General features: G+C 45.1%; 1 protein-coding gene across 1 annotated transcript; it reads left to right on the top strand.

Annotated features, from left to right (window-relative positions):
* Window positions 1-6,267: 6,267 nt before the first annotated feature.
* GPBP1L1 (GC-rich promoter binding protein 1 like 1) lies at window positions 6,268-122,117 on the top strand. Its single transcript, XM_030205717.1, has 11 exons — window positions 6,268-6,351; window positions 24,086-25,057; window positions 47,943-48,062; window positions 48,460-48,589; window positions 62,288-62,589; window positions 64,892-64,964; window positions 74,852-75,045; window positions 98,442-98,600; window positions 118,819-118,928; window positions 119,718-119,820; window positions 120,394-122,117. Exons 3-11 carry the CDS (start codon window positions 48,003-48,005, stop codon window positions 120,541-120,543), a joined length of 1,281 nt encoding a protein of 426 aa, XP_030061577.1. The 5' UTR covers window positions 6,268-6,351; window positions 24,086-25,057; window positions 47,943-48,002; the 3' UTR covers window positions 120,544-122,117.
* Window positions 122,118-123,566: the final 1,449 nt, after the last annotated feature.

Genomic DNA, 123,566 nt, shown 5'->3' with positions numbered 1-123,566 from the left:
GATAGGGGAGAAAGGCCCGAGGGGTCAAGTGCTTGCTAGTACATAAGTCCTGGAAAGCTTTACATGTGCCATCCTCCCTCCACCTGCAGAAAACCGCCGAGGACCTACCCACAATGAAGTCTGCATTCCTCCAAATTGGCAAAAATGGGGATACATGAGGGTCAAGATTGTAAAGCCTACAGACCCAACGCCATGCCCTCCGCAGGGGAAGAAAGAGGGAGGCAAAACTCAGTCTCGTAGCCGCTCGACCAGGGGCCGCATGTAGCCAATAACTAAAGTGGTGCGGGCTCAGCACCATAACTTCAGTAGCCGGGAAGGAAAAGAAAGTCATACCCCTAAACCAGTCACTCAGATGTCTCATACAGTCAGCCACTGAGAATACTTTAATACTGAGCACTCCGAGGCCACCCTTGGCCATAGGAAGATAGGTCTGCAAAAAAGGGACCCGGGCTCGCCGTCCTTTCCATAAAAATTTCACGTTGCAGAAAAAAGATGGACAATACTTGAATAACATAGAGCCACTTAGGGACTATTATCATATTGTATAATGTTATCCTTCCCCACAGAGATACAGGAAGAGGTTGCCACATCCTCAGAGAAGTTTGAGAAGATGCCCACAGTGGAGCCAGATTAATAGCGTAGAGTTGTTTCAAATCTACTGGGACCCTAATGCCTTGATAGTTGATATGGCCAGTTGCCCATTTCAATGGGAAGAATCCCTCCCATTCCTCCCTCACTGAAACAGGGATCAGTAAGGCCCCTGATTTCTGTAAGTTAAGTTTGAAGCCCAAATAATATCCATATTCTGCGATAACATCCAGCACAGCGGCCAACGAGCTCTGGGGGTTCGTAATGGTAAGCAATATGTCATCTGTGAAGGCCAACACTCTAATAGAGAGATGGGGTAGCAGAACTCCCGTGATTGCTGGATCTGTTAGTATGGTGTGGAGTAGGGGTTCTAAATATAACAAAAACAAAAGAGGAGATAACGGGCACCCGTCGGGTTCCTCTACCCACCCGAAAGCTAGGAGAGCATAAGCCATTCACCAGCACACGGGCCACCGGTTCCATGTATAAGGTGCCCACTGCCTGCAAAAACCACCCCTTCATCCCTACATATCGCAACGAGGGAAGGCTCCCGAAGCGCCGCCCAGCAGCTCGCACGCTTTTCACTGCTGCTGCTACCTGCCGGCCGCTGTAACCCAACGTCGACGACGAGGTAACTTTTAAAATTCAGAGGGCGGGGGGACTGGACCTTGGGCAGTCGGGGCCTCATTGAGCGCAAGGCCCTATGCGGTCGCCTCGGTCTAAGACCAGCCCTGAATACGAGACCAGGACTGGTGGGCTCGGGATGTGCGTGTAATCACGCTGTGTCGGGCGTAGCAAACGTCACGGGTCCACCAAATCCAGAAGCCTGCAAAGGTAGGGCAAACCCCTACCATTGGCCAGCGCACTCCATGCCCCAGGCGAAGAGCGATCCAGATTTGGATCAAAGACCTGGTTAAAGTCACCCACCATAATCCACGGGGCCATGCCGTATTTAAGACCTAAATTAACAAGTGCATGAAAGAACCCAGCTTCATAGACATTTCACCCACACACAGCACATAAGGGAAAGGGAAATGGGACTTGATATACCGCGTTTCTGAGGTTTTTGCAACTACATTCAAAGCAGTTTACATATATTCAGGTACTTATTTTGTACCAGGGGCAATGGAGGGTTAAGTGACTTGCCCAGAGTCACAAGGAGCTGCAGTGGGAATTGAACTCAGTTCCCAGGATCAAAGTCCACTGCATTAACCACTAGGCTACTCCTCCACTCTTGACCCATATAATTAAGGTGCACCAATACATATCTGCCCTCAGAGTCTTTCTCCACCAGTCGTGACACACAGGGTAGACCCTGCTTAAGCAAAACCCCCACACTTCCCCCGTCGACCAACAGAGAAGGAGAAGTACCACTCCCCCACCCACTGCTGGCACAGCTTCTGATGTTCTGCATCTGAGAGTTTCGTCTCCTGTAGGCAAGCTATGGAGGCCCCAAGGCGCTTAAGAGTCAACAAGATTTTGGAGCACTTAATAAGGGACATGTTCCCTGCCACATTCCAAGAAATTAAACACGCTGGTGGGGTCCTAGCCATCCCATTAATCCAGAGCCCACACTACCAATACTTTCAATTCCCTCTCAGACCCCCTGCTGCCCAGCCTCAGTCAGGGGCCATTCAAACAGCTGGTCAGGTGGGTGTACAGCTCCCCTTGTGTTGCACAAAGATCCATATGCCCAGCACGCATGACTCCCACCACTCGATACAACAACCCAACATTCACATCACCCTCCAGTCGGTTCTCCGCCCCCTGTCCCATAGACCAGATCCCACCCCAGCCGTCCCCTCCCACCCAAATGCCCCCTCCCCCACCAAACATAACAATCCCACTAGACCCTGCCCTACTCCTAGATAATTATGACCGCCCCCTCCTATGAAAGGACAGTCAAAGGAGATCTAGACCGCTGTGGGGTCCCCATCCCAGTCCGCCATTGTAGACTTAAACCTGTAACACATGTCTCCCAGAGTTACAAACAGAGAATCTGTCTAGATGCAAATTAACCAGTTATGTGTTCTCTCCACAAACCGGTCACTCACTGCACCAGGTCCCAGGGTTGCTGGTCCCCAGTAATCATAACTGCTCCTGTGTGTCAGTCTTCCATCTGCAGTCGAGTCTGTCTGGCACATAAGTGACCCCTATGTGGCATTCATATTGCAGCCCAGTTACGGCTTCAGATAGTTCCATCCCAATTCTAAACTCGCAAAACTGCCAACATGGCAACTCTCAAACATGCTCTCCCAATTTTCAGGGTGGCCGGGTACTGCAGAATAAAGTGGAGTTGTTTTTCAACCAGTTTCGCACAGGTTACAGAGAAAGCACGGCGCTTAACCGTCAAGGCCGCAGAATAGTCCTGAAAAATTTTTACCAGTTCGCCATCAAATTTTGTATCCTTTCTGCAAGTTTTATAGAGCTGCAGCAGTGCTGCTTTCTGAGAGTAACTGTGAAATTTAGCGATCACAACCTGAGGCCTTAGATCTCTCGTGGGCTTTTGGCCAATACGATGGGCCAGTTCAAGGCGGATCGCCCTTCTCTCCCCCATCTTCCGGGAAAGTTGCTAGAAGCCATGTTTCCAGTGTTTAAGTTTCGTTTCATCAATAGATTCTGGAAATCCGACAATCCTCAAATTATCTCGGCGGGAGCGATTCTCCAGGTCCTCCAGTTTCTGATGGTATTCTTGGGTCAAGCGCTCCAGTGTTTCTAGTTCTCCTGTGTAAGCCTGTTGTACATCCTCCACCTCGGACACTCGCGCCTCCAGCTCCCCAGTCCTGCGTGTTAGCTCGGAGGTTAGAGCTGTTAATCCTGTAAGTTGTTCCGACAGCTGTGTGAATCTAGGATCCAGGGTGCATACCACCAAATCTGTAAGTTCTAAGACCATGTTTTCCGGGGGCAAGTGGGGCGACGAGGCCGCCGGGGAGGGAGCCGCCATTTTGGAATCCAAATGTTTCTGCCGCTCCTCTTTCTGTTTCGAGCTTTTAGGTGCTTGCGCCATTGCGGCTCGCGTTAAGTATTTGTCCATATGTTGTTACCAGCTCATAAATCCAAAATCCAGGTTTTAAAGTCCAGGAGAGGGGTGGAATAGCCAAACTGCAGATGGGGCTCTGAGCAGCCAATTTGACTCACGTCTTTTGCTGCTCACAGCATCACGTGACCTCCATGTTTGAAATTTTTTAATCAAGCTCTCATTTAATCTCACATAAATACAATTGCAATAATCGATGTGGGACAAAATGAGAGATTGAACTATTAATCTGAAAGCTGTAAGGTTAAAACAGGATCTAATCCTTCTCAATCTTCTCATGACATGGAAAACCATAATTGTAAACAGTTTAATATGTGGCTCAAATGTAAAATGTTCATCAAAACAAAACACCAAGAATCTTATGCTTTTTTCCAATTGAAATGAGATTCCTTTTACCATCAAAGTTGTTTCCAAATGTAATTTATATGAATTACCTAAAACTAAATAGTGTTAGCAAATGGAATAGGAAGGGTCACATCATCAGTATAAATATACAGTTCTTTATTTATTTAACAACATTTATAACCCACCAGCCAGCCATTTGAGCGGAGTACACAAAAACAAACAAACCAAATAAAAATACACATTTCTTAAAACCCTCCTCTTGATTACAATAATTGAATACCTAGTTGTGACATTACCAAGTTAAACAATATAGGTGAGCGGAGCAATCCTATGGTACTCTACATTCAGGTACCCATGAAAAGGAGACATTACCTTTTTTTTTTTTAACTTGATAAGAGTCTGTGTTTTAAACCAATTCCACATAGTACTGCCTATGCCTTAAAAAGCCAGCAAGTTCAACAAGATTTCATGATCTACAAGATCAAAAGTAGCTGACATATCAAACTGCATAATAAAGACCCTATCACCGAGGCTTATTTCTTTCCTAGTTTCTGAATGCAATAAGTTAACAAGGTTTCAGTGCTAAAATATTTCCTCAGATCTGATAAGGAGCATGGAAGGATGTTGTTAAATACAAAGTACTCCACTAACTGATTAGCAACAATGCTCTCCGTTAATGCAGTAAGTAATGGAATTGATGCAATAGGACGGTAATTAGATACACCATTGAGACTGGGTTTTGGATTTTTAGGAATGTGAGCAAGGATGATTTTACCAGTTTCAATTGAAAATATGCCAGTCAGAATGTCCTTAAGACACATAGTTTACAAAAGTGTAATAAATATGTATACCCCGCAAAATTCCAATGTGGTTTACAAAAGCTTGCGTCACTGGCCATTAATACAAAGTACATTTAATTTCAAGAGCTTTCTTAAAGCTTTTAAGGGTCTGTTTATGTTGATACGGCTGTGTCAGCACTAGCACATAGACAGCCGCTAGTGCTGGTTAGTAAACTGTACCGAAGGCATGTTTCCTTAGTCAAGATATTAAAGCAATTTATGTAAGATGCCTTACTGTAGGGTGCACTCAGGTGTCCCACACTTAATTTTGGCATTTGTGTGCGCTACCAATGTGCTAAACAATAGATTTACATTTTTAGCACTGGGGTGGGTCTGGGGGCAGAGTAGGTGTGTTCTGCACTAACTGATTAGCACATTAGCATTTGAGCTCTTATCGCCAACAAAAGTAGCGGTAGGGGCTCACATGCTAATGGGAAAATGAATGCATGGCCATTAACAGAAAGCAGCAGAAATGTGGCCATTTTACCCCTGTGGTAAAAATGCCTTAGTGGCGGGAATGACCTGCATAAGCACGCACTAAGGCTACTTTTTACTAAAGGTTTGTAAAAGGGCTCTTAAATCCAAGTTTGTTGTTCACTCCTTTCTTGTTAATGCCAAAGGGTCGGCCTATTGAAGGTTATTAATATGAGGATCTTACTACTCAGTGCCTGTTTTCTAGCGAAAAAGGTGCTGGTACTCAAATGCCAGGCTACCCTTCAGGGGTGGGGTGATCACTGAGGGACCCACCCCACAATAGCCAGGCCCCCTGCAAGCAGTCACAGAATCTATGAAAAGGCAGAATTGGTGTGTAGAGCCTGAGCCTGAGCTCTTTCATTATAACTCAGGGACCATGAGTCAAGTTTAGCAGACAATGAAAAAGGTGCCGGTACTCAGTACCCCCAAGTACCCCCTCAAAAAAAGCCCTGTTACTACTACTTACGCAGCGCTGTACACTGGACATAAAGAGACAGTCCCTGCTCGACAGAGCTTACAATCTAATTAGGACGGACAAACAAGAGATAAGGGAATTACTAAGGTGGGAATGATAAAACAGACATGGGAACTGAGCAAGTGAATAGGGGTTAGGAGTTAAAAGCAGCATCAAAAATGTGGGCTTTTAGCCTAGATTTCAAGACGGCCAGAGATGGACACTTTACTAAGAAGGCAGTTTGGGCATCTGTCACTAAAGAAATAAAGGAAGAAACCTAAAAGCAAGCGTTAGCGCAGCAGACGAGAGGATAAGGATCCCATCCGGTCGTCGGCATCACCTGACCAGAGACAGCGGAAGTAAACACACAACCATACAATTAGCGCGCGCTAGATTCTCGCGGCAAAACCCAAGGCGCAATCTAACCTCCTTGAAGCGGACGTCACGCACGGCACGACGTCTGCTGGGAGCGAGCGTACTAGCCAGTCTCGCTCGCTGTTGGTTGGCTCCTGGCGCGCGGACGTCGTTGACCCCTCCCCGGCACGTGCGCGCGCGCGAAGTGTTGGCGACGGTGAGGGAGCGCGAGGCGGAGCGGGAAACTTTTCTCCTACAGGGTGAGGGAGTGAGACAATGGCGGTGGCGGGCAGCGGAGACAGGGAGCCTGCAGTTTCCTTGAGGAATGAGCGACTCGTGGCCGCTGCCTCTTTCCACACGGCGAATTTGGCCTGTCAGACTGTCGGCGCTTGGCCGGGAGGGGGCGGGGCGCGGACGCCATCTTGGAGCAGCTTTGTTATTATCAGTTACTCTGGAAGGGGGCAGGGAGAGGAGACAGAAGTGAATCCGAAAGCTACGGGAGGGAGGGAGTGAGAGCAGGTGTTGTACTGAATCAGTACGTGTTTGTATGAGCGCATGGTGTATGGAATGAGTGTGTGAAGGTGAATACGTGTGTTGTACAGAATAAGTGTATGAGCACATGTATGGAATAAGTGTGTGTTGCATGGAATGAGTGTGGAGGTGTATACGTGAGCAGCGTATGTACAGAATGAGTGTGTAGGAATGTATGACCACGTGTTGTACGGAATGAGTGTGTGTATGAGCGCGTGTTGCATGAATGAGTGTGTGAAGGTGTATATGTGTGTATGCGTGAGCAGCACATGTACAGAATGAGTGTGAGCGTGTGTTGCATGGAATGAGTGTGTATGAGTGCGTGTTTCACAGAATGATTGTATATGTATGAGCGCGTGTTGCATGGAATGAGTGTGAAAGTGTATACGTGTGTATGCGTGAGCAGCACGTATTGTACAGAATTAGTGTATGAGCACGTGTTGCATGGAATGAGTGTGTGAAGGTGTATACGTGTGTATGCATGAGCAGCGCATGTACAGAATGAGTGTGTAGGAATGTATGAGCACGTGTTGTATGGAATGAGTGTATGAGCGCGTGTTGTACGGAATGAGTGTGTGTATGAGCACGTGTTGCATGGAATGTGTGAAGGTGTATACGTGTGTATGCGTGAGCAGCATGTGTTGTACAGAATAAGTGTATGAGCGCATGTTGTATGGAATGAGTATGTATGAGTGCGTGTTGCATGGAATGAGTGAAGGTGTATACGTGTGTATGCATGAGCAGCGCATGTATGGAATGAGTGTGTGTGAGTGCGTGTTGTACGGAATGAGTGTGTGTGTATATGAGTGCAGTATGGAATGAGTGTATATGAGCGTGTGCTGCATAGAATGTGTATATATGAATGCAGGTTGCACGGACTGAGTATGTATGAACACGTATTGCATGGAATGAGTATGTATGTATGAGTGCACATGTACAGATTGAGTGCATTTGTGTATGAGTGCGTGTTGTATGGAATGAGTGTATGTGTGAGTGTGGGTGTGACTGTGTGGGTGTTGGGGGAGGGGCATGCTAACAGTGTGAGTGTTGGTAGTAAATTTGAGAGACTGAATCGTACTTTACCTATCCTGACTTAAGAATGAGATTCATTACTATTATGGTATGCACAAAAGTAACTCATTAGAGACATTGCCCCCCTCCATATGAGAAATGCCCTATTGTTTTTAGAATAGAGTGTATGACTGTACATGCTGGGATCAAAGCTAAGTGACTAATAGGCATATTTTCAAAGCACTTAGCCTTCCAAAGTTCCATAGGTTTCTATGGAACTTTGGAAGGCTAAGTGCTTTGAAAATGAGCAACTAAGCTGCCCTATTTAAGTAAGAGTGACAGAAAACCTGCTTATGCAGCCTAAATGTGATTTATACACATATATATTCAAATCACATTTAGGCTGCATAAGCAGGTTTTCTGTCACATCTTCGATATTACTGTTAGTAGGAAGGTGATAGGGTGTAAATTAGTGCTTTCTGACCCCTAGCTGTTAATGTTTTTCAGAATATCCATAGTATGCACTGTTTTCCATTGTATTTAAAAAGCTCATATCTATTCATTGTGGGTAATCCGAAAAGCAGACCAGCTAGAGGTCTCTGACAAGGTTCTTAAAACTATTGTAATCTGTACAGAGGCACTCTTATTAACATCTGTTTTGTACTGTCATTTTTGTTCATATTTCTTTAAGCCTATCCCAACAGTGATTTTATGGAAGAGTTTCCTGTGCTGTGGAGTTTGCTGATTTTATAGTATTTTCATACCTGAGTTTATGGGATTGTAAAATTTTAGGAGTGGAGAATGCTTAGAATGTCTTATTTCCTCACAGAAATGATAGATTTAGTTCACTTTTAGTTGCTTCTTTTCCATTTGCTGTTTTATGTAGGGTAAAGGCTTTTCTGACATGCTTCTTGTCAGAAAACATTTTTAGTAGTATTCTTTGCCATATTTATGAGTGATATTTTCCTCTTCGAAAAAACATACTCCATCAGTAACTCTGCTGTTTAGTCCTGAATCCTGTTGCTAATGTTACATCCTTATTCTTCTATAGCTTTCATGTACTACTACTACTACTTGACATTTCTAAAGCGCTACTAGGTACTGTACTTTTCTTTTTTTTATAATTCATGTAAGCCACATTGTGCCTGCATTTGTGGGAAAATGTGGGGTAGAAATGAACCATAAATAATAATAATAATAATTTTGACACCGACTTACAAAATAGTTAAAATGTTTGTTTTTAATGTAATTTAGCTAAAATAAATGCTATTGGCAGTTAAGAGTATATCTTTCTTGGCTGGAAAGTGCTTGGTGTGGAGATCAGAAGAAACCTTATGAGGAGCGTTTTTCAAGTAAAAAAAAAAAATAAATGGAAAGGTGATAGAGGCTGATTTATGGGTGCCTGGGGGCTGAACTTAAATTTGTCGCATTGCACAATGATTGTATTGTTTTTATTAGCACTAGTTGTGTTCAGTGCATCGCCATATATATATATATATATATATATATATATATATATATATATATATAATTGATTTAATAAAACATGAGATAAGATTAATTTATAATCCTAGTATATATCTAGAGCCCGATTGTTGTCTACTTACTTGGCAGCCAGTTGGTTTCTGGTAATAAATAACTAACTTCCGCAAATCTCTGAAGACACATCTATTCAACAAGGCCTACAAAGAGAACCCATAGCCTTACAAAACTACCTCACCAACTCACCCAATTATTACAGTCCACCTTATATCCTGCCTAACACCTTCCTTCTCTCTTCCCTCACCTAATCTTTATACATCACTAATTGTGTCTGATATCATGGAATGATTGTCATAACCAAACTGTAAGCCACATTGAGCCTGCAAATAGGTGGGAAAATGTGGGATACAAATGCAATAAATAATAATAATAATTAGTATAACAAGAAAGTATGTGGTGGAGACTCATACAAGGGGTCCATAAGGTGTCCTTTTCTAGTACTTCAGCCTGGGGGGGGGGGGGGGGTGGAGTGGTGGCATTTTGTGAAGCAGCAGAAATGAAGGAAAGTGCAGAGCAGTGTAGATTACTGTACAGATAGGAAATAGAATTGTCATTTGTGTTAGTGACCTATAGCTATGTATCCAAGCAGATGAGCTGGTCAGCAGTTTAGTGGAACCCATTTCTAAGGGTGAGATGCTTCTGATGGGAACAGATTAGAACAGTGTCTCAGTAATAAGCAGTACAAAATATTTTCTGTGTAAATAGCTATCCCAGTGCGTAGCTAGGAGTGAGGAGATCAGGATTTCCTTCATGAAGCAGTGTCACACAAACCGAAACAACATATAGGACAAACAGTGTTGCATTTGGTTGGCACAATAAGTTTTGCAGGTGTTGAGGAGAGTGCCTCCCTGGAGTTCTTTGATCTCTGCATATTGCATTTCATTGTACAAACAATGGCAGAATTAAATTGCACTGTAAGGGAGTACTAGCTCTAAGGTAAAGGGACAGACACAGCAAGAAGACCATGTTGAGAGGAGTATGTGAACAAAGTAGAAGCAGAGGGAAAAGCTTGAGTTTATGATATGAAAATGAACCAGATGTCACGCTTCACACGAAACACTGGATAGTGAGCCATGGGCTACTGCCGAGGAGCAGCAGCAGCAGAAGGAACACCCACCAGGAACAAGGCGGATCCCAGACAGACTGGTACCCTCCGGACTGGAGTGGCAGGTCCAGAACAGAAGCCATAGCAGAGAGCAGGAAGATAGTCCACAAACCCAGCAGAGCCGTGAGCAGGCAAATAAAGGCAAGGTCCAGATCCAGGCCAAGGTTCAAAGGCAGGCGGCAAGCAAAGTCAAAGTCCCGGTCCAGGCAAAGGTTCAAAGGCAGGCGGCAAGCAAAGTCAAAGTCCAGGTCCTGGCAAAGGTTCAAAGGCAGAGATAGGCAGAAACTGAAAGTAGCAAGGAAGCACAGCAACAATCAATCGCAGAAGACAAACCTCTGAAGAGCTCTGTTGTAAGGCAAACTAGGAAAGCTTCCAGGTGGTTAATAAAGGCAAACAGCTAGGGAGGTCACCAGGTACGGAAACTGCTTAGTTCCAAAAAGTCTCAAGACCCACTGGCAGGCTAGAAAATCCGGACCGGACCGGCATGACTTCTGGAACGGGGAAAACCACAAACAGACAGTCCTTTGCGACCACCAGGGGGCGAGATGAATGAGAGAATGACACCGGGGCACAGTCATAACACCAGAGCAAGAAGAAACAGAAAACTAGTTTGGTTTAATACACGAGGTAGGTAAAAACGTAACTGTGGAGTGTGAAATTTGAGTGGTGTTGCCTTAGGGCAGTGCTTTTCAACACTTTGCTGGAGGCATCCCAAGCTAGTCATGGTTACGTGATTGCTGCAAAGGCATATGCATGAGATAGATTTGCATACAAGGGATGTTCACTATATGCAAATGTTTTCATATATATTCATTGGGGTAATCCTGAAGACCTGACTGGCTATGTGTGCCTCCAGGAGAGGGTTAAGAAGCAGTGCTTTAGGGATAGCTTCTGGGGCTGATTCTAGCTCAGAATTATGTTGTGTACTGCTTGAGTTCATTGTCAGAACAGGGACTTAAGGATCTTAATGGAGTCTGAGTGGTCAACTGAGTGGCTAAGGTTCAGTACTTAGAAATCTATTGTTATCCATTTGAAGTGCAGAAAACTGAAGGAGCTATATATGATGGGAGGAGAGGTGTGGGATCTTGATGTCCACAAAGCAGGAAAGTTCCAGGACAGTGGACCTGAGAAGAGCTATCTAAATAGTGAAGGATTTGCACCAAAAGCCTTTTGGTCTGACACTTAAGAATTTAAATATGTATACCTGACAGGATATGTGAGTCAGGGAAGATAATAGGTATTGAAATATCTGAACAGGATTGATAGTTTCCTAGGTGAATTTTCAGAAGCCTGATGATATGATAAAACTGGGCTACTTTGTGTATTTTGGTTAGCTTGAAAACTTACTGGAAGGATTGCTAGGATTGGATTAAGAGCAAATACAGGCCACAATATGAAGTGGGTGACTAATAGGGCTCCTGTTCTGAGGCCACACTTAAGGAAATCATAAGACAATGTAAGCTTTTTTTAATGGAATAGTTGCAGAAAAAGAAGTCATAATATAAAGTTTCACAGAAGTAGATTGGGAGCGTGGTCAGAAAATAATGTTCTGGCGACAGGATAAAATATACAGAATGATTGGTAACGTCATTCTGATGGCTGCTGGTATGTGGAGCTCTCCCATAGTTACATAAGAGTAGCCATACTGGGTCAGACCAATGGTCCATCTAGCCCAGTATCCTGTTTTCCAAACAGTGGCCAGGCCAGCTCACAAGTACCTGGCAGAAACCCAACTCGTGGCTACACTCCATACTACAAATCCAAGGGCAAGCAGTTGCTTCCCGTGTCTATGTCAATAGCAGACTATGGCCTTTTCCTCCAGGAATTTGTCTAAACCGTTTTTAAACCCAGGTATGCTAACTGCTGTTACCACATCCTCTGGCAAAGAGTTCCAGAGCTTAACTATTCATTGAGTGAAAAAATATTTCCTCCTATTTATTTTTAAAGTATTTCCATGTAACTTCCTCGAGTGTCTCCTAGTCTTGGTACCTTTGCGGTTTGGAGGTCTTAGTCTGCCATTTCCAGTGCGGGAAGTCTCTCGCTGGCTCTTTTTGGCTGTAGGCTCGGTCTTTTTAGTCCAGAGCTATTTTTTCATTCCTGTCAGCCTTATGTGGCTGTTGGTCAGTTCTTTTTCAGACCGTCCAGTCTCTGCTGCTTCTGGCATCTTGCTTGAGACGCCCCTGCTATTTGATTTCTTGTTTTGGCAGCAGTTTTTCCTCCCTTAGGGAGGTTCTGGTTCTCTTGTCCCATGGATCCCTCCAGTCTGCTCTGGTTTGTCTGCAGGGTACTTCTGGCAGGGGTCCGAGTTGCCCTTGATGTGCAACTGCTAGCTCAAATCCCTCTTCTGAGTGCCCTCGGGAACGCCATTCTTGCCAGTCTTTTGCTTGGACTCAGTTCAGTGTCTCTTTACAGGAATGTGCCTTTTTAGGACTAGTTTGCCACAGCTCTTCCTTGCTTTCATGCGGGAGTTTTAGCCTGGCACAGGTGGATTTTGCCTTTTCAAGTTTCAGGCGCCTTTCTCCTGGCACTTTTGGCACTCCTTCCTTTGTAAGGGGCACAGTTCTTTCCTGCTGAGCAGATCTATTGCTGTGCATCTGGATTATCGCCTCTTAGCTCTGCGCTTTTCTCTACTTTTGTGCAGGGAAGTGACTCTGTTCTAGGTTTGGAGTTTGACTCTCCCTTAACTGGTTTTTCCTCAGTTTGGTGTTAGTGGCCAGCTTCTTCTTTGTTCCTGGCCTGGCAAGAGTTGTTTCTTCCTCACTGCCTTACGGATTCCAGCACTGTGATGCTTACCTCCCTCTTGGCGGGAGTTCTTTCTGTACGCTGACTGCTGCTCCATATCGGTTGCCTAGGAGGGCGGTCATTGTGGCACAGGGACCACTTGGGGGCTGAGAGTGTCTCTTGGGGCACGGGGCTTTCTCTTCTTGTAGTCCCTCTGGGCCAGGGGAGTGCAGCGCCAGGTCTGCATTTCCACAAGTTTTGCTCCTTTCCTATTGACCTCCTGGCAGCACCTTCTTCTCTGGCTGTTCCCCGGGGTTCCATCTATGCATTTTGCTTGTTGAGCGCAGCTCCATCGCTGCATGTTGAGCTCAGCTTCATTATTCCATGCAGTCCCACCATTCCATGTTGGGCATGGCTCCATCGCTGCATTCTGGGCACAGTTCCAGGTTGGCTTTAGCTCCATTGCTGTATGTTGAGGACAGCTCTATCATGGCATGTCGAGTGAAGTTCCTTCACTGCTTATTCTGCAACCTTTCATCTCTGCATGTTGAATGCAGCTCCATTGTCACATGCTGAGTGTAATTCTTTCTCTGCAGGTCTCAGTGTGGGCCGCAGTCCTCTGTCTGCGTGTAGAACACGGCTCTGTGTCTGCCTGTGGAATGCAGCGCCTTGTCTGTGTGTGGCATTCAGCTCTCTTTGCATATGGAACGCAGCTCCACCGCCTGTTGAGTGTAGCTCCATCTCTGTATGTTTAGCACAACTCTTCTCTGCAAATTGGGTGAAGTTTCAGGGTGGTATGTGGAGCACAGCTCTGTGACTGGAGGTGCTACACAGCTTCATGTCTGCGTAGGAAGCATAGCTCCTTGCAGGTGTCAGGAGTGCAGTTCCTTGCAGGTGTCAGGAGTACAGCTCCTTGTTTGCGTGTGGAAAGCAGCTCCTTGTTTGCGTTTTATACACAGTTCCATCGCTACCGCAGCTTCAGTTCTGCAGGTACCTCTAATATCCAACTCTTTCAGTGGGGGATTGCTCATCCTCTGTCTTACTGTCAGCTTCTTCTCTGCTTTTTCAGTGCATTTCTATCTTTGCCAGAGGTGTGCAACTCTTTCTCTGCCTGTGGTGTGTGGCTCAGTTTGTGTGCTTTGAGTGCAAATCCATTAGTTCTTATTGAGCACGGATCCTACTGTGCCTGATGACGCAGCTTTTTTTCTGTCCCTTGAGCACAGTCTCAGACTGTGGAGCATATTTTCACCTTTGCTTGTTGGGCACTGTTTCACCTTGTTGATCAACCCCAGCTTTTTTCTGCGGGCGGGTTGGATACAGTAACTTTTCAGCAGTTGTGGCATACCGCAGTTTAGACTGCTAGACAAGGCTGTCTTGTCTCCTGTTAGCCACCATTCCTGTGGTATCTTTTCTTGCCGTAGCCTCTTGGTGGCTGGCGAGAAGCTTCTCCATTGCTGGAGTTTGAATTAGTCTCTGCTCCTTTTGTGGCTAGTTGGCACCTTGGGGAGGTCTTTTCTCCACAGTGTGGCTCTTGACTCTCTTTTTGTCTCCTTTTGTTCTCTTGGCTCTGTTCTTTCATCCCTAAGTCCAGAGCGAGCTGGTTGAGGAGTACTCTTTTCTATGGTTGTACCCTGGTATGCTGCTGTCCTTTTCTTCATGGTTCTCCTGGAGAGACTAGCGCTCCAGTTAGTTGGTTCTCTCGACTCTGGAGTCTCTTCTTGTTCTGTGGAGTTAGATTCTCTCACTAGGCGCGGGTCTGGGTGGTTCCTGACCCTTGCTTCCTTTCTTCTATGAAGTGTGGTGCACTGTTTGGGGTTGCATACTCCTAGTACTTGTTAGGGTCACTTTATCCGACCATACTCTGGACTCAAGACGGGTATGTAATTTTTCTTTTGCTCAGGACGTTTGTTTTACGTCCTATGGCTTCAGTTCCTTTTCTAGTGTCTAACTCTGTTCCGTTTTTGTAGCCTGGTGGTTCGGATATTCGAATCCTTTTCTGCTGATCATTTTTTTGCTGTGTGTATTCTTCTTTTCTCCCCCCCCTCTTTGGGGAAACTGCTTTGCTACATCCCATTAGTCTGGACTGGTCTGGTATAGATGACAAGGAAGGAAAAATTATGTTCTTACCTGATAATTTTCTTTCCTTTAATCATACCAGACCAGTCCAGATGCCCTCCCTGGCTAAAGTCTGTCAGAGTGTTGTTTCCTTTAGGTATCCCTGGCTGTTCCACAACGCTTCGGTACGCGGGGATGTCCTACAGCACTGCCTACTTCATCTTTTCTATTCAATCTCCTGCCACTTGTTGTTGTGCCAGCTCTGTATGACTCCTTGGCATCACGGAGTTCTTTCCCCCGATTCAGGGGTAGATCTCTGTGTGCTTGAGCAAGCTCAGTATGGACCATTCCCTCCCGCTTACTTTACTATGAGGGGAGGTTGCAGTTGCCTTTGGCCAAGCAGGAACAGTGAGGTTCTGCATATTGGCTCCAAGAGTTTGCCCGTTTGGTATTAACTGTGTTTTCTTCTAGACTTCAAAGCGCCATTGCTTGGCTATTTGAAATACTGAACATTCCAGGCTGCACGATACCCTTAAGGGGCGGTTTACTTGGAACTATTTTCTCTGTCTCCTTCCGCTGGTAGATGGACACAACCCATTAGTCTGGTCTGGTATGATTAAAGGAAAGAAAATTATCAGGTAAGAACATAATATTTCCTTATTATTTCTTCATTACGCCTTCTTGGTTTGTTGGAAGAGTCCTGTTGATCACACTACTCCCTTGTTTCCCTGTCTTGTTCTGTAGCAGATCTTGTTTCTCCACCTCGGTGGTGTTTTTTTGAAAAGATGTAATTACCAGACAATTATGTTCAGAAAGTTTTAGATTTCTCATTGCAGTTTGTGTTAGAAGATGGAGAGAAAAAGGGGGGGGGGGGGGGGAGAGACCTGAATGATGAACCTTGCACCCTTGTGAAAGAGTCTTAAGATTAATTCTGTGACTTAAAAGGTTACCAGTACTCCTCTCGAAGGAGAGGAGGTACATAGTCAGATTTTTTTAGATCCTTATGACAAGTCAAAACAGCCATATTTTACACACATTGCATGCAGCCATCAAGTGTTGACCCTCAGTCCATTGAAAAGGGCATTGCAATAATCTTAAATTGGTGATAGAGAATGTACCAAAATACAAAGGGCATTGTGTGTTAAAAAAAAAAAGTAGTGTTTGACAGCATTGGAAATATGTGATTGGAAACTCAGAGATTAGTTGAGGGTGACACTTAGTCTCTTTTGGTCCACTGATTTTCTAACCCACCCATCAAACATATGTCTGAGTGGCTTACAATCTAAAAAGAGAAAATAAGAGGAAGAAGAAGACACATTGGGATTTACCATTTCAGGAGATAAGTAGGCTATGAGATTTCTCTGGATTCAATTTGAGTTTGTGATCTTTAAGCCAGTTATCTCTCAGTGAGAGCTTGTTGTTGAAGACTGGGATCTCGTATGGGACAGGTGGTGTCCAGACTGTTCATTATGTACATTCTATCTATGTAAACATAGGAAATTATGCCAAGTGATTGAATAAGTGTTAGTAGTGAAAATATTGAAATGGGTGGGGGCCAGTATTGAGTCCTGAGGAACCCCACAATGGAATGAGTAAGGATGTAAGTGTACATTCTGCCAGATTACTGTACTTGATCTTCTGTTAAATATGAGCAGAACCAATTTCATGCAGTTTCGCGAGAAGGAGATCATGGTTAACAAGATCAAATGCTGCCAAAAAATTCAGGGATAGAAGGATTACTGACTTGTCCTGATCCAAATTGGGTAAGATAGATGTGAGGCCTACCAGAGATGTTTCTGCCCTATGCAAGTGTCTAAATCTTGTCTGATCAGGGTGAAGGGTATTGGTTTTGTCTAGATAATCTTCCAGTTGGTTGAGGAAAAGTCTTTCAGTTAGACAGAAAAGGTAGTTGGGCAATTAGATACTATTATTTAATTGTATTTATATTTAATTATTTAAATGTGTGCTGCCTCCTGAGTTCTCTACCTGTTTCATCTTTATCAAATATCTGTCTTAAATTCAGCATATGCAGTAAGTCTACTTCCAGACATTTCACACTAGTCTAAAAATGTTTTTCCAATTATTCACAGTTAATTGGTTATACATTACTATTCTATGTCAAATTTTAACTGGTTCTTCCTCCATCGTTTTAGAAACCTACTTTAATATCCCAGTCATTATTTCTAACAGGTTTAAAGTTAAAGCAGGAAACCACAACACAATGTGACAAATTCAATTATTGTAATAAACTAAATCATACAGCATCAATCAAATAACACCTGACTCAAAGACACCATACTCAAAAACAAAACATAACCCTTTCTCAACAAGAAAACATCTCATAAGTGTTAAATGCAACACTTATAATTCACTCTCATTTACACCAGTCCCAATTGGATATTTTAATGCCAGATCTATAATAAACAAAACACAGATAATCAGAGAATGGCTAGAAGAAGAACAATTAGACCTCCTATTGATTACTGAAACCTGGTTACATGCGCGAGATGATCCAATATTAAATGAACTATGTCCCCCCAAGTTACAAAATTCTTCACCTTGCTAGAAAAGGGGAAAAAGGAGGAGGCATTGCCATAATATATAAATCCGTTTTCAAAGTAGAACTGATATCTCATATTAACTCCCCTACTCTAAAAAAAAAAAAAAAAAACCAATTGCTTGCAAAATCAACAATGACACGCTATCATCCTATCTGCATCATCCTGTTTTACCGCCCACCAGGGAGGTGGCAATCAACAGAAAACATGTTCACTTAATTTGTATCTAACATATGCACTAAATTTGATAATGTCCTACAAATAGGGGACATTAATTTACATCTAGATAATCAGAATGACAGTAATACAAAAAATGTACTTTTTAAACTACTGGCAACTCACACAACCATTCAGCAATACCTTTCACAGTAAAGGTCACTTACTTGATCTATTAGCCTATAAATTTGCAAACAACTTTCATCTAAGTAACCATACTTGGACTCAAAAACTCCCTGGTCAGATCACAGTAAACGCAAGTTTTTTTCTCTATTGGAGGGAAAGTGGAGGAGTAACATAGTAGATGACGGCAGAAAAAGACCTGCACGGTTCATCCAGTCTGCCTAACAAGATGACTCGTGTATACCTTACCTTGATTTGTACCTGTCTTTTTCAGGGCACAGACCGTATAAGTCTGCCCAGCACTATCCCCTCCTCCCAACCACCAGCCCCGCCTCCCACCACCGGCTCTGGCACAGACCGTATAAGTCTGCCCAGCACTATTCCCCGCCTCCCAACCATCAGTCCTGCCTCCCACCACTGGATCTGGCACAGACCGTATAAGTCTGCCCACCACTATCTTCGCCTCCCAACCACCAACCCCTCTTCCCCCCACCGGCTCCGCCACCCAATTTTGGCTAAGCTTCTGAGGATCCATTCCTTCTGCACAGGATTCCTTTATGTATATCCCACACATGTTTGAATTCCGTTACCGTTTTCCTCTCCACCACCTCCCGTGGGAGGGTATTCCAAGCATCCACCACTCTTCGTGAAAAAATACTTCCTGACATCTTTTTTGAGTCTGCCCCCCTTCAATCTCATTTCATGTCCTCTCGTTCTTCTGCCTTCCCATCTCCGGAAAAGATTTGTTTGCGGATTAATACCTTTCAAATATTTGAACATCTGTATCATATCACCCCTGTTCCTCCTTTCCTCCAGGGTATACATGTTCAGGTCAGCAAGTCTCTCCTCATACGTCTTGGAACGCAAATCCCATACCATTCTCGTAGCTTTTCTTTGCACCGCTTCAATTTTTTTTTTACATCTTTAGCAAGGTACGGTCTCGAAAACTGAACACAATACTCCAGGTGGGGCCTCACCAACGACTTATACAGGGGCATCAACACTTCCTTTCTTCTGCTGGTCACATGTCTCTCTATATAGCCTAGCAACCTTCTCGCTATGGCCACCGCCTTGTCACACTGTTTCGTCGCCTTCAGATCCTCGGATACTATCACCCCAAGATCCCTCTCCCTCTCAGTACATATCAGACTCTCACCGCCTAACACATAAGTCTCTCGTGGGTTTCTACTCCCTAGGTGCATCACTTTGCATTTCTTCGCATTGAATTTTAACTGCCAAACCTTAGACCATTCTTCTAGCTTCCTCAGATCTTTTTTCATGTTTTCCACTCCCGGGTGTCCACTCTGTTACAAATCTTAGTATCATCCGCAAATAGGCAAACTTTACCTTCTAACCCTTCTAATGGAGGAGTGGCCTAGTGGTGGTGGACTTTGGTCCTGAGGAACTGAGTTCAATTCCCACTTCAGGCACAGGCAGCTCCTTGTGATTCTGGGCAAGTCACTTAACCCTCCATTGCCCCATGTAAGCTGCATTGAGCCTGCTATGAGTGGGAAAGCACGGGGTACAAATGTAACAAAAATAAAATAAATAAAAATACAAAATCAATGAAAAATTAAAGTACTATGATTCCTCACAAAACTAGAGGAAAAATAAATACCACAACATTCTGGTCTAATGTCTTGAATAATCCTGCTCTTTCTCCGTCAGACAATAACGACTTCATGATTAAATGGGATGACCTATACAAAAATGTCTTAAGTAACATAGCTCCCCTCAAATCTACATCCAAACCAATCCAGAAAATTTCACCTTGGTTTAATCAATCAATCCTTTTTTTTTGTTACATTTGTACCCCGCGCTTTCCCACTCATGGCAGGCTCAATGCAGCTTACATGGGGCAATGGAGGGTTAAGTGACTTGCCCAGAGTCACAAGTATCTGCCTGTGCCTGAAGTGGGAATCGAACTCAGTTCCTCAGTTCCCCAGGACCAAAGTCCACCACCCTAACCACTAGGCCACTCCTCAGAAAACTGGAAAGAAAATGGGCTAAAGACAAATCAAATGAAAACAAATTAACTTGGAAAATTGCCATGAAAACATATAAAAATGAGATCAAAATTGCAAAAGCTCAATACTATAACAAAATAATCGGTGGTAATTTCCTTAATAAAATAAACTTTTCAATCTGATAAAATCCTTATCCACAAAAGAAATAACCACAACCACAGAGTCTCCACCAACAGCAGAGCAACTGGCTACTTTTTTCGAACAAAAAATTGTTAAAATCAGAGGAGTCCTCAAACTAAAAGTCAACCATCAAGATATTTACAAAAAACAGTCAGACACATACAGGCATAGTCACCAACAGAATCTGGTCTTCCTTCCAACTATCAACCCATGACACAGTAAAACATTACCTCCTAACATATTCAAACTCACAATGTATACTAGATTCTTGTCCTAGTTAACTTATGAAGGAAGCTCCTAATATATTCATCAATCTGCTTCAGCAGCTTATCTGCTTCCTACTATTTCACGGCACTTTCCCTGATAATAAAGGTTCTATTATCCTAACACCAATACCAAAAAACAGTTCAATCACCAGAACTGAAGTAACAAACTACAGACCAGTAGCCTCCATTCCTTTGATGATAAAGGTGATGGAAGGAATAGTAGCAGCACAAACTATGGTCTACCTTTCACATTTCTCCCTACTATACAAATCGCAATCAGGTTTCAGACCATGCTGTAGCACCAAGACTTTCCTTACTACCCTAGTATCAAATCTCAAAAAAGAAATTAGCATGGAGTCTAAGATCTTAATAATGCAGTTTGATGTGTGTAGTACATTCGATGTAGTAGATCATAATCCCGACATGGACCATGTTTCGTATGTCGCTGTTTGAAGGTAGTCAATAAAGCACGATTTTCCAAATAATCTGCCAAAGCCCCTGTGAATTATAAAATGATTATTCTAATTTCAATAATTTTATGTTGTCAAATCTTAAAAAACTGCCAATAATTGTATACATCAACAAACACCTATGAAAGGGAAAGCAGACAGGAAACATCTTAGTAGTTTATTCAACTGACGAAAAATGCCATCCCTAACCAGGAGGTTACCTTGGCAGCCCATTTGAAGCTCCCACAGGGCAGGGTCTGTGTCGGATGGGTGTGGTCAGATAAGAAAGATCTTTTATTGATATTTAGAACCCGATCATCAAAGGAAAAGCCACCCCACCTCTTCATTTGGTCCCTTAGGTTCCACAGTCTTCCAATTAAATATCCATTTTTGTTCAAGGTACCATAAGTACTGAGCACTGTCATTACCTCGGCGGGTTTCCAAAGCTTTTATTACCACAAATTTTAGATCTTCCAGCTGATGGTTGCTTATATGCCAATGTTCCCACTGCTGCTCCTTGTGATCTTGGGCAAGTCACTTAACCCTCCATTGCCTCAGGTACAAACTTAGATTGTGAGCCCTCCTGGGACAGAGAAATATCCAGAGTACCTGAATGTAACGCACCTTGAGCTACTACTGAAAAAGGTGTGAGCAAAATCTAAATAAATAATAATCTACTAAACATACTAGACAACTTTGGTATATGTGGCACAGTCCACAAATGGTTTCAAGGATTCCTGAAATTAAGATCTTACAAAGGAACCTTATCCTCTCCTTGGTCACCGGACTGTGGTGTCCCTCAGGGCTCTCCATTATCGGCCATTCTGTTTAATGTAATGGTGTCACCACTAGGCAACAGACTAGAAACAGCAGGATTGAAAACATTCATATATGCTGATGATGTTACCATATACTTAACCTTCAAAAAGAACATTAAAGACATCTTACAAAAGGCAAAACTTGGCTTAAATCCAAACTAAAGCTAAATAAAGAAAAAACTAAACTCATGGTCATTACCAACCTATCTGACCAAAACGATTAGAATAGTTTCACAATTGACAGCACTTCATTCCGCATTGACAATAATCGGAAAATTCTAGCTCTGGTTATAGACAAACTTTTAACATTTGATACTCAAGTTTCCTCAGTAATCACAAAATCTTTTAGGTCTCTTTGGAAACTGAAAAGGATCAGACCCTATTTCTCAACAGAAACATTCAGACTATTGGTACAATCGTTAACGTTATCACAATTCGATTATTGTAATGCCATATATGCTGGCTGTAAGGAGTACGTGTTGGAAAAAATGCCAAACGGCTCAAAACACTGCAGCCAGGTTCATATACAAAATCTCTTGTTTTGAAAGTGCCTCCCCTTTATTAATCAAATTACACTGGCTTCCCGTGAAAGCGAGAATTACCTTCAAATCATATACATTTATCTTTCAAATTCTAAATGGCAGAGCTCCAGACTATATGGTACCATTAATAAACTTACCTCAAAGAAGCACTAAATGTGAGGCAAGAAATTATCTCAGACTACACCTCCCAAATTGCAATAAAGTAATTACAAAACTGTCCACTCTGTAGACTGCACTTACCTGGGAACCAAATGGTGGAACTTGTTCCCACCCAAAATAAGAAATATACAGGCATATACTAGATTCCGCAAAATCCTCAAATCTTACCTATTCAAACAAACCCTCATAAAAGAACAACCATATCGCAAACAACTAATTATTACCTGAATTGGACATTACTCATTTACCATTTACCTTCTCGTTGCTTCATGTACAATTTCTCATTCATAATAGATTTTCTAATTATTAAACATCCATAGCTATCCCAGTATGTTTATGATACTGCATTGTAAAAATGGATTCTTACAACAAATTACTTTCTTATGCATTATTCTTTGTGATGTATCCTATACTGTTTATTGTAAGCCACATTGAACTCAATCTTGTTTGGGATAATGCGGGATATAAATACAATGGACTATCCTAATTTAGGGTCTTTTCAGACTAACACGGCCACTCGTGCATAGACACCCAGCACACATATAATTGTGCACCCACACGAACACGCATACAGAGAGGTTGGAAAGAATTCCCCATTATAATTGCCACCACCACTGAAAAACTTTAAAGTCGTAATTTGTCAAGATGAATAATTGTTAATTTATATCTGGAATTAAGAGGGATTGGAATTGCATTTCTTGATTAGCTTTTTTGTATCTGTAGAATTAGGTTGGCATCCTTAGAAAGACACTTTCTAATTGTTTAGCTTATTTTTCAGTTTTTTCTTCTATTATTAGCATTTTCTCAGCTACGTTTAATGAAATGTTCCTGCTGGAAATAAATAATAATATATATATATATATATATATATATATATATATATATATATATATATATATATATATATATATATAATGGGAGGATAGCTAATGGGAACTTTTAAATAACTAAAACTTTAGGGATATTTTTTTGTTTGGAAATGTGTGAAGTGTGTTTCTGCATAGATTATGTATGATTGTGTTTGCATTTAGTGCTTGCCAAGTCTAGTGACATTAATACTGTTCTGATGAAATGTGCTTGCAATCCAACCACCAAGTAACAATGTGCAGAAGTTACTATTGTGTTAATTAGAAAAGAGCTTCCTACAGAGTCAGTGTCAGTAGATTTACTAAGAGCCATCACCTAAGAACTTGGCTTTGTGTTTACTGGAAAGGGAGTAATGTTTATTATTTAAAGCAGTTGTTTATATAGTTGTAGGGAGCAACCAGTCTTTCATACCTTGTAGAATGGCATTTGGCTAATGAAAATTTGCTGTGCTAGGCAATAATCTTTCCAATAAATTATCTCTGTTTTTTAAATTAAGGTGTTTGCTCTCCTTTGTTACTTGCAACAACCCTGGCCTGGCTTTTTGAGCCACCACAGCCACATTCCTGAGTCCCTTTAGAGGTTCTGTCAAGTAAGAAAATCAGTAACTCCTGCTGGAAGAGGAGGAAAGTATAAAGCTTCCAGTGCTGGTAGGGATAATTATCTGGAGAGTTGCACAGTTTTCAGTTTTCTCCTGCCCTCTTAAGTATCTGAATATAACCCATCCAAACCCTGTTGTTCTGATCAGCTATCTTCCTTTATTATTAAACTAAAAATAAACTCTCAGGAAAGCCCAGGAAGCCTGATAGACAGAATTGGTGATCCCTTTTTTGTATAACCTCTGAAGATGTATCTGTCTCCTCTAATAGTTTTCTATTTCTTTGCAGGTTTACATTTTCCTGTATAAGAGCCTTTCATAAGAGGAATGAGATGTGGGAGACCAGATAGTGATCCTTTCTCAGAGGACCATCCATGAAAGAAGTGATCCTGTCTTTTCCCCTCACAGCTAAAGAGAGAGAACCATAAACTCTGCAAAAGAAATTCCCTTTTCCACTGGTCATTATTGTAATACAGTCTTTTTTATTGTTGGATTCTGTGACAGCCACCCTGTGAATTCTGAAGTGGGTGGAAGGAAATTCAAGCTGTGACTATAGAACCTGGCACCCTTTAATTTTTTTTCTATCTTGTGTCATAAAATAGCAAATCTCTTTCAAGTGGTATCTGATTCTGGGTGGTACCATTTTTGCTATTTTGTCTCTTGTTTTGAGGAGTGTTCATCCTTGCTATTGTGGCAGCTGGAACAAGATGACATCTTAGAAAACCCATTGCATCATGTTGTAGACAGTTTTGGAATTACATCTTTCATTTTATTTTTTGTGCCTGTAGTATTTTCAAACTAATGCCAATAAAGTATACTTGTGAGAAAGGGTATCCTGTGTGCACACATATCTCCCCTTTGGGGTGCAGGCATAATGAAGCACTGAATGGGTCTCCCATTGTCCAGAAAACTTTGATGTAATGTGACTTAGTAGGTTGTCTCCTGAGCACAACTGCAAGCAACAGACTTCATGAGGTGAACGTGGCACTTCCTTTTTTTTTTTTTATGTTAGCTGTTACCTTCATAGGTATATTTTTCTGCAGTGAAGGCACAGAAAGAGTGAAGGATGAGCAGCTGAGGGAGTCAAGAGGCACTGCTGGCACTTGGTGCTGCACCTGCTGCAGCAGGAGAGACCAGGCCTTTCAGTTTTACTCTCCTCAGCACAGTTCCATCTTGAAAAAGAAAAATCTTGAAGACGAACGAGATCCTGTCTGGATAAAAGAAAGGCAGGAGGAGCTGGACCACAGAAGCCAGACTCAGGGTAAGTGGTTAGCTTTATAATGTTTCATTGCAAAGTGGGTTACGCTGATGTCATTTATTTTTCTTTCTTTGCTGTAACCACTGAGCTTCATTGTGCAGGAAATAATGTGGTCTAAGGGTGGTGAATACTACAGTCAGCCTTCATTAATATCCAGAATTGATATCTGAAAGAGTTTTGATATGGAGTGGTATCCAGCACTTAGCTGGAAGTATCTGGTTTTGTCAAAATCAAACTCATAAATTTGTCAGGAAAGGTGGAATAAAAGTTCTTGTCCTGAGTTTCGCTGACTCTCTAAACTTGGACAAGTCACTTTATTGTCCTGTGCTTCAGTCTAACCAAAGGTAATTGTCGATGACATGAGCAGCATTGTTTTTTTTCTCTCTTTTGGAAGAACATGCCATTGAGGTGGTAAGGCATCTATTAGATGTAGAAACATGCTAGTTTCTATACTTCCTATATAGGTAGCCTTTTGGAGGAAATGGACCTAGTTAAAATGAGGTATTTATTTTAATGATGCTTTATAAAACCAAATTATGAATCCCTTCTCCCAGTATTGCACACATGGGCCATACAGAGAGATGTGTATATATAGCTTCAGTTTTATTCTGTTATGTAGGCTCTGAAAACCGTAAGGCTGTTTTAGATTCTTTATGTTTTGTATTTCTTATCTTTTCATTATTTTTTATTCTTTAATTTTTTTAGGGCTGTGTTTTGATTAACTACTACTAATCATTTCTATAGCGCTACTAGACATACACAGTGCTGTACACTGGACATAACTTAGAGACAGTCCCTGCTCGACAGAGCTTACAATCTAATTAGGACAGACAAACAGGACAAGTAAGAGATAAGGGATATTACTAAGGTGGGAATGTTAAAACATGGGCACTGAACAAGCGAATAAGGGTTAGGAGTTAAAAGCATAATCAAAAAGGTGGGCTTTTAGCCTAGATTTGAAGACTGCCAGAGATGGAGCTTGACATACCGGCTCAGGAAGTCTATTCCAGGCATATGTTGCGGCAAGATAAAAGGAACGTAGTCTGGAGTTAGCGGCGGAGGGGAAGGGTGCAGATAAGAGAGGTTTACCCAGTGAATGGATTTCCGGAGAGGAGTGTAGGGAGAGATAAGAGTGGAGAGGTACTGAGGAGCTGCAGAGTGGATACACTTGTAAGTCAATAAGAGAAGTTCCTCAGCAACCCTCCAGACCGGTCAAGACCCTTGGGTTATGCTCGCCTACCAGCAGAGGGAGGCTGAGAACACTAACTTCAAACTATGTACATATAACCTGTGCCTAGCCATCTATATCCAGTATTTTCTTAGTCTCAGCAGAGGGTAGACAGGCAGCCTGTGCAGCTTGTCCGGTCTGGTAGGATTTGGTGCCGGTCTTGTGCGCGTTGGGGTGTCGACTCGGTTGGCGGTTCCTGCCGTTTTTGTGGGGAACCCAAGTCTCCAGCCTCCGCGCCGCCGGTGTTAGCGGCGGAGGTCCCCGCGGCTGGCTCTCAGGCTGGCGGTTCAGTGGTGGTCCCGATTTTGGCGGGAACCGCTGCCATTTTCGATTCGGCTCCGCAAGGCCCGGAGATGGTCGGAGGACCTCAGGGCAGCCCGTTTTCAGGCCTTTCGGGGGGGGGGGGAGGGGGGAGACGCCTCTGGCAGGATGGGATTCCCTCCGGAATTTATTTGGAGCTTATTCCAGGCCTGGCAGGCGGGGCCGACGCAAGCGGAGCCTCTTAGTCTTGGGACGGGTGGGGCTAGCGTTAAGAGACCACGTGTAGAGTGGTCTGAGGACTTAGAGAGTTTTTCTCCTCCGGATTCGGAGGGCGACTTTAGTCCCCTGGAGGAGGATGAGGGATCGTTGGCTGGTCGAGATAAGGAGCTTGTGCTGCCTGGGGAGGACCCTTCGGTGGTGCGCATTTTCCACAGGGACGAATTGTCGGACCTTATTGAGCAGGTGTCTGCGACCCTCAAGTTTGATCCGGCGGCAGCTCCGTTAGCAGACGAGAAGCAGGATCCACTGGTTAAGGGGATCCAACGGGTATCTCGTACTTTTCCTATGAATGCGGATCTCAGAGAAATGATTTCGCAGGAGTGGCATTCGCCAGAAGCTCAGTGTAGAGTAGCTCGGGCTATGGCTAAGCTCTACCCCCTTCCGCAGGAGGATAGAGATTCTTTTAAGCCTCTGACTGTGGATGCCGTGGTGACGGCAGTGACTAAGGCTACAGCAATTCCTGTGGATGGGGAGGGCTGCGTTGCGGGATCCTCAGGACAGGAAACTGGAGACTTTTCTGAAGCGCAGTTTTGATTTGTTTGCTTTGGCGTTGCAACCGTCGGTTTGTGGAGGTCTGGTGGCTCGGGCGTGTTTCAGTTGGGCTGAGTGGCTCCTAGATAGCCCGCAGGCTGATAGGGCCTCCTTAATTCAGGACTTGGCAAAGTTGGAGATGGGGTCATGCCTCTTGGCAGATGCGCTATACGATTTGTTGCGGGCTTCGGCCAAGAACATGACCCTAGCGGTGGCAGCGCGACGGGCCCTGTGGTTGCGGGGCTGGGTTGCAGATGCCGCTTACAAGGCAAAACTTTGTTCGCTCCCCTTTAAAGGTTCTTTGCTTTTTGGGGAGGAATTGGATAAGTTGGTTAGGGGTCTTGGTGATGCTAAGGTTCATCGGCTTCCGGAGCTTCGTCCTAAGGCTTCTAAGAGGTCTGTGGTGCGCGGACGGTTTCGTGAAGCTCGGCAATATTGGCCTGGTAGGTCGTCTGGTGGGACTAGGGGTCGTTTTTTTCAGAGAACCCAGTCCTTTCGAGGTAGCCGCCGTGGAGGGCAAGATTCCTCTTCGGGAGCGACCGGGCCGTCCCGTGTGTCGCAATGATGGTTTGGGGACCCAGCCTCTGGTTCGCGTGGGGGATCGCTTACGCTTGTTCTAGCAGAGGTGGGTCCAGATCACGTCAGACCAGTGGGTGCTGCAGATAGTGCGAGATGGGTACGCACTAGAGTTCGACGGTCCTCTGTCGGATTTCTTCCTCGTGTCTCCTTGTCATTCAAGGAGCAAGACGAGAGCGGTGTGAGATACTCTTTCAAGTCTGATCGGTTTAGGAGCGGTAGTGCCTGTTCCTCCAGGAGAACGAGGAGTGGGTTGTTACTCCATTTACTTCGTGGTTCCCAAAAAAGAGGGTTCTTTTCTGCCCATTTTGGACCTCAAGAAGGTCAGTGCAGTTCTAAAGGTTCCTTCCTTTTGGATGGAGACGTTACGCTCAGTCATTGTAGCGGTGCAGGAAGGGGAGTTTCTGACTTCTTTAGATCTGACAGAGGCTTACTTGCACATCCCCATCCTAGAGGCCACCAGCGTTTCCTTCATTTTGTGGTGTTAGGGAGACACTTTCAGTTTTGTGCGCGTCCGTTCGGCGCACCTTTCCCAATGTGATGGTGGTTGTGGTGGCTGCTCTGCGGTTGCAGGGCATTTTGGTTCATCCGTATCTAGACGACTGGCTGATTCGGGCCAAAACAAAGTCAGAGAGCGAGGAGGCCACCGGCCGGGTGGTGACCTTTTTGCAGTCGCTGGGCTCGGTTGTCAATCTGGCCAAGAGTCACCTAGTACCGTCGCAGTCCCTAGAGTATCTGGGAGTCTGTTTCGACACGAAGAGAGGCCAGGTGTTTTTGACAGCTCTTCGCATTTCCAAGCTGCAGGCTCAGATCCGTCAGCTCCGAGCTCAGAGGGCGCCTTCGGTGCGGGAGTATCTTCAGGTACTAGGGCTGATGGCGGCAACCATAGAGGTGTAGTTCCTTGGGCCAGGGCCCCTATGAGACAGTTGCAGGGAGCTTTGTTTTCTTGTTGGTCCCCTCAGTCCCAGTGTTTGGAGGAGAGGCTGTCTCTGCTGGAGGTTGCTCGTCGCAGCCTCCGCTGGTGGCTCCACTCTCCGAACCTAGCGAAGGGCATGCCGCTAGAGACTCCGAATTGAGTGGTGCTGACGGATGCGAGTCTGACGGGCTGGGGGGCGCATTGTCTGGGGCAGGTGGCCCAAGGACTTTGGACGTTGGAGGAGGCGTGTTGGTCCATCAATCGCCTGGAGTCGCGAGCAATTCGGTTGGCTCTTCGGTCCTTTCAGAGTCTTCTAGAAGGCAGTCAGGGTTCTTTCTGACAATGCCACGGCCGTCGCTTATGTAAATCGACAGGGGAACGAAGATTCCGGGGTTAGCTGTAGAGGCGGCAGAGTTGCTGTTGTGGGCAGAAGATCATCTTCAGAGCCTCTCGGTGGGGCACGTGGCAGGGGTGGACAACGTGAGCGCGGATTATCTAAGCAGGCACACGTTGGATCCCGGAGAGTGGGCTCTCCATCCCTCCGTGTTCGAGCGGATAGTGTTGCAGTGGGGTCGACCGGTGTTGGATCTCATGGCGTCGGCCGACAATGCGCAAGTCTCTCGGTTTTTCAGTTGTCGAAGAGATGCTCGAGCCGAGGGCATCGACGCGTTGATCCTTCCGTGGCCTACTCAGCAGTTGCTCTACGTGTTTCTGCCGTGGCCGCTGGTGGGCCGAGTGGTGCAGCGGATCGGTCATCATTCGGGTTTAGTGGTTCTGATTGCGCCCAATTGGCCTCGTCGTCCGTGGTACGGAGATCTGATGCGTTTGTTAGTACAGGATCCGATTCCCCTGGGGCCTCGGGTGAGACTGGTTCAGGGGCCGATCGAGATGGCCGACCCCTCTCCATTCTTGCTTACAGCTTAGCTCTTGAAAGGCACAGATTATGGAAGAAAGGTTTTTTGGCCAGGGTGATTGATACGATGTTGCGATTTCGTAAGAAGTCTACTTCCTTGGTGTATGTGCGAGTGTGGCGCATTTTCGAGAATTGGTGTCAGGAGCGGGACTATGTCCCTTTACCTACTTCGGTGGTGGAAGTATTGGATTTTCTGCAGGACGGGTTAGACAGGGGGCTCTCGCTCTCTTCCCTGAAGGTGCAGGTTTCAGCTTTGTCTTGTTTCAGAGGAAAGATTCGGGGAGTATCCTTGGCGGCTTCTCCGGACGTGGGGTGGTTCTTGAGGGCAGTGAAGTTGCTCCAGCCTCCTCGTCGTCTGATGGTTCTGCATTGGGACTTAAATTTTGTCTTGGAGGCTCTGGTGGGACCTCCGTTTGAACCCTTGGCTTCCATAACATGTAAAGACCTTACTTTGAAGACAGTTTTTCTGGTGGCCATTTCTTCGGCGTGTAGAATTTCAGAACTTCAGGCCTTGTCTTGCAGGGAGCCTTTTCTGTCCTTTGCTAAAGAGAGAGTGACTTTACGGACGGTTCCTTCTTTTGTTCCTAAGGTGGTGTCTTCCTTTCATGTAAACCAGGTGATTTCGTTACCAGTGTTAGGTGATCGTGCCGGGGATTCCTCTGAAAGTCGTTTGGCTAAGTTGGATGTGCGGCACATTTTGCGGTCGTATTTGAGTAGAACTCAAGAATTTCACGCATCGAATAGGTTGTTCATTTTGTTTGGTGGTCCCAAGAAAGGTGAAGCGGCTTCCAAGGCAACGCTGGCTAGATGGTTAAAGGAGGCCATTGCTTCGGCTTATTTGTTGAAGCGCCGGACAGTTCCCTCGTTACTGAAGGCACACCCTACTCAGGGGGGGTAGCTGCTTCCTGGGCGGAAAGTAGTTTTATTCCTCTGCAGGAGATTTGTAAGGTAGCGGCGTGTTTGTCCATCCATTCCTTTATGAAGCATTATAGGCTTGATGTTCAGGCAAAAGAGGATGCTCGGTTTGGAGCGGCTGTGTTGTCTTCTGCTCTTCGAGGGTCCCACCCTTAATTTTCTACTGCCTTGGTACTTCCCAAGCGTCTTGACCGGTCTGGAGGGTTGCTGAGGAAGGTGAAATTAGGCCTTACCTGCTAATTTTCTTTCCTCTAGACCCTCCAGACCGGTCAAGAGCCCACCCTGTTTATTATCAGAAGTATTTTTGAGTGGTGTTCTGCTATGACTATTCACTTAAGGTTTAGTGCGATCAAAGAGAACTTTTTTGTCTCTAAGACAGTACAGAGCTGGGCGCTTTGGCGTTCTGTCTGTCTTAGCACACTGTTGGTTTTCCAGGTACGGGGATTTCTGGTTTCAGAGTTTTGTTTTTTTCTCTGCTTTGCTAAGCGTATACTGGATATATATGGCTAGGCACAGGTTATATGTACATAGTTTGCAGTTAGTGTTCTCAGTCTCCCTCTGCTGGTAGGCAAGCATAACCTAAGCATCTCACTCGTCCATCCCTACACCCCTTCCCGTGCACTCCGCTCCATGGATAAATCCTTCTTCCATATCATCAAGCTGATCAATCCATAGACTGGTGGGTTGTGTCCATCTACCAGCAGGTGGAGATAGAGAGCAAACTTTTGCCTCCCTATATGTGGTCATGTGCTGCCGGAAACTCCTCAGTATGTTCTCTATCTCAGCAGGTGGTGGTCACACACAGCAGCAGCTCTGGCTAGGCCTCCAAGCCTAATTTTTAGGTTTTGTTGAGTGCCTGGGGTTGAGGGCTCTTTTGAGCAAGTGCAAACCTGGTGGTGCCAGGTCCCTCCTTTTCTCCCCCCTCCCGCTGGCTCCGTTAAAAAAAAAAAAAAAAAAAAAAAAATTTTGAACGTCCTTAAAGGCGTTTATTTCGATGTTTATTTAAGCGTCTATTGCAGCTACTCACTGGGACACCAGGTCGTTACAACTCGGAGCGGACAGCAGGTAATTTTTACCTTTTTATAGCGGGCAGGGGGTTCCCCGATTCTTCTCCTCGTGGCATATGGCGTCGGAGGGCGAGGGCGCAAAGGGTCGCTCCCCGGGTCGCTTGAGCGCTTCTAGAGGGGATGCGGGGGTCTTAAAGCCTGATTCGCCCTTGTTGGGTGACAGTTTCGTGACCGATGAATGTCCCGGTCCTTCCTCCGGCGTGGCGGTTTTTCCCGGCATAAACGCCCATCCCCCGCTCCTCGCCTCCGCCATCTTGGCCGGCCACGCGGCTCGGACGGCTTCTTCTTGGGCCGCCCTTGAGGTTGGAGACATTAATGCCATGAACGCCCTTAATTTGGGCGACGGCACAGAAGCGGCTAAAGTTAAGAGCCGTTCTTCCCGCGCGGCTCCTTCGCGGAGTTTCGCGCCGGACGCCATTTTGGATGCGCAGCATGTCTCTCCCCCGCTATTGCGAGCGCCGGTTGAGGGTGCGTCTAGGGCTGTTGCCCAGGCTGCGGAAGTGCACAGTCTGGGGGGTTTCTCCCCCGAGTTTGTTTTGCTGCTGCATCAGGCCTTCCTCATGCACAACGCTGCCCCTGCTCCCTCGTCTGGTAAAGAGGTTGAGGTTCCCAGAGGTAAACGCCCTCGGGTTGATTCCCAGGCCTTGGAGGAATTTGTCTCCTCCGATGTAGATGAGGGCAGCGTGTCTGAGGTCTCCCAACGGTCCTTTGCGGATTCCTTGGAGGAGACGGATCCCCGCTCGGATAGAGCGGATGACCCCTCTGCAGCGCGGCTTTTTAGCCCAGAGGATTTGCCCAACCTGTTGTTACAGGCCATGGACACTTTGAAGATTTCCTCTCCGGAGGACGTCTCTCCCTCAGCCCCTGTTGGCTCTGCCATTATGCTGGGGACGAAGCGCCCGCCTAGAACCTTCCACGTGCATGATGCCATGCACACCTTAATTTCGGCTCAATGGGATGTCCAAGAAGCGAGCCTTAAAGTGGCTAGGGCTATGTCCCGCCTCTATCCTTTGGCTGTGAGTGAACGTGAGGCCTATCTGTGGCCTACCGTGGATTCTGTAATCACTGCGGTGACTAAGAAAACGGCGTTGCCGGTGGAAGGTGGCACGGCCCTAAAGGACGCCCAAGACAGAAGATTGGAGGCGGCCTTAAGGTCGTCCTTTGAGGCGGCTGCTTTAAGTTTGCAGGCCTCAGTTTGCGGCTCCTATGTGGCCAGGGCGTGCCTGACTATGGTGCAGCGGGCTTCCCCCTCGGATCATTCCTTGAGGGCTGATTGGCCGGCCCTGGAATTGGGCTTAGCCTATTTGGCAGACTTGCTGTATGATGTCTTGAGGGCCTCAGCAAAAGGCATGGCTCAGACAATCTCTGCGCGGCGGTGGCTTTGGCTGAAACATTGGTCTGCTGACCACGCCTCTAAATCCCGCCTGGCTAGGTTGCCTTTTAAAGGCAACCTGCTCTTTGGGGTCGAGCTGGACAAAATCGTGACCGATCTCGGCACGTCTAAGGGCAAGAAATTACCAGAGGTCAGGGCTCGGGCTAGTACTCGTCCCGGTACCTCCAGAGGACGGTTGCAGGAAGCCCGTCGGTACCGCCCGGGCAAGTCGGGTTCCTCTGCCCCCTCTTCCTTCAAGAGGAATTTCTCCCCCAAGCAGCATTCCTTTCGCAGAGACCGCCGTCCCGGAGGTGCTTCCTCCGGTCCTCCCCCAGGGTCTCGTACCCAATGACGGGGCCTTGGTCCACGCCCCAGTGCAGATTGGAGGACGGCTGTCCTCGTTTCTGGGCGAGTGGACCACAATAACTTCAGACGCGTGGGTGCTGGAAGTCATCAGAGACGGCTACAAGCTAGAGTTCTGCCGACCCTTAAAAGACGGGTTTGTACTCTCTCCCTGCAAGTCTCCGGTCAAAGCTGTGGCAGTGCAGCAGACCTTGGACAATCTGATCCGCCTGGGCGCGGTTGTTCCTGTGCCAGAAAGTCAGCTTGGCAAGGGACGTTACTCCATTTACTTTGTGGTACCAAAGAAAGGAGGTTCTGTCCGGCCTATCCTCGACCTCAAAGGGGTCAATCGGGCCTTGAAAGTGCGGCACTTTCGCATGGAGACTCTCCGCTCTGTTATAGCGGCAGTGAAGGCAGGAGAGTTCTTGGCTTCCTTGGACATCAAGGAAGCGTACCTGCATATTCCCATCTGGCCTCCTCATCAACGCTTTCTGCGTTTTGCAGTCCTGGGACGACACTTCCAGTTCAGAGCCCTCCCATTCGGGTTGGCTACTGCTCCGCGGACCTTTTCCAAAGTAATGGTGGTCATCGCGGCCTTCCTACGAAAGGAAGGGATACAAGTCCATCCTTATCTGGACGACTGGTTGATCCGAGCCCCCTCTTATGCAGAGTGCGGCAAAGCTGTGGACCGGGTAGTTGCTCTTTTGAGCTCCCTGGGATGGATCATCAACTGGGAGAAGAGCCAGCTGCGCCCGACTCAGTCCCTGGAGTACCTGGGAGTTCGATTCGACACCCAAGTGGGCAGAGTGTTCCTGCCAGACAATCGGATTGTCAAACTTCAGGCTCAGGTGGACCAGTTCCTGGGAGCCTCTCCTCTTCGGGCTTGGGACTATGTGCAGCTGTTGGGCTCTATGACGGCCACGATGGAAGTAGTGCCCTGGGCCAGGGCTCATATGAGACCACTTCAACACTCCTTGCTGCAGCGCTGGACTCCGATGTCGGAGGATTATGCTGTGCGACTTCCCTTGGACCCAGCAGTGCGCAAGGCGCTGAGCTGGTGGATGCAGACAGACAAATTGTCTGCGGGAATGCCTCTGGTGACCCCAGAGTGGATTGTCGTCACGACGGACGCCTCTTTGTCGGGCTGGGGAGCCCACTGCTTGGGAAGGACAGCGCAGGGGCTCTGGTCTCCTGCAGAGGCAAAGTGGTCTATCAACCTCCTGGAACTCAGAGCCATTCGGTTGGCGCTTTTGGAGTTCATCCCGGTACTGGTGTGGAAGCCTGTACGGGTCCTGTCGGACAATGCCACGGCTGTGGCCTATGTCAACCGCCAGGGAGGTACCAAGAGCGCCCCTCTAGCCAAGGAGGCTATGTATCTTTGCCAGTGGGCGGAAGCGAACCTGGAGCAGCTTTCAGCGGCCCACATTGCCGGAGTCATGAATGTCAAGGCGGACTTTCTTAGTCGCCATACCTTGGAGCCCGGAGAGTGGCAGCTATCTGCTCAGGCGTTCTTGGACATCACGAAGCGCTGGGGCCAGCCGAGCCTAGATCTGATGGCGTCATCGGCCAATTGCCAAGTGCCGCGCTTCTTCAGCAGAGGACGGGACCCTCGATCCCTGGGAGTAGATGCTCTTCTCCAACAGTGGCCGACACAAGAGCTCCTCTATGTGTTCCCGCCCGGGCCCATGTTGGGCAGGGTGCTAGACCGGGTGGCAAAGCATCCCGGCAGGGTAATCCTGGTGGGTCCGGATTGGCCCAGGCGTCCCTGGTATGCGGACTTGATCAGGCTCTCAGTGGACGATCCTCTGCGACTGCCAGTGGAACAGGGCCTGTTACATCAGGGTCCCGTGGTGATGGAGGATCCCTCCCCCTTTGGTCTTACGGCCTGGCTATTGAGCGGCAGCGTCTGAGGAAGAAGGGCTTCTCAGACAAGGTCATCGCCACTATGCTGAGAGCGAGGAAGCGCTCTACTTCTACTGCTTACGCCAGGGTTTGGCGTATCTTTGCAGCGTGGTGTGAAGCAGGCTCTCTTTCTCCCTTCACTGCTCCAATTTCTTCAGTGTTGGCGTTCCTGCAAGAAGGTCTGGAGAAAGGCCTGTCGCTCAGTTCCCTTAAAGTCCAGGTAGCGGCTCTGGCTTGCTTCAGGGGCCGCCTGAAGGGTGCTTCCCTGGCTTCGCAGCCAGATGTGGTGCGCTTTCTCAAGGGAGTTAATCACCTGCGCCCTCCTCTGCACTCAGTGGTGCCTGCGTGGAATCTCAACCTGGTACTAAGAGAATTGCAGAATCCGCCTTTTGAACCCTTGTCGAGGGCATCTCTGAAAGACCTGACGTTGAAAGCAGTTTTTTTGGTGGCTATCACTTCAGCCAGAAGAGTTTCCGAGCTCCAGGCGCTCTCATGTCGAGAGCCTTTTCTGCAGTTCACTGAGGCAGGAGTGACTATTCGCACAGTGCCTTCCTTCCTGCCCAAGATTGTTTCTCGCTTCCATGTGAATCAGCAGCTCTGTCTCCCTTCCTTTCGTAGGGAGGACTACCCAGAGGAGTACTCTGCTCTTAAATATCTGGATGTGAGACGAGTCATCATCAGATACTTGGAAGTGACCAATGATTTCCGGAAATCGGATCATCTGTTTGTCCTGTTTGCAGGTCCTCGTAAGGGTCTGCAGGCTGCTAAGCCTACAGTGGCAAGATGGGTCAAGGAAGCCATTGCAGCGGCTTATGTGGCCGCGGGGAAGGTGCCGCCTATCCAGCTGAAGGCTCACTCCACGAGAGCTCAGGCGGCCTCGATGGCAGAGGCCGGATCCGTCTCCTTGGAAGAGATATGCAAGGCGGCAACTTGGGCTTCGGCTCATACATTCTCCAAGCATTACCGTTTGACTGTGGCTGCACGGGCGGAGGCCCGGTTTGGAGCTTCAGTGTTGAGGTCAGGGATTTCAATGTCCCGCCCTGGGTGAGTACTGCTTCGGTACATCCCACCAGTCTATGGATTGATCAGCTTGATGATATGGAAGGTAAAATTATGTATAATCATACCTGATAATTTTCTTTCCATTAATCATAGCTGATCAATCCATAGCCCCTCCCAGATATCTGTACTGTTTTTATTCTGGTTGCATTTCAGGTTCAAGTTTAGTCTTCAGTTACTTCAGAAAGACTTCGTGTTCAAGTTTTTTCACTTGGATTCTTCAAGAGTTAAGACGAGTTTGTGTTACAGTGAGCTGCTGCATTCCTCTCCCCTCCGTTTTACGGGGCTGGATTGAGACTTAAAATTCTGCCGGCACTCCCTCCCGCTTCGTGCGGCTGTAGGGCAGCTTTGTACCCCTCCCGCTTCGGCGGTGTTAGGGTCAGTCAGCTCCTCCCGCGGTTGCGGTTGCAGGATAAGCCAGATCCCCCCGCATCGGCGGGTGTGGTGTCCCTCCCCCGCTCCGCGGGGATGAGCTGGACGGATTCCCCTCCCCCACTTGTGTGGGGATGAGCTGGGTTAATTCCCCTCCCCCGTTTCGGCGGTGGTGAGCTGGGCAGAGTGTCCCTTTGTGGGTGTAATTCTCTAAGTGCTGAGTCCTGCGGATGGAGCTTTGATATCGACATACTGAGGAGTTTCCGGCAGCACATGACCACATATAGGGAGGCAAAAGTTTGCTCTCTATCTCCACCTGCTGGTAGATGGACACAACCCACCAGTCTATGGATTGATCAGCTATGATTAATGGAAAGAAAATTATCAGGTATGATTATACATAATTTTACCTTATCTGTTCCCTTCTCCACTACTGCCAACTCCAGACTTCGCGCCTTTTGTCTCGCTGCACCCTACGCCTGGAATAAACTTCCTGAGCCCCTACGTCTTGCCCCATCCTTGGCCACCTTTAAATCTAGACTGAAAGCCCACCTCTTTAACATTGCTTTTGACTCGTAACCACTTGTAACCACTCGCCTCCACCTACCTTCCTCTCTTCCTTTTGTTCACATTAATTGATTTGATTTGCTTACTTTATTTATTTTTTGTCTATTAGATTGTAAGCTCTTTGAGCAGGGACTGTCTTTCTTCTATGTTTGTGCAGTAACCACTTGCCTCCACCTACCTTCCTCTCTTCCTTCCCGTTCACATTAATTGATTTGATTTGCTTACTTTATTTATTTTTTGTCTATTAGATTGTAAGCTCTTTGAGCAGGGACTGTCTTTCTTCTATGTTTGTGCAGCGCTGCGTATGCTTTGTAGCGCTATAGAAATGCTAAGTAGTAGTAGTAGTTGACCGGTCTGGAGGGTCTAGAGGAAAGAAAATTAGCAGGTAAGGCCTAATTTCACCTTTGAACTGCTTGCGGAAACGGATAGGGAGCCGATGAAGTGACTTGAGGAGAGGGCTAATATGAGCATAGTGACACTGGCGGAATATAAGTTGTGCAGCAGAGTTTTGAACAGATTGAAGAGGAGAGAGATGGCTAAGTGGGAGACCTGTGAGAAGCAAGTTGCAATAGTCTTAAGCGAGAGGTGTGGATGAGGGTTCTGGTAGTGTGCTCAGAAAGGAAAGGGTGAATTTTGCTGATATTATAGAGAAAGAAACGACAGGTTTTAGCAGTCTGCTGAATATGTGCAGAGAAGGAGAGGGAGGAGTCGAAGATGACCCCAAGGTTACGAGCTGATGAGACAGGAAGGATGAGATTGTTATACACAGAAATAGAGAATGGGGGAGGAGGAGAGGTTGGTTTAGGGGGAAAGATGAGAAGCTCAGTCTTGGTCATGTTTAGTTTCAGATGGCGCTGAGACATCTAGGCAGCAGTGTCAGACAGGCAGGCTGATATTTTGGCCTGGATTTCGGCTGAGATTTCTGGTGTGGAGAGGTAGATCTGGGAGTTGTCAGCGTAAAGATGATACTGAAAACCATAGGATGAGATCAGAGTACCAAGGGAAGAAGTATAGATGGAGAAAAGAAGAGGTTCCAGGACAGATCTCTGAGGTACACCAACTGACAGTGGGATTGAAGTAGAGGAGTATATACTAAAAGTACGCTGGGAGAGAGAAGAAAACCAGGAAAGAACAGTGCCCTGAAATCCAAGTGAGGACAGCGTATCAAGGAATGGAGTAGGCGGTGATCCAGTATCAAAAGCAGCAGATAGATCAAGAAAGATGAGAATAGAATAGAGACTTTTGGATCTGGCCAGGAACAGGTTGGAGACTTTAGCAAGCGCTGTTTCAGATGAATGAAGAGGGTGAAAGCCAGATTGAAGTGGATCAAGAATAGCTTGAGATGAAAGAAAGTCAAGACAACGGCGGTGAACAGCATGTTCAAGTATCTTGGATAGGAAAAGGAGGAGGCAGATAGGGCGATAGTTGGACAGGTAGGGTCCAATGAAGGTTTTTAAAGGAGTGATGTGACTATGGCATGTTTGAAGGCATCAGGAACAGTCACAGTGGAAAGTGAAAGATTGAGGATATGACAGATAAAAGGGATGCAGTAGGAGAGATAGTGCTAAGTAGATGGATGGAAATAGGATCAGAGGAACAGGTAGTTGTTATTATTATTATTATTATTTATTGCATTTGTACCCCACATTATCCCACCTATTTGCAGGCTCAATGTGGCTTGTTAGTTTCGAGGATAAAAGAAAATGTGCAGTTTCCTCTTCAGTAATTTCAGAAAAGGAAGAAAAGGGAGGCAAGGGTTGAAGGAGGGTTGAGAGAATGGACTCGGGGAAGGAGAGATGGAGGTGACTTGGTTCAGAATTCATGTTTATTCTTGTGAATCTTATCATGAAAGTACTCAGCCAGAGTCTGGGGAGAAAGTGAAGGGGGAGTTAGAGGTGAAGGCACTTTGAGGAGAAAGTTCAGTGTGGCAAAGAGACATCGAGGGTTTGAGCCAAGAGAATTTGTCAACTGGATGTAATATTATTATTATTATTAACATTTGTACAGCGCTACCAGACGCACGCCGCGCTGAACACCTGACACAGAGAGACAGTCCCTGCTCAATAGAGCTTACAATCTGTCCTATTTGGCAAGTGAAAGAGCAGACTGGAAGGAGGTCAGCAAGAATTTGAAATGTATGAAGTCAGCATGGGCACGGGATTTCAGCCAAAATTTGTAATCGTGGTTAATTGCGTGATTAGAAGTATTTATTTTTTCCCACTGTAGTTCTTTGTTACTTTGGGCAATGGACTTGCTTAGAGTCACAAAGGAGCTGCAAAAATAAATAAATAACATACCTTCAATCGTGCAATTAAAATGCAGCCCTCCTAGAGAGCAGTGATTGGGGAGAATAATTTTCTGGGTTTTGGCTTTACTCTGGCTCTGAGCAAGAAAATGGGGATGGTTCCGATTGCCAGGTGCCCTTTATTTTAGTTATTTATTTATTTATTTGTTGCCTTTGTATCCCACATTATCCCACCTCTTTGCAGGCTCAATGTGGCTTACAATATGTCATGGATACTGGAAATAGAAGAGAATATACATTTGGTTTGACAGAGGGTTTTGGGTTACATTCCTCCAAGAATGGGATGAGCTATGTACAACAACATTAGACAAAATCGCCCCAACCCAAACCAGAACATCACACAGGAAAAAAGCAAACCCATGGTTCACCGAAGAGCTGAAAAAAACTTAAAACACAAGTCAGGAAACTAGAACGAGCTTGGAACAAAAAGAAAGACGAACAAACACTAAACGACTGGAAACTACTTCGGAGAAAATACAAATACACCATAAAACAGACAAAAAGACAACACTACAAAACAATAATAGGACCAAATTACAAAGACACACATAAACTCTTCAGCCTTGTGAACAAACTGCTAGATACCACACCAGTTACAAATAACGGTAAAAATATACCAGACGTCGACAGCCTTGCGAAGTACTTCAAGGAGAAAATCATACTATTACGACACAAAATACCCACCAGTCCCATAGAATACGCCATCTTCTAGACTGTCTGGACCCAGAAGAAGGAGCACACCCAGCAGACAGAACCTGGACCGAGTTCGAACCACTACCAGAAGACCTCATCTCTAAAACTCTCAAAAAATATGCCAAATCCAACTGCAAACTAGACGCATGCCCAAACAGCCTCATGAAATCAGCCCCTCAACAATTCACAATTGACCTAACGAATCATGTAAATTACATGCTACAAAATGGACTTTTCCCAAAAGAAAAAGGAAAAATCTTACTCACCCCAATTCCAAAAGATACAAAGAAAAACTTGAGCGAAATTACCAACTACAGACCAGTAGCATCCATACCACTAATAACCAAGTTAACCGAAGGGATGGTAACCAAACAACTCACAAACTATCTAAACAAACACTCAATACTGCATGATGCCCAATCCGGATTCCGGTCGAACCATAGCACAGAAACAGTACTAGTCACCCTTATGACCAAATTTAAGCAAATAATAGCAACCGGGAACAATATACTCCTCCTACAATTTGACATGTCAAGCACCTTTGACATGGTCGACCATGAAATCCTACTACACATACTTGAATACTTCGGCATTGGAGGAAATGTCCTAAGCTGGTTCAAGGGGTTCCTAACCCTGCGCTCGTATCAAGTCACATCACACTCAACCACGTCCAAGGCATGGATACCTGAATGTGGAGTTCCACAAGGATCACCCCTCTCACCAACTATTTTCAACCTAATGATGATCCCCCTAGCAAAACTCCTATCAAACCATAACCTCAATCCACATATATACGCTGATGATGTGACAATATATATATCCCTTTCAAACATGACATCAAAGAAATCTCCAACGAAATCAATCAAAGCCTACACATCATGAACACATGGGCAGACACATTCCGTCTGAAATTAAATGCAGAAAAAACTCAATGCCTGGTACTCACCTCCCAATACAACACCAACGAATTCAACGCGATAAACACACCAAACCTAAACCTTCCAATCTCAGAAACGCTAAAAATCCTTGGAGTCACTATCGACCGCCACATAACACTTGAAACCCACGCAAACAACACAACTAAGAAGATGTTCTACTGCATGTGGAAACTGAAAAGGATAAGACCACTCTTCCCAAGATTCATCTTTCGTAACCTAGTGCAATCCCTCGTCCTCAGCCATCTGGATTACTGCAACTCATTATACGCAGGCTGCAAAGAGCAAACACTGAGGAAACTTCAAACAGCCCAGAACACAGCAGCCAGACTCATCTTCGGAAAACCAAAATATGAAAGGGCAACACCAATACGAGAGAAACTACACTGGCTTCCACTGAAGGAACGCATCACCTTTAAGGTATGCACACTAGTCCACAAGATCATTTACGGCGAAGCCCCAGCCTACATGTCCGAGTTGATTGACCTACCACCCAGAAATGCTAGGAGATCTTCCCGAACATACCTCAACCTCCATTTCCCTACTTTCAAGGGCGTGAAATACAAGACGCTACACGCGTCAACCTTTTCTCACACGAGCATGCAGCTTTGGAACTCACTGCCATGCAACTTAAGAGCGATCCACGAACAAGCATCCTTCCGCAGATTACTGAAGACCCATTTGTTTGAGACAATCTACGGAAAAAAACAAAACACATAGAGTCTACACTCACTTACATCAATGCATCACACATCCACTCATGATCTCTCATCCCCCCTAATTCCACATTACTCATACATATACTTACAGGAATAGGTACACCATGTGCCTATATGTCTTAACACTGCCCTTAAGCTTCCTATTGTCTCCTCCCAAAGTCTCCCTGTTGATGTCCCATTGTGATATTCCTAATGATAATTCGATTATCTCGCATAACTTGTACAATGTAACCCATTACCAATTTGTTTTTTTTTAATTTTTATTTTTTTTTAGTTTAACAAATTTTTTATTATATATAATCTCAAGTACATTGAGACAATGAAATACATATTACATTTACATAATCAGTAAATCAAGGAAAATAAAACAAATATCAACTTCGTCCACCAGAAAGGAAATATGATTCCAAGATTTAGAGAAACTAACAGGAAATAAAAGAAAACTTACATCTGCCACCTCTTAGGTCAACCTCCAGCCTGCTATTCAGGGAGGACATACAACATTCACTTCCATTCTTGCATCTAGAAAGTCAATAAGCTGTTTAGAGTCCATGAATTGATATTGTTTACCCTCCAGCACTATGTTACAAATACAAGGAAAACGCAATACAAAGTTTGCTCCCACGGCCTCGGCTCTGGGGCGCAAGGCTAAAAAAGCCTTGCGCCTTACCTGCGTCTGCCTAGAGAGATCTGGAAAAACTCTAACTTTTGAGCCCATAAACAGTTTATCTAAGTGTCTTAATGAAAGTCTTAAAACAGCATTCCGGTCTGGCTCCAAAACAAAGGTGACCAGCATAGTTGTCCTCTGAGTAATAAATTCCAATGAGTTTTCCAGGAAGGAGGTAAGGTTCATAACTTCTCTCACTACCGGTAAGGGGGGCTCTCCATCCCTCCCCTTAGGGCTCCAGATGTACTGAGCACGTGTGATAGGAGGTAATGATTCCTTATCCATCCCCAGAATCTCACTCATATATTTTTTAACCATGTCCACAGAAGAAATTAGTGGAGACTTGGGGAAATTGAGGAACCTTAGATTAAGTCTTCTAACCTGGTTTTCCAGGTATTCCAAACGTTTATTAAGGAAATTATTATCTTTAACTAAGGCTACTTCCAAAGTCCCCATTTCTTGTATCTTGGAATCCAAATTTCCTATCTTAGAGGACTGTTGTGCAGTCTCTTGTGCTTGGATCAGAACGGCTTGAGAAATAACTTTAATATCGTTAGCATTTTCATGAATCATAGCTTGCATGGAAGAATGCGTGCTGTAGACCATGTCCCACAGTGACTCTAATGTCACAACGGCAGGTTTAATTATACCACTTGCCAATGGAGGGGAGCGGGATAAGATCTCCCGGCGGGATAGCTTGGCAACAATTTCTTGGGGTAATACCTTTGAGGCCTGCGAGGCCGTAGAAAAATGTTCCTGAGTCCCGTTCAAATTCGCAGAAGACCTCCCCTCAAGCAGCGCTGGTTGCACTACTCCGGTGTCCGTTGCTGCTTGGGCTGCTGCGAAAATCTCGCTCCCTGGCTGGCGTGGTGCCGTACGTTCCACAGGGCTCAGAGAAGCCCCGTCTCCGCTCTCTATCGACGTCAAAGCGTCGAGAGTTGCAGAAGGAGATGAAGCACTTAGAGGTCCCGGTTGTTTCGTCGGAAACTGTAAAGTTGTTTGTTTCATCGCTGGAAAGGCACCAGGAGTTGAGGGGAATTCCTTCACCTTTCCCCTCCGCTTTCCCATCACGTCAGACAGGTCCGGGGACGCAGATGAAAGAAAGAACTCAGAGCCTCGTCAGGAGCAAACCCGGGTGCGTCTGGTCACAGCGCCATCTTGGAATCCGTCCCCCATTACCAATTTGTAACAACTGTATTCTCTTTATTCATATCTTATTGTAAGCCACACTGAGCCCGCAAAGAGGTGGGAAAATGTGGGATACAAATGCAAACAATAAATAAATAAATAAATGGTGGTGAAATACATGATTGTGTTAAAGCAAGAGACATTATAAGACATTTCTGGATATATTAAAGATTGTACAGTTACACGTGTTGATCTTTGTGATATATCTTGTCGAACAGATAAGTTTTCAATAGTTTACGGAAATTGGTCAATTCATGGACCGTTTTCAGGTTACGTGGCAATGCGTTCCATAGCGGCGTGCTCATATAGGAAAAGGTAGATGCGTGCATTAATTTGTATTTCAGACCTTTACACTTGGGAGGATGAAGATTGAGGAATGTGCGAGAAGATTTTATTGCATTCCTGTGTGGTAGTTCTGTTAGGTCTGACATGTAGGCTGGGGCGTCACCATGGATGATTTTATGGACTAGTGTACAAAGTTTGAACGTGATGCGTTCTTTAAGTGGGAGCCAGTGTAGCTTTTCTAGTAGGGGTTTCGCGCTTTCGTATTTTGATTTGCCGAATATTAGTCTGGCTGCCATGTTCTGGGCTGTCTGGAGTTTTTTAAGTATTTGCTCTTTGCAACCAGCGTAGAGTGAGTTACAATAATCCAGATGACTGAATACTAATGATTGTACCAGATTGCGGAAGACAGTCCTTGGAAAAAATGGTTTAATTCTTTTTAGTTTCCACATTGAATGAAACATCTTTTTAGTTATGTTTTTCGCGTGGTTTTCAAATGTTAGGTGTCGATGAATGGTGACTCCAAGAATTTTTAGGGTGTCTGAAACTGGTAGATTTAGTTTAGGTGTGTTGGTGGTGAATTTATTAAGTACATAAGTACATAAGTAATGCCATACTGGGAAATGAGCAAGGGTCCATCGAGCCCAGCATCTTGTCCACGACAGCGGCCAATCCAGGCCAAGGGCACCTGGCAAGCTTCCCAAACGTACAAACATTCTATACATGTTATTCCTGGGATTTTGGATTTTTCCAAATCCGTTTAGTAGCGGTTTATGAATTTGTCCTTTAGGAAACCGTCCAACCCCTTTTTAAACTCTGCTAAGCTAACCGCCTTCACCACATTTTCCGACAATGAATTCCAGAGTTTAATTACACGTTGGGTGAAGAAACATTTTCTCCGATTTGTTTTAAATTTACTACACTGTAGTTTAATCGCATGCCCCCTAGTCCTAGTATTTTTGGAAAGCGTGAACAGACGCTTCACATCCACCTGTTCCACTCCACTCATTATTTTATATACCTCTATCATGTCTCCCCCTCAGCCGTCTCTTCTCCAAGCTGAATAGCCCTAGCCTCCTTAGTCTTTCTTCATAGGGAAGTCTTATTGTATTGCGAGGTGAGTACTAGGCATTGGGTTTTTTCTGCATTAAGTTTCAGCTGAAATGCATCTGCCCAGGAATTCATGATGTGTAGGCTTTGCCTGATTTCATTGGAGATTTCCCTTAGATCTTGTTTGAGTGGGATGAAGATCGTTACATCATCAGCGTGTATATATATATATGGGTTTAAATTCTGATTCGATAGTAGTTTGGCCAAGGGTGTCATCATTAGGTTGAATATGGTCGGTGAGAGAGGGGATCCCTGTGGAACTCCGCATTCAGGCGTCCATGTAGTTGATGTAACCGAATTTGATGTCACTTGATAAGAGCGTGTAGTTAGGAACCCCTTAAACCAATTGAGAACGTTGCCTCCGATTACGAAGTATTCGAGGATATGTAGTAAAATTCCATGGTCAACCATGTCAAATGCGCTTAACATGTCAAATTGTAACAGTAGTATGTTATTCCCGTTTGCTATCAATTGTTTGAGTTTGGTCATGAGCGTAACTAGTATGGTTTCAGTACTGTGATTAGAGCGAAATCCTGACTGGGAATCGTGTAATATTGAGAACTTGTTTAGATACTCTGTGAGTTGTTTGGTCACCATACCTTCTGTTATTTTGGTAATTAAGGGAATGGATGCTACTGGTCTATAGTTCATTAGCATTTTTCTTTGCATCCTTGGGTATGGGGGTGAGTAAAATGTTACCTTTCTCCCTTGGGAAGAGTCCATTTTGTAGCATAAATTTCACGTGGTTTGTTAGGTCCATTATAAATTGTTGAGGGGCCGACTTCATGAGGTTGTTTGGGCATATATCTAATTTGCAGTGAGATTTGGCGAATCTTTTAAGCGTTTGTGAAATAAGGTCTTCCGGTAGTATTGTGAATTCAGTCCAGATCCTGTCTGCTGGGTAAACTCCAGGGTCAGGGTCTAGGCAGTCTAGGAGTGCGGTGTAATCGATGGGGCTGTCAGGTATTTTGAGTCGCAGTTGTATGATTTTTCTCCTTGAAGTACTTCGCCAAGTCGTCAGCTCCTGGTATGTCTTTGCTGCTGTTGGTGACTGGGGTGGTGTCTAATAATTTATTCACGAGTTGGAAGAGTTTGTATGTGTCTTTGTAATTTGGTCCAATTTCAGTTTTTTGTAGTATTGTTTTTTGGTTTGTCTTATGGTATATTTATATTTCCTTCGGAGTTGCTTCCAAGCGTTGAGAGTGGGATCATCTTTCCTTTTGTTCCACGCACGTTCTAGTTTCCTAACTTGTGTTTTGAGTTTTTTCAGTTCTTCGTTGAACCATGGTATTGAGTTCTTTCTGTGCGAGATTCTGGTTTGGATTGGGGCAATGTTGGCTAGTATTAATTTACATCTTTTATCCCATTTTGAGAGGAATTGGATTGTGTCTGTCTTTATTGTCCATCCGTCGATGTAGATCTGTTGCCAGAATTTAACCGGATCTATTTTTCCTCTTGTGGTGTAAGTTTTTCGTGTTGTTAGTTAGGTAAGTCTTTCATTCTCTATTGGAGGGTGATATGTGCTTTGTAATGGTATGACCACAGTATAGGTGACCATTTAGTGTTTGTTAATGTAAAGTTGGCGGCGTGGTAAAATTTGTGTGTTATGATGTCTGTGTGTCCTTTTTTGTGTGTTGGTTGCGTATTTTGTCCTTGTAGATCCCATAGTTGTAAGAACTCTTTACAATCTTGGGTACTTGTTGTGGTGAGATCTTCCAGGTTTAGAGTAATATCTCCTATTATGATGAGGTTAGAGGAAGAGATACAGGTGTTCGAGATAAAGTCCATGAAGTGTGTTTGGCAGTCTCGCCAGTTGCCTGGTGGTCTGTAAAGTATAACTGTGTTAAGGTGTTCCTGCAGTTTTGGGTGACTGATTCTTATGGAAGCGATTTCAAGTTGTGGCAGTATGGATTCAGCTGTGTTTGTGATGTTGAACTCGGATTTGTATATTATGGCTATTCCTCCTCCTCTTTTTCCGTTTCTTGTCCAGTGTGTAATTTTGTATCCTGGTGGGCATAATTCTAAGATTATAGGGTCTTGAAGGTTGTGGACCCAGGTTTCAATGATGAATAGGAAGTCAAGGTTGTCTGCAGTGATCCAGTCTGTTATGGTCTCTGTTTTGTTTACTACTGATCTGGCATTTACGTATCCCATTTGGATTGAATGGTAAGGTTCTGTTCAGGGCGTTGATGTCAGATAACATAGGAAATCATGTTGTCATGTATATTTGCACTAATGAGTGATGTTGAAGAGTAAATAAGCATGCATGATGGTAGAAGGAATTTATTTGCATTCTTTACTTCTGCCCAGGGAGCCCTTAGCTGTAAAATTTCATTATTGTTCATTTTGATAATTTTGAAAATAAAAATGTTTCAGTATAAGTTATATTTCTCCGAGGACAAGCAGGCTGCTTGTTCTCACGATTGGGTCGATGTCTACGACGGCCCAGGAGACCGGCAAATCTCTAAAGCAAAACAAAAACTTTCTAGAACGTGAGAACAATCAGCCTGCTGTCCTCGGAGAATACCTGCTACAGGTATGTATCTACACTTTACAGTAGTGCAGAATGTTTGATTTTCATGGAAGCTCACAACACCTAGGAGTTTTTCTGGTTCTGCATTCCATGTTCAAGGATAGGATTTTAGGCTACTGTGGATCTGATTCTGCTGTTCCATTTCCTTATGTGCAGGTTCTGACCTGGCCATGAGGTTTGATGCCTCCCTTTGCTGACAGTAGACACTGGACCTAAATGGCGCAGCATGACTTTGTTCCTGCTTGGCTTAACTTTTCTACGCCGCAGACTGCCAAGGTATTTGCCATTGCATCCTTTAACAAATTTATTTATTTATTTGTGACATTTATAATCTCACATTATCCCAAACAAGTTTGAGTTCAATGTGGCTTACAATAAACATTAAGATTGCCAACATTCTGGTGGTTAATGTGTAGAATAGAGCAGCCATTCTGACCCTGGACATAGGTTTGCACCATTCTTCATTAATCTTTTTATATACAGTCTTGGTTTTCAGACCAATAAAGATTAATTATAGCCTTCATCAAAGTGTTTGCCTTTCCAGTTTATCAGGAATAAATTTTGCTAGAATTTCAAATCTTTTGACTAAATGTCACATCAATAGCCAAGCACGGCTATTGATGTGACTATTCTAAGCTACATTTCCCTGCTTACTAAATGGGTTTCTCTTCAGTCTCCTGCAGCCACCTTTGAGAAACATGGAGAGCATCTTCCTCAAGGAGAGGGACGCTTTGGGCTGAGCCGCAGGCGACATAACTCTTCCGATGGCTTTTTTAACAATGGACCCCTCAGAACTACAGGCGGTAAGTTGTTTGTTTAATCTATACCTGGCATACTAAGTAAAATTTAAAAAATATGTCCATGTCACTAAGGAAGCAACAGCAGTTTGTACACCATACCAGGGATATCCAGCTGCTGGCTTTTCTCACAGGGTTCTCTAGAGCAGCAGTTCTCAACCTTTCTTCTGCTGTGACACACCTGATAGATAATGAACACTAAAATGCACAGCTAAACAACCAAACAAAACAACCTCCTAAATATTTCGTTGTTAAAAATGATCCAAATAAAATATAATTTATTCTTAAACAGAATTTACTTTTTTATGTTTGAATATGGTTATTGATGATAGTGAAACATACAAGCAATACAGTCTGCTATTATAACAATCAGCAAACATTTTCCATTCAAAAAATGAAAAACCTCTTTCTCCCCGAACACATTGAAACTAACGAATCAAGAACATTATAGTGCAGAAGGCCTGGACGCTATGAGGAAAGGCTAAAGCGGCTAGGGCTTTCAGCTTGGAGAAAAGGCGGCTGAGGGCAGATATGATAGAGGTCTATAAAATAATGAGTGGATTGGAACGGGTAGACGTGAAGCGTCTGTTTACACTTTCCAAAAATATTAGGACTGGGGGGCATGCGATGAAACTAGAAAGTAGTAAATTTAAAACGAATCGGAGAAAAATGTTTTTACCTTGACATGTAGTTCAACTCTGGAATTTGTTTTTGCCAGAAAATGTGGTAAAGGCGGTTAGCTTAGCAGAGTTTAAAAAAGGTTTGGACTGCTTCCTAAAGGAAAAGTCCATAGACCATTATTAAATTGGACTTGGGGAAAATCCATTATTTCTGGGATAAGCAGCATAAAATGTTTTGTACATTTTTGGGATCTTGCTGGGTATTTGTGACCTGGATTGGCCACTGTTGGAAACAGGATGCTGGGCTTGATGGACCTTTGGTCTGTCCCAGTATGGCAATACTTATGTACTTATGACCTCCTCCTTCTATATGACGTGTGCCAGAGATGTATGGATCCTCCCTCCCCCCAAGAAAAAAAAAAAGGAATAAGAGATTGGAATGTCTAACCGAGATCTCACCACACTCCTGGAAAGTATTCAGGATACCACTATGTGCCCTAGGCAACTATTGTTAAAATTAAGGGCCCTGTCTGCTAAGCCACGCTGTGGTCGCACAATCCTTTTATCACGTGCTAACACTGGAGACACCTATAGGAATATAATGGGTGTCTCTTATCAGTGTGTGCTAATTTTTAGCACGTGCTAAAAAGTTAGTGCACCTACAGCATGGCTTAGTAAACAGGGCCCCAAATTTGTAAAAATTTTTTCAAAGAAGTTTCAATCTTCATTTACTACTACTACTACTTATCATTTCTAAAGCATTACTAGACGTACGCAGCGCTGTACACTTGAACATGAAGAGACAGTCCCTGCTGACAGAGCTTACAATCTAATTAGGACAAACAGGACAAACAAGAGATAAGGGAATATTAAAGTGAGGATGATAAAATAAGGGTTCTGAACAAGTGAATAAGGGTTAGGAGTTAAAAGCAGCATCAAAAAGGTGGGCTTTTAGCTTAGATTTGAAGACTGCCAGAGATGGAGCTTGACGTACCGGCTCAGGAAGTCTATTCCAGGCATATGGTGCAGCAAGATAAAAGAAACGGAGTCTGGAGTTAGTGGTAGAGGAGAAGTGTGCAGATAAGAGAGATTTACCCAGTGAACGGAGTTCCCGGGGAGGAATGTAGGGAGAGATGAGAGTGGAGAGGTACTGAGGAGCTGCAGAGTGAATGCACTTTAAGTCAATAAGCGGAGTTAGAACTGTATGCGGAAACGGATAGGAAGCCAGTGAAGTGACTTGAGGAGAGGGTTAATATGAGCATAACGACACTGGCGGAATATTAGTCGTGCAGCAGAATTTTGAACAGATTGAAGAGGAGTGAGATGGCTAAGTGGGAGACCTGTGAGAAGCAAGTTGCAATAGTCTAAGCGAGAGGTGATGAAAGTGTGGATGAGGGTTCTGGTAGTGTGCTCAGAAAGGAAAGGGCGAATTTTGCTGATATTATAGAGAAAGAAACGACAGGTTTTGGAGTGGAGGAGTGGCCTAGGGGTTAGGGTGGTGGACTTTGGTCCTGGGGAACTGAGTTCGATTCCCACTTCAGGCACAGGCAGCTCCTTGTGACTCTGGGCAAGTCACTTAACCCTCCATTGCCCCAGGTACAAATAAGTACCTGTATACAATATGTAAGCCACATTGAGCCTGCCATGAGTGGGAAAGCATGGGGTACAAATGTAACAAAAATAAAAATAAATAAAAAATATGTGCAGAGAAGGAGAGGGAGGAGTCGAAGATGACCCAAGGTTATGAGCTGATGAGACAGGAAGGATGAGATTGTTATCCACAGAAATAGAGAATGGGGGAGGAGGAGAGGTTGGTTTAGGGGGAAAGATAAGAAGCTCAGTCTTGGTCATGTTTAGTTTCAGATGGCACTGAGACATCCAGGCAGCAATGTTAGACAGGCAGGCTGATACTTTGGCCTGGATTTCGGCTGAGATTTCTGGTGTGGAGAGGTAGATCTGGGAGTCATCAGCGTAAAGGTGATACTGAAAACCATGGGATGAGATCAGAGTACCAAAGGAAGAAGGGACTGTTGAGCAGGTACTGTCTTTTTCATGTTGATTTGTACAGCGCTGCGTAAGTCTAGTAGCGCTATAGAAATGTTTAATAGTAGTAGTTCCAGGACGGATCCCTGAGGTACACCAGCTGACAGTGGGATAGAGGTAGAGGAGGATCCACTAGAGTATACACTAAAGGTATGCTGGAGAGATAAGAAGAAAACCAGGAAAGAACAGAGCCCTGAAATCCAAGTGAGGACAGCATATCAAGGAATAGGCTGTGATCAACCGTGTCAAAAGCAGCAGATAGATCGAGAAGGGTGAGGATAGAATAGAGACCTTTGGATCTGGCCATGAACAGGTCATTGGAGACTTTGGCAAGCGCTGTTTCAGTTGAATGAAGGGGGCGAAAGCCAGATTGAAGTGGATCAAGAATAGCTTGAGATGAAAGAAAAGGCAACGGTGGTGAACAGCACGTTCAAGTATCTTGGATAGGAAAGGGAGGCGGGAGATGGGGCGATAGTTGGAAGGACAGGTAGGCTCCAATGAAGGTTTTTTAAGGAGTGGTGTGACTACGGCATGTTTGAAGGCATCAGGAACAGTCGCAGTGGAAAGTGAAAGATTGAGGATATGACAGATAAAAGGGATGACAGTGGGAAAGATAGTGTTAAGTAGATGGGTGGGAGATGAAAACTGTAACGGAATTCAAACGTGCATGGGATATGCATAAAGGAATCCTGTGCAGAAGGAATGGATCCTCAGAAGCTTAGCCAAAATTGGGTGGGGGGAAGAGGGGTTGGTGGTTGGGAGGCGAGGATAGCGGAGGGCAGACATACGGTTTGTCCATAGCCGGTGATGGGAGGTGGGAAGTACTGCTGGGCAGACTTGTACGGTCTGTGCCCTGAATAAGGCAGGTACAAATCAAGGTAAGGTTTACACATATGTTTGTCTTGTTGGGCAGACTGGATGGACCGTGCAGGTCTTTTTCTGCCGTCATCTACTATGTTACTATTTGTATCCCGGTTTTTTCCACCTGTTTGCAGGCTCAATGTGGCTTACAATTTTCCATCATGACTTTTGCCATTCCATAGTAAAAGATACAATTGGTATTATATGGAGAACATGAATGACATAATAAAAAATAAACAATCTTTAAGTTACCAGAGCTGTTTGATCACCTCATCCCTCTTGGGATTTGAATCTGGCACTTAACAAGCATCTCGCCTTGAAAATGGTCTTCCTAATGGCGATTGCTTCAGCCAGGAGAATGTTGGAACTTCAGGGTTTGTCTTGTTGGGACTCGTCTTTCTCTTATTTATTTATTTATTTATTTATTTATTTGTTTGTTTGTTTGTTTGTAGCATTTATTCCCCGCTCTTTCCTGCTCGATAGCAGTGCGGCTTACAAAGTATGGTACAAAGTATCACTTAGGAGAACTCGCCATTCATCCGCACTGTTCCCTTATTCCTCCCAAAGGTGATTTTTTTTCTGTTCTGTGTAAATCAGGTGGTTTGTTTGCCTTACTTTTTTGGATCAGGATGTAGACTGATGGGCAGGAGGCTGCACAGTTTAGATATCTGCAGAGGTTTGCTTCATACCAGCAGGAGACAAAAGCCTTTTGTCTCTCTGATCATTAGTTTGTCTTTTTCATGGCCTCTGAAAGGGCCAGGTGGTGTCAAAAGCTTTCTTTGTGTGCTGCATAAAGATGGTTATTAAGACCATCTATGTAAATTTGCAGGAACAAAGAGGTGCCTTCCAGCTTGTGATCACACTCAGCTCATGCTCGTGCAGTGTCTTGGGCGGAGGTCTAAGTAGCTTCACTGAAGGATAACCTGGTTGTCGCTCCATTCTTTTGTAAACCACTATCAGAAGACCTCATCTCTGAAACACTTAAAAGATTTGCCAAATCCCACTGCAAACTAGATATATGCCCAAACAACCTCATGAAATCAGCTCCTCAACAATTCATAATAGACCTAACGAACCACGTAAAATTCATGTTACAAAACGGACTTTTCCCAAAGGAAAAAGGAAAAATTCTACTCACTCCAATACCTAAAGATACAAAGAAACGCGCAAGTGAAATAACCAATTACAGACCAGTAGCATCCATACCACTAATAACCAAAATAACGGAAGGGATGGTAACAAAACAACTCACAAACTATCTAAACAAGTTCTCAATACTGCATGACGCTCAGTCAGGATTCCGGTCGAATCACAGCACAGAAACAGTATTAATTACCCTAATGACTAAATTTAAACAAATGATTGCAACCGGCAACAACATACTCCTCCTACAATTTGACATGTCAAGTGCCTTTGATATGGTTGATCACGGAATCCTATTACACATACTTGAATATTTTGTCATCGGAGGAAATGTCCTAAACTGGTTCAAGGGGTTCCTAACCCTGCGCTCATATCAAGTCACATCAAATTCAACGACGTCTGCTACATGGACACCTGAATGTGGAGTACCGCAAGGATCACCCCTCTCACCAACTATTTTCAACCTAATGATGATCCCCTTGGCAAAGCGTCTATCAAACCATAACCTTAACCCATATATATACGCCGATGATGTAACAATATACATCCCTTTCAAACAAGACATTAAAGAAATCTTCAATGAAATCAACCAAAGTCTACACATCATGAACTCCTGGGCAGATGCATTTCGATTGAAACTAAACGCAGAAAAAACTCAATGCCTGATACTCACCTCCCAGTACAACACGAATGAATTTAACGCTATAAACACACCAAAACTAAACCTTCCAATCTCAGAAACTTAAAAAATCCTTGGAGTCACTATTGACCGCCACCTAACACTCGAAACTCATGCAAACAACACAACCAAAAAGATGTTCTACTGCATGTGGAAACTGAAAAGAATAAGACCATTCTTCCCAAGATCCGTCTTTCGCAGCCTAGTGCAATCCCTCGTACTCAGCCAGCTGGATTACTGCAACTCACTATACGCAGGTTGTAAAGAGCAAATACTGAGGAAAATTCAAACAGCCCAGAACACAGCAGCCAGACTCATCTTTGGAAAACCAAAATACGAAAGTGCCAAACCCTTACGAGAGAAGCTACACTGGCTCCCACTAAAGGAACGCATCACCTTCAAAATATGCACACTAGTCCACAAAATCATCCATGGTGAAGCCCCAGCCTACATGTCTGACTTAATAGACCTACCACCCAGAAACGCCAAAAGATCATCCCGAACTTTCCTCAAACCTCCACTTCCCAAATTGCAAAGGCATAAAATACAAAGTGCTGCACGCATCAACCTTTTCCTACATGAGCACGCAATTCTGGAATAAACTACCACGCAACCTGAAAACGATCTACGAACTAACCGACTTCCGCAAACTATTAAAGACTCATCTCTTTGAAAAAATCTATTGAAAGGATCAAAACAAATGAATTACACACACACAGTTAGCAATGCATCAATACACTCTCTTCTATACTCTCATCCCCAGTAATTTTATCACATTTAAACCTCAATTTACAGATAAAATGTTATACTGAATGTTCTCCTACTATTGTTTAGTTGCCCTATCAATTTCCCGTTGTTTCTTTCCATTGTTCTTTTCCATTGTTCTATTCCCTTAACGATACTTTGACTTTGTTTTCGCATAACTCCTCACAATGTAATCCATAACCGAGTTGTAACAAATTGTATTTCCATCATTCACAATATATTGTAAGCCACACTGAACCCGCAAATAGGTGGGAAAATGTGGGATACAAATGCAATAAATAAAATAAAATAAATTGTATACTGGATGTGCTGACCAGAGCCTGGTCAGACCTTGGCAGAACTGTCATTCAGGGGTTCTTGTCTTCCCCCACCCAGTGAGTTTCTTCTTGCATACATCCCAGTCATACAGGATAGTGTAGCTGGATGCTAAGGAGGTTAAATTCAGTCATGCCTCTTAAATTCTTTTTTTTTTTTTTTTTTTTTTTAGTTCTGCTGCACCATCCTGTGATCCTTCCTGAAAGACTTTGTTTCAGTGGACTGATTGAATTCTCTTCTCTCTCTAGTGATGATCTTAGAAAACAAAACCATTAAATTGCTTATTGAATTTAATTGGTTTGATTGGGTATGGTATATGGGACCTCCTACTGTTTTGGTAGAGGCATGCTGTTTTCCACAGAGCCAAAAATGAGGAGGAGGTAGAAACCTTTCTACGAACAACTCCAGGAGAAAAAAACAGAGTAGGGATGGACCCTTGGACTTCAACCAATAATCCAATGCAGATGAAAGTCAAAAACACAATTTAAAATTTATTGTATATACATCCAGAGGTCCAATACAGTGTAATAGACTCGAGCTTGAATCATGTTGTGACCAAAAATGGCTGCCTCTGGAATTATCATTTCTGATAATCAAGCTTGATTGGCCTCTGTGGCTCTTCTAAATCATCAAAAGACTTAATCCAGAGAGCCTGCGGTGTTTCATAGCACTGCCACTGAAGATGTGCGGGAAAGCCCTCTACTGGTGATGTCACTGGGAAAAGTTAGTTTCTCTATCTCCATTTTCTTATAGGAAGAGGATACAACCCAATCGTACAGGATGGTGCAACAGGACTAAAGGAGAGGAAATTAAGAACATAAGCATTGCCGTACTGTGACAGACTGAACGTCCATCAAGTCCAGTATCCTGTTTACAGCAGTGGCCAATCCAGGTCATAAGTACCTGGCAAGATCCCAGAACAATAAAACAGATTTTTTGCTGCCCATCCTAGGAAATGATCCACCCTGCTATGCTAACTGCTTTTGCCACATTCTCTGGCAGTGAATTCCAGAGTTTAATTACTCGTTCAGTGAAGAAATATTTTCTCCAATTTGTTTTAAATTTATTACTTCTGCTGCACCCTGGCCCCTCCTTTGATATTTCCTGTTTCCAAAGGGGCGCGACAGGGAAGACACCAGGGTTGATTCAGTTAGCATTAGATGAAACGCTGTCAGTATTCAGGAGGGGGAAAAGGATGGCCTGGGTGGGGTGTGCCATGGGGGACACGCCAATGGGAGGGTGCCAAACCAAAAGTAGGCTCAGGGTGCCACAGTCCATTGTGCCAGCCTGATCTTTTAATCAGGTTTTAATCCACAATAAGACATTACCTCCATGACTTTCTGATTTCTTCAGGAGTTGTTCATGAGGTACTTTGTCGAATGCCTTTTGAAAATCTGGATATACAATATTGACTGTCTATTTACCCCTTCAAAGAAATGTAGTAGATTGGTGAGCAAGATTTCCTTTGACTAAATCCATGTTCCTCAGCGACCCTCCAGACCGGTCAAGACGCGTGGGTTATGCTCGCCTACCAGCAGAGGGAGACTGAGAACACTAACTTCAACTATGTACATATAACCTGTTCCCATCCCACAAAAGCCAGTATTTTCTCAGTCTCAGCAGAGGGTAGACAGGCAGCCTGTGCAGCTTGTCCGGTCTGGTAGGAGTCAGGGATCAGTTGAGAGTTTTAGGCTGGTCTTTTGGTCGTTCCTGAGGAGCATCCCTGTGCCTGGACTACTCTGTGTGCTGGGGGTTGGTGGTGCCGGTGGGGCCTGCCATTGTCCCCCCTGGGGTGTCACACCCGGGTGGCCGGGTCCCTCCCCCGAGCTAGCTCTCCAGTTTGGGCAGCTTTGTGCCTCGGCTGCAGTTTTTATATTGCAGCCTTGAGTGCCAGGGATTTAATAGCAGCAGGGCTCAAATTGTGCTGCAATAAAGTAAAAAAAAAAAAAAAAAAAAGACCCAGACGGTGTGGAGAGCTGTGCAGCTGCACTCCGGAGTGCCGGAGCTGGGCAGCCCTTCGAGGTGAGCTGTGAGTGGCTTCTTTGGGGTGAGTTTCCCATTTCTTTTACCTTTGGGGAGGTTTGTTTTTTTTGGCGCGAAGATGTCCACGAAGCCGCTTCGCTGTCGTTCTTGTGCGCGTCGGGGGGTCGATGCGATTGGCGGTTCCTGCCGCTTTTGCGGGGAACCAAAGACTCAGTCCTCCGCTCCGCCGGTGTTAGCGGCGGAGCTTCCCGCGCCAGCCTTGCAGGAGGTTGCAGGGACTTCGGCTAGCGGTTCAGCGGCGGTCCCGGTTTTGGCGGGAATCGCCGCCATCTTGGATTCGGGCCTGAGAATTCCGGATTTAGTCAGCGGACCTCAGGGCAGCCCAGTGGCTGGTGCTTCTGGAGGGGACGTTTCGGGAAGGATGGGTTTCCCTCCGGAGTTTGTTTGGTCCTTATTTCAGGCCTGGCAGGCGGGACCGTCGCGCACGGAGCCCCTTAGTCTGGGGGCGGGCTTGAGTGCTAAGAGGCCACGTGTTGAGTGGGCTGAGGACTTGGACTGTTTTTTTCCTCCAGAGTCAGAGGGCGACTTCAGTCCCCTGGAGGAGGAGGAGGGGTCCTTGTCCGGCCCAGATAGAGAGACAGTGCCCGGGGAGGATCCGTCGGTGGTCCGCATTTTTCACAGGGAGGAATTGGCGGATCTTATTGAGCAGGTGTCTGCTATGCTCAAATTTGACCCGGCAGTAGATCCGGCTCCCTCTGAAAAGCAGGACCCGCTGGTTAAGGGGATCCATAGGGTCTCTCGGACTTTTCCTATGAATGCGGATCTTAGAGAGATGGTAACGCAGGAATGGCTCTCGCCGGAGGCGCCGTGTAAGGTGGCACGGGCCATGGCTAAGCTCTATCCCCTTCCGCAGGAAGATAGAGATTCTTTAAAGCATCCGACTGTGGATGCCGTAGTGACGGCGGTGACTAAGGCTACTGCAATTCCTGTAGATGGAGGGGCTGCCTTGCGGGACCCTCAGGACAGGAAATTGGAGACATTTCTGAAGCGCAGTTTTGATTTATCTGCGCTGGCTTTGCAGGCTTCAGTTTGTGGAGGTCTGGTGGCTCGAGCATGTTTCCGCTGGGCTGAGCGGCTGCTAGATGCTCCGCAGGTTGATAGAGCCGCCTTAGTGCAGGATTTGGCAAAGTTGGAGATGGGCTCGTCCTTCTTGGCAGATGCGCTCTGATTTGTTGCATGCATCGGCGAAGAATATGACCCTCGCAGTGGCGGCTCGAAGGGCCCTGTGGTTGCGGGGCTGGCTGGCAGATGCCGCGTCCAAGGCAAAGTTGTGTTCGCTTCCCTTTAAGGGCGCTTTGCTTTTTGGAGACGAGTTGGATAAGTTGGTTAGGGGTCTTGGTGATACTAAGATCCCGTGGCTTCCAGAGCTTCAGCCTAAGGCGTCTAAGGGCTCTGCGGTGCGAGGCCGTTTTCAGGAAGCTAGACGGTATCGGCCGGGTAGGTCCTCGGGGGGGTTCCGGGGTCGTTATTTTCAGAGAACCCAGCCCTTTCGTGGGGGCCGCCGGGGGGGGGGGGGCGAGCTGCCTCTTCGGGAGCGGCCAGCACGTCCCGTGTGTCGCAATGATGGTTTGGGGGTCCAGCCTCTGGTTCGTGTGGGGGCTCGCTTACGCTTGTTTTACCAGAGGTGGGCCCAAATCACATCAGACCAGTGGGTGCTGCAGATAGTGCGAGACGGGTATGCGCTGGAGTTCAACGGTCCTCTGTCCGATTTCTTTCTCGTCTCTCCCTGTCATTCAAGGCGCAAGGCAAGGGCAGTGCGAGACACTCTGTCACGTCTGGTAGATTTAGGCGCTGTGGTGCCTGTTCCGCCAGAAGAACGAGGTACCGGTTGTTACTCCATTTACTTCGTGGTGCCAAAGAAAGAGGATTCTTTTCGGCCCATTTTAGACCTCAAGAGGGTCAATGCGGCTCTAAAGATTCCTTCCTTTCAGATGGAAACGTTGCGCTCGGTCATTGTAGCGGTTCAGGAAGGGGAATTTCTGACTTCATTGGATTTGACAGAAGCTTATTTACACATCCCCATTCTAGAGGCACACCAGCGTTTTCTTCGTTTTGTGGTGTTATGGAGTCACTTTCAGTTTTGTGCGCTCCCGTTCAGCCTGGCTACGGCTCCTCGCACTTTCTCCAAGGTGATGGTGGTCGTGGCAGCGGCTTTACGGTTGCAGGGCATTTTGGTGCATCCGTATCTCGACGACTGGTTAATTCGAGCCAAAACGCAGGCGGAGAGCGAGGAGGCTACCGCCCGGGTGGTGACCTTTTTGCAGTCGCTGGGTTGGGATGTCAATCTGGCCAAGAGTCACCTAGTTCCGTCACAGTCTCTAGAATATCTGGGAGTTCGGTTCGACACGGAGCGAGGCCGGGTGTTTTTGACGGCTCCTCGCATTTCCAAACTGCAGCTTCAGATACGTCAGCTCCGAGCTCAGAGGGCGCCTGCGGCACGGGAGTATCTGCAGGTGTTAGGTCTGATGGCTGCGGCTATAGAGGTAGTACCTTGGGCCAGGGCCCACATGAGACAGTTGCAGAGCTCGTTGTTGACTCGTTGGTCCCCTCAGTCCCAGGAGTTGGAGGAGCGGTTAGCGCTGCCGGAGAGGGTTCGGCGCAGCCTCTGCTGGTGGCTTCACACTCCGAATCTAGCGAAGGGTATGCCGCTAGAGGTGCCGAATTGGGTGGTACTGACCACGGATGCGAGTCTGTTAGGCTGGGGGGCGCATTGTCTAGGACAGGTGGCCCAAGGGCGATGGACGTCGGAAGAGGCGTCGTGGTCCATCAATCGCCTGGAGACTCGAGCAATTCGGTTGGCTCTTCGGTCCTTCCAGAGTCTGCTAGAGGGCAAGGCGGTCAGAGTTCTTTCCGACAATGCCACGGCCGTAGCTTATGTGAATCGGCAGGGGGGGACGAAGAGCCGAGGATTAGCTGTAGAGGCAGCGGAGTTGTTGGGGTGGGCAGAGGCTCATCTTCAGGCTCTTTCGGCAGGCCACGTAGCAGGAGTGGACAATGTGGACGCGGATTATCTGAGCAGGCACATGTTGGATCCCGGAGAGTGGGCTCTCCATCACTCAGTGTTCGAGCGGATAGTGTTGCAGTGGGGTCGGCCGGTGTTGGATCTCATGGCATCGGCCGACAATGCGCAGGTCGCGCGATACTTCAGTCGTCGAAGAGATGCTCGAGCCGAGGGTCTCGACGCGTTGGTTCTGCCGTGGCCGACTCAGCAGTTGCTCTATGTGTTTCCGCCGTGGCCGCTGGTGGGCTGCGTGGTGCAGCGGATCGGTCGTCATCCTGGCTTAGTGATTCTGATAGCGCCCAATTGGACTCGTCGGCCATGGTACGGAGATCTGGTGCGGTTGTTAGTGCAGGATCCTTTTCCCCTGGGGTCTCGGGTGAGACTGGTGCAGGGACCGATCGAGATGGCCGACCCCTCTCCATTCTTGCTTACGGCTTGGCTCTTGAAAGGCACAGATTGAGAAAGAAGGGTTTCTCGGCCAGGGTCATTGATACAATGTTGCGGTCGCGTAAGAAGTCCACGTCGTTGGCTTATGTGCGGGTGTGGCGCATCTTTGAGAGTTGGTGTCTTGAACGGAATGTTGTCCCCTTGCGGGCTTCGGTGATGGAGGTTTTGGAGTTTTTGCAGGATGGTTTGGACAGGGGGCTCTCCCTTTCTTCCCTGAAGGTGCAGGTGGCTGCTTTGTCTTGTTTCAGAGGTAAGATTCAAGGAGTCTCCTTGGCAGCTTCTCCGGACGTAGGGCGGTTCCTGAGGGCAGTGAAGTTGATTCGGCCGCCCCGTCGTCCGATGGTTCCGCCTTGGGATTTGAATTTGGTCTTGGAGACTCTGGTGGGGCCTCCGTTTGAACCATTGGCGTCCATCACATGTAAGGATCTTACCTTGAAGACAGTTTTTCTGGTGGCCATTGCTTCCGCTCGTTGAATTTCAGAGTTGCAAGCCTTGTCTTGTAGGGAACCTTTTCTGTCCTTTGCGAAAGAGAAAGTGACTTTGAGGACGGTTCCTTCCTTTGTTCCTAAGGTGGTTTCAGCGTTCCATGTGAATCAAGTGATCTCGTTACCGGTGTTGGGGGATCGTTCGGGGGATGCCTCTCAGCGTCAGTTGGCTAAGTTGGATGTTCGGCGCGCCTTGCGGTCCTATTTGAGCAGAACGAGAGATTTCCGGGCTTCGGATAGGTTGTTCATTTTGTTTGGAGGTCCCAAGAGAGGGGCTGCGGCCTCCAAGGGGACTCTGGCTAGGTGGTTGAAGGAGGCTATTGCCTCGGCTTATTTGTTGAGGCGGCGTGCGGTGCCCCCGTTACTTAAGGCGCATTCAACTCGGGGGGTTGCTGCTTCCTGGGCGGAGAGTAGTTTTTTTCCTCCACAGGATATTTGTAAGGCAGCGGCATGGTCGTCCATTCATTCCTTTGTGAAGCATTATAGGATTGACGTTCAGGCAAAGGAGGATGCATGTTTTGGAGCGGCTGTGCTGTCTTCTGCGTTTCGAGGGTCCCACCCTTAAGTTTCTACTGCTTTGGTACTTCCCACTCGTCTTGACCGGTCTGGAGGGTCGCTGAGGAAGGTGAAATTAGGCCTTACCTGCTAATTTTCTTTCCTCTAGACCCTCCAGACCGCCCTATGGATTTTCAGAGATATTGTTCGTATCAGAAGTATTTGAGCCGTGTTCTGCTATGACTATTCCTTTTCTTTCATTGGGCCGGAGAGTTTTCTTCGCCCATAATACTTGACAGAGCGGGGCGCTTGTCGTTCCGTCTGTCTGAGCACACTGTTGGTGTTGACTATTGGTTTTCCAGGTACAGGGGTTTTCTAGATTCAGAGTTCAGGTTGCAGGGGGTTTTTTCTCTGCTTTGCTAAGTGTATACTGGCTTTTGTGGGATGGGCACAGGTTATATGTACATAGTTGAAGTTAGTGTTCTCAGTCTCCCTCTGCTGGTAGGCGAGCATAACCCACGCGTCTTGACCGGTCTAGAGGAAAGAAAATTAGCAGGTAAGGCCTAATTTCACCTTGGCTTTGTTGCATGAATCCATGCTTAACAAGTAAAATTTCACTATAGGGATCTGCTGGTGACCTCAGCATACTGTTTTACAGGAAAACTTCACAGGTTATGTGTACAACAAAAGCAAACAGTTACACAGTTGAGTGCATGTAGATCATAGGTTTTGTGACGTAATCAGTGAGTGGTGATCCCAGCATGATTACAGTTCTCTTCCTTTTTGTTTTTCTTTCTTACACTGTAGATTGCTGGCATCAGCCCTCTCTTCATCGCCATGATTCTGTGGATTCAGGTGTGTCAAAAGGGGCTCAGCTAGGACTATCTGGGAATCAACAGACTTGGCACACCCAACCACGCAATCATGATGGCATGAGCCAGCGGGGTGGCAACAGCAGTGGAGGAGGAACAACAAGCATCCATCGGCACTGGAATGGCAACGTCCCATCACGCAAGAACAACTCCTTTCAGGAAAAGCAGCTGGTGGAGGCCAGGGAGGAGAAGAAGGAAGAGAAGGGGACTAAGCCCCAATTTGAAGAGGAAGACTTTGTAAGAAACTGGGGGGGTTATTCTTGGTTAGAGTGGTGGGATTACCGCATTCAGTTTTCTTATTGGGTTGTATAAATTATTCACATGGGCCACTAAATCAATTTAAAATCTGTGCTAATATATGTTTAGTTCAAGAAAAGAATCTGATTTGAAAATCTGAAGCATTCTGGCAGGAATCCATTTGCTGAGTGCCGCAACAGTAGTCATGATTTTCATCAGTAGGTGATCAAAGTGACTGATTGATAAGTCTGTGGCATTGCTGTGTGTTGCCGGCAGCAAGACAGGTTTAATTCCTGAGCCTGACTTATAGGGTGGGGGATGCTGTACAGCAGGGGCATAGCTACCTTTGAGCGAGCCCCGCAAAATCGCACGGCTGCCCAATGTTAGGGGCCGCCTTCTATAGTGAACACTCATGTCCCTCACTCATCCCTCCTTCCTCTGCCAACCCCAACACCCCTTTTCCTCCACAGGGTCCATGTCTAACCCCATCACCCCTACCCCGTGGTCCTCAAAACAGTGCTGGATTGCTGGCTGAGACAGCGAATGAATCAGCCTGCCTCTGCTCGGCTCTGCCAGGGCCTTTCTGTGCTGCAATCCCACCCCTCTGATGTAATTTCCGGTGGATGGGAAGTGGCACAGGAAAGGACTTAGCAGGGTCAGGCAAAGACAGCTTATCTTAGTCGTTGTCTCTACTGGTGATCCAGTGCTGTTTTCAGGACCAGGTGGGGAAAGGGTTAGAAAGATACCGGGCCCACAAGGGGGGGGGGGGGATAGGCTTGAAGAGATGCTGGTCCTGTGTAGGGGAGGGGGTTGGATAGATGCTGGGCCAGTGGATGGGGGGGGAGGAGAGGAGATAGATGCTGGAATTGGGGGGGGAGGTCAGAAGGAGGGGGTGAGAGAGAGACCTGGATCAAAGGGGCAGGGGTGATGCTGGAACTGAGGGGGCAATCACAGGGAAAAAGAGAGACATGGAAAGGGAGACATGCTGGACTGAGGGGTGGAGGGGGGAGAGAGAAAGAGACTGTACTGTAGGAGTGCAAGAGGAAGAGAGGAGAAAACCTGGACATGGGGAGGGATAGGGATATAGAGAGGAGATGCTGGACCAAAGGAGGAGAGAGAGCCTCATAGAGGAGGGGGGATGCTGGTCAGAGTAAGATGGGGACACAGGGGAGAGATGACTATGAGGGGAAGATAGGAATACTGAGAGGCCAGATGCTGAACATGGGGGGGGGGGGGGGATAGGGACAGGGACACAGGGGGAGATGCTGGACAGGACAGAGAAGGACACGGGAAAAAATGGGTAGTGGACATAATAGAAAGAAGAAATGTCAAAAGTTCAGGAGACCCTGAAAAGAGAGTTAAGAAAAAAGAGAAAAGTGGAGAAGAGACACTGGGACCAAAGCAATGATTAGACAACAAAAGTAGAAAAAAAGATACATTTTTCCCTGAATTTAATAAGTATAATAAGGTAACTTGTAACTTTGGGAAATGTGCATCTCTGATACCTTCTATTTTAGTTTCTATTTCTGTTACCGTGACAGGTGATCTATATAGGTCTAGAATGTGTTTGCTTTTAGCAGGATTTGTTAACTGGAGGTCTTAAGAGGTTCCCCTCCTCCCCTCCCCAATCCTCACGACCTTGGAAGAAATGACGTTATAGGGAGGACCCATCTTAATTTTTCCGCCTAGGGTCCATTCAGTCCTAGCTATGCCACTACTGTAGAGGTTAGTATTCACAGTCCGTAAGGAGGAGAATGAAGGGTGTTGCAGCTGTTGCTAGAAAAGTGATAAGGTCTGGATATATGCAAACTGGGTTTTGGAGTATGTGTGTTTAGTCCCTGCATTGTTGTTGCAGTGGGTTAGATGGGAGGAAGAAAAGCACCAGGTTTTTGATAACAAAAGCAGTAGTTTCTAACTGAGATGGAAGGTCTATAAAGAAGAAAGCTGTCAGAAGGGGGTGGGGGTAGAGGATAAGAAAACGTCTGTCTATTACATTTGGAAGTTATTGTGGCAGAAATCTAAAATGGACCATAAAAATTTGACCATTAATTTTCATCAGTAGGTGGTCATATAACCACTAAATTTGAGCCATTCAATATGATATACTGTCTATCTCCTTAATCTTTGTTCTACCCTTATCAGGGAGCTATCACACAGTCTCACTTTGCTTGTGTCTCCTGTACTATTTTCCTAGTTCTGTCACAGATAGCTCAAGTACAGCAAGAATTGGGTTTCAAAAGAGGATATGCCACCATCTTTTACTGTCTCACTGTATTTGTAAATAATTGTTTTTTTCTTGCAGCCATCTCTGAATCCTGAGGCTGGAAAACAGAGTAACCAGAAGAAGCCTGCAGGGATCCCATCTGGAGTGTGGGGTAGGTGAAGAGCCTCATTTGTTTATCACCTTTGTACTTCCTGTTATGTATATGAAAGGCTTGGATAATAGCTCATCTGTTGGAGGACAGTTTGTCTGTGAAAGTTTAGACACTTGATAAAGCAAGGAGGTGTAGAGCATCTCTTCTGCTGTACAATATATCTATCTATGTACTAATTAGGAACCATCCAGGATGCCCGGATGTTGATCCAGAGAGGGCAGAAATACATTTTCCTGTCTATAACGTCAGGGAGAAGAGGTTAGTGGTGGTATTGCATTCCAGTTTTCTGATGCCAAGCTGTTCATTTACTTGCCTTTTAGAGATTAACAGCAAATGATTTTCTTTGTGGAAGATAATTCCATGGAGCTTCCCAGTCACACCAGTCTGGACACATGGGATTATGTTCCCTTTCCTACCGGCAGAAGGGGTTAGAAAGTTGAAATTTCCAGTGAAATCACCAGGATATAGGCTTCTACTGTGCTAGAACTTTCCACTATTTCTCTACTTCCAGCAGATGATAAAAGGTGTTCAGGCAGGGCCTAGGCCTAGCTTCTCAGGTCCTTTGGCCTAGTACTGTGTTTGAGCCTAACGGGCTCACGCCTGCCCCTGGTCTATTAGCTAAGTCTAGTTGAGTATGAAGCTACTAGGACTCTGCAGCTCCCAGCCAGCACTTCCTGATGAATTGCGAAAGATTAAGAACTATCTTCAGTTCAGGAAAATGCTTAAGGCATATTTTTTCTCCCAGGCCTTTTGTTAAAATATGATTTAAATTCTATGGACTGATTGTATTTTTGTTGTTTGTGTAGTGTTGAATCTCAAATTTTTTATTGTGAATTTTTCTGTAAACTGCCTAGGACTTAGGTTAATGCAGTCTATAAATTGTGGTATAAATAAATAAACTTTCTGAAGTTCTGAGAGGACATTTCTCCAGGTGAGTGAACATTATTTTGCTCTGTGTTTTCTAACTTAAAGATTGGGGTTTAAAAGAGTCACCTATAACATTTGCCACTTCTTTTGACTTTCTGCAATCTATTCTTCAGAATTATACACAGATTGATGACTAGCACTGTTCCCATTCCTCACAAAAATTAAAAATGTTATTACTCCATCATATCCCACAGAAGGTAGAAATGGTGGGATATATGAGCCTAAAGAAGTAGCACAGCAATAGCAGGAAGAGGTGGCAGGAGACCGTTGACAAACTTGGAGGGAGGGGGGAGAAGGGACATATAGAGACGTATTTTCAAAGCACTTAGACTTACAAAGTTCTTTAGTAACCTATGGAACTTTGTAAATCTAAATGCTTTGAAAATGAGCCCAGTTGTCACACAAACTGTGTTTCTTGGTTTGGCTTCCTAGGCAAACATATATTTGTGGGCCTTCCTAATCAGGAACCCCATCCCCCACCATCATTTCATCTCTCCAGAAGTAGCATCAAAAAGTACACAGCCTAGCTGTGGGCATAATAACATTATAGATTTTGAGTGAGCATGGGAACTATGCAAGCACATGCTTAATAGTTAGAGCTCAACAGCTGCCAAGTTACCCAGTTCCAGGAGGGAAATTCTGAGCCAGTCCTGAATTTCTGCAACCCTATCCTAGTGCATTATGGGACCTGAAGTGCTGTGATTTCAGTGGTGGTATCAGGGACTACAAATAGAGCACTGAATTGGGATATAAGTTCAAAAATAGGACTGACCAAAAAGTCTCCCTCCTGGAGCTGGGTAACTCGGCAGCAGTGGGCTGAAACCAGGGAAGCTGTGACAGAATGAAAGTATGTTTACAGAAATTAGGAAAGCTGGCAAATTGGGCAACATTATAATAATGGGTGATTTCAATTACCGTTAACGTAAAGGAATGGTAGAATACAATCAACTATCTTACAACAAAATTCCACTTAATGTAACCCAGTATTGGAGGTGCACAGTCACTAGTATTCATGAAATGTGGAGAAAAAAAGACTTCAGAAACCATGGAGAATACTCATATGCAGGAAAAAACCTGCAGTGGAGTTTTTTTTTTGTGAAGACTAGTGATTGAAGAAGAGGAGTACTCTTTATTTGAAAGGTTTTTTCCTGCATAGGAGTATTCTCTATGGTTTCTGAAGTCTTTTTTTCTCCACATTTAATGAATACTAGTGACTGTGCACCTCCAATACTGGGTTACATTTAGTGGAATTTTGTTGTAAGATAGTTGATTTCAATTACCCCAATATTGACTAAATAAATGCATCAGGGAGCAACTGGTCCAGGAACTGACGAGAGAGGAAGCTATTTTGGATCTAATCTTTAGTGAAACGCGAGGCATAGTACAAGAGGTAACGGTGTAGGATCCACTGGAAAACAGTGATCATAGCATGGTCAAATTTGAGCTGATATCTGGAGTGAAGCCACTAAGGAAATGTACTGTAGCAGCTTTTAATTTTCGAAAAGGTGATTATGACAAAATGAGGAAAATGGTTAAATAGAAGCTGAAAGATTCTGCCGCAAAAGGTTAAGACTCTGAATCAAGCATGGATGTTGTTTAAAAATACCATCATGGAAGCCCAGACTAGATGTATTCCACATATTGACAAAGGTGGAAAAAAGAGCAAAACCACAGCCAGTGTGGTTAAAAGGTGACGTGAAAGAGACTATTCTCCGAGGATAAGCAGGCTGCTTGTTCTCACGATTGGGCCGTCGTCTGCGATGGCCCAAGAGACCGGCAAAATCTCTAAAGCAAAACAAAAAACTCTCTAGAACGCTCCAGCGTGCGGGCAGAGCGCACCACGCATGCACGAATGGCTTCCTGCCCGCGGTAATAGCATGACATTGTCAGTTTCTTTTCATCCGCTTCTGAAGTGACACTGTTCAGCTGTGTTCCTTTTGGCCCAGGAGACTTTTTGCGCGTTACCGCTTCCTTGTTCTTCTTTTTCTTCTCGTTTTTTTTTCGACAAAATTAAAAAAAAAAAAAAGTTTATTTTCCCTTTATTTTCTTTAGTTTTTCATTTTCTTTAGTTTTTCTCACTAAAGTTTTTTTCCTTTTTCGCTGCGGCCTGCTTTTAGGCTGCTCGGACAGGTTTTGTTTTCCTTTTTTATACCTTTTTAATTGGCACAATCGTGTCCTTTAATTTCGCAGCCGCCGTTTTTCCGTTCATGTCATCGAGGACACCCAGTGGCTTCAAGCGTTGTACTCGGTGCAACCAGACCACCTTGGGTACCGACCCCCACGCATGCATGGTGTTTCCAGTGCCTTGGGCCCGATCATCTGCCAACGTAAGCTGTGTCCTTTAATGAAAAAACGGATCCAAGTGTCTCGGGTGGCTCAACGAGAGAAACTTTTTGCGGATCAGTCCGGTCCTTCGACGTCGGATCGGCATCGGTACCGAGGTCGGCGGCGTCAACGTCAAGAGAAGCATCGACTTCGAGAGTGCAGGTAATGGCTGCTGAACGACCATATCGCACTGGGAGCAGCGAGGCATAGAGCAAGTCACTTAACCCTCCATTGCCTCAGGTAGGAGCTTAGATTGTGAGCCCTCCTGGGACAGAGAAATATCCAGAGTACCTGAATGTAACTCACCTTGAGCTACTACTGAAAAAGGTGTGAGCAAAATCTAAATAAATAAAATGCAGTTGGCCTCTGCAGCCTCTTTTGACAGCTTGCAGTGCTGCTGAGCTCTTCAGCTGGAGTTATAGCTGAGCTGTGCAGTTTTAAGATATAACTAATTCCTGTGGCCAGAAGCTCAGCAGTCCTCTATAGTTGATATTCTGCAGACCTCTTCATCTTTAGAGCATAGCTGACTCCTCTAGGTTTTCAGTGTAATTAGCCAGAGCAGAATAATTATCCCCTGCTTCCTGCAGTTCCATACTGCAGCTGTTCTCTGTACCTGGTGCTGCACTTGACTTCTGTTTCTTCAACTTCTCTTGTCTCTACACTTTAGTCTTCAAATAATCTTTGAGTTTTTGATCTGCTATTTTTCAGCCTTAGACTCTTGGATGTCACACAGGTAGCATCTCTTGCTAGAGGACTTCTCTTCAAGTCTGTTACCAGGGTTCACAGTTCTATGTTCCAGGTATTGTATTCCATAGTCATGGTATTTGCTTCAACCTTCTACTGATTGTAGTTTAATTCAGCTTGTATTTGGGGTTTTCTGGACCTTAAGTAGACCTTTTGGCTTTAGTATATTTGCTCCCACCTTAATTGTGAACTTCTTTGCTACATCCTACAAGTTCTAGACTGATCTATTGGGACTAAAGGAAAGAAAATTATCAGCTAAGGCATAATTTTTCCTTTCACAGGCTGGATTTCCTTTTAAGAGATCAACAGAAGGCTTATTTTGTGATGTTTCTGTACAGGAGCTTTCTGGAACACATAGTGTGGGTTATTTATAAGTACTTGTTAGTTTCCTCTCTTGAAAGCTGCCATACTCCATTTTCCATATTATGGGAGTAGGAATGGATTTCTAAGTAGACATGGTAGAAGCAAGCTTCAGAGACTACTGTATCATCAGAGAGGGTAACCTAACCTTCCCTCCCCACCAAGAATTTGGGGGGAAGAGACAGTTGTGAGTGTAGATTTACATCTACTTACATATGTCATCTCACTATTGGTTGTAAACCAAGATCAGACTAAAAAATAAATAGACTTTTTACTTTAAGCTAATTATTCATGTTGGTATTCCTCCTTTATATAACAATATCTTGGGAATTTTACTTTTTTAGTATATGCCAGGGCCACCGAAAGACAAAGCCAGTCCCTGGGCAAACAATCTTATGGACCCCCTGCACACCACACCCCCATATCATAAGTCAAAAGTAAAATTTTCATAATACCCATAATTTAACATATTGTAATAATTATATAGAATAAATAGACAGGTTACTGACATACTTATGTAAAGATAGGCTGTGGTTGTATTTTAGTGGAGGAATGCTTTGCAAGCTTTTTTGTTGAAAAGTTATATTCCCTATTTACCTCAAGTCCTCAAAGATGGAAAATATTTATGAAAAACATCAACGGTTCATTGGATAGAATGTCAGACACCTGTTGGTCTGCACCGGTTGAAAGCATACATCCTATAATCTGACAGGTATTTTTTAAAGAACTTGAAGAAATGGAAAATCTAAACATCAGACCTGAGATCGTATTAGAAATTGATGAACTACAGACACATCTGAAATCATTTCAATGTGTCCTTATGTGCTGTCTCTGGCTTAAGGATTTGACGGAAATGCATTACCACAGCAGTGTTGCAAGCAAAGAAATGTTCATTAGAAATTGAAATAAATATTCAGAACTTAGTATCAAACTTGAAAGTTATTAGAGAAAATTGGAGTGCCGTTTTGAAAGAAAGTAAACTGGATGCTGAAAATGTAGGTTTTGACACGGAATTTCCACAATTAGAATTAGGAAAAGAAAAAGAATGGCCAGAGAGGCTCAACAAGAAAAAGTTTTCGGAGCCCAATCTGAATCAAAATCAGCATCGCCGTCAGGCGTTGCATCGGGAGCATCGGTCTGCATGACTTCTACACCTGCTGACACTGGGAGCAGTTGTGCATCGAGTGGGTCTCTACCTGCCTCAATGTCGACCTCTGTGCAGGGGCCATGAGTGGAGTGTACAATGGTGCTAAAGCTCACACATTAAGAATAAATCAGTTTGCTGGGTTTTCATCCTGTGCTTGCCACAGTCTAAATTTGTGTGTCCGTGCAGCAGAAAGCAGTATTTAGGTTGACACATTTTTTGGAGTTGTTTTTTGTTGACAAATATTTCTATAACAGTGTCAGAAGTTGATGCATCTTCCTAATTGATCCTCAATGGCAAGCAAATCCTAAACTGCTGAGTCTCTGCTGCCCAATTGTTGATCAAAGCACGCCTTTTAACTCTTTTCAACGTGCTGCATGATTGTTCAGCTTGAACCACAGATACTGATAGAGTACAAAATATGAGTAAAGTACATAAGTATTGCCTTACTGGGACAGGCCAAAGGTCCATCAAGCCCAACATTCTGTTTCCAACAATGGCCAATCCAGGTCACAAATACCTGGCAAGATCCCAAAAAAGTACAAAACATTTTATGCTGCTTATCGGTTGCTGGGGATTCCCCACTTGTGAGAATTATCTGCTTGTCTTTGAAGAAAGTGAAGATACTTACCTACAGTAGGTATTCTCTGAAGACAGCAGGCATTATATTCTCACAATCCCTCCCACCTCCCCTTGGAGTTGTTTCCTGTTTTTTAAATTTTTTTATGCTGTAATATTGTACTGCGGGTACCGCACATGTGCAGTGGAGCGTGACTCACATTCCACAAAACTCTTGCAAGCTTGGAATAAGCTCTAGACTGGGCAATGGTGGTGCATTACCCACTTGTGAGAATAGAAGGCCTGCTGTCCTCGGAAAATACCTGCTATGGGTAAGGATCTTTGCTTTGTAAGAGGTTTTGCATTAAAGATATTCGTATCAATGCTTATATTCAGTGAAATAGCAGGTTGAGCTTGTCCCTCATCTGCTGGACTTTGTAACTCATTTTCAAATGACATGAATCTGTTTCTTCTCTTACCGGTACTGTTGTTGATGTTCTTGCCATGTGAGTATCGTCTTGAACCTTCTTTATTGCAATTGAAAATCCTAAACTCTGAAGAGACTGCTGACCCTTTTTAGCTGCTTGATCATGTCTTATCTTCTCTTGACGTTTTTCGGATCCTGATTTATGACGTTAGCTCATGTTGATATTGACAGGACCATCTTTTGGCTAAACTGGGAGAGAAATAGAAGGCGGCATATTGAGAGCTGTGCATAGTTTTACTGTTTTTTGTTTTTTTAGTTGACATTCCCTAGTGTAGCTTTCTGAAGCCTCATAGACTCTGAAAACTAAGGCTGGATCTGGACTACAGGACTATTTTTTTAAAATTAGAGCTGTTATTTAATTAGATTCTCCCCATGTCCCTACTGAGGCACCTTTCCCCCACTCTGTTCCTCTATAACCAACTGTCCACACACTAGGGTTAAGAGTAACACATTACATATTATAAAACATAATGCTAGTCGTTGGGTTTGTATTATAAAATAACTGATACACAATTTCTTTGCCTGCTCTTTATTGGTAATCAATCAAATGGCTTACTGATTTCTATAGCGCTACTAGACGTATTCAGCACTATACACATTATATTGGTTGCAAAAGAGGCAGCCACACACACAAAAAAAACAGGTCATTGTGATGAATTTCCTGTTGGATCTCCAAGATTGCAAAACGTTAGGATATAATACCATTGATTGGAATCCATTTCAGTTTTGCTTGTTCAGAGCTTCAACTGAAGGGTCATTGGTATAATACCTGTAATCTATAACCTTGAGTTGAAGCTTTGAACAAGCAAAACTGATGCAGATTCAGATCAGTGGTATTTCCTAATTCTTGCATCATGTTTAATTGAGAACAGGGTTTAAATATTACATTCCATACCATTTCCAAACAAAATTGCAGTTGCACTCTGTGAAATTCTCCATGCTGCCCGCCTGGCCCCCACATCTCGATTCCTTAATCCTTACCCAGCCAGTCTGGACTTCAGAATATGCTGAATGAATATACACGAAACAGGTTAGCATATAAGCAAATCTATCTGATGTGTGTTCATTATAGAAAACTCAAATAGCTCAGTGTGTCCGAAGAACTGGATCCAGCAAGTTTTCCTATTTAAATTCATATCACCACCAAACACATTTCATAATCCAGTCATCTTGGCTACTAATTTCCCATTGGCAGCAGTATCCCAGTTCCAGTGAGGCACAGATGCCTTCTGCTGAAACTTCAGCTCAGACACCGTATCAGAAATGGGGAAATCTGATCTATATAGAAACAAAGATTTGTTCCCTTCTGGCAAAAGGGAAATCATACAGGAGCCCCCTGTATTTTGTTCCATTGAGAGCAGCATATGAGCTGAAGAATCCCAGGTTCCAATTAGCCATGTACTCAACAGTAAAAAAGAAAATCCCAGTCAGCCATCAGTCAGTCAGCCTCCAGCCAAAGTAATTTAATCTGTCAAATATGACCATACCTCAGCGTTTGCAGTGCTCCCTCTCAGACTGGTTGTCTGTCTTCTCTCCTGCTGCACTCGCACTGTGTGCAGGTGGGGACCCAGGTTATCGCATTACCTCTGAATCTCTGACGCCACAGATTCTTCCTGCTGCGGTGCCAGTGGAAACGGGAAGTAGTCACAGGAGGAAGCGGGACGAGCAAGGCAAGAAGAAGGACCTGCGGTGACAGAGAAGACAACGCATTAATGCGATAACCTCCGAGCAGGAGACTAGTGAATGCAGCTGCCTTCTGCCTGCCTGTGCCACCTCCAGGAAACCTTGCTGACATGGCATTAGCACTGGGCTCCTCTTGGAGACTGGGCCCGGGGAATCTTCCCTCACCCCCTACTCTTGTAGAATAGTAATCTGAAAAGTGAATTACATGAAATACTGTAATAACTGCTTGAAAAAGTCCTGATGTAAGTAAAGATAAGGAGAAATAGGTTATGGTTGTTATGCTAAAACTTGTAGATAATCACCTTGCTTAAAAGTATATCTCTAAGCCAGGGCCACTGAGAGACTGAGCGTGGCCAGACTTTAAAATTTTTTTTGGGGGGGGGAGGGGGCATAGGCCAAAGTGAGGAGGGCACATTTTGCCCTGCCCCCGCCGCAACTTCACATACCTTGGCTGGAAGGAATCTCCAAGCCCTGCCAGCAGAAGCCTTCCTCCAGTGTTGTTCTCCAATGCATTTCCTCCCTACGGCTGCTTTTCCCCTCACATCGCGCATTCTCAATTTCATCAAAACCAAGTATGCGTGATGTGAGGGGAAAAGCAGCCGCAGGGCAGGCAATGCGACAGAACAGTGCTGGAGAAAGGCTTCTGCTGGTGGGACTTGGGGACCCCCACCAGCCAAACCAGAGGCCCCGAAGCCCTGTGTCTGCTCCTCCCCAGCTTCTAAGGGGGGCCTGGCACCAGTGTCAGGACGCGATCACCCGGGTTGCGTCAGGAGCATGAGAGAGACAGACCCCGACGCTGGGCCCCCCTTGGAGGCCAGGCCCGGGAGAGTCTTGCCCCCCCCCCCCCCCCCGTCTCAGCGGCCCTGCCCTAAGAAGCTTGTTTATTACTATTGCCAAGTTCTTTTATGAATCCAGTGTCTGTCCAATAAAGTATCCTGCCACAAGTTCTTTTCTGAAATGACACAGAATAAGATGTTCACTGTTTGATAATCTTTTTTCCTTATAATGTTATGCTATCTATTATCCCTTTTGAATTGATCCACTGAAATGCTGTAGTTTCACATACTTGCTCCAGTTGCAAAGATATTTTGGATAAATGGTTTTCCTGAGCTCAGGTGAAGGTAAAATTATAACATTTCATTTCACACTTTTTTTTAATGAAACCCTCCACAAAATTCATTTGGCCTTAGATGTTGCAAACACATTGACAGTGCATGTTTCATAGATAAAATGAACATACGGGTCCGTCCTTCATCTGAAAAGTCCATGACTTCATACTGTATTTTAGTCGTGACATTCTGTCACCTTCTCGGACCTTGGCTGTGTTCTCTATATTAGTTATTTTATTTCTTGTGGTTATAGAGAGGAATAATTTGACTTCTGTTGCATTGTGAGCAATTTCAGTTTTCATACTGTGTTTAATTAGGGGCACCAATTTTTTTTTTTTTTTTTAAGCTACAAAACTTATATAATACAGCCCTCACTGTTCGGTGCAGCTAATTCAGCACAAAGCTCAAATAAATGACTCAGATTGCTCTACTGAGGTACTCTTGATGTTGCATATTTTGCTGCCAGCAGGATCGTGGCTGAAGTCCTTTACCTTAGGGTTTAATGCCATCTTTCCTTTGTTTTTTTCCCCTTTGGGGTTTGTGGGGACAGAGAACCCACCAAGTGCCAAGCAACCTACCAAGATGCTGGTCATCAAAAAGATTTCAAAGGAGGATCCTTCTGCCTTTTCAGCTGCATTTGCTTCTCCAATACCTCATTTCTCAAATGGCAGCACAAAGATCACAACAGTATGCCCCATTGTGTACAAGAATCTGGTTCCTAAACCTGCGTCTCCAGCTTCCAAGGTACCTAGTGCATTTTTCAGCTGGGTGGGTTTGGGGGATGGTGGAGTTGTCCCAATTGTTACCGTCTTCATGCTTTGGTGCTTCTTATTCAGTGGATAAATTAAATCTGAAGGAAGCAGTACTTTTTGTACAAATGAAACCAAGTACTTTAAAAATAGAGCTCCAGTAGGATTGGGGGAGGATGGGAAATGTACTAGAATCTGGTCAGCTTCTCCTATTTTTCATGAACATCTCATAGACTACCTGAAAAAGAAAAAAATGTTTTGTACATTGACTTCTTGAACACCCTGGGGCTCATTTTCAAAGCACTTGGACACACAATGTTCCGTAGGGTACTATGGTGCTCATTTTGCTGTGCATTTGTGGTGACATTGGCTGTGAACGCTCTTGTTTTCTCACATCAGTTTTTAGGTGCGTTTTCTCCGGACTTTGTAGAGTGCTCAGAAATCTAATGCTAACACACTATAGGGACTTTTGAGGCAGGCCTCTGTGGCCGAAACACGATTCGTGTCGAGTCCACTCCATTTTGTGAATAAAACTTCTGAAATGAATTCACACAGTCCGTTGGACATTTTTTTCATCATCTTTGTTGTCACCTTCGCTTGTTTGCCTGCTTGTTTTGACCTGCGTAAGGGTCCTTTTTCCGAGGACAAGCAGGCTGCTTGTTCTCACTGATGGGTGACGTCCACGGCAGCCCCTCCAATCGGAACACTTTACTAGCAAAGGCCTTTGCTAGTCCTCGCGCGCCGATGCGCACCACGCATGCGCGGCCGTCTTCCCGCCCGAACCGGCTCGTGTTCGTCAGTCTTCTTTTGTCCGTGCTCGGTATGGTCGTGTTTGCACTGTTCGCGCCCCTTAAGTTGATCCTCGCGCGTCTTTTTGACTTTTCGCTACTTAAAAAAAAAAAAAAAAAGGGAATTTCGGAGAAAGGCCTTTTCGGTCTTTTTCCCTTTTCCGTATTTCCAGTTTTTGCCCCGTTAAGTTTCCTTTTGTTTTCGGGGTAGGCCCTTTTGAGGCCTCGGTTTGAGTTTTTTCTCTCCCTCTTTTTGGTGCCTTACCGCAATTACGAGTTTTGACTTCGCCGGCGTGATTTTTCCGCCCATGTCATCGAAGTCTCCCAGCGGCTTCAAGAAGTGCACCCAGTGCGCCCGGGTAATCTCGCTCACTGATAGGCACGCGTCGTGTCTTCAGTGTCTGGGGGCTGGGCACCGCCCGCAGGCCTGTAGTCTTTGCGCCCTTTTACAGAAAAGGACTCAGGTAGCGAGATTGGCCCAGTGGAACGTGTTGTTCTCGGGCTCTTCGTCGACAACAGCACCGGGAGTATCGAGTGCATCGACGTCGTCAGCATCAAGACCTCCAACCTCGGCATCGACGGTATCGAGGCATCGACCCTCTGCATCGTCGGTACCGAGACATCGGAAGGCTGCGTCGGCGTCGGTGGTACCGGGACCTCCACTAGTGCTGAAGTCGTCGGACGGTGGTGCTTCGACTGGAGTGCAGGTGAGGGCTGTCCATTCCCCTGCTGGTGGCGGTGATCCTTCGGGTGGGGCTCCCCCTACCCTGAGGGCTCCTGCGGTACAGCCCCCCCCCCCCCCCCCGAGACCGACCTTCTTCGGCCTCGGCCCCGAGGAAGCGACGGTTGGATTCTACGTCCTCCTCGTCGGTACTGGGAAGTTCCGGTGACAAGCATCGACACCGGTCTCCTTCCCGCATCGGTACCGAGATCTCTGGGTCGCCGAGGGAGTCGGCACCCAGTAGGCATCGGCACCGGGAGGACCGCTCACCCTCTGTTCAGGAGGTGTCGATGCGCTCCACCTTGGACAGCCAGGAACAGCCTCCATGCCCGGAACAGACTCTGACTTCGACGCCTGCATCGGATTCCATGTCTTTCTCCACAGCCGCCCTGCACGAGAGTCTCCGGGCCGTTCTTCCAGAGATCCTGGGAGAGCTGTTGCGCCCTTCCCCTCCGGTACCAGGGGTGCTTGCGCCACCGGTACCGTCGAGTGAGGCGCCGGCTGGCCCCTTGCCCGAGGTGAGGTCTCCGACTGCGGCCGCCTCCCAGGAAGGCTCCCCGACGACGTCGGCGGAGGGAGCTTCGCCGGTGCGGGCAAGGGAGTCTACCTCTCGACGCTCACACCGTGGCTGTGTTTCCACGGAGTCGAGCCGGGCACAGCTTCAGACACAGGTTCATGAACTTGTGTCTGATACCGATGGTGAGGCCTCGTGGGAGGCGGAGGAGGACATCAGATATTTCTCTGACGAGTCTGATGGCCTTTCTTCCGATCCCACTCCCTCCCCTGAAAGGCAGCTTTCTCCTCCCGAGAGTCTGTCTTTTGCGGCCTTTGTCCGGGAGATGTCTACGGCCATCCCCTTCCCGGTGGTTGTGGAGGACGAGCCCAGGGCTGAAATGTTTGAGCTCCTGGGCTATCCTTCTCCACCTAAGGAAGCGTCCACAGTACCCATGCATCATGTCCTAAAAAAGACATTGCTGGCGAACTGGACCAAGCCTCTAAGTAATCCCCACATTCCCAAGAAGATCGAGTCCCAGTACCGGATCCATGGGGACCCAGAGCTGATGCGCACTCAGTTGCCTCACGACTCTGGAGTTGTGGATCTGGCCCTAAAGAAGGCTAAGAGTTCTAGGGAGCATGCTTCGGCGCCCCCGGGCAAAGACTCTAGAACCTTAGACTCCTTTGGGAGGAAGGCCTACCATTCCTCTATGCTCGTGGCCAAAATCCAGTCTTACCAGCTCTACACGAGCATACACATGCAGAACAATGTGCGGCAGTTGGCGGGCTTGGTGGACAAGCTCCCTCCTGAGCAAGCCAAGCCATTTCAGGAGGTGGTCAGGCAGCTGAAGGCGTGCAGAAAATTCCTGGCCAGAGGGGTATATGATACTTTTGATGTTGCGTCCAGGGCCGCTGCTCAAGGTGTGGTGATGCGCAGACTCTCATGGCTGCGTGCCTCCGACCTGGAGAATAGGATCCAGCTGCGGATTGCGGACTCGCCTTGCCGTGCGGACAATATTTTTGGAGAAAAAGTCGAACAGGTGGTAGAGCAGCTCCACCAGCGGGATACCGCTTTCGACAAGTTCTCCCGCCGGCAGCCTTCAGCATCTACCTCCACAGGTAGACGTTCTTATGGGGGAAGGAAGACTGTTCCCTACTCTTCTGGTAAGCGTAGGTACAATCCTCCTCCTCGACAGCCTGCGGCCCAGGCTAAGCCCCAGCGCTCTCGTCAGCAGCGTGCGCCTCAGCAAAGCCCCTCGGCTCCCCAGCAAAAGCAAGGGGCGAGCTTTTGACTGGCTCCAGCAGAGCATAGCCAACATCAACGTGTCAGTGCCGGGCGACCTGCCGGTCGGGGGGAGGTTGAAAGTTTTTCACCAAAGGTGGTCTCTCATAACCTCCGACCAGTGGGTTCTCCAAATAGTCCGGCAAGGATACACCCTCAATTTGGCCTCCAAACCTCCAAATTGTCCACCGGGAGCTCAGTCTTACAGCTTCCAGCACAAGCAGGTACTTGCAGAGGAACTCTCCGCCCTTCTCAGCGCCAGTGCGGTCGAGCCCGTGCCATCAGGGCAAGAAGGGCTGGGATTCTATTCCAGGTACTTCCTTGTGGAAAAGAAAACAGGGGGGATGCGTCCCATCCTAGACCTAAGGGCCCTGAACAAATATCTGGTCAAGGAAAAGTTCAGGATGCTTTCCCTGGGCACCCTTCTCCCCATGATTCAGGAAAACGATTGGCTATGCTCTCTGGACTTGAAGGACGCCTACAAGCACATCCCGATACTGCCAGCTCACAGACAGTATCTGCTATTTCAGCTGGGCACACGTCACTTCCAGTACTGTGTGCTACCCTTTGGGCTCGCCTCTGCGCCCAGAGTGTTCACGAAGTGCTTGGCTGTCGTAGCAGCGGCGCTTCGCAGGCTGGGAGTGCATGTGTTCCCATATCTCGACGATTGGCTGGTGAAGAACACATCCGAGGCAGGAGCTCTACAGTCCATGCAGATGACTATTCGCCTCCTGGAGCTACTGGGGTTTGTGATAAATTACCCAAAGACCCATCTTCTCCCAGTACAGAGACTCGAATTCATAGGAGCTCTGCTGGATTCTCGGACGGCTCGGGCCTATCTCCCAGAGACGAGAGCCAACAACTTGTTGTCCCTCGTCTCGCGGGTGCGAGCGTCCCAGCAGATCACAGCTCGGCAGATGTTGAGATTGTTGGGCCACATGGCCTCCACAGTTCATGTGACTCCCATGGCCCGCCCTCACATGTGATCTGCTCAATGGACCCTAGCTTCCCAGTGGTTTCAGGCTGCTGGGGACCTAGAAGACGTGATTCACCTGTCCACGAGTTTTCTCAAATCCCTGTATTGGTGGACGATTTGGTCCAATTTGACTCTGGGACGTCCTTTCCAAATTCCTCAGCCACAAAAAGTGCTGACTACGGATGCGTCTCTCCTGGGGTGGGGGGCTCATGTCGATGGTCTTCACACCCAGGGAAGCTGGTCCCTCCAGGAACGCGATCTGCAGATCAATCTTCTGGAGTTACGAGCGGTCTGGAACGCTCTGAAGGCTTTCAGAGATCGGCTGTCCCACCAAATTATCCAAATTCAGACAGACAACCAGGTTGCCATGTATTACATCAACAAGCAGGGGGGCACCGGATCTCGCCCTTGTGTCAGGAAGCCGTCAGCATGTGGCTCTGGGCTCGCCGTCACGGCATGGTGCTCCAAGCCACATATCTGGCAGGCGTAAACAACAGTCTGGCCGACAGGTTGAGCAGGATTATGCAACCTCACGAGTGGTCGCTCAATTCCCGAGTAGTGCGCCAGATCTTCCAGGTGTGGGGCACCTCCTTGGTGGATCTCTTTGCATCTCGAGCCAACCACAAAGTCCCTCAGTTCTGTTCCAGGCTTCAGGCCCACAGCAGACTGGCATCGGATGCCTTCCTCCTGGACTGGGGGGAAGGTCTGCTGTATGCTTATCCTCCCATACCTCTGGTGGGGAAGACTTTGTTGAAACTCAAGCAAGACCAAGGCACCATGATTCTGATTGCTCCTTTTTGGCCGCGTCAGATCTGGTTCCCTCTTCTTCTGGAGTTGTCCTCCGAAGAACCGTGGAGATTGGAGTGTTTTCCGACCCTCATCACACAGGACGAAGGGGCGCTTCTGCATCCCAACCTCCAGTCTCTGGCTCTCACGGCCTGGATGTTGAGAGCGTAGACTTTGCCTCTTTGGGTCTGTCAGAGGGTGTCTCCCGCATCTTGCTTGCTTCCAGGAAAGATTCCACTAAGAGGAGTTACTTCTTTCTATGGAGGAGGTTTGCCGTCTGGTGTGACAGCAAGGCCCTAGATCCTCGCTCTTGTCCTACACAGACCCTGCTTGAATACCTTCTGCACTTGTCTGAGTCTGGTCTCAAGACCAACTCTGTAAGGGTTCACCTTAGTGCGATCAGTGCATACCATTACCGTGTGGAAGGTAAGCTGATCTCAGGACAGCCTTTAGTTGTTCGCTTCATGAGAGGTTTGCTTTTGTCAAAGCCCCCCGTCAAACCTCCTACAGTGTCATGGGATCTCAATGTCGTTCTCACCCAGCTGATGAAACCTCCTTTTGAGCCACTGAACTCCTGCCATCTGAAGTACTTGACCTGGAAGGTCATTTTCTTGGTGGCAGTTACTTCAGCCCATAGAGTCAGTGAGCTTCAGGCCCTGGTAGCCCAGGCCCCTTACACCAAATTTCATCATAACAGAGTAGTCCTCCGCACTCACCCTAAGTTCTTGCCAAAGGTTGTGTCGGAGTTCCATCTGAACCAGTCAGTTGTCTTGCCAACATTCTTTCCCCGTCCTCATTCCTGCCCTGCTGAACGTCAGCTGCACACATTGGACTGCAAGAGAGCATTGGCCTTCTATCTGGAGCGGACACAGCCCAACAGACAGTCCGCCCAATTGTTTGTTTCTTTTGATCCCAACAGGAGGGGAGTGGCTGTGGGGAAACGCACCATATCCAATTGGCTAGCAGATTGCATTTCCTTCACTTACGCCCTGGCTGGGCTGGCTCTTGAGGGTCATGTCACGGCTCATAATGTTAGAGCCATGGCTGCGTCAGTGGCCCACTTGAAGTCAGCCACTATTGAAGAGATTTGCAAAGCTGCGACGTGGTCATCTGTCCACACATTCACATCTCATTACTGCCTGCAGCAGGATACCCGACGCGACAGTCGGTTCGGGCAGTCAGTGCTTCAGAATCTGTTCGGGGTTTAGAATCCAACTCCACCCCCTAGGCCCATGTTTGTTCTGTTCCAGGCTACACTCTCAGTTGGTTGGAAAAGTTGTTAGGTCAATCTCAGTTATGTCCTCGCCGTTGCGAGGCCCAATTGACCATGTTTGTTGTTTTGAGTGAGCCTGGGGGCTAGGGATACCCCATCAGTGAGAACAAGCAGCTTGCTTGTTCTCGGAGAAAGCGAATGCTACATACCTGTAGAAGGTATTCTCCGAGGACAGCAGGCTGATTGTTCTCACAAACCCGCCCGCCTCCCCTTTGGAGTTGTGTCTTCCCTTGTCTTTGTCTTGCTACATACGGGACTGACGAACACGAGCCGGTTCGGGTGAGAAGACGGCCACGCATGCGCGGTGCGCATCGGCGTGTGAGGACTAGCAAAGGCCTTTGCTAGTAAAGTGTTCCGATTGGAGGGGCTGCCGTGGACGTCACCCATCAGTGAGAACAATCAGCCTGCTGTCCTCGGAGAATACCTTCTACAGGTATGTAGCATTCGCTTTGTTCTTCTGTTCTTTTTGTTTGGCTCATTTTCAAAGCACATAGATTTACAAAGTTTCATAGGTTACTGTGGAACGTTGTAAGTCTAAGTGCTTTGAAAATATGCCTCTATGTAACTTTGTGTGTCTAAGTGCTTTGAAAATGAGCCCCCTTATATCTGTCTTCCTTTCAAAGGCAGCGTGAAAAGAGATTCTTTATTCAACTTCATAATAATCACTGAAAGATTTTTTTTTTAATAGTGTCCAGTGTTCCCGTAATAAGCCATATGGGAACAGATTGATGGGAACATTGGACACTAAAGGGTTAAAATAAAAGAGAAACTGTTAAAAAAATATACACTACTACTATAAATCACTTCTATAGCTTTAAACCTGACATCAGTTCTTTGTTGATCCTATTCTTAATTCTTTGTACAATTTAAGCTGTCATGCAGAACAAAGTGGTTAACATGCTAAAACAAAAAAGGAGGAAAAATCAGAAAAGGAACTACAATGTCAGATAGGATAGAGGGGAAAAGACCACAGCATGTATAAACAACTTAAAGGGAAGAGACAAGAGGAACAAAAGAAGAAGAGAGGGATGGGGAAGGATGCTAGGGGGGGTAAGAAGTGGAAATTGAGGTTACTGGACCCATCTCCACCTCACTTCTCTTAAGCCCAGTCAGATTCAGGCTGGGATCTTGAGCACAATTAACCTTTTTTCATACTATCTGGAGTTTTTTCCCCGTGTTGTACTTTCCAGCAACTACTACTACTACTTAACATTTCTAGAGCGCTACTAGGGTTACGCAGTGCTGTACAAATTAACAAGGAAGGACGGTCCCTGCTCAAAGGAGCTTACAATCTAAAGGACAAAATGTCAAGTTGGGGCAGTCTAGATTTCCTGAGTAGAGGTGTAGTGGTTAGGTGCTGAAGGCGACATTGAAGAGGTGGGTTTTGAGCAATGATTTGAAGATGGGCAGGGAGGGGGGCCTGGCGTATGGGCTTAGGGAGTTTGTTCCACGCATGGGGTGAGGCGAGGCAGAAAGGCCGGAGCCTGGAGTTGGCGGTGGTGGAGAAGGGTACTGAAAGGAGGGATTTGTCTTGAGAGCGGAGGTTACGGGTAGGAACGTAAGGGGAGATGAGGGTTGAGAGGTAAGGAGGGGCTGCAGATCGAATGCATTTGTAGGTTAGTAGCAGAAGCTTGAACTGTATGCGGTACCTGATTGGAAGCCAGTGAAGTGACTTGAGGAGAGGGTTGATATGAGTATATCAGTCCAGGTGGAAGATAAGACGTGCAGCAGAGTTCTGAATGGACTGAAGGGGGGATAGATGGCTAAGTGGGAGACCAGTGAGGAGTAGGTTGCAGTAGTCAAGGTCACTGTCTTGATTTCATCTTCTCCAACTGTTCACCCTCTAGTTTCCTTGCCTCTGATCTTCCCCTCTCTGATCACCATCTTATAACTTTCACACTTAAATCTCCTCCCTCCCAGTCCCGTCCTATCTTATCTAATTTATCTAGGAATCTTCACGATATTGACCCTTCATCTCTATCCTCCCATGTTTCAAACATCATCTCCACTGTGGCACCATCCATGTCTGTTAATGAGGCTGTTTCTTCTTACAACAATACTCTATTCTCTGCCTTAGACACTCTTGCACCTTTGATGACCCATCCTATAAGGCGTACAAAACCCCAACCTTGGCTGACTTCTAATATCCGCTACCTACGTTCCTGTACCCGCTCCACCGAATGCCTCTGGCGGAAATCTCGGGCCCTTGCTGATTTCTTACACTTTAAGTTCATGCTGACCTCCTTCCAATCTGCTCTTTTACGTGCCAAACAGGATTATTATATCCAACTGACCAACTCTCTTGGCTCTAACCCTTGACTTCTCTTCGCCACATTGAACTCTCTCCTCAAGGTGCCCCCTCCCCCAACTCCCCCTTCATTATCTCCTCAGACCCTTGCTGAATTCTTTCACGACAAGGTTCAAAAGATAAACCTTGCATTCTCTACCTCGCCACCTCTCCCTCCACTAGTTTGTTCTCCTCTCTCTCCTTCCCCTCATTCCCTTTCCTCCTTTCCTGAAGTTACTATTGAGGAAACTACACTTCTCCTTTCTTCCTCAAAATGTACCACCTGTTCCTCTGATCCCATTCCCACCCACCTTCTTAATGCCATCTCTCCTGCTCTTTTTTTTTTTTTTTAATAATTTCTTCTTTATTGATTTTTTTTTTTTACATTTACATCAATAGACATAAATGGCAATATCAGAAAATACAACACAAAGAAATAATTGCTTACAGCCATTCCTAAGAAAAAAATAAAAAGGAAAACTATTTTAAATTTGTCCACAATTAGTGAATCAAGATACTAGGAAAAAAAATGAAAATACAACTAAACATAGTTGTTAACAAAATTCAAAGCGGTTGAGCAGAACAGGATATTACAGCCGACGTTTCAGCATTCCTAATCAGGGAGGCAAATCTTCAGGAGGTTTAACACCTTCCTTTAATACAAGAAATTCCAATAGTTTCGAGGGAGTAAAAAATATATAATTAACTGTTTCAAAAGTAACATGGCATTTACAAGGGAACTTCAACAAAAAAGTAGCTCCTAAATTAATTGTCCTAGATTTATACAATAGAAATTCCTTTCTCCTTTTTTGTGTGCTCCTTGCCATATCTGGGAAAATCTGAATTTTTTGTCCCAAGAAACAATCATTTAAATGGCGAAAGTACAGTCTGAGAATATTATTTCTATCAAGTTCAAGAGCAAATGTCACTATTAAAGTTGTTCTCTCTGTGACCACATCCAACGAATTTTCAAGAAATTCAGTCAAATTTAAATTTGGAATAACCTGAGGCTGTTCTTTTGAAGTTCTCACTACTCCAGAGATATACTGGGCCCTTGTTATAGGGGGATAACCCTCTACAGGAATCCCTAGTATATCACTGAAGTATTTTCTAAGCATGTCCATAGATGAAATTAAAGGGGATTTGGGAAAATTCAACAACCGCAAGTTATTTCTTCTTCCACAATTCTCCAAATGCTCCATCCTTCTTTCCTGAATCTCTTTATCTTTGACCAGTGTCATAGTTAAATCCTGTAATTGTTTAATCTCAGTTTCCATCTTTAAAATCTTTTCGTTTTGTTCCTGAGCTTTTGTAGATAGGTTCTGAGTAGATTGTTTCAGTTCTACAATTTCGCCCTTTATAGAAGTATTTATTTGAAGCAAAGTGTTATTTACCTGCTGGATTGCCTCCCATAACGTATTCATAGTCACCTGGGTAGGTCTTATCATTCCTCCACCTTTCTCCGGAGCGACTCCATGAGAAGCAGGGAGCGCGACCAGCGTTTCTCCCTGAGATATTATCTCCTTCCCTGGAGTAGAAGTACACGATGGTCCTCCTTCCACAGTCAGCGTTTCTAGCTGTTGTGGCTGCATCGGTTCAACTACGCTTCCGGGTTGTGGAGGAGCGGTGAGAGAAGGAGGGCTCAACGTCGCGCCCTCAATGCTGCGCTCTGCCCCCGAATGGGGCGAGCCCGTCGAAGTAAGGTCCTGCTCGCCATGGCTCCCGATTCCAAAGGCTTCCAGCGTCGTCTGACGAGAAGCTTGGGATGGCGCTGGTGCCTTGGAGGTAGGTGCCTGCGTCTTTCCCTTTCTTTTCCCCATCTAAAAGTCGGGGATAGAATTTCTCTGTCGGCGTTAAATCTCAGGAGCTCCAGGAACCACAACCGCTACTGACGCCATCTTGATCGCCATCTCTCCTGCTCTTATTCCTTTTATCTGTCACATTCTCAACCTCTCACTTTCCACTGCGACTGTGCCTGCTGCCTTTAAACATGCTGTGGTCACACCTCTCCTTAAGAAGCCTTCACTCGACCCTACTTGTCCCTCTAATTACCGACCCATCTCCCTCCTTCCTTTTCTCTCCAAATTACTTGAGCGTGCTATTCACCGCCGCTGCCTTGATTTTCTCTCCTCACATGCTATTCTTGACCCACTACAATCTGGTTTTCGCCCTCTCCACTCAACCGAAACTGCGCTTACTAAAGTCTCCAATGACCTATTACTGGATAAATCCAGAGGTCAATATTCCATCCTCATTCTTCTTGACCTTTCCGCTGCTTTTGACACTGTCGATCACAGCATACTTCTCGATACCCTGTCCTCACTTGGATTCCAGGGCTTTCCTGGTTCTCTTCCTACCTCTCCCTCCGCACCTTTAGTGTTCACTCTGGTGGATCTTCTTCTACTTCTATCCCTCTGCCTGTCGGCGTACCTCAGGGTTCTGTTCTTGGCCCCCTCCTCTTTTCTATCTACACTTCTTCCCTTGGTTCATTAATCTCATCCCATGGCTTTTCCTACCATCTCTATGCTGATGACTCCCAAATCTACCTTTCTACCCCTGATATCTCACCTTGCATCCAAACCAAAGTTTCAGCGTGCTTGTCTGACATTGCTGTCTGGATGTCTCAACGCCACCTGAAATTAAATATGACAAAAACAGAGCTTCTCATTTTCCCCCCCAAACCCACCTCCCCGCTCCCCCTGTTTTCTATTTCTGTTGATGGCTCTCTCATTCTCCCTGTCTCCTCAGCTGAAAACCTTGGGGTCATCTTTGACTCTTCTCTCTCCTTCTCTGCTCGTATCCAGCAGATTGCCAAGACCTGTCGTTTCTTTCTTTACAACATCCGTAAAATCCGCCCCTTTCTTTCCGAGCACTCTACCAAAACCCTCATCCACACCCTTGTCACCTCTCGTTTAGACTACTGCAATCTGCTTCTTGCTGGCCTCCCACTTAGTCACCTCTCCCCTCTCCAGTCGGTTCAAAACTCTGCTGCCCGTCTCGTCTTCCGCCAGGGTTGCTTTACTCATACTACCCCTCTCCTCAAGACCCTTCACTGGCTCCCTATCCGTTTTCGCATCCTGTTCAAACTTCTTCTACTAACCTATAAACGTACTCACTCTGCTGCTCCCCAGTATCTCTCCACACTCGTCCTTCCCTACACCCCTTCCCGTGCATTCCGCTCCATGGATAAATCCTTCTTATCTGTTCCCTTCTCCACTACTGCCAACTCCAGACTTCGTGCCTTCTGTCTCGCTGCACCCTAAGCCTGGAATAAACTTCCTGAGCCCTTACGTCTTGCCCCATCCTTGGCCACCTTTAAATCTAGACTGAAAGCCCACCTCTTTAACATTGCTTTTGACTTGTAACCACTCGCCTCCACCTACCCTCCTCTCTTCCTTCCCGTACACATTAATTGTTTTGATTTACTTACTTTATTTTTTGTCTATTAGTTTGCAAGCTCTTTGAGCAGGAACTGTCTTTCTTCTATGTTTGTGCAGCACTGCGTACGCCTTGTAGCGCTATAGAAATGCTAAATAGTAGTAGTAGTAGTAGAGGTAATGAGAGAGTGGATGAGAGTTTGGGTGGTGTGCTCAGAGAGGAAAGGGCGAATTTTGCTAATGTTATAGAGGAAGAAGCGACAGGTCTTGGCTATCTGCTGGATATACGCAGAGAAGTTGGGTCATTTCAGTGAGTATTGTTACCCATTCTGTGTATCCTAGCTCTTTTTGGAAACTGCAAGAAAAAGTGAAACCATACAAATTTAAAGACAACCAAAAAATTATGTGACTGGTAATGATAATGGATTAAAAGTTGTGACCCTACAACTGATTCTATAGGACAACAAACTATGTCAATACTGCAATAGAATAGTTTGAAATTTGTGCCTCATTCACTCTTTTTATAAAAACATTTCTTTAAATAACATAAACCTCAAATCTCCTGATAGGGAATAATACACAAAGTATTGAAATAACCACTATCGTTCTTGAGAGTTAGTTATTATAAGTTATTGAAAGACACCAAATGGGAAAAAAGAATCAGTATCAAAAACTCCCTTCTATTGGGAAATATACTGATTAAAAAAACAAAAAACCCTTCTTTTTGCTAAATAGAATAGAATGAATGTGAACACCAGAAATGTTTTAAAAAAATCCAAATACTAAATCCTACTTTCACAGACTACAACTAGCAAGTGCTTTTTAACTGCACTACATACCCCCTAATAGAAAAGTATGGAAAACTAGAAAGTAAAGGGACTCCAAGCTAGTGATGTATCAATTTAACTAAAAAGATGTTAGTGTTCCCATAAGCTGCTCCCGAAGCAGTATTTTATCCACTAGTTCTAAAGTAATTTTTTTTTTTTTAAATTTTTTATTTAACAAGTTTTCATATATAAACCAAGCATAAAACTTGTACAGAAAAGTACAGTCTAGTTCGACAATATTTCAAAGGAAAAAAAAGAAAAAATAACCTTACATTTTCTTAACCAGACATTCCTCAAGTCCACATTAAATAATCCAAGATGTTACAAGATGGAAATAAATTATAAAGTAATATACATTACAGGAATTTGCTTCTCTTGACATACCTAAAGGAACCGATTAACAAATAATAGTAGAGCTAAACATTGAGCCCTCCCAATGCTTTTTTTGCTGTTAAAAAAGCTGTTAGTTGGGACGGTTCATAAAACACATATTTAATGACTGGTATTTAATTACACATTTACAGGGGTATCTTAAAAAAAAAGTAGCCTCCAGTTGAAGAACTCGAAACTGTTGCCGTCTCTTCTGAGTTTCCTTATAGAGATCGGGAAAAATTTGGATCTTTAAGCCCAAAAAAGTTTTATTTCTATTCTTAAAGAATAACTTCATAAGCCAGTTCTTATCTGGAGTCAGTGCAACTGTGGCAATCAGTGTTGACGCCACCACCAAATCAATGTCCAAGGACTCTAATAACGCTGAAACTTCTAATTCTTGGTTGCCTTGATCTTGTTGACTCACTTCTGGCTTAGTAGGCAAGTAATAGATTTGAGAAAATGGTGGAATATTCTCTTCAACCACTCCTAGGATTTCTTTGATATATTTTCTTAATATATCTCAGGGGGAAACTGTTAATTGCTTAGGAAAATTAAGAAACCAGAGATTATTACTCCTCGAAAAGTTCTCAAAGGATTCAGTTTTCTTCCTTAAATATGTCACATCTTTAATTATATTTTCTTGACAAAGTTCTATTTGCTGAATATCTTTCTCAAATATTTTGTTCTGTTGAGTCAAAGTTTCCACTTTCAAATCAGTTTCTTTAATTTTACCTTCTAAAGAAGATAGTTCTTGTGACATTTTTTGTGTTTGTGAAATAAGTACTTTACCTAAGTCCATTATTAAAGTCCACAAACTTTCCAGGGTTACTTCTTCAGGTTTATTTGCAGTTAAAGGAAATTGGGTAATTTTTACCTCAGAAGTTCCAGCAGATGCTGTTAAATCCAATCCTGCAGCTTTAGGCTCCCTCAGTAGCTCAGGTGTAGTTGTTATCACTTCCTCCGCTGAGGATTCTGGCTCAGCATTTTCCCGGGTTGTTTCGGGCAGTTGAATTTCCTCCCGTCTCTCTTCTCCCTCCTCTCTCCCTGAGATCGGGGTCGAGGACGCCAACAACGCTGAGCTGTCTCTACCTGGCTGTGGGGGAGGAGCTCTGGTGTCGGGGCTGAGCAAAAGCTCTAGTCCAGGGAGCGCTCCGGGGTTTCCATTGTCCTCTGAGCGGACCAGCGGACTTCCACTCAACAAATTCGGAACCCCTTTTCTCCAAAAAAAAGTCTGAATGGATCCAGATTGTGAAGAGATTTGCCGCTGAGGGGCAGCGGAGGCTGGGCGGCCTTGTCTCTTCGGCATTTCCAACACGGATTAATGGTAGGTCAAGAGATAGCCGTTCTGAAGTAATTCTGTTCACATATCTGTTGTGCAGTGCACTGTTTGTTTGTTTGTTTGTTTGTTTATTTATTTGTTACATTTGTATCCCACATTTTCCCACCTATTTGCAGGCTCAGTGTGGCATACATACTACAGTAGAGGCGATTGCCAATACCGATATGAACAAATACAAAGTGAGGTTATGACAAAGTAATGATCAGGTGTGATAAACACATTGGGGGGTCATAAGGGGAAGAGTTGGTTTTGTCCAGTACGAACTTTATATTGTTGTGTTGCAGGGTTAAGGCATTTAGGTTGGATCGGTGGGGTAGGCCTTTTTGAACAGGTAAGTCTTTAGGAATTTCCAGAAGTTTAGGTGATCGTATGTTGTTTTCATGGCAATTGGTAGTGCATTCCATAGTTGCGTGCTTATATAAGAGAAACTGGATGCATAGGTTGATTTGTATTTAAGTTCTTTGCAGCTTGGGTGGTGGAGATTTAGGTATGTTCGTGTTGATCTTGTTTTGTTTCTGTTTGGTAGGTCTATGAGGTCTGTCATGTATCCCGGGGCATTGCCGTAGATGATTTTATGAACCAGGGTGCAGATTTTGAACGCAATACGTTCTTTGAGAGCCAGTGTAATTTTTCTCGTAGAGGTTTGGCACTTTCAAATCTTGTTTTTCCGAATATGAGCCTAGCTGCTGTGTTTTGAGCAGTTTGGAGTTTCTTTACGATTTGTTCTTTACATCCCGCATAGATTCCATTACAGTAATCTAGATAGCTTACTTAGTACCATGGATTGTACCAAGCTGCGAAATATTTCCCTCTGGGGAAAAAAGGTTTCACTCGTTTGAGCTTCCACATTGAGTGAAACATTTTCTTTGTTGTAGCCTTCACTTGGCTTTCTAGTGTGAGATTTCGGTCGATTGTGACTCCGAGGATTTTCAGGTTGTCTGAGATAGGGAGAGTGTAATCTGGGGTGGTTATGTTGGTGGGTTTGATTGTGTTATACTGGGACGAGAGGATGAGACAGTGTGTTTTCTCTGGGTTAAGTTTCAGCTGAAATACATTCGCCCATGAGTTCATGATGATCAGGCTGAGTTTGATTTCTTTGGTGATTTCTGTTAGATCCTTTTTGTATGGGATGTACAATGTGACATCGTCGGCGTATATGAAAGGGTTAAGGCCTTGATTGGATAAGGACTTGGCTAGTGGGGTCATCATTAGGTTGAATAGGAGCGGTGATAGTGGCGATCCTTGAGGTACTCCACAGTCTGCTTTCCATGATGATGATATGGTCGAATTCTATTTCACGTGGTATGTTCTAGTCGTTAGGAAGCCCTTGATCCAGTTAAGTACACTTCCACCAATCCCGAAGTATTCTAGGATGTTTAGTAGTATATTATGGTTCACCATATCGAACGTACTAGACATGTCGAATTGTGGGAGAAGTATGCTTTTGCCTGTTGCAATTTCTTGTTTGAATTTGGCTAAGAGGGTAATTAGTACTGTTTTGGTGCTGTGGTTAGAGCGGAATCCTGATTGTGAATCGTGCAGTATTGTGAATTTGTCTGTGTATTTGGTGAGTTGTTTGGTTACCACAATTTCCATAAGTTTGACTACCAGTGGGATTGAAGCTACTGGGCGGTAGTTGGTGATATCGTCTGGTTTTTTTTGTAGTATCTTTTTCCGCTTGATAGTTTCTTCAACAAGAACGCCTTATTTTGGTTCTCCAAACGCTGCATCAAGAAGAGTATTGACGTCTTTTCAGTTAAGTTGGTATAGCGCCAGCTTGGAGTCCCTTTAGTTTCTCGTTTTTCTTTAGTTTTTTATTAGGGAGTATGTAGTGCAGTTAAATCACTTGCTAGTTCTAGTCTGAAAGTAGGATTTAGTATTTGGACTTTTTAGATTTTTAAAAAGTTTGGGTGTTTACATTCATTCTAGTCTATTTAGCAAAAACGTTTCTTTTTTTCTTTTTTTTTGAACCAGTATATTTTGATGCAGATTCTTTTTTTCTTTCAATAACCTATGAATAATAACTGACTCCCAAGAATGATAAAGGTTATTTCAATACTTTATGTATTATTCCTTATTGGAAGATTTGATGTTTGTTATTTAATGAAATATTTTTATAGAAAGAATGAATGAGGCACAAATTTCAAACTACTCTATTGCAGAATGGATTAAAAGTGCCGTATGATTAGCATTAGCACTGTAGGCAAAGCATACTCAACCCCAGTGTTAAAATGCTTTTCGTTCAACTCCATCATGGGAATATCCTTCCACAGACTTCCAGCAGTGTGTTTTGTATCTGAAAGCAGGACATATGACTTAAAAATGTTTTCAGTTTGGGGACTATTTTAGATATTGTGTATTGGAAATATAGATAAGGGGGATCACCTGACTATTTTTTAAAATAAATATAATTTGAGAATATTGTTAAAAGGGTAATTATAATTTATTGAAAACACTTTGCTTATAATGTTGATGATAAACATATGGGAGGTAATAGTATAACCGTATTTCTTCGAGGACAAACGGGCTTTCATATTCTCACAAGTGGGTAGATGCCGATCCGTGTCACCTGGTCCAGCATTCATGCCAAAGTAAAAAAAAAAAAAAGTAGAACTTTGTGAAGCATGAGCTGTGCTCCACCATGCATGCGCGAGTGCGGTCTCCTCAGTACTTTTCTTTACGTGTGAGAAGGTGCATTTTTTTTTCATTCCTCACTTGCCCGCTTCTAAAGATGTTTGAGTGCCTTTTGGCTATTTTCTTTCCTATTTTTAAGTTTTCTTTCTTGTTCGATGTCACGGGCCATTTTTAGGCCCTGACTCTGGTCAGGTTCCTCCCTTCTTTTTTCGTGCCTTTGCCCCTTTTTAGACACCATCGAGTCATATAATTTGGCCAACGAGGTTTTTGTGTGTCCATGTCCACGAAGATTCCAGTGGCTTCAAGCACTGTACCCGGTGCAATTGGACGATCTCAGGAAAAGGATACCAATTCTTGGTGTCTGCAGTGTCTTGGGCCCTACCATAGCCCTGCTAACTGTATTCTCTGTCTTCACATGAAGAAGAGGATGCCGGTTTCTATAGAAGCTCAACGAGAGAAAAATTTTTGAGCCAAGTCCGGTTCCTCGGCATCGAGGTCGGGAGCATCGGTAAACATGGCTGCTTTGAAACCTTTAGACACTGGGAGTAGTGAGGCGTCAAGTGGGTCTCCACTGTCTCGAGGCCGCCTACAGTGCAGGTCCTCCTGGGACCTTCCATCATCAGACCTGACCCCGAGGTGACGTGAGGATTCCACGTCCTCGTCAGCACTGAGTCTGGGTGTCGTGCATCGGACAAAGGCCAAGAAGCATCATCATTGGTCACCCTCGACACATGGTACCGGGAGCTCCAGGGCACCAAAGGATTCTGCACCCGAGAAGTGTCGGCACCGGGTGGACTGCTCTCCCTCCATACAGGAGGTACTGATGTGACTGTTTCTAAGCAGCTGAGATCCTGCTCCCGTATCGACTACTACTACTAACCTGCGCCTCAACCGGCATCCCAGCTTTTCCTGGTGTCGGCCCTCGACGAGCGCTTCCGGGCCTTGCTTCCTGAGCTGCTGTATGGCCTTACGCAGTGATGTGCATTGGTATCAGGGGTGCTTGTGCGTACCATACCTTCTGCTGCGGCCCCACCTGGCCCTCAGCCTGTGGTATGGCCTCCAGCGCCGCTTGCAGCCCAGTTGCCGACTGCCACCCAAGCCAGCAACCCCTTGACATTGGTGGAGGAAGCTTCACCGGAGTCAAGACGGAAGCTAGCTTCTCAACACCGCGCCTGAAGACATGGTTCCTCGGCATCGAGGCAGGTTCAGTCTTGGACGTCCCAAAGGGAGATACTGTCCGACACTGGGGAGAAGCGCTCTTATGAGTCAGAGGAATATCCCAGATACTTTTCCTCAGATGAGTCTTATGGGATTCTCTCTGAACCCTCCCCACCACCTGAAAGGAGATGGTCTCCGCCATTCATTCCCATCTTTTGTCAAGGATATGGCTGATGTCATTCTATTTCCTTTAGAGGTGGAGGATGAACCCAGGGCTAAGATGCTCGAGGTCCTGGACTACACATCTCCTCCTAAGGAGGCTGTGACTGCAGCTCTCCACGAGGTACTCAAGGAAGTCATCAGGAACTTGGAGTTCCCTCTATCAGTCCCCGTCGTGCCCAAGAAGATTGACACCCAGTATCAGATCCACAATTAACCTGGGTTTATAAGGTCTCAGTTGCCTCATGATTCCTTGGTGATGGAATCCTCTCTCAACAGAGCCAGGAGTACTAGGGTCTATGCCTCAGCACCCTCCATGCAGAGAAGCTAGAACCCTGTATTCTTTTGGGAGGAAGATATACTGGCTTCAGTGCTGATATACCGTATACAGTCTTACCAGCTCTTCGTGAGCTGTCAGACTTTGTTAATACCCTCCCTCCTGAGCAGGCCGAGCCTTTTCGCCAGTTGCTCAAGCAGCAGAAGGTGTGTCGAAAGTTCTTGACCAGGGGCACTTACACTTTTCATGTGGTATCCAGGATCCCTGCTCAAAGTATAACAATGCACAGACTCTCATGGCTGCGTGTTTCTGACCTGGAACATTCTGTTCAGCAGAGGTTGGCGGATGCCCCTTGCCGGAGGGATAACCTTTTTTGGAGAGAAGGTTGAGGAGGTTGCTGACCTAATCAAGACACACTGATACCATCTTTTCTCTCTCCTGCCAAGCACCTTCTCATCCTCCTCATCTTGGGTTTTTTTTTTGTTTGGCAAGCCATGGAGTGGTCCCTACTACTATTCTAGTCTTAGGTACGCTCCTTCAGCGCACCAGCCTACTCAGGCTCAGCCCCAGTGTGCTCATTTGTGTCAACAGTGTGCACATAAAGCCCTTGCTGCTCCCCAGTTAAAGCAAGAGACAAGCTTTTGATTGGCTCCAGCAGGGCATAGCTGCAGTAAAAGTGTCCATCCCGGACATCTTGCTGGTTGGGGGAGGATAAATGTTTTCACCAAAGGTGGTCTCATAACCTCCGACCATTGGGTTCTTCAAATAGTCTGTCTCAGATATGCCCTCAATTGACTCTCCAAACCTCCAAATAGTCCACCGAGAGTTCATTCATTCAGTTCTCAGCACAGGCAGGTACTTGCAGAGGAACTCTCTGCCCTTCTAAAGGCCCATTTGGTCGAATCTGTTCCACCTGGGGAATAAGGGTGGGGATTATATTCCAGTCACTTGTGCAGAAAAGGACAGGGGGGATGTGTCCCATCCTAGATCTAAGGGCCCTGAACAAATTTCTAGTCCAAGAAAAGTTCAGGATGGTTTCTCTGGGCACTCTTCTCCCAGTGATTCAAAAAAACAATTGGCTATGCTCTCTGGACTTAAAGGATGCATATACTCGCATCCCGATACTTCCAGCCCACCGGAGGTATCTTCAATTTTTGACTGGGAACACATCACTTTCAATATTGCGTGTTGCCTTTTGGCCTCATGTCAGCTCCCAGGGTCTTCACCAAGTGTCTAGCGGTAGTTGCAACTTCGCTACACTGACTGGGAGTCCATGTGTTCCCATATCTCGACGATTGACTGGTGAAGAGCACCTCAGAGGATAGTGCTCAGGAGTCCATGCGAATGACTGCTCGGGTGCTCGAGCTATTAGGGTTCATTTTAAACTATCCCAAGTCCCATCTCCACCCTGTTCAGTGATTGGAGTTCATAGGAGCCCAGCCCAACACACAGAGGGCTCAAGCCTAGCTCCCGGAGACATGAGCAGACAATCTTGTCTCACTAGCATCCAGGGTTCGTGCCTCTCAGCAGGTCACAGCTCAGCAGATGTTCAGATTGCTGGGCAACATGGCTTCCACAGTGTTACGTTACACCCATGACACATCGTCACATGAGATCTGCTCATGGACCCTGGCTTCTCAATGGTATTAAGCCACGGGAAGTCTAGAAGATGTCATCCGAGTGTCCCCAGAGCTTGTACGCTGTCTTCAGTGGTGGACAGTTCGATCCAGCTTGACTCTAGGATTTCTGTTCCAAATTTCTCAGCCTCAGAAAGTGCTGAAGACGGATGCATCTCTCCTGGGTTAGGGAGCTCATGTAGATGGGCTTCACACTCAAGGTGCTTGGTCCTCCCAGGAAACAAATCTTCAGATCAACCTCCTGGAGCTTCGAGTGATTATGAACGCTCTAAAGGCTTTCATAGATCAACTGTCTCATCACATTATTATTGTAGTTCAAACAGACAATCAAGTTGCAGTGTATTACACCAACAAGCAGGGGGGCACCGGATCACGCCCTGTGTGTCAGGAGGCCGTCTGGATGTGACATTGGGCTCGCAAACATGGCATGTTCCTTCAAGTCACTTATTTTGCAGGTGCAAACAGCACCCTGATCGACAGGCTGAGTAGGATGATGCAACCGCATGAGTGGTCTCCCCACATGGGCGTAGCCCACAAGATCTTGTGAGCGTAGGGCACCCCTTGGTGGATCTTTTTGCCACTCAAATTAATCACAAGGTCCCTCAGTTTTGTTCCAGGCTTCAGGCTCACGACAGGCTAGCATCAGATGCTTTTCTCCTATATACGTATCCTCCAATACCTCTAGTAGGAAAGACTTTGCTGAAACTCACACAAGACCGTGGAATCTTTATTCTGATTATGCCGTACTGGCCCTGCTTGAATAGCTTCTGCACTTACCAGAGTCTGGTCTCAAGACCAACTCTGTAAGGGTTCACCTTAGTGCAATTAGTGCTTGCTATCACCGTGTGGAAGGTAAGCCCATCTCTGGACAGCCTCTAGTTGTTCACTTCGTGAGAGGTTTGCTTTTCTCAAAGCCCCACGTCAAACCTCCACCAGTGTCATGAGATCTCAACGTCATTCTCACCCAGCTGATGAAAGCTCCTTTTGAGCCACTGAAGTACTTGACCTGGAAGGATGTTTTCTTGGTGGATGTTACTTCAGCTCATTGGGTCAGTGAGCTTCAGGCCTTAGTGGTGGATGCACCTTATACTAAGTTTCATCTCATCTCAACAGAGTACTCTTAAGTTCCTGCCGATGGTGGTGTCTATCTGAACCAGTTAATTGTCTTGCCAGCATTTTTTCCTGGCAAAAGCAGCTTGCACACCTTGGATTGCAAGAGAACATTGGCCTACTACATGGAACAGACACGGCCCCACAGACAGTCCACCCAGCTTTTTGTTTCTTTAGATCTCAACAGGATGAGGGTCGCCATCACAAAACGCACCATTTCAATTTGGCTGGCAGATTGCATTTCCTTCACTTTTGCCCAGGCTGGTCTGACCATAGGGGGTCATGTCATGGCCACGACTGCGTCAGTAGCCCACTGAAAAAATTTGCAAGGCTGCGACATGGTCTTCAGTCCACACATTCACATCACACTACTGCCTTGAGCAGGATACCCAACGCGACAGTCGGTTTGGGCAGTCAGTGTTGCACAATCTGTTTGGCGTCTAGAATCCAGCTCCACCCTCCTAGGCCCATTTTATTCTGTTCCAGGCTACACCTTCATTCAGATTATATATAGTTTCAGGTTAATCTGTGTTATGTCCTTGCTGTTGCGAGGCCCAGCTGACCAATGTTTATTGTTTTAGGTGAGCCTGGATGCTAGGGATTCCCACTTGTGAGAATATGCAAGCCTGCTTGTCTTCGGAGAAAGAGGTATTCTCCAATGACTGCAGGCTTCATATTTTCACTTTCCCACCCACCTCCCCTTGGAGTTGTCTCCTTGGTTATTTTTACTTTGTTTTTTTGTTTTTTTTTTTTTTTGCTTTAATATTGAACTGAGGAGACCACATTCGCGCGTCGGGCAGAAAGTCACTCGCGCATGCACGGTGGAGTGCATCTCACACTTCACAAAGCTCTACGTTTTAACTTTGGGATAAATGCTGGACCAGGCGATGCGGATCGACGTCTGCCCACGTGAGAATATGAAGCTTCTGTCCTCAGGGGAATACCTGCTACAGGTAAATATCTTCGCTGTCTGTATATAAGCATTTGATCTGTAAAAGAAAGAAGGCTCCTACTTTCCTTTAAAGCCTAGCAAGTGCAATACATGCCTTTAATTTTGGCACAAGCACTTAAATCCATTGTAGAGCTGGTATAAGTGCTTGCACTTAAATGCCAGAGATATGCATGTAATTTAAAGTATTATATAAGAAAAGAACAACATAAGAATGTCCATACTGGGTCAGATCAATGTGTTGTCCAGTATCCTGTTTCCAATAGTGACCAATCCAGGTCACAAGTACCTGGCAGAAACCCAAATATTAGCACCATTCCATGGTACCAATCCCAGGGCAAGCAGTGGTTTCCCTGTGATTATCTCAGTAGCAGACTATGGACTTTTCCTCCAGGAACTTGGCCAGATCATTTAAAACTGAGATATACTAACCACTGTTACCACATCCTCCCGCAACGAGTTCCACAGCTAAACTCTTCATTGAGTGAAAAAAAAATATTTCATCCTATTTGTATTTCTATGCAATTTCATTGAGTGTCCCCTGGTCTTTGTACTTTTTGAAAGAGTGAAAAACTGATTCACTTTTACCAGTTCTACACCACTCAGGATTTTGTAGGCCTTATTCATATCCCCCCTAAACTGTCTCTTTTCCATCCTGAAGAGCTGTAACCTCTTTAGCTGCTTCTTTTGTCTGCATGTCTTAGCTCTGCCACCTTACTGCTGAAGTTTCGGCTTTTGGTGCACCTTTTAGCTGCCTATGCTCTGAATAGATCGACTGATGTCACTTGGTATAATTCCTAACTGTGTATTTAAAATTAGTCAGAGAAAAATGGCTTCTGTCTGAAACATAATGAGAATCCTTTTATTATGGGCTACTTCTCCAGAATCCTACCAGCATCACACCCCCAATAGAGATCAACACGTCACGGCTTACACGCTTAACCCGGCGCACCACGGATCGGAAGAGTGAATTCCTCAGGGCACTGAAAGATGATTCTAATGGAGATATCATGGAGAGCAGAGAATGTGACAAACTGGAGGAAGTAAGATGTTATTTCTTTATTATTCTAGCAGCCTTTCCTTACATCTTTTGTCATCCCCTTCTCCAGAACTGTATAATCCAAAACCTGTGCTACAACATTGTGTGCTAAAGCCAAAGCCTTTTGTTTTAATGCCCCCCTTTTAGACCCCAGTACAGTAACCAAATAGTATACAAAAACAATGTGCATAAAAATGGGAGAGCAGACTTGAGTATGTGCTAGCAGTAGCTATGTTTTGCACACACACACACAAAAAAAACTATATTTGCACATAAATAATCTCTCCAGACCAGTCCATATATGTGGGTTTACATTCTCTTACTAGGGGACCCAATTTTCACCCCAGGGCTATCAACTGGCCATATCCAAACCAAGCTGTTTTGTTCTAAACCCTCAGAAGAGGGATGCTCTAACTCGGATCTGGAAAAACCTACACCACCACACACTGCACAAGTGTACATGTCTACCATCTCCTGGAAACCAAGAAATACAGGCTAGCTGCAGTGACCAGTGGTCCCCTGCCCATCCACTCCTGACTCAGGAAAATCCCTTTAGGGGTCTGGGGGTTCTGACAGCTGCACCTCTTGTTTTCTTTCCCTATCTTTGAGAGGGAACCAGGAGTGAAGTTTGAAGAAAGAGCATAGCTTTTTTACACAAAGAATTGCTAGTTCAGAAAGGAAGCTTGCAAACATCATCGGCAGCAGTTCCAACCTATCAGTCAGGAATTCAGTCAGGATAGGCTGAGCACAGCAAGTGCTGCATAACCTATAGCGGCCACCATTCTTTAATGCATCTGGCTGGTGCTATGGGTGTGAGGAAAAGCCCTAGGTGGAGAAAGTTGTGGCTCTCAGAAACCTTATTTGTCTTGCCATCAGCATTAGGGAAGGTGAGTGCTGCAGATGGACCAGTGGGACTGCACTGGCAAGAGAGACTCTCAACCAGAGTGAAAGTCTGATTTTTGGCAGTATGAGCTGCCATTTTGTCTATGCTAGACTCTGGACAGCACCTTGTGGAGGGGTCTCCTGTTCGTTCTGTTGGGATGTGGAGTTAGTTTGCATCAGGCCTTCGTGTTGGTGCTCATGATCCTGTGACAGGAATTGGGTTTATACCTGAATTTGTGCTCCTGATGCATCAGTCCACCTTTTTGAAGAAAGTGCTGGAGACATGACCTTGATGGTGGAGACTTCCCCTGGAAGTGAAGTACCCAGAGAGAGACCGTCAGTCAACAAGAAGCACAGGAAGGAGCTAGTATGGTAGGGAAGCCCCACCCAGCGCATCGCTGGGGGGGGGGGGGGGGGGCTGGTGGAGCACCAAGCCACCAAGGCTGTGATGGTGGGGTTTAATGGACCTCCATCTCCTGTATTTGATAGCACTTTCCCCCTATGATCAGAGCTAATAGCATGCCTAAATTTACATTCTATTAGCTTTGATCATGGGCGTGTTATTGCCCCGCACTGTTCCGGTGCTAATTTTAGAGCGCTGTTTGGAACAACATGGGGCTTCTGATCATTGGGGCATAAGGAAGATAACTGAACTATAAAGGTGAAAGAATACAGCCCTGGGGGACACCACAATGAAGGGGAAAACCTGTAGACATAGTAGATCGTGTAGAGACAGAAAAGAAGTGATCAAAGTCCTGGATTTCAAGCATGCTGACTTTAGTAAAATGGGGGAATACCTAAGGAAGGAGCTGATGGGCTGGGAGAACGTATGAGAAGTGGAAGGACAGTGGTCCAGGCTGAAAGAAGCTATAAATAGGGCCACAAACCTTTATGTAAGGAAAGTAAATAAAAGCAAGAGAAAAAGGAAACCGCTATGGTTCTCCAAGCAAGTGGCTGAGAAAATAAAGGCTAAAGAATTCGCATTCCAGAAATACAAAAAAACTCAAGACGAGGAACACAGGGAGGAATACCGGAGGAAACTGAAAGAAGCCAAGAGAGAGGTACGTCTGGCGAAAGCGGAAGAACAAATGGCTAGAAAGGTAAGGAGGGGTGACAAAAATTTCTTCAGGTATATTAGTGAAAGGAGAATGACTAAAAAGGGAATTGTGAGACTAAAAGATACTGCAAACCACTATGTAGATAATGAGGAAGAAAAGGCAAATTTGCTAAATAGATACTTTTGTTCTGTTTTTACTGAAGAAAATCCGGGAGAAGGACCACGATGGACTGGCAAAAGTTCATTTGAGAATGGAGTGGATATAGCACCGTTCACGGAAGAGAGTGTGTATCAACAACTAGAAAAACTAAAGGTGGACAAAGCCATGGGACCGGATGGGATCCACCCCAGGATATTGAGGGAGCTCAGAGAGGTTCTGGCGGGTCCTCTTAAAGATTTGTTTAATAAATCCTTAGAAATGGGAGAGGTTCCGAGTGATTGGAGAACGGCGGAGGTGGTCCCTCTTCACAAAAGTGGTGATAGGGAAGAAGCTGGAAACTACAGGCCGGTAAGCCTCACTTCGATTATTGGAAAAGTAATGGAAGCGATTCTGAAGGAAAGGATAGTGAATTTCCTGGAAGAAAATGAGTTGCAAGATCCGAGACAACATGGTTTTACCAAAGGGAAATCGTGCCAAACGAATCTCATTGAATTCTTTGGGTGACCGGAGAATTGAACCGTGGACGTGCTATAGACGTAATCTACTTAGATTTCAGCAAGGCTTTTGACACGGTTCCCCACAGGAGGCTCTTAAATAAACTGGATGGGCTGAAGATAGGACCCAAAGTGGTGAACTGGATTAGGAACTGGTTGACGGACAGGCGCCAGAGGGTGGTGGTGAATGGAGTTCGCTCGGAGGAGGGAAAGGTGAGTAGTGGAGTGCCTCAGGGATCGGTGCTGGGGCCGATTCTGTTCAATATATTTGTGAGTGACATTGCCGAAGGGTTAGAAGGTAAAGTTTTGCCTATTTGCGGATGATACTAAGATTTGTAACACAGTGGACACCCCGGAGGGAGTGGAAAACATGAAAAAGGATCTGAAAAAGCTAGAAGAATGGTCTACGGTTTGGCAATTTAAAATTCAATGCCAAGAAATGCAAAGTGATGCACTTAGGGAGTAGAAATCCAAGAGAGGCGTATGTGTTAGGCGGTGAGAGTCTGCTAGGTACGGATGGGGAGAGGGATCTTGGGGTGATAGTATCTGAGGATCTGAAGGCGATGAAACAGTGTGACAAGGCGGTGGCCGTAGCTAGAAGGTTACTAGGCTGTATAGAGAGAGGTATGACCAGCAGAAGAAAAGAGGTGTTGATGCCCCTGTACAAGTCGTTGGTGAGGCCCCACCTGGAGTATTGTGTTCAGTTTTGGAGGCTGTATCTTGCTAAGGATGTAAAAAGAATTGAAGCGGTGCAAAGAAAAACTATGAGGATGGTATGGGATTTGCGTTACAAGACGTATGAGGAGAGACTTGCGGACCTGAACATGTATACCCTGGAGGAAAGAAGAAACGGGTGATATGATACAGACGTTCAAATATTTGAAAGGTATTAATCCGCAAACAAACCTTTTCCGGAGATGGGAAGGTGGTAGAACGAGAGGGCATGAAATGAGATTGAAGGGGGGCAGACTCAAGAAGAATGTCAGGAAATATTTTTTCACGGAGAGGGTGGTGGATGCTTGGAATGCCCTCCCGCGGGAGGTGGTGGAGATGAAAACGGTAACGGAATTCAAACATGCCTGGGATAAACATAAAGGAATCCTGTGCAGAAGGAAGGGATCCTCAGGAGCTTAGCCTAGAATGGGTGGCAGAACTGGTGGTTGGGAGGCGGGGCTAGTGCTGGGCAGACTTTTACGGTCTGTGCTGGGGCTGGTGGTTGGGAGGCGGGACTAGTGCTGGGCAGACTTATACGGTCTGTGCCGGGGCTGGTGGTTGGGCGGCGGGGATAGTGCTGGGCAGACTTATACGGTCTGTGCCAGAGCCGGTGGTGGGAGACAGGGATAGTGCTGGGCAGACTTATACAGTCTGTGCCAGAGCTGGTGGTGGGAGGCGGGACTGGTAGTTGGGAGGCGGGGATAGTACTGGGCAGACTTATAGGGTCTGTGCCAGAGCTGGTGGTTGGGAGGCAGGGTTGGTGTTGGGAGGAGGGGATAGGGCTGGCCAGACTTATACGGTCTGTGCATTGAAGAGGACAGTACAAATAAAAAAGTAGCACATATGAATTTATCTTCTTGGGCAGACTGGATGGACCGTGCAGGTCTTTTTCTGCCGTCATCTACTATGTTTACTATAAGAAGTAACCAAGCAAGAGCAGTACCCCTGATCCCAATAGACTGCAGTTATGGAAGAAAGAGAGAGCAATCAAAGCTGCAAAAAGTTCGAGAGACACCAAAAGTGCAACATTACCATTTCCAGAATAGAATGGTGTTCACTAAGCAGGCATGTGACTGTGGTTTCCATGTTGTGGTTAGAGCAAAACCCAGTCTAGGGTGAAGGATTAAGAGGCCATCGATAAGGAGAGAAGCTGGTAAAAAAATAGCTTTTCAGTGACCTTAGAGGCAATGCAGAGGTTTGAGAGAGGTCTGTACAAGGAAGGAACAGAAGGGTCTGTGGATGGGTTTTTAATACCGGTGTAAAAATAGCTATTTTCCAACTAAGGGGGACACTAGTAGTGTGGCCAGTGCCAGGCAAACTTCTGTGGTCCGTGCGCTACATATGGCAAAGGTAGATCAGGACCAAGTAAACATATGATATGACTATGGTATAAAATAAATATGTTATGAGTATGAGTACTGTGTAACTCAATGGGGGAGGAGAGGATGTCTTAAAGTTGAATTTAACAAAAAAGATATTGTTAGTAGTTATTGCTAGATTGTTGGTTTAATCATGAATTGATAACGAATGAGTGTTGGGCAGACTGGATGGACTGTAGAGGTCTTTATCTTCCATCATCTACTATGGTACTATCAAAGAGCATCACTTGGAAGGTCTGGATGCCTCCTTTAGAAGTGGCTTTAGTGGAGTTTGTTGCATGTGTTCAATCCATAATCGTGTCTGAGCATAGTAACTCAGAAAGTGGAGAGAACTCTGGGTCCGGTAGTTCTGGACTGGCAAGATATCCATGATATGTAGATGGGAGATCCCTTGCCATTTCTTTTACCAGTCTAACCTAAGTGACAGACTGTTGTGTCTTATAGTTTGCCTCTTTAGAGGGCAAGTTTGAGGAAGAGAATTGATTCCAACCAGGTGATTTCGATCCTGTCTGTTGGGATTTGTTAACCACCTTTAGGAAGCAAAATACTTTTCTTGCTTGGTTGTGAATTTCGAAGATCTTTGAGGCATGTTGTGAGGATCATAGGCTTTTTGTACCTCTCCTGGACATTCTGCCATTCTAGCAAGAAGGTGTAAACAAGGGTTTCGCCTTGATTAAAATACCAAGTGGCAGTTATTGTCTGTTGTAGAGGTCATATCTGTCGTCAGCTATTATCTGTTCTGTTGGATTTCTGAAAATTTTTGAGAGGCTCAAAGCATTTGTGTCTTCCTTGGTGCCTGGTGGTGCCTCCCTGGGATCTTAAGCTTTTTGTCTGTGCTTTGATTAGAGAAGCATTTCAGTCTCTTCAGGAGGCTTATCTGAAAGACATGACAATGAAAACTTTTTTTTTTTCTGGCACCGATTTGCTTGACCAGGATAATCTCAGAGTTGTCAGCCTTTTTCTGTTGGTAACTCTTCCTGATGGTGTCAAAAGAGAAGATCGTGATTCATCCATTTCCTTCCTTTCTGCCCAAGGTTATACCTCTGTTTCACATTAATTGTTCTGTCTTTCTGCTGGTTTTTCAGGATGTTAGATAAAGTGACAGTTCAGTGAAACTACATCTATTAGATGTGTGCGGAGTTCTGAGAAGGTACTTAAGGGTGATTAAGGAGTTTGCAAATCGGATCATCTCTCTGTTTTCTGAATGAAGGAAGCTATTGTGTCAGCATATATAGCCATGTACCACTGAATATTGCCGGTTAGCGGCTAATGGATAGCCTATTATATCAAGTGATATAACTGGTTATCCGCTGATTATTAAAATGTGACCCATCAAGTTTGGTGGCCATATTTGGCCACATGGAACCCTGGAACCTTAGAATATCTTTGGCCGGTCTGAATTTTAACTATTTAGGGCTGAATGTCAGCTTGGCCGGTTAAATTCTGACTGGCCAAAGATAAACTGGATTTTCAATGTCAGTCACCAGAAACAGCCACACATTGAATACTGAGTATCAGCACAGACTGCAGGAGTTAGCTGGTCTAACTCCCGTGGTCTGAAAATCTGCCTCAAAATTATCAAAAGAATATCTACATGTGTTATTGACTACAGAAGGCCTATGACTGCATAAATCATCAAAAACTGGGCCACATTAAGAAGCATGGGTATACCAGAACACTTGGTAGTTCTCGTACACAACTTTTACATTGATCAAGAAGCAACAGTTTGAACGGAACATGGAGAAACAAAATGTTTCAAAATTGGCAAAGGCATACTTTATCCTTACCGGTTCAATCTGTATTTAGAGCAGATCATCAGAGAAGCAGGACTATAAAAAGAAACTAAGGTGTGAAAATTGGTTTAACAATCATTAACAGCCTTCGCTGTGCTGCCGATACTACATTACTGATGAAAAGTGAAGACAATCTGAAACTTCTGATTATCAAGGTCAAGGAACATGATCTGAAAATGGGTATGCACCTTAATATGAAGAAGACAAAGATCCTGATAAAAGGTAACATCAATTTCATCCTTGAAGTATAGAAATAGATGACAACTTCAACCTGCTTGAATCAATAATGAACAACAAGAAGTCAGGAAATACAACAGCATATATCTCTTGCCAGAATGACTATGAAGCACCTAGACAAGATCTTCAAGTGGAGAGATGTATCCCTCCATACAAAGGTTTGACTTGTCCAAACCGTGGTATTTTCAATAATATCAGATGTGAAAGTTGTACAGTGAAGAAGCAAGACAGGAAGAAAACAGATGCCTTCAAATGATGGTTCTGGAGAAGAATACTGCATTTACCATGGACTGCAGGAAGAACAGATTAGTTGGTATTGGAGGAGATTAAACGTAAGCTTTTCTTAGAAGATCAAATCGTAAGACTTCGTCTTTCATATTTCAGACATATCATGTGAAGACAGAGATCATTAGAGAAAGACGACATGCTGGGCAAGTTGAAGGTCAGCGAGAAAGAGGCTAGCAATGGGATGCTAATCATCTACAATTGAATATAGCTAAAACCAAAGTACTATAAGGTTTTTCATTTAATAAATTTCCCTTACATTTTACGATTGATGGTGTGAGCATTGCTATTTCTCATGAAATACAGTACTTAGGGATCTTGTTAGATTCTGCTCTGTCACAAAGACCTCATTTGAAGAAGGTACTTCAAGTCATAAACTGAGACTGGTGAGGCAACTAAATGACTATCAGTATCTAGTTTTAGGTTTGTAAACTTATTTATTTTTCATACTTATATACAACATTAACCAAAGTGGGTTACAATCAAACATACATAATTAAAATTGAACAATTACAAATAAATATCAGCTAACACTTCATACAGAGTTATAACCAGAGACAAATCTCATCCTTCCAGAAAAGCCTTCAGAAAACAGTTTCAAAATATTTTTAAATTGCTGAATGCAGGGGAGGACTGACAGTACACATGGGCAGTAAAGGTCATTTGGAGACCTCCAGGCAGTAAAGGTTATCAAGGCCCCTTTCCACCCCCACTCCCTCCTCAGGCACACCCCCAGCACACACAAAGGTGGATAGGGGGTATGCACGCACCCCCTTTCCACCTTTGTTTGCAGCCCCCCCCCCCCACACCCACACACACTCCAGCCACCTATGTTTGCAGCCCCCCCTCCCCCGTACACACACCCACCATCCACCCTTACTTCCAGCCCCCCTGCACACACACTCCAACCATTTTTGCATTGAATGTTACATGTATGATTATCTCGTAGCTGGTTAGAGGTTATATGTATGTGCTCAATGCAAAGAGCTCCTAGCTCTCAGAGAACTGGTCTGCTTTCTTGAGGCTAGAGTAGCAGACTTGAGGGAGCCGAGAGACACTTAGAGGAGGCCTACAGGGAAATTGTAGAAAAGTCCCACCTCTAGTCTGGCAGCCCCTGTACTGCCTTGGAGGAGGGAGGTCTCCTAAAAGGAGAGCATCACACTGGTGAAGTAGGAAGTACTCCAGTAGCCAGGACTTTCCCACCAGGAGGTGCACTATCCTCTCACACCAAGGATATGATTCCAAGAACTTCTGCCTAGACGGAAGGGGTTAGAACAGCTGTTGTAGTTGATGATTCGATCATTAGGCATGTAGATAGCTGGGTGGCTAGTGGGCGTGAGGATCACCTGGTCACTTGACCTGCCTGGTGCGAAGGTGGCGAACCACACGCGTCACCTAGATAGGATCTTAGATAGTGCTGGGGTCCTCCCCAGCTATATGTTTTGGTACATGTAGGTACCAGTGACATAGGAATATGTGGGAAGGAGGTTCTGGAAGCCAAATTTAGGCTCTTAGGTAGAAAGCTGATCCTCCAGGGTTGCATTTTCAGAAGTGCTACCCGTTCCATGCTCAGTACCCAAGAGGCAGGCAGAGCTCCATAGTCTCAATGCATGGTTGAGACAGTGCTGCAGGAATGAGGGATTTAGATTTGTTAGGAACTGGGCAACATTCTGGGAAAGGGGGAGTCTGTTCTGAAAGGATGAACTCCACCTTAACCAGAATGGAACCAGGCTGCTGGCACTAACTTTTAAAAAGGAGATACAGCAGCTTTTAAACTAGAATTGGGGGTGGGGGTGGGGGGGCTGACATTTGCCCAGGAGCGCATGGTTCGGTGTGGAGTATCCTTGAAGGATACTGTTGAAACTGGACATTCAGAGAATCCTAGTGAAGAGGTTTCAGCAATACTGAAAGAAAGCCGGGTGTGTTTAAGGAGAGAACAGGGTAAAGGATACATATCCCTGTTAACTTCTAAGCACCTTATAGATGCAACACAATTTGAAGTGCCTGTATACTAATGCTAAAAGCCTTCAAAATAAGATGGGAGAGTTAGCGTATTTAGCACTAAATGATGAGGTAGATGATATAGGCATCTCAGAGTCTTGCTGGAAAGAGGACAATCAATAGGACACTGTGTTAGGGCACAAATTGTATCGCAATGATAGAATCAAATTGGAGGGGGGTTGTACTATATGTTAAAGAGGGAATCAAGTCAATTAAAATAAATATTCCACATGAAACAGATAGTAGTGTGGAACCATTATGGAGAGAAATTCCGTATGTAAAGGGAAGGAATATTCTTGTTGTACTGCTGTCCGCCAGGACAGAACGAACAGACAAATGAAGAAATGTTTACAAAAATTACAAAGCCGGCAAATTGGGCAACATTATAATAATGGGTGAATTCAATTACCCTCTATATTGACTGGATAAATGTTACATCAGGGAGTGCTAGGGAAATAAAATTCCTAGATATAATAAATGACTGCTTCTTGGAGCAACCGGTCCAGGAACCAACAAGAGGGGGAGCCATTTTAGATCTAGTCCTTCGTGGAGTGCAGGTCATAGTATGAGAGGTAACAGTGTTGGGTTCCCTGGGAAACAGTAATCATAACATGATCAATTTTATCTGCTATCTGGAATGAAGCCACAAAGGAAATCTACTGTAGTTGCTTTTCATTTTCAAAAGGGTGACTGCAATAAAATGAGGAAAATGGTTAAAAATAAGCTTAAAGGATCAGCTGCAAAGATTAGGACACTAAATCAGACATGGATATTGTTCAAAAATACCATCTTGAAAGCTCAGACCAGATACATTCCACATGTTTACAAAGGCGGAGAGAATAGACAGCCAACATGGTTAAAAGGTGAAGTGAAAGAGGCTGTTACATCCAAATGAATGTCCTTCAAAGAATGGAAAAAAGACCCAAATGAAGAAAATAAGAAGCAACATAAGTACTGGCAAGTGAGATGCAAAACATTGATAAACATAGTAACATATTAGATGATGGTAGATAAAGACCTGTACGGTCCATCCACTCTGCCCAGCAAGATAAATTCATTACATAAGTACATAAGTACATAAGTAGTGCCATACTGGGAAAGACCAAAGGTCCATCTAGCCCAGCATCCTGTCACCGACAGTGGCCAATCCAGGTCAAGGGCACCTGGCACGCTCCCCAAACGTAAAAACATTCCAGACAAGTTATACCTAAAAATGAGGAATTTTTCCAGTCCATTTAATAGCGGTCTATGGACTTGTCCTTTAGGAATCTATCTAACCCCTTTTTAAACTCCGTCAAGCTAACCGCCCGTACCACGTTCTCCGGCAATGAATTCCAGAGTCTAATTACACGTTGGGTGAAGAAAAATTTTCTCCGATTCGTTTTAAATTAACCACACTGTAGCTTCAACTCATGCCCTCTAGTCCTAGTATTTTTGGATAGCGTGAACAGTCGCTTCACATCCACCCGATCCATTCCACTCATTATTTTATACACTTCTATCATATCTCCCCTCAGCCGTCTCTTCTCCAAGCTGAAAAGCCCTAGCCTTCTCAGCCTCTCTTCATAGGAAAGTCGTCCCATCCCCACTATCATTTTCGTCGCCCTTCGCTGTACCTTTTCCAATTCTACTATATCTTTTTTGAGATACGGAGACCAGTACTGAACACAATACTCCAGGTGCGGTCGCACCATGGAGCGATACAACGGCATTATAACATCCGCACACCTGGACTCCATACCCTTCCTAATACTTTATATGTACTCTAATACTAGATAGGAAAAAAACAAACTCTATTGAAATACTCTTAACTCTCTACAAGGAGTTTGCTATATATAATTAGTTTGTGAGTGTCCCTTTAATTGTGGAAAAAGCTCCACTTAAAATATATTACAAACAATTGAAACCTCAAATCTCCAAACAGGAAAAATACAAAAGTATTTATACTATCCTTGTTGTATCAGGAGTAGGTTAATATCACTGGTTTCCTGAGAAGGACAAAGAGAAAAAAACCCCAGAAGCAAAAAAACTCACAATTGGTGAGAAAAAGCAAATGAGGTGAAAAACTCTCTTACCTTCTTATATACTAACTAATAAAGGGGCACTCACCCAAACTAAACAATAACAGACCAATCCCAGCCCAAAACTTGCAATAAAGGCTACCTACAGAAAACCACCCCAATCGGAGGACACGACAATCTTAACAGTTCATTAAACAGGCATTGAATTAAAACTTCCTCATGCTGGCTTTTACTGTCAATCAGCAAACTATCCCCTCTAAAGTTGGTACTTAGCTTTAATTAAGCAGACAGTCTCTAGTCCACAAATCCTGATGGTATCTGATGCTGCTGTAAATTGCTATAAACAGCTGTGGGCTGCAACACGCTATGAGTTCCTGTGAGCTGCTGTAAATGCTGAAAGCCGACACTTCTCCTAAGGGGCTCCGGAGCCCTGCAAGTATTTTTTCAAACAAAAAAGAAAGACGTCAGCCCTTCGATTCTTCCACCAAGCGAAAAGGACGTCAGCCCTTCAACAAGAGCGCCTTGTTTCGCCAAATTTATGGCTGCTTCAGGAAGGGCACTTCAAAAGATCCATCTAAAGTTCAACACCGCTACAATGAAAGCTGAATCTGTGTCGTCGAAACATAACAAAGATGGAGCAGAAACTGGAACTGTTAAGATTGCTGTGTCCTCCGATTGGGGTGGTTTTCCGTAGGTAGCCTTTATTGCAAGTTTTGGGCTGGGATTGGTCTGTTATTGTTTAGTTTGGGTGAGTGCCCCTTTATTAGTTAGTATATAAGAAGGTAAGAGAGTTTTTCACCTCATTTGCAAAAATTGTCCCATAGGAATACCATCCTTTAACCTTTTAGGATGATGTCTCTTATAATAAAGGACTGTATTGCTATCGGTAGGTTTTCTAAATACTGACATTTGAAACATACCCTGGCCGTAGTGTATATGAATATCTAGGAAATCAACATCCTGACCTATGTGTGATGAAAAATCAATATTAGGATCACAACTGTTAAGATATAACAAAACATTTATGAAGTTCATTGATATCACCTGACCACACCAGAAAAAGTCATCAATGAATTGCTTCTAAAGGACTATATGATCCTTATATATAGATTGATAAACATATGTTTTTTTCAAATGCAGCCATTTTTTAAACATGCAACTGTGGGGGCCACTGTTAACCCCCTTGTGACTCCCTTGCTTTCTGAAAAGAAGTTCATCTCAAAACCAAAATAATTTTTCATAATCAATTTAGCTATTTGATTACTTGTTATGTTTAAATATAGAGTATATTGCTCTTGCCTAAGGGCAGGAGGTGAGAGAACCCGATACAATAATAGTATATAGTTGAGTGCCATAGCTGGTAACCATTTCTTGTGGCATTTGTCACTTTACTCGCACTGAGCACTATCAACATTTTTAAAAATGTTTAATATGAATGTACTGGTATAGAATTGGGAATTGTTGAATTTTAACTGCCAGACCCTTGACCATTCTTCTAACGCTTGGATATCCCTTCTCATGGTTTCTACTCCCTCCAGGGTGTCCACTCTGTTGGCTGTCTTCATGTCATCCGCAAAAAGGCAAACCTTTCTTTCTTAACCCTTCAGCAATATCTCAAACAAATATATTAAACAGTATCGGCCCCAGCACCGACCCCTGATGTACTCCATTACTCACCTTTCTTTCCTCCAAGCAGATTCCATTTACAACCAAACTCTGTTGCCTGTCAGTCAACCAGTTTCCTATCCAGTTCAGCACTTTGGGTGTTCTGTTTCTGTTGGTGAGCCCTTAGGTTCCCTAAGGCCCCGCAAGGCCCCAGAGGACAGCCGAGCACCCCGAATCTTCACCCGCGGCGACCGCCGTTCACCGAGGGTTGAGCCCTCAGCTGCAGGCGGCCAGCAGGACTGCCGGAACCGCGGGGTGACGGCTGACCTGGCTGGTAGTCAGAACGCAGTCTTTAAGGGAGGACTAGCAGGGGCGGCTAGCACTCCGAGAGGGAACAGCGCTGTCTCAGAATGAGGGCGAGCGGACGGCTAGCCCCAGCACAGTCTCTGGAGGATAGCTGGCAAGGGCGGCCAGCAAGTAGCACAGTCTCTGGAGGATAGCTGGCAAGGGCGGCCAGCACGTAGCACAGTCTATGGAAGAGGGCTAGCAGGACGGCTAGCAAAAGCACAAACTCTGAAGGAGAGGCTAGCAGGACGGCTAGCAAAAGCACAAACTCTGAAGGAGAGGCTAGCAGGACGGCTAGCCAAAAGTCAGTCTCTGAAGGAGGGCTAGCAGGACAGCTAGCAGAAGGCACAGTCTCCGAGGGGGCTAGCAGGACGGCTAGCAGAAGGCACAACTCTGACGGAGAGGCTAGCAGGACGGCCAGCAAAAAGTACAGTCTCTGTAGGAGGGCTAGCAGGACGGCTAGCAGAAAGTACAGTCTCTGAAGGAGGGCTAGCAGGACGGCTAGCAGAAGGGACAGTCTCCGAGGGGGCTAGCAGGACGGCTAGCAGAAGGACAGTCTCTGTAGGAGGTTAGCAAGTAAACACAGGGAAACCCACTGTGACGGCTTCAGTAACCAACGAACCGGAAGCAGTGAGTTTCCCTGTTTCCAGGTTTAAATATCGCGCCGTCCCGCCCCCTCCCCGAGAGAGGAACCAACCAACCTGACCCCAGGAGGCAAGGGGCCTCGGGATTGGTCGGCCCGCTCTCCAGGCGGGGCCTCGGGACCGGCGCACCAATCCCGGGAGCGATGGGCGGAGCCTGTGCGCTGGTCCGCCCTTGGAGGCGTCGATGCAGGCGCCGCCATCTTCGTGGGCGCAACGCCCCGTTCCCTGAAGTCGGCGCTCGCCCGAGCGAGTCGCCGGTCCCCGCGACCACGTCGGTCTTCCCGGAGGTCCCCCTTCGCCACCCCGGGCGTCGCGGGGGTCGCTGAACCGCGCCCCCTCCACCTGGAGCACAGGTAGGACCGGGGAACGGGACATTGGGTCCTAAGTTAAGCCCTTTCAGCTTATTCATGAGTCTTCTGTGAGAGACAGTATAAAAAAGGCTTTGCTGAAATCCAAGTAGATTATGTCTAGTGCACATCCTTCGTCTAGTTCTTTGTTCACCCAGTCAAAGAAGTCAATGAGATTCGTTTGGCAGGATTTTCTTTTGATAAAGCCATGTTGCCTCGGATCCCGTAACCTATTGGCTTCTATAAAGTTAACTATCCTTTCTTTCTGCAGCAGCTTCATTGTTTTTCCTACCACTGATGTGGGACTTACTAGCCCGTAGTTTCCCATTTCTTTCCTGTCTCCGCTTTTGTGAAGAGGTACCACATCCACTTGTCTCCAATCCCGCAGATCCTCTCTCGTCTCTAAAGATCTATTAAATAAATCTTTAAGAGGTCGTGCCAGTACTTCTCTGATATCCCTCAGTATCCTGGGTTGTATCCCATCTGGCCCCATAGCTTTGTCCACCTTCAGTTTCTCAAGTTGTTTATAAACACTTTCTTCTGTGAACGGTGCAATATCCACTCCATTCCCAGATATTCCTTTGGCAGCTGACCGTGGTCCTACAGGATTTTCTTCCTTGAGCACCAAAGAGAAGTCATTGTTTAGCACATTAACTTTATCCTCATAATTATCTAAATAGGCATTCTCACTATTTTTCACTGTAGCAATTTTTTTTTGTTACATTTGTACCCTGCGCTTTCCCACTCATGGCAGGCTCAATGCGGCTTACATATTGTATACAGGTACTTATTTGTACCTGGGGCAATGGAGGGTTAAGTGACTTGCCCAGAGTCACAAGGAGCTGCCTGTGCCTGAAGTGGGAATCGAACTCAGTTCCCCAGGACCAAAGTCCACCACCCTAACCACTAGGCCACTCCTCCAATTTCATTCCTGTCTTTTCTCCTTCCCCCAATATATCTGACAAAGGTCTCATCACCTCTCTTAATATCTTTAGCCATTTTTTCTTCTGCTTTCGCTAGCTGTATTTTCCTCTTCGCTTCTTTGAGTTTAATCCGATAAACTTTTCTGTGATCTCTTGTTGCATTCTTCTGTATTTCTTCAATGAAACCTATTGCCCTTTATTTTTTTCAGACACTTGTTTGGAGAACTATATAGGCTATATGTGCTACCTTCCTTGCCTCTGGTTTCACCTCAGCACTTCTTTTCTCAGCATCATACTGATCCAGTGCAGCAAAGGAATTATACAGGGTCAAAGGTTGGGAGGTTGAATGCTTCTATTTCATGGGTCTTAATCTACCTGAGCGTACTGTGACCCATTTATTCCTCTGTTGCTTCATTCTCTGAGGCGGTGGTGGTGGTAAATTGGATGGGAACTGAGTAATCCTAGATGCTGTCACCTATTCTGTTCAATATCTACCTCAAGCTACTAGCTGAGCTGATTCGGTCAATGGACACTCAGTTGTACATCTATTCAAATGATGTGCAGCTACTCATACCATTGAACCTGACTTACCTACAGCCTTGAATAAACTGATCACTTGTCTAACATCAATTCAAGAATGGGCTAAACACAACAAACTGCCTGAACCAAAGTAAAATCGAGCTTCTCTGGGTCCCTAACACAAGTGGATACATACCTGACATCAAAATCACTTTTGGGAAGTATGAACTCCCCCTCAAATCACTAGTCAGGAACCTTGGAATACAGTTAGATTCAACACTCTGATTCCCCAAATCCAAGCAACCTTCAAGAGCTGCTTCTACTATTTGCGACAGCTATGCTGCCTCTCTCCTTACATCGAGAAGGTAAATCTTATCCCAGTTGTGCATGCCATGGTAACATCAAACCTGGATTACTGCAATGCACTATACAATGGTCTGACTACAAAGGGCCTGCACCAGCTCCAGTTGATTCAGAAAGCAGAAGCAAGACTCATAGAAGGTTGCAAGCAACGTGACCACATCACACCATTTTTGCAAAAACTTCATTGGCTACCAGTACAATACAGGGCTAAATTTAAAACTCTGTCTGATCTTCAAGGCCCTGAAAGGAAATGACCCCGAGTATCTGAAGAATAGGATGATTCTCCACACACCACCAAGGACACTAAGGTCCTCCCAAGGACTTTCACTAACTACACCCTCTCCAAAAGACATTACACGATGTGATACCCGCAAGTGAGCCTTCTACGGAGTAGCCCCCACACTCTGGAATGCATTGCCTGAAAGACTCCGCTTAACACAAGACTATCTCTACTTCAGGAAGCAGGTGAAAGAAAGCTTGGCTCTTCAACCAGGCCTTTAATGGAAGAAGTAATTAACTTATTAGTCTCACTCACACACACAAGGATTGACACGGGCTGCACATACTGCAGCAGGACATGTTTATCCACTCCTACCCTAGCTGAGATAATATTTAACCATCTCTCTGACTTCACGTGCAACTTTCTTCAAATCCGTCACCTTACTTTCAAATTCTTCCTATGTTCTTACTCATCTATATGTTACAAATTTGCCTTACCCTTCACTACCAATTATAATGTTCTATTACGTATTCTGTTGTCATTACAAGTAGTATACTATGCCATATTTTGTATTGTTACTTGAATATTTTTACTGCTGTAATTGCCTATTGCTCATGTTTGATCTATTCTTACTGTACACCGCCTTGAGTGAATTCCTTCAAAAAGGCGGTAAATAAATCCTAATAAATAAATAATTGTAGCCAATTCCTTCTTGAGGTTCTTCATCCCGTCTTTCATAGCAGATATTTGGAGACAGATAGGGCAAACTAATTTCCAGATGGTTTGCCTTAGGATTAAAGAAGAACATGTATTGCATTGAATAATGGTCATGTTGATGTGATTCATAATGAGTGCTAAAAGAGAATATGAAGAGAAACTTGCTACAGAGGCAAAAACTCACAGTAACAACTTTTTCAGGTACATCAGAAGCAGAAAGCCTGCGAGGGAAGCCATGGGACCGTTAGATCATGAAGGAGCAAAAGGGGCACTCAGGGGAGGACAAGGCCATAGTGGAGAAACTGAATGAATTCTTTGCTTCAGTCTTTACGGAAGAAGATGTTAAGAGATCTACCTGTCCTGGAAATGGTTTTCAAGTCTGATGATACAGAGGAACTGAGAAAAATGTCAGTGAGCCCGGAAGACGTGCTGAGCCAAATCAACAAATTAGAGTAGTAAATCACCTGGACCGGATGGCATACATCCAAGGGTACTCAACTCAAGCATGAAATTGCTGATCTGCTGTTAGTAATAAGTAACCTGTCATTAAGATCGGAGGGTGGCCAATATGACGCTGATTTTTAAAAAGGGTTCCAGGGGTGATCTGGGAAATTACAGACTGATGTCAGTGCCGGGTAAAATAGTGGGAAGTATTATAAAGAATAAAATTACTGAACACATAGACAAACATGGTTTAGTGGGACAGAGTTAGCATGGGTTGAGCAAAGGGAAGTCTTGCCTCACCAGTTTGGTTCATTCCTTTGAAGATGTGAATAAAAATGTGGATAAAGGTGAGTCGTGATGTAGTGTGTGTAGATTTTCAGAAAGCTTTTGAGAAAGTTGCTCATGATAGACTCTTGAGAAAATTAAAGAGTCACAGGATAGGAGGCAAGGTTCTGGTGTGGATTAGGAATTGGTTATTGGACAGAGAGTAGGGCTAAATTGCCGTTTCTTTCAGTGGAGCGTGACTAGTGGAGTGCCTCAGGAATCACTACTGGAACCAGTGCTATTTAACATATTTATAAACCATGTTTGTCTGTGTATATATTATAAATGGTCATTTCTCACAATGGAGGAGGATGGATAAGTGGAGTGTTGCAGGGATCAGTACTGGAATTGGTGCTATTTAACATATTTATAAATGATATGGAAATCAGAACAATGAGTGAGGTGATTAAATTTGCAGATTACACAAAACTTTCAGAGTTGTTAAAGCACATGCAGACTGTGAAAAATTGCAGGAAGACCTTAGGAAAATGGAAGACTAGGCATCCAGATGGCAGATGAAATTTAATGTGGACAAATGCAAAGTGCTGCACATTGGAAAGAATAATCCAAATCATAGTTACCTGATGCTATGGTGCACTTTAGGAGTCGGCACCCAAGAAAAAGATCTAGGTGGTGGTGTAGGTAATACACTGATATCTTCTGCTCAGTGTGCGGCGGCGGCCAAAAAAGAAAACAGGATGGTAGGAATTATTTAGGAAAGGGATGGCAAATAAGACCAAAAATGCTAGCCTCTGTGTCGCTCCATGGTACGACCTCACCTTGAGTATTGCGTTCAGTTCTGGTCGCCGTATCTCAAAAAAGATATAGCAGAATTAGAAAAGGTTCAAAGAAGAGCAACCAAAATTATAAAGGAGATGAAACTCCTCTCATATGAGGAAAGGCTAAAGAGGTTAGGTCTCTTCAGCTTGGAAAACAGACGGATGAAGGGAGATACTATTGAGATCTATAAAATCCTGAGTGGTGTAGAACGAGTAGAAGTAAATCGGTTTTTTTACTCGTTCCAAAACTACAAAGACCAGGGGACACTCAAGTATTTTTTCACTCAACTAGTGGTTGGGCTCTGGAACTCTTTACCAGAGGATGTAGTAACATCAATTATCGTATCTGAGTTTAAAAAAGGTTTGGACAAATTCCTGGAGGAAAAGTCCATAGTCGGCTATTAAGACAGACATGGGGAAGCTACTGCTTGCCCTAGGATTGGTAGCATGGAATGTTGCCACTATTTTGGGTTTCTGTCAGTTACTTGTGGCCTGGCATGGCCACTGTTGGAAACATGATACTGGGCTAGATGGACCATTGGCATTATGGCTATTCTTATGTTTATATCCATCCGCCCCTGCACACACCATCCACTTTTATTTCCAGCCGTGCACAGTGCGCACACACACACCTTCCACCTTTGTTTCCTGCCCCTCTCCCCCCGCAGAGTGCACACACACCCACTCACCTTTATTTTCAGCACCCTCCCTCTGCACAGTACAGCCCCCACCTTTGTTTCCAGCACACTACATCATCGTGCCTACCTTGAAGGGCTCTGGTGGTCTAATGCCCTCTTTGGCACCACCACTTCTTCATAATGGCTGCCGAGACTTTCTGTGGCAGTCTCGCGGGTCTCGTCTGCCATTTTTGAGATGCTGCCATGCTGGGCAGAACAATGGGCTGGAAACAGTGGGGTGCTTTCCTGCCCCTGAAGAGGCCAGTAGACCACCAGGGCTCATTAAGGTAGGTCCAGGGAGGCAGCCAGCATGACGGTGTACTGTTTCCAGAGTGTTACTATTGGAATGTTCAAAAAAATGTCCCCATTTTGTCTGTAATTGCCACAGTAGCAGTTACCATGTCACTCTCAAGGAGAGAGGCACTGGGCCCCCTACAACTCTGGATCCTTAGGCCACTGCATGTTTGCACAAAGTCTTAAATACTCTTGGAGCTTATTCTACATTGTGGTCCCTGTAATGGAAACAGTAGGTGTAGAAGTCTCAGTGTAATGATATGCAGTCGCAGAGGGAATGCATAATTGTTCTGCAGTTTCTAATAGTAAAGAGCGTTTTGGAATATACATGTTCAAACTGTTAACAAAATACATTGTTACATTAGCATATACATGTTGATTAATCAATTACAAAACTTTAAAATTCACTCTCTGCGTCACTGGCAACCAGTGGAGCTCCTTCAAGATAGGAATGATATGAGGTCTACTCCCATAATGAAATGTGCACCTGCATTCTGGATGAAGTGCAGAAAATTGTGTGTGGGAGCTTCTCTAGGCTTTGTCAAAGCCTCTCACACAATATTGCATCAGCCTGTCAGTGTCTATGCTCTTGCTTTTTCTTGAGGATTCCCTCCTTGATAACATATCTTAGTCAGTGTTCCTGTGACAGAACCCTGCTGAGGAAGGACTCAGGAGAAGATACCAGCTAAATGGCAATAATCTGAGACTACAAGTCCAGGCCTCAGGAAGGGTATAGATGAAGAGGGATACACAGCAGATATTAAGAATGTAAGCCTGTGAGATAAGTAACAGGAGTGGTAGCACATTGCACCAAATTCTTGATAACATGTAGAAGGAAATATGAATTACTAGACTCCACCCCCTTCTGCTTTTGTTCCTTTGCCATATTCTCCCAAAACAAAATAACAGCAAGTTGTTTCCATGGAATGTTTCAGCTTGCGTCCTGTTCCCAGTAAATAGTGAATAACTCATAATATACAACTGTGTTTTTTTTCTAGATGGAGAGCGGCAGTCCTACAGAGAGTGAAGAGAGTGGCCATCACAATGGCCTGCCAAGTCATCCGGATCAGACTAATAACTTTTCACTATCACTGGAAGCAGAGCACAGGTGAGGGGGTTCTGTGAATAGAAAAGAAGAGAAAATGGTAGCTTGTCACTGTCATTGGATGTGGAGCACAGAGAATAGGGAGGCAGATAGAGCAGCAGCTTCTTACTGTAAGTGAGGGGCCCAGAGACTGGGCAGGAGGAGAGAGTAACCTCCTTTCTTCTGCCAATTCTCTGTTTAGTAACTTTTCTCTGTTGATCCGCAATAATTTGGTTGTTTAAGTGAACTATGCTATTAGCTATGTATATTATATATATATATATATATATTTTTTTTTTTTTTTTTTTTTTGCATACTATTTAGATGTGTAGTAGTTGTATGAGAATTCCTTTCATTTTCTGCTTGTTCTCCATCATTCATTGTTGTGGACTGTACAAGGTTTAGGGTTTTTTCCCCTTCTGTTTTTGTAATGGCCAGTATTTCCTTTTTCTCTTTGGTTTTGAATTCTTTACTTCTTTACAAGTGAATTGTCCTTGGAATAATATTTTAAATTTCTATTAAATTAAAAAAAAAAATGAATGAGCCCTTTCCTCCCCCACCTGCATTGCCACTGAGCCATCATGCCGGCCTAGAAACGTAAACTGAATTTGTTGAGTAACTTGTCCTTAATCTCCAAATATTATGATATAAAGGATCCTTGGAAATGTGTGAGTTAATTTGCAGCATATTTCCAAAGAGGCTGTGAGTCTGGGAGATGATAGAGATGACATTTCTGTGATCCTGCTGTGGTTCATGCAGTTTATATAGTACTTACAGAGGAGAAATAACCCATTTTACTTCTTTTCACTGAAGGTTATTGAAAGAGATGGGTTGGCAGGAAAACCCTGACAATGAAGAGAGCTACCTGCCACTCACTGAGGAGGAGCTCCGTGAATTTCAGCTGAAATCTGAGCAGGTATGGGCAGTCCTACTGGTTAGTGTCACTTCCCCATATTCATGCGTAGCTAGAGCATATTGTCCTCTTCATAGATCTGCTTTTCTGTGTTGACCTTGTACCTTGGCTCCAGCACGCACTTCTGCGGTTCCTTCTTCTGTCACCTGTCTTCCATCAACATCTATAACATACATGATTTCATGGGCAGTCACACGATAGATTGTTGAAAAGCTCCTCAGAGCTTACAGCATAATAAAAAACAATTTAAAACTTAAGCAGTTATTGAGTGGAGGAAATGTGATGTCAGCCTAGTGACCTGACTAGTTTACAGTTATTCATCTCTGTTGCTGCCAGGGATTCTAGGAGCTCTGCTTCAGTTTCCATCTTTTGGCTGGAAGGAAATTGCCAGGGAAATATAATAGGCCGAACAACATAAATGTTAAAAGCAGATGGAATTCCATGCAAAAATAGTATGTTGTGCAAAATGATTCTATAGTGTGTACTGAGAGAAATAAGGCTAGCGCTTTTGCCACTGAGCTGTTCGTGGAGTCTCAGAAAAAGCCAATAGTCTTACTTATTACTTTTATTTTGTAGCTGAGAAGGAGCAACTTTCAGAGGAATGGATCCCAGAGGACCCGCTGCTCTGACCTGTCTTTTATCTGGAGAAGCACTTTGCAGTCCGAACTCAGCAAGGAGTCAGACACAGAAACCAGTAGCAGTGAAACATCAGATGATGATGCCTGAAGAGGACAGGAACAGAGGAGACGGATGAGAACTATAATGGCAGTTTGCACGCACTGAAAAGGCAGTGTGGACTACTTTTCTGCAGGAAACCTCCTTTCTTATTTTTTTAAATTCAGTTCTTTTGCAGAAGGAAATAATCATTCTAAAGAGGAAGACAAGTTTGGCCTTTTGCAAATCATTTATTTGAAGTTTATTTTTCCCTTTCTGTGCTTTGATGGAGAAATGTTTGACTTAAGTAATATAAGAAAGTGTTTAGAGAATACACAGCTATGTGAAAACAGGCAGTAAGGTCACAGCAACAGTCCTGCACACTTTCTGTATTTTTTTTTTTTTAATATATGCAGCCTGCTTATCCTCTTCAGAACAAATGTGCTTGCTGTGTCCTGACTTAATAGTTTTGGGGGACAGACAGTCTCCTTTAAACTTTGGGTGGGGGGATGTGGCATGCTATGCTGCTTCTTTCCTTCTCTTTTTATGTACTAGCCACTGGTTGAGCAAGAAGCATACAATCCTAGAAACATTGCAAGGATTCGTTTTGTTACTGGTGGCAAATGTACATATTTTCTATTCTCATTGTTCATTAATTTTGAAAGATGGCGTTCTTGCAGCTGATCTGGTAAGCATGTGTTACACAAGAGTTGCACCCTTGTGCTGTGCACAAGTTTCATTCCTGGGTGCTGTGGATAATGTATAATATGACTGGTGCAGGAATCTCTTTGCACCATTCTGTGACCCTCCGTATGGTTTGTGCTATGCAGGAAGTGTTGTGGAGGGGTTTATTGATACATTATAAAGTTTGGGACATTCAACTGATTAAGTGGGTAGGGTTCCTTGTCTGCGAACTCTGCGCTTCATAGTCCCTTCTAATAATATTCATGTTCTGCTTCTCTTTGGAATACAAGAAATTCCCTAGAGCTTAGATGAGTTCTCAGCTTTTCTGCAAATGCTCTTGAAGAGGTTTTGCTCATACTATGGAGCTGAGGTAAAGTTGCTGAGCTCCACATGGGTCCTGTCCCCTCAGGAGGCAAATAACAAATGCACGATGTCACCTATGGAATTGGGGAAGTTTCCAAAGTGGCCCCCCTGCATGTGAAAGCTGAAAATGCAGAGCCTGTGCTGGAGAAGTTCAAATAAAAAGAACTTGCTGTCTTCTGGGGGGGCGGTGGACATGGGAAAGTTGTAATCTGCTCAAGCAATTGCTGGCCATCGCAAAGTGACCAATTACATTGTTTATTGTCTTCAGTTTCAAGCCAATACTTTTTTCCTTTCTTTTTTTGTGTGCTGAGGAACTTTGTCACTGAACTGGGTATTCAAACTGTTCCCTTCTTTCTTTCTTTTTGGGTGCACCTGTAAAATATACAGATATAGGGATTGATTGTGCCGGACTTGTAGCCTTGATATTCAGGGTGGATTGTAAAATAACATTTTTGTGAAGATTTCAGAAAAAGAATTTAAGATTATTTTGATAACCTTATTTACAGATTTAAAAATGTGATCGTATGAATCTGTACAAGGGGAGAAAACTACTGCATTGGAAATAATTTGGAATAAATATTTTGCATCAGTTTACCAAATTCCTGTGTGATTATTATCAGAAACTTACTAATAGATCTCGAGAGATAGATTAACAAATCCAAACTAATATAACCAAATATATTTTCCATCAGTCAGTGCAGAATCTTCCTCTCTCCGGCTTCATATCATGACCCCTTGTCTTTGAATTTCTTTTTCTATTTATAAATAGTGTGGTTGCTATGTTAGACCACTTGATTGCAAAGAAATAAAGGTTGGTAAATAAAAATATGATACCTTTTTATTGGACTAAATACATTTCTTGACTGACAGAATGAGAACTGAAGAGGTGCACCCAGTGGTGTGCTGGAGCCGGCTTGCACCGGCTCACAAGAGCTGGTTAAATTTTCTTCTGACTTGCGAGCCGGTTGTTAAAAAGCACCAAGCCGGCTCTCCTCCCTCTCTCCGGATCCGGTCCCTCACCGACCTGACTCTAAGTCACCCTGCTCTTGTCCTTCAAATTCTTCGGGGCAGGCAGTCTTGCCTGCCCGCTGCCAGCGCTGGCTCTCCCCCGCTGCCGGTTCGCGCTTTAAAAATGGCCGCCGAGACTTCTGCTGAAGTCTTGGAGGCCACCCTTGTAAGTCTCGGTGGCCATTTTGAAGCACGATCCGGCAGCAGGGGAGAGTCAACGCTGACAGCGGGCAGGCAAGAGTGCCTGCCCCGAATAATTCGAAGGACAAGGCAGGGTGACTCAGAGTCAGGTCGCTGAGGGACCGGATCCGGAGGGAGGGAGGAGAATTCGCTGAACAACTCGGGAGGGGGTAGCAGGGGAGAGAAGGGAGTCGCTGGGCATGGGTGGATGGATGGAGGGGAGAGAAGGGTTGCTGGGTATGGGTGCATGCAGGGGAGAGGAGGGTCGCTGGGTATGGGTGCATGCAGGGCAGGGGGAGAGAAGGGTCGCTGGGCATGGGTGGATAGAGGGCAGGGGAGAGAGAAGAAATGCTGGACATGGATGGAGGGGAGGGAAGAGTGAGGAAGGAGATGAGATGAGGGAAAAGGAAGAGAGGAGAAAAACTGCACATGGATGAAGAAACTAGGCAGAAGCTGAGGACCAGAAATGAAGAAGAAAGGAGGAAAGGAAAGAAATAAATGGAAAGGAAGCCCTGGAAACGGAGTTAAGAGGACAGATAGCAGCAGAATCGGATACTGGGCCAGTATGATCAGAAAAACAGTCACCAGACAACAAAGGTAGAAAAAAATCATTTTATTTTCATTATAGTGTTTGGAATATGTTCACTTTGAGAATCAGGTGCTCAACATCAAAAGTTTATATTTATTTACTTATTTATGACATTTTATCGCACATTAAACATGAGTTAGATTGGAACCTGGGATCATTTAATTTTTTTTTTCCTGGAGTAATGCATTGCCCCCTCCCCCCCCCCCCCCCCCCAGGCTCATTCCCTGGCTATAGCCAGCTCTGCAATTTGGGGGGGGGGGGGCACAGAGGG

Source organism: Microcaecilia unicolor, chromosome 6 (genome assembly GCF_901765095.1).
Source record: "Microcaecilia unicolor chromosome 6, aMicUni1.1, whole genome shotgun sequence".
Lineage (NCBI taxonomy): Eukaryota > Metazoa > Chordata > Amphibia > Gymnophiona > Siphonopidae > Microcaecilia > Microcaecilia unicolor.
The sequence above is the reverse complement of the archived record's forward strand: the minus strand, read 5'-3'. Positions and strand labels throughout refer to the sequence as shown.

Coding starts and splice junctions, on each gene's coding strand:
- GPBP1L1 (XM_030205717.1), top strand. CDS start 48,003: ATGGCGCAGCATGACTTTGTTCCTGCTTGGCTTAACTTTTCTACGCCG. Junction 48,063..48,459: donor CTACGCCGCAGACTGCCAAG/GTATTTGCCATT, acceptor GTTTCTCTTCAG/TCTCCTGCAGCCACCTTTGA. Junction 98,601..118,818: donor AATGTGACAAACTGGAGGAA/GTAAGATGTTAT, acceptor TTTTTTTTCTAG/ATGGAGAGCGGCAGTCCTAC.